At 42.3% G+C, this 121,896-nt stretch overlaps 1 protein-coding gene across 1 annotated transcript; it reads left to right on the top strand.

The window, feature by feature from the left end:
- The first annotated feature begins 551 nt into the window (after positions 1-551).
- Positions 552-65,971, top strand: STAG2 (STAG2 cohesin complex component). Its single transcript, XM_028716074.2, has 34 exons — positions 552-938; positions 28,221-28,375; positions 29,903-29,981; positions 30,477-30,638; positions 32,116-32,212; positions 33,411-33,487; positions 37,068-37,272; positions 37,810-37,961; positions 40,572-40,645; positions 40,740-40,863; positions 41,826-41,924; positions 42,041-42,120; positions 43,421-43,528; positions 45,441-45,552; positions 46,586-46,703; positions 47,665-47,768; positions 48,777-48,869; positions 49,309-49,398; positions 49,725-49,928; positions 50,314-50,384; positions 51,886-51,973; positions 52,076-52,156; positions 52,628-52,720; positions 53,609-53,783; positions 54,435-54,574; positions 54,935-55,036; positions 55,880-56,028; positions 56,898-57,026; positions 57,803-58,008; positions 59,578-59,767; positions 59,861-59,974; positions 61,025-61,151; positions 61,476-61,553; positions 63,803-65,971. Exons 2-34 carry the CDS (start codon positions 28,332-28,334, stop codon positions 63,824-63,826), a joined length of 3,789 nt encoding a protein of 1,262 aa, XP_028571907.1. The 5' UTR covers positions 552-938; positions 28,221-28,331; the 3' UTR covers positions 63,827-65,971.
- Positions 65,972-121,896: the final 55,925 nt, after the last annotated feature.

The raw sequence follows: 121,896 nt of genomic DNA, 5'->3' as shown, positions 1-121,896 counted from the left end.
GGCACGTGCACTCAGAAGCGACCCCAGGTTATTTGCACCATGGGATTGTCGCGGAGCGGGGGTGGGGTGGGGGCAACCTTCCTTCTCTTTCCCCTTCCTACCGGATATTTTGCCCAGGGTGGGGTGGAGAGGGGCGGGGTATTGCACGGGATCCCTGGGCGCTGCGCGCGCCCCGCCTTGCTCATTATCACCATCCCTCCGCCTCTTCTGGGCGATACGTGCGGACTCGAGCCTCCCCCGCGCTCGCAGGGGAACAGCCAGGGGCGTGGTCCATGGCAGTGATGACGTAGCGAAGCGGAGGCGGAGAGAGCTGGAAAGCGAGAGGAGCGGGGTGCGCGGGGAGGGGGGGCGGAGAAAAAGGGCTGCACGAGTCGCGCAGGCGCAGCACCTTGTTTACCCCGTTCTTATCCAGAATGTGTCTTATATGCTGTCCTTTACCCCCCTCCCCCTCCCTTGCATTCCCGAGTCCTCCCGGCAGATGCCGCTCTAGGCCCAGCAGCGGAGAGCGTGCTCGGTGGCCGCCAGGTGGCGCCTGCGCTCTCCATTCGCTCTCCTGCCGCCGAGCTGCGAACACCCCAAACAATCCCCAGCGCCGCCGCCACCGCCAAATTAAATAATCCGCCCGTTTCGCTCCCTTCAAACCCCCCCTCCCACAACGCCCCGCTCGAGGGCCCCCCCTTCTCGGCCTTCCTACTAGGCCCCACTTTCCACCACCCCCTCCCCCGCTGCGGGGGCCTTTGAAGGTAAGGGGTCGACCTGACCCGAGTTGTTTGGCCTTGGAAGTGAGAGCGAGGGAGGGAAAGCAGAGAGGAGAGAAGCGAACTGCAATAATTACTTGGAGGAGGAGAGCGAGCGAGAGAGAGAGGACAGGGGGGGAAAAGGCGCGCAGGGCCCGAGGAGCCCCGTCACCGCCAGTCCAGCCAGGCCTGCCGGGTGAGGTAAGTTCGACCGTGGCGTAGAAGCTTCTGGAAGTTTATTTTTCTGAGGAGGGAAAATTCCGAGGGGGGAACTTGTTTGTTTGAAATCAAATCGCCGCGAGGGGAGGGGCGCGCGCGCGCCTGTTTGCGGGGTTTTGTTTTTTTTTAAAAATAAAAAAAATATTTATTTTTTGAGCGGCGGCGGAGGGGGTTGTACGGAGAAGGAGGCAGCGGGCGGTGGTGGGGGGGAGGAAGGAAAGAAAGAAAGGGAAGCGGCCAGCGGCAACAACAACAACGGCGGTGACGGCGGTGTTGTGTAATATATATATAGATAGATATCTGGAAATATCGGTGTCCCTATCCATCTTTCTTTGAATATGGAATGTAGGGCAGGCCTCGGAACAGCTCGAGTCTGAGGGGAAACTCGCAAGCGCAGGCAAGATGGAGGACGCGGGGCCGAGCGAGCGAGGAGGGAGGAGGAGATGGTGGGGGAAGAAGGCGAAGGAGCCCCACAGACGCTGCCTGCCCTCCCGCCTCCCCTTATTCGCTCGCCCCTTTTCCCGGCGCTCCCATGGACGCGGCGGCGGGAGGGAGCGAGCCTCAAGACGGAAATACCACCCCCCCTAATTTTATTTTTTTTTAAAAAAAAAATACAAATCGCACCAGTCTTAAAATTGCTGTTTTTCTTCTCTTTCTCTGACTCCATTCCCCCCTTCTCCAACCAACCTCCTTTCAACCGGAGAGGAAAAAGGCCTAGCCCGCCTCCTTCGGGCGCAAAAAAAAATGGAGATTCGCCCCTATCCGTACCTCTGGGCCCCCTCTCCCCCGAAAAAAAACCCGATCCAGGGGTTATTGTGTTGAATAGGGAGGCTGCCAGGGTAGGTAAGAAGGGGAGAATGCGAGCCTGTGTTGTCTACTATTAAGAGCTACGGCTGGCAAGATGGAGGATTTCCAGCAGATTATTTTTGGAGGGGATGGAAAGGGGTGTGTAGTGTGTGTTAGAAAAGGGCACTTCGTTGGATATGTTGGGGTTTTTTTATTTAAAAAAACACCACAACAACAACAACAGCAGCACAAATGCCTAACCTCTTAACGTTGTGAACCGCCCTAAGATCTGCGCATGAAGGGCGGTATACACATCGTAACAAATAATAATGATGATGATTCTCTCAACTCCCCAAGCCGGACTTCTCGGTTCTCCGTGGGAGGAAGCTACGGGGGCGCTTGTAAGACACGCTTGGTGGCAGAGAAATCAGGAAGGGTGTTTTAAAAACGATTAGTGGTGTTTCTGCCTTCCGATCCTTCTCTACCCCCCCAGCACCCCCGTTCCCCTCCCACACCTTCCTCCACTTCAAAGCGATGAGAATGAAAATGACATACGTTTTATTATTTTTAAAGTTGTTTTGCATATTGGGGAATTAAAAACTTGCGAGCGGGCGTATGCCTCGAGCTGGACGGAAAACCCTCAACTTTTCTTGTCCTCCTGTGACTTTGGCAGAGGGACAGTATATCATGGGAAAGGGATGTACTGGGAGGAGTGAACACTTCTGTCTTTCTCTCTGTTCGGGCAGGAACTTTTGCGCGAGTTGTTTCTCCACACCGATAATGATTTTTAAAGTGAGCTGTTGGGAAATCGTGGGGTTTGCTTCTTGCCCACTCCCATCTCGACGCATTTTGAAAGTGTGAGGAATGTACAGCTCGGTGTCCTGAACATGTTTACGTAGAAGGAATTTGCACTGTGTTCAGACAGCCTTTACTCACCAGTAAAAACCCCAAGGATTGTAACCTTAGACATGTCGTTTCCCACCCCCACCCCCGGCCTTTTATGTTTTATGGTGGTCGCTTTGAACTGTTAGTGGTGATGGTGGGGGAACCAAACCCCTGTTCAAAGTGACTTTTTGGTGTGCTTGTGCTGCTGGAAACCCCGCTGGGTCGCTGCCGGGTGGGAGGGGAGGAAGAGGCGGAAGGAGGCTGTTTAATAGCTTTGGGGGTTTTTTTATTTTGGCGCCACTTTTGTTTTAGATACAGTACTCGCTTGTCGCTCTTTTCCCGTTCTCTCCACACTCTTAGAAATTGAGCTGATTACTCTCCAGGTATGAACTGGTACCACTTTCTTAGACGTAAACCTCTCCTTCCGTCGGCGGATCTGGTATTTTTGTATCTTGGGTGTGTGTGTGTGTGTGTGTGCGTGTCCGTCCGTCCCTGAAAATAGGGCGGAGGCGAAACGACCCAAAGTGGGTGAAACCTTGTGAGATTCTTCCCACTCCCGATTTTTGGTGGTGTGCGGTGTCTAGCGTGAACTTGCTGCCCTTGGATTTTGAAATGTGTTAGTTTTACCGCCTGCTTTTTCCCCCATTTTCTGTTGACTTGTTAAGCTCCGTTTTGAACCTCTTTGTGTCCACTTTCAGCACATGTATGTATATATGGGGCAGGGTATTGATCAACTTGCCAGTCGACCCAAGCAACTGGGGGTCTCCCCGGGCGCTGCTGCCCTCGAGGCTTTCCACACCGCGGCTTGTAGCCCTTATTCGGTAGTTCCCTTCCTGCGGTGAGGGAGGAGGTGCTTTTGGCTGCCACACCCCATGTTTGTTTCATTCTAGCCGAGGCTCGGCTCGGCTCGGCTCGTCCCCTTTCCCCATGGAGATGCCGGCTTAGCTCCGTTCTCTCGACGCCGATGGGTTAAGAGGAGGAAACCTGCCGAACAAAATTATCTGTTGTTGTCGTCCTCCTCCTCTTAGGGAAGGAGGGTAGTTTTCTTTTTTCTCAGCATCATGGGGGAGGGCGGGGAGTCGGGTTACCGAAGTGCGTCACACACAGTCCTTGTTGATGGGGCCTACTCCGCAGCCGACTTGTGCTCCGCTGTTCGCAGAAATCACCCCCGCCCACCCTCTCCCTGCATTCTCGCTTTCGTCAGCCTCGCTAGAAGACACCGAATCTTCTATTCTTGGCAAGTGGGTATAAGTGCACTTGAGGAAAGGCTGGATTTGTAAACATCTGAACACGCGTGTGTTTCTGAATGCAAATCATTTGAGTTTGTGGACAAAGTAGTGCATGATTTAAGACCTACTCCCTGAAAGTGCTAAGGCCTACTCCCTGAAAGTGCGCTGTAGAAAGAGGTATTTCAATCCACACCTTGGGGCTGCCATCAGAAACATCGTCTGGAGTCTTGCAGATACAGCATCTGCCCTGAATTTCAACCAAAGCTTACGCCTCTGCTTAAGGACACAACAGAAGCTTTGTAAGTTAAGACTGTTCTCAGTAGTGTACGATGCTTATAGATTTGGGGTGTTTTGCAGTGGAGATATATTACTTTCCACGTGGTGTCTCTTCAACGTGGGGTATGATATTTTGGAATAAAAGGACACTGCGCTCTGCAGTGCATTGTTTACAAACAGCCTAAAGTTTCTCAGCAAGCTAGGAGGTGATGGTCAGTATTTTTACTACCATAGATTAATAATGTTTCATGGTTTCATAACCTAGAGCCTGTCTTAGCCCAACCTCAAAAGGTGACCCACTTTTAAGATTATACGGTATTCTTTTCATTTTCTCCTCTTTGGCTCTCTCTTCCAACTCAACTCCTTGCCATTCCTTTCTTATTTCCTTGTCTTAATCCTGCCCTTCACCCTAGGGTCTCAAAGTGGGCTACAGCAATTGAAACACAATATTAAAAATAGTTCAAAACAACTTAAAATCATAAATTGCTGCTGCTCTTGCAATTCACATTCAGTTGGATATGATCTACCATGTGTCACTAGCCTATTTTATGACTGCTCCCTTACCACCTCAAACCAGGGACATTTTTGACATTATGTAACACTTGGGCCGAACTGTGGTGTCAGATATGTTTGTACAAAGTGCTGAAAAGTTATTAACAGCTCTGTAATCATGGAGTGCTTAGTATTTAGTTGCTATTTTGTGAGTAAAAACAACCAAGAGTCTGGTTGGTACCTTATTGTGGCATTAGCTTTTCTGAACCAGAGCTTGCCTTTACTGTATAAGAGATCTGGCAAAGTGAGATTTAGTCCGCAAAAGCTTGTTGTTGTTGTTTAGTTGTTTAGTCGTGTCCGACTCTTTGTGGCCCCATGGACCAGAGCACGCCAGGCACTTCTGTCTTCCCGCAAAAGCTTATGCCACAATAAATGGGTTAGTCTGTAGAGTGCCACTATATTCTTAGTTTCTCCTAGTGGAACAGACTAACGCGGCTACCCTTTTAAATTTTGTGAGACAAAACTGTAGGGTGCCCATAGGTTGATCAAACCAATGGCATTCTTCTGAGTTTGGGGGTTGTGGAAGAACAGTTTCTTGATAGTTTTTCTAGTTTCCATGGCTCTTGCTTTAGAACTTGGATAGGCAAATATATACATTCCTGAGACAGAGATTTTCTCTGGTGCAATTCACAGTGCAAGAATTCACAGTGCAATTCAAAACAGTGCTATGCTGAGTAGGAAAGGTTAGGGTGCATTGCATATTCCAATGCACTGAACTGGCCTTGAATTAGTATAAATAACTTATAGCAGCCAAAGCTCTCTTGGCATAAATTAAGGTGATAGAAGTTACATTGGTGTAGAGGGCAAAAAGGGTGTGTGTCAAGAATGGGAAATGGGTTTGCTGGAGTGGAGAGAGGAATAAACAAAGTAATGCTGATCCTAGCTGATTTCACTAGCAGAACTCTGCGTAAGATACACCACTAAAACTGCAGGTAAAACTAAAATCATCCCATAAGAGTCAACCAAAGGGCAGAAAATAACACTCTATGCCAGTGTTTCCCAACCTTTTTTGGGCAAAGGCACACTTGTTTCATGAAAAAAATCTCGAGGCACACCACCATGCCAGATGGGGAAAGGTCACTTTTTACTTACGTAAAAAAAAAAAAAAAATAGTAACAGCATAGAAGGTAATGGTTAGGCTAGCATCCCTCTTCCAAATATGCTAGGTTTTTATTTGCAGGGACTGTTCTACATGGGAAAGCATTCAGCACTGTCATTCTCCCATCTGCCATCTGAATTGGTACTATTCTGGGTCAACTTACTCTGCTGCATGTGTAGATGAAAATGGCACCAAGTGTGGGGGGTTTTGGCCCTCTCTGAAGTGCTTCTCTGCAAGATATGGTAGGATGTGTTACACAAGTAAACACTTGCAGGGTATGATAAAGAGAGCATTCCAAGAGTGACTTGGGATGCTATGAAGATGCTGCAAAAGTGGGCATGTGATTATTGCACGCCTTAAGCTAATGCTGAATACCCAAGAGTGTACAACTGGACTGCTGAATCCTAACTGGGTGTACTGAAAAGATGCTGGATGAGACCCAGACCAATAGTACCTGCAAAAGCAGCGTTATTAAAAGCAGCTTTCCCTTTGAACATCTCTTTGTTCAAAGTGCATCTGAAAGCCTAATGGCCCACTGGTTCCTTAGGAGTGAGCTTTAATGCAAGGATTTTGATGTTAATCCATGGATCAGATGTGTGTGTGGATAATCGCATTGTTGGACAGTCCTTTCTGCCTGTTGGCCGTTAGCCAACGACCCCCTCCTCCGCCTGAATGAAATGTGCCCCGTGGGAGCGTTGGGACATCAGAACCACGAGTTATAGTTATCAGGGGCGCCGACTTATAAAAAATATTGGGGGGTCCTGCCGCTGGTTCGCTCGGGTAGCCGGGAGAACGCAGTTCAAGGTGGCGGTGTTGGGGAGAGACCCTCGCTCAGGGCGCCACGAGACTTGGCGGCCGGCGGCCTATCTGGGGGGTTTTGGAGCATATTTCGGCGGAGCGATTGGGGAGGAGGGGGCTTGTTGCCGGATTCTTCAGCTGGGCCGGAGATCCGCTGCTGGGGGTCCCTGGGCCGAGTTGTGAGCACGGCCTGCTGAAGGGAGATCCAGCCGAATGCGCGACGGGGACGGCCGGGGCTCTCCGGCTAGGGCACGCGGCTGGCTGGCTGGCGAGGGAGCAGGTGGGGAGGAGGCGGGGGTCCTCACTCTCTTAGGAAACACACCCGCGCGCCCGATTGCCACGAAGTCCGAAGGGTGCGTGTGTGGAATTAAAAAGCAAAAACGAGATACGGGCAGGGCAGGCAAAGAGTTTTCCGCAAGAGGATGGAGGGCAGGTTGAAGAGAAAATCACTCAGGATGAGACAGTCAAATCAGCCATGATAAAATGGGCTCAGGATATTGGGTATAACATCATGTTTGAGGACTGGGAAAGGTTATGGACCACCGGAATGAAATTCACGGCATGTAATGCCTTGAAGGAAAATATTATGAAAATGATTTATAGGTGGTACATGACCCCAGTCAAGCTTGCAAAAATATATCACCTGTCTGATAATAAATGTTGGAAATGTAAGGAGGCTGAAGGGAAATTCTTTCACCTCTGGTGGACTTGTCCAAAAGTGAAGGCCTTCTGGGAAATGATCTATAATGAGTTAAAAAAGGTATTTAAGTATACCTTTCCCAAGAAACCAGAGGCCTTCCTCTTGGGCATTGTTGGCCAGAAAGTGTTAAAGAAGGATAGAACTTTCTTTATGTATGCAACTACAGCAGCAAGAATACTTATCGCAAAATATTGGAAGACACAAGATTTGCCCACACTGGAAGAGTGGCAGACGCAATTGATGGACTACATGGAACTGGCTGAAATGACTGGCAGAATCCGAGATTTGGGAGAAGAAACAACGGAAGAGGACTGGAAAAAATTTAAGGACTATTTCCAAAAGCAATATAAGTTGTATGAATGTTAAAAATTTACACGATTCGGAAACTATAGCTTCAGCAATTAGATTTGGGAAACAGGAAATTATATTTTAAGTAAGAAAAGGTCAAAATCTAAGGTAATACTATGTTTAATTTAAGATATAAGTAACTGATGAAAAGTATGTTAAATTTAGAGGTATAGTATTTGAAAAGTACAAAATAAGGTACGAAACAAGGTAATAATTTGCTGATATCTTTATTATAAAGAATGCAGGGTAAGGGAGATGCGAGGAAGTCCAGTTAGTTATATAAAAAATGTGTTGAATGGTTGGTTTTCTTTTCTTCTTTTTCTTTTTTTCTTTTTCTTGTTCTTTTACTTTTTTCTTCAGTGTATGTTTCTAACTTTGTATTTGAAAACTTAATAAAATATTTATATATATAAAAAAGGGGAAATCCTTTCGCTTTTCTGGGGTGCAGGGAAGTCTCAGAGCCGGAGGTTGGGGAAGGGACCCCCTTTGCTCTGCCCTCTTCTCCCGTCTTAGATTCGCAGGGGGGTCCCCGCCCGAGCTTGCCTGGCCACCGGGCCACACAAGGGCCGCGCTCTACGCGGCGCACCTTGCTAGCCGCGCAGCTGTCCTCCGCGGCTGCGGAGCGGCCCTGCGCCGGTGCCCAGCCCCTCTGGGCGCCCGCTGCGCTGCCAATGACAAGCGGGCGACGTCGCGGGCAGGGAAGGCGTCGCTTTCTTTCCCGATCCTTCATCCTCCCAGTCTTCCAGCCCTTTTTTGGGTTGGAAGCTCGTCTCGTTCGCCCTTCTCCTTTCTTCACCCTGCGTGCAATTTTCCTCCCTCGTCTCCCTCCCCATTTCTCCTTCCTTCCTTCCTGACTGACGGGCTCGGGCTTCGGCTCGGGCTCGGGCAGCCACAGCGTCGGCGGTGTTGGCGATCGGCGGCGCGGGGGGATGGCCCTCCCGGGGGAGCCGGCGCTGCTCAATGGGGTTGCCAAGGAGACAGGCCGGCCGCCCCCCTCCCCCGGCCCGGCGCCCCCCGCCGCGCCGGTGCCCGTTATCGAGCTGGTGCGCGCCGGGCGCCCTATAAAAGCCGCGGACACGCCAAGCTCCCTCTCCCGCCGCGCAGGAGCGATGCCTCTCTCTGGCTCTCCCTCTGCGCAGGCTGAGGGAGGGAGGGAGTGGCGCGTGTGACCCGTCTCTGCTGGGAGACCAAACCCAGCGAGGCAGAGTCGCGCGGAGGCGCCCAGGCAGCGCTGCCGGCTGCGAGGAGGAGCGCCAGGCAGCAGCAGGAGGCGCGGCCTCTCCTCGCCGCCGCCGCCCCGCCTCTCGCCGCCGACTCGCCCGCCTCCCTCCAGGCAACATCTCGCGGCACACTAGGCAACGTCTGGCGGCACACTAGTGTGCCGCGGAACACCGGTTGGGAAACACTGCTCTATGCTTCCCACCCCACACAGCCTGGCACCACATACCCTGCCTGAAGCAGCTAGAATGTAGCTTACATTGCCATATGAGCATCTTGGCTGTGAGTCTGGAAGACCTGCTCCCTGTCTTTGTAACCTTTTCCTACTTTGCCTGGGTGGGCAGTGCCCTGACGGACTCTAGCTACAAAAGCTGAGGTGGCTGAGTAGACTCTTGTGTTGGGGGATTGCTTGTGGGATTTTGTTACTGTTGTTGATATAATTTTTTGGTCTCATCATTTTAAAATCTCATTATTTATGTGGAACTTTCTCAATTTGGTTATATACTTCTTGATATGCTTTATTTATTTCTGACTATTGTTATGTCTGTAATTTTGAAATTCTTTTTCTATCGTCAGGCACTTTCAGCATAGTTTTATCCATGGAAAGGGAACATTCAAATAAAATGATGATCGGCTTGCTTAGGATTACTTTGCTCAAGACCACCACTTCCCTGATACCACATTCTTCTGCCAGCCCCCCCCCCCCCCTTTCCATACACACAAGATCACGCTCCCCAGACTTGGAGGCTGATGTCAAATTTATGCTCAAATTTGTCAAATGCTTCTGACTATGAACTTTATAACAGTTGGTGCACACTCAGTAAATTACTGTCCTTTTGTTTCTCATAATACAGTGGTACCTTGTGTTACAGATGCTTCAGGTTACAGACTCTTCAGGTTGCAGGTTAAGAACTTTGATTCAGGATGAGAACAGAAATCGTGCAGTGGCAGCGGGAGGCCCCATTAGCTAAAGTGGTACCTCAGCCTAAGAACAGTTTCAGGTTAAGAACGGACCTCCAGAACGAATTAAGTTCTTAACCCGATGTACCATATATAGTTGTCCTGATGGAAGATAATGTCTGATAGCCTCAATTCCTGTGCAATTCTGCTGAATTTTCAGGAAAATACACCCTATACATTTGTTGGCAGATCACATATTTACCATGTGCTGAATGTGTGTGAAGGGAAATGTATTTTTCATGTGTGAGAAGTAAAGTATAGCGTTTGATGGTTTACTTGGCAATGTGAGTTTTTGAGACGTTAGTGAATAGCTCAAAGTCATGTGGATAGGTGTTTGAACCAGGTCTCCCTGGTCTAAGACCAGCACTCTAATTACTATCCAATACTGTACAGTACTGGCTTTTCATATTAGTTGTGTTTGCAAGCGGGGTGGGGGTGGGGAGTTGCTGATTCAGCCAGTGGTCATTCCCGATAGAGTAGAATGGTTGAAGGTTGGTAATGTTGTAGAGTGCCATTCCAGGTTATGAAAAGTTGAAATGATTACTCACATGGTTGTGAGTCTGTTCTGATTTGAACACATGGGCAGTTGCATTCATCTATAAAAAATAAAGTCAGTTTTTTGCTCAAACAGTTTTTGGTGGTGGGCACCATCTTAGGGCACACACAGATTGTATAGAAATGCCTTCCTCAGATAATATGCTTAGCTGAAGCTGTGTTTCTGGAACTGTGATATTCTGTGTCTCAAAACAATGCTATTATATATAGCAATATAAATTGTTGATTTTGTGTACCCTTTATCTTGCACCACTCAAGTTGTCATGTGAAAAAGAACTCATTTTACTAAAATAATAATCTGAATTTGTTTTAAACAAACAGCTATGGCAAAACTAGCCACATGTTTCTGTCTGTCTTGATCCTCCCAAGGTAGTGGTTTATTACTGATCCCAGCAGCTGTTTGAGTCCAGGGAAGGATTTCAAAAAATACATATTTCAAAGTCAGTTTATTAGCCATCGTGCAGTTAACCACTACATTCAGACACTAATCCAGGGATTGCACAGCCACTCCTGATTTCAGGTGCTATGAAGAAATAATCTGTATATCGTTGGTGTACTTATGACAACTCTCATCAGCCAAGGCAGACTTATCACAACCACTTTTACACCACTTATGGATCAATATTACCATGAGAAAGGATTGTTTTAAAATTATTTCAAGCTATGTGTTCTAATTCCTTACTCATTTGCTTATTGAGTGCTTGTTGCTCTATAGCCCCTATTAAGCTTTGCAACTATCAAAGAGGAGGCTTATTTCTGCCCATCTTTCCCCAAGAACCAGTAATTCTGCACTGACTATTTGCACTATCCCAAATAATCTGTTAATGCAACCAAGCACAGTATACACAGAGGAGACATAAAAATGGGGAAAGAAGGAGCATAACAGCAATATGCTGTTAGAGAAATTATGTGTTATCTCTCAGGGCACAGCAATGATAGGAAGAAATAATGGGAAGAAAAAAAGGGGGGAATAAATGAGCAGTTCTGTATTTGAGTTAGTTTGGGTGGATGGTGAGATTGTATATGTGAAGTGTATTCTCCCCCCACCCCATTTTTAGGGGTGTTTTCAATACTTTTAGCTGTTTGGGTTACATAATTATGTTCCTCTTTCTACGAAAATGTTACCCATCCCAGTTTAAGGTAAACTATTGCATAGTAAAGCAAAACACAGCAAATGCATTAAGCCATTTTCAGGTAGTTTTCTTAAACTGTATGTGTGCTTTAGGGCAAGAGTAGACAAGCTTTTGCCCTCCAGATGTTCATGCACTTCAGCCTGGTTCACACATCACATTAAGCCATAGGTTATTATACATATCACTTACTGTGAACAAACAAAGGGGGAAGGGGCAAACTTTGGAAGTTGCCCTGAGCTCCTTAGAGGAAAGGCATGATGCACATTGGAGGCAACTAAATTAAATTCGCTAAAATGTTGACATAAATCTATCTAAACATTTCTATAATCAGCATACTTTGGTGCTCTGTCTTCCTTCCAAAATCTCCCCCCAACAACATCATCACCTCAGCCACCTCAACCTAGCTAGGGGCACCATGGTAGAAGTAGGCTTCCATAATCATTTACCTAACTGAATGGGGAATCATAGACAGAAACAACAACCATACACACCTTCCTTTAGATGATCCAACAATCAGAAATGAGCACAAATGGGCATCTAGGAATGTTAAAATTCGGCAGATCACCTGTAAGGAAAAGGAGTGGGCTGCAAGATAAAGTGCGTGCTCACTTTCCCACCAAATAGCAGTTTAGCAGGATTTTAAAAGGTAAAGGACCCCTGACAGTTAAGTCCAGTCGTGAATGACTCTGGAGTTGTGGCACTCATCTCACTTTACTGGCCGAGGGAGCCGATGTTTGTCCGCAGGCAGTTTTTCCGGGTCATGTGGCCAGCATGACTAAGCTGCTTCTGGCGAAACCAGAGTAGTGCACGGAAACACCGTTTACCTTCCTGCCAGGGCAGTACCTATTTATCTGTTTGCACTTTCATGTGCTTTCGAACTGCTAGGTTGGCAGGAGCTGGGACTGAGCAACAGGAGCTCACCCCGTCACGGGGATTCGAACCGATCGGCAAGCCCTAGGCTCAGTGGTTTAGACCACAGCGCCATCTGTGTCCCACAGCACAGGATTTTAGCTGCTTTCAAATAGTTCTGTACGTCCAGCCCTGGCTGCTCCACTCCGTTGGATCAGTATTTCTATCTTTTGCCTCTCAGTGTCTTAAGTTCTAGTGCAACAGGAAGCCATGTGTTCTGCACACCTTTTTTATCAGTTGAGATAATAAATTTGCTTTCTGTCCATTAGTTGTAAGGACGAGATGGCAAGGGGAAGCTGTGCAAATTGGCTGCAACAAATTGGCTATAGAAATCATGATAAGTATCAGCTTAATTTTCTTCAAGTTAAATAAGATCTTCTATCAGCATACGCATATTTCTTGAGAGCCACAAGCATGGATTTTCAAGGCAAGTCTCTGCTATGCATACAATTAAATCGGACGTATATTCCATAGTAGCAATTCCTGCTTGGATGTTTCTAACTCTCAAATAGCATAGATAGTGGCTACCAGATGCCAGCCTAAACAGAACAGTTTTATGTTTTTGAAAGTCAATATCTGTTTCGACAAACCTTATAGAAAATAAGTTACAAAATTGTAGGGTAGCTATCAGGAAAACCTGTTTGTTGAACTTAAATATAGTACAGAGACAGCATTGATGTGAGAAACTGTTGCTTAAATTCATGTCACAGGTACAGTTTTTCTGATTAATGATGATATAGCTTTACCAAGGACAGTTTCCCATATATCTCCAATCAGGTCACAGTGTGAAATGGAAGTGGAATACATGAGTCATGAGCCAGAAAAATGACTCAACAAGTGGAAGGTAGAAATAAAGAAAAGCTAGTAACAATGGACAGTGAAGTACTGTACATGGGTAGCCAGCGTACTTCCCATCAACCACTTCCAGCATGGCCATTGGTCAAGGATGGTGACAGTTTTAGTCAAATGGCTACAGATAGTTCAACATTTAACCTTCATAAACGCCCCAATAACTGTTCCAAAATATTTATGCTTGAACGTTAAGGAAGGTCCTGTCGGGGCAGAGCTATCCTGTTACTCTAGATTTTGGATAGTGCTACATGCAAGATGAGGATTAGTGTTCCTAGGTAGCAAAAAAAGAGAGAAGCACTGGATAGCATAATCCAAGAACTTGGTTCATTCCTAGCACTAATTAAGTCCACAGTGGATCCTGAACCACAGAGGTCTGGTAAAGGGAAGATCTGCAGGATGGGCTATTAAACTAGTATGAGAACATCAGTAGCTCAGAACAAGTAATGTGAGAGGCACAACTTGTATATATAGAATAAATATTTCTTGATCAGACAGTGTCTAATCAGAGGAACAAGGAGGCTTAACATAGGTATACAAAAAAACTGCCTATATCATTTCAGTGCATTAGTTCACTAGCTAAGGATAGGAGTCTTTCCCAACCCCACCTGGAAATGCCAGGCATTGAACCTGGGACCTGCATACAAAGCATGTGTTCTGCCATTAAATTGTGATCCTTCCTCATCTTATGCTTTACTGTTGCATGCTGCAGACTTGTCTTTGCCTCAGCCAGTCATCCCCTGATCCTTGATTGAACAACATGACATGAAAATGGAGCTATCAATGTCTATTAGTTATGGTGCATATATGACGCTCCCAGGTTCAGAGTTAATATGTTCCTATATAGCAGTACTGCCTGTAAAAGAATAACAGTGGGAGATGTTTATTACCCTCCTGTTGTGCTTGAAGGCATCTGGTTGGCCATTGTGGAAAATAGGATATTGGATTAAATAGGCCTATGGCCTAATCAAGCAGAGGTCTTAAGTTTTTATGGCTGAAACCATGGCCCTTGACAGTGAAATGGAGTGGTAGCATTCTCAGAGGAATGCAGAAACCAAGCCATTTAAGCTCCCTCCAAACGGAAAGAATATAGATATATTATGGTGAACAAAATCCAAAATTTCCGTATTAAGCTAACCAACGTAAGACAAAATAGCATTCCAAGTTGTTGAATAGCACTTCTGGCCAGGGGCTGGGGATGGAATAAACTATTACACCCAACACCATGAGTATGTTCCCTCTTAAGAGCTGTAAGACCAGATGTGTGAGAAAATAGACTTTTATATAAAGCTCTTTTCAATGCAATGCAGGTATGAGGCTGTACCAGCTCCATATTCCTCAACTCCAGATATATAAAAACTTTCTTTTATTCAGATCTGCCTCAATCCTTAAGCAAAGCACTCACTTCCCTTGATAGATAGATAATATAAATTAAGAGAATCTAGGCTGTCATAATGGTAACAGAATTCAGAATTAATTTTAGGAGGTATTCTAAGCAAGAAAGTCAATAGAGGCCATATTCAGTAATTTTACCTAGCAGTTGAAAGAACATGTTTATTCAGAGAATAACTCCCCCCTCCCCCCAATCTTAGATGATATAAATATTCCTTCTGTTTAGGTTTTCACTGTTGAACAGCTAAATTTGATCTTTTCCAAGGTTACCATCAAGATGATAAAAGTTCTAAAGTCAAAAGCTTAAGGTTTTGATTAACTAGAACATGTACAGCTCTAATTTGGATTTTTCATTATGGCCAACAATGCCATCTTCATTTACTTGTGAGTGGCAGACATTTAAGTCCCATTTACTGTGATGCCAACAAATAAAGGTTGAAATCTTTTCCCAATGCTATGCTTTTAAATAAGGTGAGAGGAAGTTTAGTATAAAATAGAACATTTCCTAGCACTCTTCACTAAAAAACTGAATAAAAATCTATGTCAATATAAAATTTAACATTTGTTTGAGACAAACAGAGTTTGTGCAGAGTTATTCCCATTTCTTCGTCATTTGTCTAGAACTTCTTTATACAGTAACTGAGGAAGAAAGATCAGTCACAGCATGTTATCAGTGCAGCTCTGCCAATGTACTGCTTCACCAAATAACTAAAGTGACACAAGTAATTCACAAAGCTGTACATGATGCTACCTCTTGGGTGTAATTAATGCATCTCTGTGTTAACTGGAGCATAGAGATAGAGGTTTCATTTCTTCCAAGTTCTGTGAAGATGTACTGTCCTTTGTGCAGTACAGTCTTTCCCAAAACCTTGGCTGTACTGTGTACTCCTAGAATTACAGGATAATACTACAGAAGCACAAAGGGATTTACATTTCTACTCTTTCTCTTTCTGACCATCTCCAATTGGAGACCACTTCTTTCCTGAAGCCCCAACTGTGCTGGATGTGTTAACTTCTGGTCCTCTAAGACCCCATTGCTCTTTGGCAATTTTAAGTAAAAGCTACCCATTAGGTTAAAAGAAATACATACAATGCTGACTGAGGTTGATGGGATTTGCGAGTCCAGCAACTTCAGGATACTGTGTTGACTGCTACTGACTTAGACCAACCCTTACTTACATAAAGTTGAATTTAAGATTTGCATTTTAATGCATTTCCAGCCTTGCTCAGTAGGTCCACAAAAGTTTTTAGTTAACAGTGACGACAGCGGCAGCAGCAGCAGCAACAATAACAAATACTAGCTGGAGACTGGCAGAGGAGGGAAGAAGAGGTTATTATCTTCTCCAACAGTCTGCTGAAACCAAGGGGGCAGCCCACTTGGTTTCTGGGGTGGGTGCAGAGGACAGATGGAGTAGTCCATCCCTCTTCCAGCAGACCTCTCAAAGTCACCAGCATGTTGTTCTTTGTCACCTATGATTACAAGGTTATGCATGATCATGGCTTAAAATTCAAAACATAATAAATGCTACTGTTTTGTGCTTCAACACATTACATTTTCAGTTAGCAATATTAATGCCTTCTTATGTAGAAAATGCAAAATGTCATGTAATGAGGTGTGTGCAAAAACATATCTTCCAGAGTTTATCATCTGAAGAAGAAAAAATTGTAATTCTTAGCTTCATAATACCAGCATACATCTAGGAACTCTTTAAGTTGTATGTCATAAGAATACTTGCAGTATAGAGTAATAATCATCAGTTATTTAACTATCAGTTATTTGGATGTAGTATATCATCCAAAAAGGTGAACCTTTGCATACTGTGCCAAGTTCACAAAATCAGAGTATTAGCTGCACACCTTAGACAAGCTTTTGTTTTATGAATTTACTAAATATGCAAGCACAATTGGTAAAGACTTTTTATATATTTTTGTTGGAATTATTCTAACTATAATAAGAAACCAAGAAGAAAATACCTTTATCAAAGACTGGGGCTATCTGCATTTGTGGACACATATAAGTTCTCTATCAGGATTAGTTTAAAGTCAAGCAATTAAAATTAATGTGAAATGAAAACTAGGGATTAATGAATAATTAGAATAAAAGGATAACAAAGCAGTGTTATGAACTATATAAATATATGAAACAGCAAAAGGGGTGAGGGGAAGTCAAAATATACATGTTCATTGGGAAAATATTGGATTTGTTTTTCTAGAAAATGTTTCAAAAACTGAAAAATAAAATTTATATAATTTTACAGAAAGAACAGCAAAAATAGAAAGAAGTTCATTTCAAATTAAAGTATTACTGTATAGTTAAAATTTGACAAAAGACTAACAGTAAAATAGCAAAAATCAAAGGAGTTCATGCTTATGGTACCATTTGTACTGAAGGTTATGTTTGGAAAAGGAAGACCCAATAACCACCACTGTGAATTCCTTCTTCACTCCCAAGCAGTCCACAAAATTCAGACTTGTGCAGGTATCCACAATGCACTCATTAGCCCAACAAAAGCAATTACTCTTGGCAATCTGTCACATAGCACACAGATTTCCTCTCCAGAGCTCCCTTTTGTTCTGCAACTTGGAGGTCTTGAGAAACAACAGAAACTCTTCCAAACAGTGGGATATATTTCTGCTGGTTCTTACCTTCTCCATATATCAGTACAATGGAAATACTCTTGCTGCCCCTCTGCATGTATCATACAACTATGGGAAGGAAGACGGCCATAAATAATGGCTGACTAGTAAGCCAAGCAAAAATATGTTGTCTACAGGGACTGAACACATGGTTTTCCTCCCATAAGTTTTCCTTTAGATACCCCTGTTCATGCAAACTCTGGGTGAAGACTGACTTTGTATAGCAAAAGAAAAACTGAAATGCATACTGAGCATCATTTGCTCCTCCTTTAATATATGTAACATCCAAGTACTGTAGTTAACAAGGTTCTCCAGATCTGGTTGCCAGCAACTTAATGCTCAGTCAGTATCTCCACAAAAACATCAATATTAAGATTTATCTAGCACAGCTTTGTCTTCCAATATCAGCCAACCAGAAAGCCCAGAGAAGTTGACAAGAACATGATAATAAAGTTAACTTACCACCACCATCCTGTATAATCATTTATTGTGATGGAGGATGTGCTTACATTGGTCATTATATTATTCTGCCATCTCCCATCAGCCCTAGCCAGCGTGACCAGTTGACACACATGACAGACCACCAACATATGGAGGGCACCGCATTAGCTATTCATACACTAGTGGAAGAGAACTGCAAGCAGACAACCCATATGTGAAAGGGTCAGGAATTACGAGATGTAGATGTAGACCAGGAGTCACATTGTTTAGCTGCCGTACTTGCTACTGTATCAAGCAATAAAATTTGTTGGTAAGATGTAGCTGTGTGAATATGTCTGTAAGATAACATGGAACCTTATGATGCGGAGCTACCATCTGCAAGCTCCAAATTGCAGCTCTCACTTCCACCCCCACCTGGCATTTGATTTGTACCTATGATGGAAATATTTAAGAAAAGTGAATACATTTTTATTTGGGCATTTGGATCCCAAAGGATTTTTTTTTCTATGTGTATGGTTCTAGAATACGTTATAAACACTGCTGAATATTGAATGTTATTGTATTTGTTGGTTTTAAAATGACATTTTACTTATCTTCTAAGTCGCTCTGTGCCCTATATTGGAGAAAGGGTCTAATGGAAACATTTAAAAATTATATAAAAAATAATATCATACTGGATAAGTCAGATAAGGTACACTAATGAATCGTTCATGCTAGCCCCATGTACTAGAGTATATTGTTCCTGTTTCCAGCTGGCAAACTGTTAGAGAGGCTTAAGCACATAGCTGTCAACTTTTCCCTTTTCTTGCAAGGAATCCTATTCGAAATAAGGGAATTTCCCTTTAAAAAAGGGAAACATTGACAGCTATGCTTAAGCACTGGCGGTACTTCAGAAGGAATAATGACATGACACTGTACCAGTTCAGGGTGAACAGGTGCAAGACCAAGAAGTCATTTTCAGCTTGACAGTCAGCCCAGAGAAGCCCAAGATCTTTGTGGGTTGGAATATAAAAATCCATCTGTGACAACTGAGGGAAACTTACAGTCAGGGAAGAAGCAATAAACAGCATCCAAGCACAGTCATAAAAAAGTGCTGAGTAAATAGGAAGTCTCTGAGTGGATTTAGCACAACCATTAGACAGATTGCCACTCCAGTTCCATGTAACAATGCTGCTGAAGATTTGAAACAAGAAACTACACCCCCAGCCTATGTATTAGGCATACATTGTTGGCTTAAGGACCATGAGAAGGAAGGGAATATTTGAGTGCAGCTTGTCTTTCCCTTCACTATCAGAGAACCCAACACCAGGTCCTTCCCTTCAGTTAGGTTAAACCCATTAATTTTGACCAGGCCAATCATTGTCCATAAACTTTGGGGACCTTGAGTCTTGGGAAAGGGCAAGGCCAGAATAAAGCTGACCACCCCAAATGCTGCTAAATGAATAGAATGTTGTTGTCGTTTAGTCGTTTAGTCGTGTCTGACTCTTCATGACCCCATGGACCAGAGCATGCCAGGCACTCCTGTCTTCCACTGCCTCCTGGAGTTTGGTCAAACTCATGCTGGTAGCTTCGAGAACACTGTCCAGCCATCTCGTCCTCTGTCATTCCCTTCTCCTTGTGCCAACATCAGGGTCTTTTCCAGGGAGTCTTCTCTTCTCATGAGGTGGCCAAAGTATTGGAGCCTCAGCTTCACGATCTGTCCTTCCAGTGAGCACCCAGGGCTCAGTAAATAACAGAAGAATTGCACAATATTACGTGAGCATACTCAGTTGCCTTCAGGAGCCACAAAAATATTGAGATCCAGTTGGAGAAGAGAGGTAAAAATGTGTCCCTTGCAGCCTACAGAATCCTAGAGGGCACGGCTGACTTGTTGGAAGAGGAGCATAGCTGTTAGAATAAGGATACATTACAAAATTTAGTTACAGGTCCCACTTGCCAGTGCCTAAAGTCTACTTCTTTATTTTGAAGAGCCCATTCATCTCAGCCAGTTGATGCAAATCACAAACTTTAACTACTGACTGTAACAGTCAGTAACTCTTTCTAGTGTAGCAGTAAAAATGCAGTCAAGTTTGGTTGCTGTCAATTTTCGTAGACTGAATATTTGGGGACTTTTGTCTCAGTAGAGAACGCTTGAGTTAATAAATTGGTTCTTTTAACTGCCCACCAGCTTGCTATATCTTCACTTACTATAATGCCAGTTTTTGCCTTCTAGGCTAGTGTTGATTAGAATATTTCCCATGTCTGATCTGTTTTAAGGTGACACAGTCAGAATGACCTGCATTTTAAATGAGAAGGCAGTGCAGTGCTAAGACCTGGGAAACCAGGCTTTAAATTCCTACTCAGCTGTGAAGCTCACCAAGTGACCCTGGGCCACTTACAGCGTCACAGCATAACCTACCTTACAGGGGTGTACTTGAAATTAAATGAGATGGGGATGGGAACCATGTATGCAACCTTGGGTTGCTTGGAGAAAAGGTGTGATATAAATGCAAAAACAAACAAACAACACATCTAACCAAGATAAAACTCTTCTGGTCATATAATTAATTTGCTCATACCTAACTTCCCCCCTCCCCCTCCCCTTCATTCAAAGGGTGAATTTCCTACATGGCAGCTTGAGAGAGAACTTACCTTACAGCAAAATGAAATAATTTCTTTCTTGTATCAATCAGTCAGTAAAGCTCTACTGCTGGGGAATTGTTCTTTAAAGCTTTGTATTTGGTAAAGAAAGTTGCAGAGAAATCGTGCAAATCATTGGGGTTAAGTCCGGGGGGCACAGAAAGGGTTGGCAGTGTAGTAAAAGCAAGGCACAATCTATAGTGCATGTGTATAACATCTGGAGGTTCTTGTGTTTGCATACAGTACACCTGCCTGGATTGCTGAGTGCACATTTAATTGAGTAAACAAGTGGTCTTGCTTGCACATGAATGGATGTTTGGATTTATCCCTTGTACTCTGTACTGCACTTAAGCTAGTGTAAGTTAAAAAGGTAAAGGGACCCCTGACAATTAAGTTGAGTCGTGAACGACTCGGGTTGCGGCGCTCATCTCACTTTACAGGCCGAGGGAGCAGGCGTTTGTCTGCTTCCGCAGACAGTTTTTCCGGGTCATGTGGCCAGCATGACTAAGCTGCTTCTGGTGAAACCAGAGCAGCGCACGGAAACGCCGTTTTCCTTCCCGCCTACCCCCAAACTTTTTGGGACATTAAAGCTTGATAGCCTACCCTTGTATTTAAGAAGTAGCCAAGTAGCCACATGTGATCAAGAATTCCACACAGGTGTGTAAGCAAGCTAGCAGAAGACAAATGAAGTGAACAATCTCTCTGTAACAAGCATAGAAATGCAATTCTAAATCCCTCCTTGTCAGCACTAAGCCAGGCTAGTAACTTCTCACAGCTTATTTACAAGGCTGTGTTAGATCTACAATTCATCTCAAAACTAAATCAATGCCTGCTGCTAAAGACATATAAAAGAGGCTTTGCTATTCAAATGAAAAACCAATCTGAACATTTCCTAAATAGGAATATTTACATGCCACCTACAAAACATAGGCATTTCATGTTTTACCTGATGAAAGTAAATTGCTGCAGTATGTCCAATAACAACCATCCCTGTTTTGAACTACAGTGGTGCCTCGCAAGACGAAATTAATTCGTTCCGTGAGTTTTATTGTCTTGCGATTTTTTTCGTCTTGCGAAGCACGGTGTCGGGAAAGTTTTGGAAAAGCTTCAAAAATCACCAAAGTCTTTAAAAACCTCAAAAAAGGCTACCACACTGCGTTCTATGAGTTGCTCCTCGAAGTCAAGTCGCAACTGTATTAACGGTGTTAAGAAAAAGGAAACAAACTTGCAAGACGTTTCCATCTTGCGAAGCAAGCCCGTAGGGAAAATCGTCTTGCGAAGCAGCTCAAAAAACAAAAAACCCTTTCGTCTAGTGAGTTTTTTGTCTTGCGAGGCATTCGTCTTGCGAGGTACCACTGTATTGGTCATGGGCACTTCATTTTGGTTTGCTACTATTTTTGTGAGAGTGGGACTGTATTAAATGAAGCAGAAGGAAACGCTTGAAGGAAGAATGGAAGATAGAATTTTGCAGTGCACATGTTCCTGTATTCCCATACTTAGGCTTCAGACCTGTATATAGATGCTGGTTTTAAGTCCTATGGGATTTATTAGATGGGCTCTAGTGTGATAGTGACTGGGTGGGTTCTGTACCCTTCACTAACATTGTTCTCAATTATGTCAGCTACTTTGTGGAATAATCGGTGGTGGCAGATTTTTTTTTGGTGGACTGCTGTTGTTTGCATAATGTGTTTGGGAAAAGAGGGATGTAGGTGATGCCACCACAATTTCACTGATCATGGGTAGAAGGAGATACATCCATGGGGAGGTGACAGGTTACCATGCAAGTTGAAGATGGGGCTATTTACTCTTTCTTTCTCACCCCATCCCTTCCAGTGTTGGGTTGCTGGTTACTCATCATCTGTGCCTGCTGTTTAATGCTAGATCAGTTCAGAATAAAACCACATTTATCCATGATTTGATCATGGATGAGGTGGGTAGTTGAGCTGGGAAGAGTTGATCTTGTCCAGCTGTGCCCACCTGGATACTTGGTACAGCATCAGCACAGGCTGCAGTATGGGAATGAGGAGCTGCTGTGTTCCATATAATGTCCATTTCCAGGAAAGCCCTCAGTTTCAGAGCTGGTGGTGTCGGACAGTAGACTAGAACTGCTGTTGGTGTATCATCTACCCTGCTGCCCAGTATCTTTTCTGACTGAGCTGGCAAAGATGGTCTTGCGTGCGATGTTAGAATAACCCAGAATTACAGTGCTGAGGCAGCCCCATGCCAACTACTGGTCTGTCTCAAGTTGGTCTAGCACATAGGGCAGAGGACACCCTAGTTTGGATTTTTGCTCCAGGTGGAGGAAGGGATGGTCTGGGGATGGTGGATGCCACCCTGCTATCACAGTTAGATCACTTCATGGTAAACTTTGGACTTATAGCTTCAATCTTCCCACTCAGGATGGTGGACAGATTGAGATGATCTGTCTCGGGAGACTAATGGAGTCCAATGGATTCCTGAATGCTCTGGGGGAATTTCTCATAGATAGAGCAGGTGATCCTGTTGTAGCCCTTGTCATGCTGTGGAACACCAAGACTTGTTGGGCTTTTGACACAGTTGTCCCTAAGTATGCTCTCAGGCATTGTTGAACCCTCCATGCACCTTAGTGAAACAGGCTGAATGATGGCTAGAGCACAAGTGGAGAAAGATGTGTTGTGAAGTCAGCCTAGCACAAGTGAAGCAATGGGACCATGCCTACTGTGTGACTGTGAGAGTGCCAAAGGTTTCCTATGAATAATTAGATACTGTGCTAATATAAGTGCTGCTAACTGTTGCCATTTGTGTACAGGTGTACACATTTTCCACTTTAAGGGTGAGGGAGAAAAATTATATGTACAACTAGTTCAATCCCTCATAGTGTAAAAAATGCTGCCCAGCTTCTGCTTTGTGTAGGTTGCAGGCTTACACACATCAACCTCTGATACCTTTCCTTCTCCCATATGAATTGTCATGGTTTCCTTTTCATAACCATAACACAGCAATAACCCTGAATTGGATTTTTAACCATAATTGTTTGCAAACCTCCATTAAGGTTAATCCCAGCTAGTAATGCTGTACCAGGAAGGTCAGTATCTTGAGTGCAGGTAGCTTAAAGCTTGGTATGAACCTGACAGAACCCAGGTGGGACTGCACCATTGTGGCTTCCATGTGATGACCACAAATAAAACTTATTTCTCTGCCACCATTGTGGCAGCAAGTAGCTGTCTGGTAGAGCTTTTCTGAGTGTTGAATGGGCCTTTGTCATCTGGCCAAGAGATCATTGTTCTTGCACGCTTGAGGTCTACAGTGACAACTTTGTGAGGCACTTCGTTTCCTATGCTATTTAACATCTATATGAAGCCACTGGAAGCTGTTGTCAGGAGATTTGGAGCAAGGTGTCATCAGTACAAAGGTGACACTCAGCCGTGACTCTCTGTTCCATATGAATTAGGAGAAGCAGTTGAGGCACTTGGAGCTGATGATGAGCTGGATGTTGGTCAATAAATTGAAGCTGAATAGACAAGATATGTAATGTAAATTGGGTGGGGAGATGGCCTGTCCTGGATGGGGTTGCCCTCCCCTGGAAGGAGCAGACTCATAGTTTGGGGGTTCTGCTGGCCTGCAATACGACATTCTCTGTGGCAGCCCCTAACATGTGGAACTCCCTGTCTACAGAAGTGTGTCCAGCAACTTTAGTATATCGTTTTCAGTGACCTCTTTATTCTGGCTTTTGACACCAGAGATGCATATTTTTATGACACACCCTATTTTTGTGATTATATGTAGTTTCAACTGTTTATAATGTTGTGTTTATTATTGTTGTAACCCACCCTGGGACCTTAGGGTGAAGGGCAGGTGGTGGTGATGGTTGTGACCTTAGGGTGAAGGGCAGGTGGTTGTTATTGTTGTTGTTGTTGCTATTGAAAATTGCATTTGGTTAAAAGATTAGCAGTGCTTGGCAATGCTATACAGTATCTGCATCAGACCATAAAAAAAATTTTTTTAACCTTGGACCTTCAGGAGTGTACTTTTCTTGAACAGTAATATTTGCTCCATATGTAGGCTTCATTATCAAGCCCTCGTGGGAAATATGCAATAATAATAGTTTTAAATCCAGATGGGCCTGGTTCACATAGGCTGTAGTCATATCATGTGATGAATTGCATGTGTGACTGAGCCCATCTTGGATTATTCACTGCAGCGTTTTCATCTTGCTCAGTGTCAGTTCACAGTCATTCTACTTTTCAATGGGAACATTCCAAACATTTGGCTGAGAGCCACATTTTGTGTGAGGTGATATAGATATTTTTGTCCCTGAGGTTTGATCAGTTTTGGCTCATTCTATTTGCAATTCTCATTTTCAGTGGACATTTATCTGCATAATTCTTAATGGAGCAACGCTCTAAAATCAGATTGTTCATTTGTGGCAGAATCTTTAGCTTACAACTGAAAACACGCTGTCACCTAGAAAATTAACTAATATAACAAATATTCAAATATATTAATGTGATGAGTTTAATCACGATGCAAAACTCTGTAAAATCACTACCTTCCTCATTGTTGCAGCAGGTTTGGGGTTTGTTTGTGTTGTTATAGTTGTTGTTGGGGTTTTTTAAGCTCTGCATGATTAAAGTGAGGGAGTACCTTATGTACGTAATTTTATTTAGTGAGCTGCAAAATATAAATTCTAACTCATTATAATATTGTTCTGCCTTAGCTGTTACAGTTTAAACTTCCTGTCAAGAAATAGCTAGGTCAACTTCTGGGTGACCTGTCTTATTTAGCTTTGGGCTAGAGCTCCACCAAGTGATCTTCCAGCATGATACATTTTTTTTTAAAGTAAGCTGATTGTGTTTTAGCATCACTTAGTGGCAGTATGAATTTTAAGCTTTTATTCCTGCCAGGAAATTACATTTCAAGACTTTGGTGTTCAGTTGCATTTGATAATATTTAAATTTGACTAATTGGATTTAAAGCTTAGACAACTGAAATGTTTGTATATGGTCTTCAATTTTGTCATTTGTTTTCAACTTGAAACCTCGCAAGAGGCACTTGAACCATCTGGTAATTAGCTATTGCTTACAGTATTTTAAACATGTTAAAAACCACAGTCAGGAATTGGACAAGCGTGTCAACACTGATAGCAGGTTGGCTACCATAGTTGCAGTTAATGAAAATGCATTGCTGTGTCTTTGGTGAACAAGCATTTTGCTTAATACAGTGGTAATATGTACTGTGCAACTGCAAAGTAATTCCCAGTGGGTAGCATACAGCCCCAGTCCATTCCACTTGCTACTTTGAATTGCTGTGAGATACTGACCCTATCGGTAAATTGAAAGATTCTCAATGGCTTAAGATCTGGTCCACTTGCCACCTTTAGGTTTCTGTCTACCAACATTAAGGATAATTCTTTTTTAAAATCTGGGAATGCTTTTGAGGTAAGAAATGCAGAGTAGAAATTTTCTCAAATAATAGGGATTGTTAGGGATGTGATGGAACATAAAATGGCCAGTATTGTATTTCCATTATATAAATCTATGGTATAGCCCAGTGGTGGCGAACCTATGGCACATGTGCCAGAGGGGGCACTCAGAGTCCTCTCTGTGGGCACGCGCGCCATCGCCCCAGCACAGAGCCGGCAGAATGCGAGGGCAGTGTGTTGAGTTGTCAAGTGAGTAGAAGCACCTCGGATGGGGCGCCAGGGTATGTGCGCGCAAAACGGAGCCATAACCTCCAGGGCACGTGGTTTCCCTTGGGGAGCCTCCACTGGGGGGCGGGGCGCAGCTCTGTGCACACCTCAGAAGTGTGCTGATGTGTTGGTGGGCTGCAGAGAGTTCCGAGCAGCCGCCTTTCTCCTGCTGCTGTGAGGTTGAGGCTTTACACACCCTATGGCCAGGGCCAATAGGAGCGGAGTCAGAAGTGGAGTGGATGCTTCGTGCTCCCCAGCTGAGCTGCCTGCTCCCAATCCTACTTGTGTGCAAGCAGGAGCAGGGTGGAGATCTCTCAGCTGGGAAGCACGAAGCCTCCACTTCTGAGAGATGGGTTGCAGGGGATCTGATGCATAGGTGGGGGCTCCTTTAATCTTCTCCCTTGAGGGGAGTGCAGCCGCGAACTCCTCAATGGAAAGTGTGGCATAGCCTGCACCTCCCCAGCTGAGCAGCCCCGATCCAGCTCAGCGCAGCCTGATCCCACTCCTACTTGCCTGCTCACTTGCTGCCCCAGCCCAGCCTTCCCTCACTCAGCGCCTCCGGAGCTGGAAGAGGGGGTGGTTGCTGTTGTGGCTGCGATGGCGGAGGGACGAAGTGCTGGAGGGCAGCAGGTGCCTGCTCGCTTGCCGCCCAGCCCGCCTTTCCTCATTCTGAAAATGGAAGTGTGGCACTCAAAATGGAAGTTATACTCAGAACAGAGCACGTTCTGCTTCTGAAAAAAGTTTGAAAACCAGAACACTCATTTCCGGGTTTGAAGTGTTCGGGTTCCAAGTAGTTCGAGAACTAAGCCGTTCAAAAACTGAGATACCACTTTATTACTCCACTGTGTCTCCACATGGATGTGCCAACTTCCCCTTCTAAACTAAAACCTCAGTATTCAGGTTAAATTGCATTGTTGGCGCTTTGCGATAAATAAGTGGGCTTTGGGTTGCAGTTTGGGCACTCGGTCTCTAAAAGGTTCTCCATCACTGATATAGCCACATTTGGAATTCTCTGTATAGTTCTGATCATCTGCCTATAATAAGGTATTACAGAGCTGGAAAAGTCTGGGAAAAGGTAAACCAAAATGTTCAAGGGATTCAATGTTCAAGTAGAAAATTTCTTAAATAATAGGGATTGTTAGGAATGTCATTGAACATAAAATGGCCAGTATCACATTGCCATTATATAAATCTATAATATAGCCACATTTGAAATTCTCTGTATGGTTCTGATCATTCTGCCTGTAACAAGGTATTACAGAGCAGGAAAAGACTGGGAAAAGGTAAACCAAAATGTTCTAGGGATTGGAGTACCTTCATAGGAGTGAAATGATCGATATATATAAAGTATGAATGGTGTTGAGAAACTGGATGAGTGAGATAATTTTCTCTCTCATAATACAGAATTCAGGGCTACTTGTTGAAATGCATAAACATTAATAAACTTGGGGGAAACAGAAGAAAGTTCTTCTCTAAGGGCACAGTTAATCTGAAATTTGCTACTACAAGATGTAATAACTTACATGGACTTCTTACATGATCTTGAAGGGAGACTAGACAAATTTGTAGGTCTCTCACTGACTGTTAACTATGAGAGAACTAAATGGAACTTTCATGTTAGAATATGATTTTCTCCTGTTTGCGGGGAAAACAGTAGGGAAGATTGCAGTTTGCCTTCTCTGTTTCTTGAAGTATCTTGTTGATTGTTTTATGAAAACAGGATGCTAGATCCAGTGAACCTTTGATCTGTTCTGTTCTCAAAGGCATTTATATTCCCAGGAGCACAGTGAGACAATTCTGAGATTGATATTTCACGTGCATATATACTAATCCCAAGTATATCTTGCTTCTTGAAAAAAAGTTAAAACTTTTGTCCCCTCCATTACTGGAGGCGATTTTAACGCTTGGATAGCCTCAAATCGGGAGGCTCTTAAAAAGTCTAAGTGGTGGGTTGACCCCGGCGTTCAAACTTACGATCTAGTATACACCCCCACTAGAATATCAAAGGATGTAAAAGTCAATAAGGGAGTGATGCTTTACCAGATGACTCTACGCCTTAATTTAATTATATTAAATGATAGGTTAAAACTTTTATTTATTTTATCTTTGGGGGCTATTTTTAAAGAAGCAACAATATATATTTGATGAGAGCAACTAAAACCACAAGCTGCTATGTAAATTGAGTTAACCTTTTGTTTGTTTTTTAACAGGTATAGGCTACTGCAACAAGAGAATAAAGTGATAAACAATTACTTTTGCAAACTACAGCTGCTTTTTGAATGCATTTTTAACACAGTAGTGCTCCAGAAGATGATAAAGAAATGATAGCAGCTCAAGAAGCAACAACTAATTTTGCTCTGCTTCAGTAAGTACCTTAAAATAGCAATGTTAAATGATAAACCCACAAAGCATCTTCCTCCCCCCCTCAGCAGCAATGATATATACTATTATATATATGCCTTAAAATTATGGCTTACAATGGTGCCTCGCAAGACAAAATTAATTCGTTCCACGAGTTTTGTTGTCTTGCGATTTTTTTTGTCTTGCGAAGCACGGTGTCGGGAAAGTTTTGGAAAAGCTTCAAAAATCACCAAAGTCTTTAAAAACCTCAAAAAAAGGCTACCACACCGCGTTCTATGAGTTGCTCCTCAAAGTCAAGTCGCAACTGTATTAACGGTGTTAAGAAAAAGGAAACAAACTTGCAAGACGTTTCCGTCTTGCGAAGCAAGCCCATAGGGAAAATCGTCTTGCGAAGCAGCTCAAAAAACAAAAAACCCTTTCGTCTAGCGAGTTTTTTGTCTTGCGAGGCATTCGTCTTGCGAGGTACCACTGTATATTAAGTCAGTAGTCCTAGCATCATTTCATCATCAAATAATTATGTGATGTTACTTAAAAAGATTGCTTGAACAGTTTAGCCACTATCAAAGGGTACCTGCCATAAATATTTGTCTTGTGACTTCTTCAGATGTAATGGCTTTTTAAACCATATAAGTTCAATGTTCAAGGAGGTGTTGGAGGTGTTTCTTGCAGATTTGGGGTAGTGTATGTCAGGTGTCTTCCACCTTTTCAGACCCAAGACCCACTTTCTTAATCTTTTAGCATATATTCACATGAAGGTAGTGCTGTTGTTGCAACTCACCTTGGATCAAGCTGCAACCCACTAGTGATTCCAGACCCACTAGTGGAAGACCAGTGGTGTAGGTAATGAACTACTTCACAACTGGCTCAAACAGGGCTCCTGAGTGTGCTCTTTTTAAGATACTACAAAAGTATTACTTGCTAAGGATGAGCAAAGAAATGAGTGTTACTCTGACTGCATTGTTTTCCCCGTTTAAATCGTGTGCTGTCTAAATTTTATTTGTTCACCTGATGTTAATTGCACACAGTCTGTTGGTTTGCTGCTTCCTGCAAATCATGCTGGGAGTTTATTCAAAGTTATGCACATTGAGCTTAGTAGGGCTTACACTGTAGTAAGTTTATTTTGAGTTGCAGCTTAAGTGAAGTATCTGCTTGCATCAGGAAGATAAACTGATATGGATGCATGCAAATTTCATTGTTATGTATGCAGTATTCTTGTCACCATTTAAATTTTTCAGATGATGGGTAGGAAATATTCTTTATCCACATATTAACTCAAGGTTTCCTAGCTTCTGCTCTCATCCGTCCACCTTTCTGAATTGGCATGGTGTGTATCATATGCTGATACCACTCCTGTACTGTCATGGACTGGCTCGCTTCTGACATGTACCTTCCTGTTCGTATTGAAACCTGTTCATATTGAAACCCTGTTCAGCCAGGGCAAACTATTTTGCATCCAGATAATAGACATGGTAAATAAAATACTTTCAGAATAAAGGCATACTTACCAAGAATATAAAATATGTCTTTTTAGGGAGTCTGAAACACATTTTTCTTCAGATACTGACTTTGAAGATATTGAAGGAAAAAATCAGAAACCAGGAAAAGGAAAGGTATGTGTATCTGGCATTCTCAGTCATATAGACTGGTGGCAATGTAATAAAGCTGGTTTATATTTTATATAATTTTTGAATGAAATTTTATCCATGCAGTAATGGTGACTTAAGTGCTTGTTTGAATCTGAATAATGTTGGTGTAATAGTGTGTGGGGAGGTTGCAGATTTCTCTTCAAGTTGAAGCTGTTCTTCTCATGGAATGTGTTCCAGAGTGTTCACACATCTTTGGGGGCAGGTTTACCAGGGATACGTTGCTACTAGAATGGGCAGGCCAGAAAGTCACTGTGTACATGCAACCCTTTATATCCTGGTCTTTGTGTTGAAAACTTGTGTTCTGCCAGTTTATATTTGCTGAAACAAAACAGGTGCTAATAGTGGTTTATAGTAAATAAAGATTCCAAAATCTTAAACCTCTGATAACACATAATAATGCCTGAAATAGTTCAATTATACTTTTACTAATAAATAGATTTGCTTTTGATATTTATACAGACCTGTAAAAAGGGGAAAAAAGGTACAGGAGAGAAGGGGAAAGTTGGAAACGGAGCAGGGAAGCCTGGTGGTCCAAATCGAATGAATGGGCATCACCAGCAGAATGGTGTGGAAAACATGATGCTGTTTGAAGTTGTTAAAATGGGCAAGAGTGCTATGCAGGTAAGTCTTTTTAGGGGGTCTTAAAGTGAATATTCAAGCAGTGTAAATAAAGCACTCTATAAAATTGAAACTGTCTAAAGAGTTGGGCTCTTATGCACATCCTTGATGTTATATTTTAAAACATAAACTTTTTAACAGCGAGACAACTATGGGGAGGGGGAGAGATACTAGCATTATTCTCTTTGTTTTTGTTTGTTTGTTTGTCTAACCGTTGGAATGAACCCCTGGAAAGTTGTCCAAACTCAAATCTGTCCCTCAGTTCCCCACTCTGGCTATAAACTGAGCATGACCTCATGAAGAAATTAATAAAAGAACATATAATCATATTGGCTATGTTTGAACATAAACTAAATAATGTTTTAGCATTTTAAATTCCAGTAAAGCCCTGGGCTCATAAAATCCTTTCTCCTTCTCCTCTGGTGCAGCTATGAGGAGGAAGGCAGAAATTTCTATTGAACAATATTAACAGCAGTTTAACACATGTGCGATTTTTGACTGTGAAGGCAACTTGATAAAACTTGCTTGTTTTAGCAAACCATAGTTAAGGCTTGCCCAAATATTGATAACAAGACATGCTGTTATTAAGTGAAACTTCCAAAGCTCTCCTTCAGAGGGGGAGAACATAATCCCAAGACTCTGTGCGCCAGTAGTGGTTTAGTCATGCTGGCCACATGACCCTGAAAGCTGTCTGTGGACAAATGCCAGCTCCCTTGGCCTGAAAGCGAGATGAGCACCACACCCCATTGTTGCCTTTGACTGGACTTCATTGTCCAGGGGTCCTTTAACTTTACCTATTCAGAAATTAATTTATGAAGCTAATTCTACCAGTATTGGCAGAATGACGTACTTTCTAAATTCCAAATCTTAAGAGTTAGTGTGCATTATTAGTGCAGGTTTATTTAATACTTCTAAATTATTTTGGTTAATGGAATCATTTGTTTGTATCTAGATACAAACATAAGAATAGTTTGATCCAAAGGTACCCTTCTGCTCATAGGGGGCAGCATTTGTGTTGAAAGGCACCTTTGGATTAAAATCAGTGTAGCTAACTCTTTTGTCTCATTGTCATCAATCTGCAAGCTATAGTTTTAACTGAGAACTGTCTTGCTTGATTAAAACATTTTACCTCTTTCACCAGTAGAAGCTGCTTACAAGCAAAATACTTTGTTCACAACAATTTAGACTTCTCTGTTTCACATAACTGGAGCAGGGCTGGCAGAGGGGAAGGAGAAGGGAAAGTTGTTTTGTGTGAGCAGAAGAACATTCTGCTAGTGAATGCATATAGCCTAATACTTTGAGAAATGAAAGAAAGTAAAGAAATAAGCAACTTAGTTTGCTGTTTAGAAGAACTGGTTCAGGGAACTTTATGAGCTTATTATAATTTTTTGAATGGTGGCTTTTTTGGGGTGGGTGGGAGCTGCATCTTGAAAAGGTAGTTACAGTGTATTTAATGGTGGCTTTATTTATTTTTCCCTAGTCTGTGGTAGATGACTGGATAGAATCCTACAAACATGACAGGGATATAGCACTTCTTGATCTCATCAACTTCTTTATTCAATGTTCAGGCTGTAAAGGTAAGAAGTGTATTTGGAAGTAGCGTTTACTTCCTTACAGACTTAAAAAAAAATTCGAATCCCACCCTTTTTTCAATTAACTATTCAACTTAAATGTGGGGGCTTGGCTTGCAAATGCCTGCCACCACTCTCTCTCTTAAGCACAGCTGGCTAGACATGTTTCCATTAGACTTGCCTGTCACAGAGTAGCTCAGTTCAGACATGATGCCCAAGTATGGCTAAGGAAGTACAACTATGGTTTGTCATGGCATCTGAATTTATAACCCGAGTTTTGTTACCAGCCAGCAAATCAGAACTGGAAATCACTGTTTGAAGTAGGCTTGCAAACGATGGCTTGAGTTGATAGGATGTCTAAATTTCACAACTCAGTGGTCACATAGAGAGGAAACAATGTATTCACTCGAATGGGTTAGCTGCCTCTTCTTTAAAGATTTGAGAAATCTTCTTCAATAAACACTTAAAAAAACAAACATTGCAGTGAGTGAGGAGGTAGAAGAAATAGCATAGTTTGCAGTATTTTCAGTTCTTGTTGTTGGAGAGCAAGACTCGGTTCAGATGTCACTTTCTCAGTCTAATAAACTATGTTTTATTAGCTTGAGAACAAGCCCTGTACCATAAGGAAATAAAGGACTACATAACTTTTAAAAGGCATCTGTAGGCAGCCCTATATCGGGAAGTTTTTAATGTTTGATATTTTACTATGTTTTATATGTGCTGCAAGCCGCCCAGGCTGGCTGGGGAATAAATAAAATTATTATTGTTATTATTATTATTATTATTATTATTATCTCTCTCCTCCTCCTCGGTTCTCTTGCTTGTAAAAATTGAAGACATTGTGGATTGATCTTAGGCTGCCAACTAGGATTTCATGTGTTTGTGAATCATAATATTTCAGGATTAATTTATTAACAATATTTCTGTAGTGGCTTGCCAGAGATTGAGGTGGCATACAATATAGCATATAACATGTTTTAGAAAATTCTAACAGCCAACTGTATAAAAACTTGCATGTTAGCAGCTTATAAAGCAGGCCTTGCCTGAATTTGTAATTGTTTGTATACCCAAACAGTGCTTATTGTCCAAACATTAAATGACATTTCAGTTTAGTATGTTCCTGCATAACGTTTTTCCCCCCCACAGAAGTTAAGGTCTGTGATACTGTATGATGTGATTTTAAATCACTATTTGTTACTTGTAGGGGTTGTAACAGCAGAGATGTTTCGACATATGCAAAACTCAGAAATTATTCGGAAAATGACTGAAGAATTTGATGAGGTAAATTTTAGACATATTTCTAGAAAATTTGTCATGCATTTATGAAATGAACTATCATGTCGCAGGATATAAATGTTTGATGTAATACATTGCATAACAAAGGATAGTGGTAGGGTGGAAAGTTAATAAGTAAAAGCAGTGGAAATGAACTTACAGTTAAAACATGCAGGTAATAATGATGGCATCTCTTTTGAAGGAATGTTTTAAGCAGTGCTAGAAACTCAGATATGTAAGCTAGCCACCAAATGGCACTTTAAACCTAAGTTACGATCACCACAGTGGAATGTTTGAGTCTCTATTGGAATAAAAATCACCTCAAAAAATAAACAGCCTCACTGATTTTTAAAGGATTGGAATTCAGCATCACACTAAGGCAATCATTCTGTCACGGCAAGCTTTTTGACTTGCCGGATGGAACCACCCCTCTCTTTTGCCCCTGGGTGCTGTGGTGGTGGCTATTCCAATCCCCCCAAGCCAGTTTGAGGGGTGGCTTGTGGAGGAAGGGAATAAAGCCCCATTACAGAAGCAGAAATCCTTTATTTCACTTATTGTATTTATATCCCACATTTATCTTCCAAGGAGCTCAAAGTAGTGTACATGGTTCTCCTCATCTGCATTTCATCCTCACAACAACCCTGTGAGGTAGGGTATGCTAAGAGATGGTGACTGGTCCAAAGTCACCCAGTGAGCTTCATGGATGAGTGAGGATTCAAACCCTGGTCTCCCAGGTCATAATCCCATTGAATTCACTGGAGATTACTTCTGAATAAACTCTCATATGATTGCATTACAAAACTATAACACTAAGCAAAAGTGGTGGGAACCAGGTCTACTGAGTATTCTTGGAACTGGAATGATAAAAATGAATGTGAGTACTTAGAGGAGACCTTGAGCATTGGTATATGCATTTTGTGAAAAAGAAATGTAGGTCCTGTGCCATGAAGGCACAAAATGTCACCATATGGTTTAAGTCCACGAATAACTATATATCAACTATCATTTTTATAACCATTTTCCTTTTCAAAATTTTCCTGTGCTTCTAAATGGCTGATTAGCACAACCATTTTTAATGTTGCTCAAGCCATCTTTCAAAGACTTTCCAGAAAGTAGCAAGCCACACCATGTGAGTTAAGAGGCGTTCATAAGGCTGATGGCCTTGTCTGAATTCCACCCACCCCACTTCAGTGTGAAGTACTGTTGTGTCAATTGGTCCTAAAAGAAAGGATAGCAGTGATAACAGTAGAAGAGAGTCAAAGGATGGATACACACACACACACACACACACACACACACACACACACACGGAAGTAAAAGAGAGTCCAGAGAACCACTAGGGACCAAAGAGTTGTCTTAAGAGAAAAATACCTGGCCAGACAGTGGGTTGTAGCCAAATAAGTTCTGCTTAGAGTAGACCCATTGATTGTAATGACCCTGTTAGCTATGCCTCGTAACTTAAATGGATTTACTTTGAGTAGAACCCACAATTCTGAAATCCTATACACTAAACGTTAGAAATCCTTCTGAGCTTTATTCTGGAGTATGAAAGTTCACTTGTTTTGCAAACATCCCTTTGCAGCCCTGAGGTTCTGTAACTCATTAAAAAATAAACCTTGGAAACTTAGTTTATTGAGATGTTAGGTTGCATGTTTATGGAATAAAAAGATGAACGGCATGCAGCTTTGGCCTCCAAGTGTCCTTGGCAGTGATATTAAATGACAAAAATAGTCAGTGGTGTTTAATCCATGCAGGTGTTCAGGAATGCAGGGTATTAACGATGTGCAGATAATTCTGTTGGGGCCACTCTCGTGTATCCTTCTGATAGGATGAACAATATTCAAGGAAAGTGTGTTCTTGTGTGTTCCGGACAGCTCTGTGGTTCAGCCACCATCACCCTAATAAAGCAGCTTCTGTTCTCCTCCTGGCTCCATTGTCTTAATTTCTCCCCCTCTCCACCCAGAGTTGCCAGCAACAAAAATCTCCACAGATGGGTTGTTTGGAGCATAGTGGCGTCTTTTGCTGCCATGCTACTACATGAGTTAGCTGACTTTTGTGGTAGTGTGACAGTAAAAGACGCTGCCGACTTGTGGAGATGTCAAGAGTTGCTGGTGATTCTGACATCTCTCCAGCTTGGCTGGCTGGTCTGCAGCAAGAAATGCTACTGTGTGCCAGCCAGCCAGATGGTGATGTCAGTCACCAAGTAGATGGTTGTGAGTTGCGAAATGTGACTGGCGACCAGTGAATTTTGAACACTGGTTTTCAGGATAGGGTGGGGGACCTCTGGCCCAGAAGCCGAATATGACCCTCCAGGCCTCTATTGGGCCCTCAAGATTTTCTCTGTGCCACACCTGTCTCTGCTCTGTGTCCTCCTTGAGTGCATAATGCCTGTTGTGTGTGGAAGTGTTTGTGTATGTAATGCTCTGCCTGGCTTTTGCATGTCTGGAATGTAGCCTACTGTACAAAAGTAAGAATCATGTGTGGCTCCGCCCACATGTCCCTGGCCCCACTCACCACGGGCATGTAATCCACAGAGGGCTGCCCATGTGAGCCTACAGCTTTTCAGCTAAAGAAGCTTCTCCACCCCTGTTTTAAGGGGAGCGATGAAATACCAAGCATGAATAGAGATAGGTGTCCCAAAGAAGTTATTGGAAGCAAGACATTTAAAAAGAATATACATTTCCAATGTTAAATAATGGCTTGTAACAGTAATGAAGAAAACAATGGACAGTGGAGTTTTGAGAATTTTTGCGTGGGATGAATTAAAAGATATTAACCCAGGGCACTGTTAAACAGCCATATTCATATTATTGGCATTGTTAGATTTAATATTGTATTTAAGTTTAGAAACAATATGATATGTCATAAAGACGTGGAATATTTGATAAGTATTACATATGTATGTACATGCTCCTACACAAATATTCTACTGTTTAAACCTTGAAATACTGTTTCAATATGTTTTTTTCAAGACTGCTTCCAACTATTCATCTAAAAGGGTTTAGCTGTATTTCTTAGCACAATGGTAATAAACTGCACAAGAGCCATACATATTCTGCTCTGAAGAGGTTATCAGTTTATGCCTTAATAAGGGAGCTCCTCTCCAAAAGTGTGTATTTTCAAGAGGACAGTTGACTTCAACAGTAAACTGGATGTCTTACAGATTGCTTATCATTGGTTTCTTTTGAAATCCCTGCGTTGTTTTGAAAACTGCTTGTTGGCATCTCAGTTTATGTAGTTTTCTTAAAATAACTTCTTTCCCCAAGGCTATTCCAGAGTGATTATTATTATTCTTGCATGTTCAAATGCACCTGCTGCCTTGAGAGTTTTGGTTCTGCAAAAAATTGTTATGTTTTTGTGGTGAGCAGAAATCTTGGTTCCACTTTGGAAAGCAAAACAGAACTTAGAATATCTTATGTACTAAAGAAAACAATGATAATCCTTTTTGTGAGGAGCATTTCTTGGGTCTTGAAGAATGCTGACATTTACAGCATTTACTTCTGCTGTTTTAGTTCCTCAAGTCGTCTTATATTTTAACAAACAATAATATGAAATATCATTAACATATATTTGTTTCCTATTGTAGGATAGTGGAGATTATCCACTTACCATGGCTGGTCCTCAATGGAAGAAATTTAAGTCAAGCTTTTGTGAGTTTATTGGAGTATTGGTCCGGCAGTGTCAGTATAGTATCATATATGATGAATATATGATGGACACAGTCATTTCACTACTTACAGGACTATCAGACTCTCAAGTCAGGGCATTTCGACATACTAGCACACTGGCAGGTAAGTAGTCTTTATTAGGATGATTTTGTGTATTCTCTTTTTAAGTCTTAAAAGGCATCCTGAATAATGATTTCTCCCATATTTTATTGAATTTGCGATGACTGGTTCAGAAATCTGCAGTAAGCCAAAGAGAAAAACATAGTTTGATAAAATAGATATCTATTTGCCTTCCTTTAAAGTGGGAATAATCACAGTAAAATAAAATATATTTTGGGCTATATCCAAAAACTGAGATCATCTTCACTGGACTCCCTCCTGTATTACTGAATGTTAGCATGTGGATGCTTTGTTGTCTCTGCCTTCTGAAATAAAGCAGATGCAACTGGAAGTCCACTAAGAAGTAAGTCCCCTTGAGTTCAGTGGCACTTATTGCCAAGTAAGTGTGTATAAGATTGCAGCCTTGTTTACATTGAGCAGTCTAATTTAAATGTACTATAGTGGTTTTGTCTCTATGTCTCATTTGGCAGTCTTGATAATGTCTTTATTTATTTTTTAAAACACATGCACGTTAAGTGATTTTATCTTTCATATTTTTAGCTATGAAACTGATGACTGCATTAGTGAATGTGGCATTAAATCTGAGCATTAACATGGACAATACACAACGACAGTATGAAGCAGAACGAAATAAAATAATTGTAAAACGAGCTAATGATAGACTGGAGCTCTTGCTACAAAAAAGGAAAGAGGTTAGAGCCTTTGTCAATTATTTTAATTTCTAAAGATTTTGATGCAAAATGAGGTGTGCTGTCAGTTGATTGTGAAATTTATCTTGCCATTGCTTAGTTATTGGAACATAAGAATAGCCTGCTAGATCAGGCCAATGAGACATCTAGTCCAGCATCCTGCTCTCATAATGGCCAACCAGATGCCTGTGGAAAACCAGGGAGAAGAACATGAGTGCATGAGCACTCTCTTCTCCCACAGTTTCCAGCAACTGGTATTTGGAAGCATTGTTGCCTCCGACTTTGGAGGTAGAGCATAGAAATCATGGCTAGTAGCCATTGACACCCTCTTCTCCATGAATTTGTTTAATCTTTTAAAGTTTTAACACAGCCAACACAACGACCAAGTGTGCAAAAGATTCAAATAGAGTGGCATGCCCAAGGTCACCCAGTGACCACATGGGAGAGGTGGGCTCTCCATGCATTTGTCTAATCTTCTGTTAAAGCTATCCAAGTCGGTGAGTATCCAAGTGAGTTCCATTGTTTGCCTATGTACTGTATGAAGAACAAGGCAAGGACCCTAAATCACCCCAATCATATAGTAAACCAGTATGCCAAGTTAGGGTCTTCCATAACTGCTAAGCGTTTGAATAATATTATAAATAAATGGTAAATTCAGATCAAACCTGGTTGTATCGAATTCATTAAGAAGTGTAAGCAATTGCAGAAAAAGCCTTTGTTAGGCCTGAATGACCCTTTTTAGCAAGAACCCTTCAATAAGTGAATCTCAGTAGCATATTTAAAGAGTGGGTTGACCTAATGTTAGAAGTTTTTGTTAATAATCACTTGTCAAAGCTACTAAGATTGCAGTGTGCCACACGTCAAAGGTGTTCATGATCTCTTCCTGGCTTGCAAGAGTTCATAATGTCTCTACGTGAAAGATAATAACACATCAATACAAAATACATGGAACTTACTGTACACTTTTGGAGAAGCATCTGGTTACTAGATTAATACTACTAAATCATTTATTTTCAGAATACTGTAAATCTGAAAGCTTAAGTGACAAACACCTTTTATAAATACTTTGGATTTCATTTAAAAATCAGCCCAATAAAATATTGAAGAGTTTGGTTGCACAGATCACAACTATAACAAAATAAGCACAGAAATAGATGAAGATCTTAAAAGGTGACAGACTCTTTCCCTGTATAGGCAAAATATCAGCTATTTCTATGATTATTCTATCCATGGGTGTAGGCTTGTTTCAAGGAAAGCTAACCAAGACAGCCCTTTAAAAGACTATGTTGACTCCCACCAGCTGGATTTGTGCTGTGTGGAACACTATATACAATGGAGTTTCCTTTTTACCCCTTCTCCAAAAATTGAGTTTTTAGTCTAGTTTACTGTGGGTCCTCAAACTTTTCTGCTAGGTGGCACTGAGCATTAGTTTTTCTATGAAAGTCTTACCTCCAGAATTTAGCTACTGTGTCATGAGTCTTCACAGGATTTGGATCCTAGCTGACAATGATCTTACTGTGCCTAAGACACAATATAAATATAATAATAGCCTATCCGGCTGGGTTTCCCCAGCCACTCTGGGCGGCTTCCAACAAAATATTAAAATACAATAGTGCATCAAACATTAAAAGCTTCCCTAAACAGGGCTGCCTTCAGATGTCTTCTAGTATTGAAGTATTGAAATATTGAAGTACGATGGCTGTAGTTTTAGTTTCAAAGTTCCTGTAGCATGAATAGTGTAAATAGTCAACATGGATGTCATCTGGGTACAACAGATGGATGTAGAGGATATATTTCTTTTCCTATGCATTCTATCTTCTCCTTTTCCATGGATAACCTCACTTTGGCTAAAGAACTATTGGGCAGAGTCAAAGTGACTCTTCTCCCAACATGTGCACCATACCTGAGAACAAGTGGAGGCCAAGGAAGCATTTCTTTCCAAACTGGGGAGCTGGGCTCAGAGAGCCTCTTAACTGAACTTAGTGCCATTTAATCTCCCTACATTGCTCTTAAGAGAGCTTCTGCTTTCTTTTATGGGATGGTGTCCAACATTGAATCACTTCCTTCCACTCTCTGGTCTTAGATGTCTCTAGATGATTAGGTTCTCTGCAAAAGGTAAAAGAGAGTTGATTGAAAGCATGGTAGGACAACAGTTCGTCAATGCTCATAAATTGCTTTCTCTAAAAGAAACACTCCACCTCACCCCCTAATTGTGTGCACTCTTGTAAGCATATCTTCAAGCTTCATTGTTTCATTAGTATAATTTTAAACTTTTACGGATATTTTATTCATGTTGCTATCCTACTGTATGGCATGTGGGGAACATTTGACCCTCCAGCTTTTGTTGCAGCTACAACTCCCATCAGCCCCAGGAAGCCTGGCGAATGGCAGTTGTAATACAGCAACATCTAGAGGGCCAAAAGTTTCCCACACCAGTATGGCATGCAGTAATGTTCACACACTGAAAATGATTTGTTAATATGCAATTATTTAAACAAATTCACCTGTCCCGTAATCTTTTTTGAGAATTATTTCAGTTTTATAGACATGTATTGTGTCAGCATATCTCTTAAAACTACAGTTTCTTCATTTGGCACTTAATGTATTTTTCAGCTCCAAGAAAATCAGGATGAAATAGAGAATATGATGAATGCAATTTTTAAAGGTGTATTTGTTCATAGATACAGGTGAGTTCAGTTGCTCTGTGCTATAGAACGGGCTAAGCTTTGCTTGTGATTATTTTATTTATCATATTTTGCTTACTTTTCAATTCTCTTCCAGGGATGCAATAGCTGAAATAAGAGCAATCTGTATTGAAGAAATTGGGATTTGGATGAAAATGTATAGTGATGCCTTTCTCAATGACAGCTATTTAAAATATGTGGGATGGACAATGCATGACAAGGTAAGGTGCTGTGTACCATTTGTCCGTTTTCAAGGTTTTCAGAATTAATTATTGAGAATAAAGCAGCAAAACCAAACAAAGTTAGTTTCAGTACAGGTACAACATTTTAAATATATATTATCTGCTGGTTTTAAGCAAAATGGAGAAGTACAAAAGTTAAGTTATATGAATTACATTCCAAGAGGTCTTTGAGTCAAAAGCGTTTCACAAGTTGTTGGGTATTGCTTGGGACCAAAGTGCCTGCATACACATGTTCGTCAGGCTCTTTACAGTGTGCCTTGTCAGTAGTGGTGCCATAACCCTGGAATGCTTTTTAGGAAGGCTGTCTGGTGCCTACTTAAATGTTTTTAAATGTGTGGTAAGCCATAAACTATGGCTTATTGTGAATGAGCAATATGCTAGCACACACTGTCAAATCGCTCCTGCTGCACTTCTCTCCTAGTGTGAGCAGGAGCAATCAACCAGGAACCTTAGTTTCTATCAATGTCTGAACCAGCACATGGTTTTCTTTCTCTACAAACTACAATCTGTGAAACTAAGGCTCTTTCTTTCCCAATTTGTGGTTTGTTTGGGAAACACAAACTACAAGCTCTGGTTTGGATTATAGCTTGTTGCCCTCACTCGGGAACGAGAGCAGCTGGAGCAATTTGCCAGCACGCAGTAGCGTGCTGTTCATTCACAGTAAGCCATGTTTATGGATTACCATGTTAGAATGCAGCCAGTAGTTGTTTGGATCCCAGTCACAGTCATAGTGAGGAAGATTATATTGTTTTTGGGAATATTGCCTGTTTGATCAGGAGAGTGCTTGGTTATTAATATGACAGCAACAAACCAAGAACAGTAAAGACCTGCAGCATTTAACTTTGATTTAGAATAGATGTAGAGCTGTTCAATCAATGAATGCAGCGTGTCATGTTGAAAAATGATATTTAAAGCCTCCATGTGTTTGATTTTTTTCTTAGCAAGGGGAGGTAAGACTCAAATGTCTTACAGCTTTGCAAGGGCTTTATTATAATAAAGAACTGAATTCCAAATTGGAGCTCTTCACCAGTCGATTCAAGGTTCGTATTTTTACTCTTTCATTTAAGCTAGCATTTTCTCTTTCATTTAAGCTAGCATTCCAGACTTTCCATTTTTAACACTTGTCATTTTAAAACTTTGTTTTCCCCCCCATCAGGATAGAATTGTGTCTATGACTCTAGACAAAGAATATGATGTGGCAGTGCAAGCAATAAAACTACTTACTCTTGTTTTACAGTAAGTATTTCAGGCCAGTGTGTAATATAAACATGTGGAGTTAATTTGTACATTTTGTTTACGTGCACTTTGACAAAGCTTTGAACATAGAATATCTGTTTTGCAGTGTCACTTTTAGTATGTTGCTTATGGGGCTGAAAGATCTTTTTTTTGGGGGGAGGGTTCAGTTTTTTTCATGCTGGGATACTCTGAGCAGGTTTTTAAGTAGTTCTCAACAGCCATTTGTGCCAGAAAATGTCATGATTCCTTGATATATTTGAGAGCCCAAATTCTTTGGTGGGTTTTTTGTTCATGTCCACAGTGAGCAGCAGGACAGCATAAACTGACTTAGTGAGGTCACCTGTTCTGCTGTGGTAATTTTAAAAGTCCACTGATTTCATGGAAGTTATTTGTAGGTGGTGTAAGAATTCCAACAGCATCTTCTCCCAGTTTCCAAGCAGCTGCAGCTATCAACTACTTAGCAATCAACCGGATTCACCCTGTCTCCATTATATCATTTTATTGCCAATTACATTTCATTATACTTGAATAAAAATGTCTGAGAGAATTTGGCCCATTTCCCACAGTGCAAATAATATTACATATAAAACTGCTGTAGTACTTGACCAGCCCTCCATTCATAACCAATTCTGGTAGCTATGGGACATGTCAACTGTTGGCGGCAAAGATAACTTAGCTGTCAGCATTTACCTCAGATCACTTACCGTTTTTTTATACAGCTGTTCACAAATTTAATAAGCAGCTAATGAAACTCAGTAAAATGAAACTAGTTATGCAACCCCTGAGCGGTTAGTGTACATGGCTTTGGACTGCAATACCTCATGGGCCACCTCCCCCCATATGAATCAGTCGACCTTGCAGTCATCATCTGGGGCCTTCTTTGTGTGCCTTCTCTGTGAGAGGTCTGGAGGGTAGCAAAACCATAAAGGATTTTCTGGGTTGGCTCCCTGTTTGTGGAATGCTCTCCCCTGAGATGCTCACCTGACACCTTTGTTCCATAACTTTAGGCACCAAGCAAAAGCATTCCTCTTCTACCAGTCCTTTGGCTAATTAAACTATCTATGGCCTTTTAAACTGTGGGGTGCATGCACAGTGTTTTCATTTGTTACTGTGATATGTATTTTTGTGCTTTTATATTGTAAACCTAGCTCCGTTGGCTTTGTGGTTATTGTTTCTGTACTCTACATCGAAATATTAGTCACTTTGCTCCTTTTTTTTTATTTTAATGTTAACATCAACTTTGAATCTCTTCGTCCTTCCTTAAGATTTTGGGATATATATTTTTTATTTTCATTTCTAGGAGTAGTGAAGAAGTCCTGACTGCAGAAGACTGTGAAAATGTCTACCACCTGGTTTACTCTGCCCATCGTCCAGTAGCTGTAGCAGCAGGAGAATTTCTTTATAAAAAGTAAGGCAGGATAATGTTTTTGTATAAGTGCCACTTATGAAATGGTTAATGTTTTCTGTAATTAGCACACTATGGATATGTTTTAAACAAAGTCTCTCCTCATGAGGGAAGCAATAATCGAATGCAGTATAGTTGCTTCAGACTGTAGGAAGTTACACAAATATCACAACTAAGTTTTATTTCTCTAGTTCCACCTGAGCAGGAAATCTCAGTACTGTTCTATATACAGGCCTATGTCAGAGTCAGCTCCAACCAAATGGGGCTTGATAATGTTAAAGGGACTAAAGTTTGTTTCTGGCCCCCATTTGAAGTGCTCGTTTTGACCTTTAAAAGTCTCATACAGTTTAGGGAAAGTATGCCTGCTCACACTCTGTGGACATCATGTGCCTTTCACTGCATGCCACAGCTCTAGTAAATGGACAGCTTGAAAATCCTGGTGGTTTTTGTATTTATGGTTCAGTTCAGTTAATGACAAGGTTTTTTGGTGTGATACCTGACTTGACAAATAACAATTTATGGTTGATTAGCAAATTGGATGATCATAAACCAGGATTTGCAAACTAGTTTCCACTAACTATGGTTAGTGGAGTGCAGGAGGTATTATGCAGACTTAAGATGAGTATAGTTTTATGGAATTCAAAGCATAATACAATAAAATACAATGTGTAATAAACAAAAGAAGCAATTTGGGCATCATTTGGGGGAAAGGGTTGTTTCCATTTCTGATCTGGAGGCAGTGTTCTGCTTGGAAGTAAATTCCAGCAGTTCAGTGGGGTTTCCTCCCAAGTAAAACATGCATGGATTGGGGACCTTAATGACTAAAGCCATTTGTGTGTGTGTGTGGTAATACTGCTGCCCTGAGACGTTCCAAAGCAACTGCGTAGGCCAGTGGTGTGCAAACTTTTTTAAAAGAGGGCCGGAAATAAAGGGTTTTTTAAGGGTTGAAGTTGTTGAGCTTTTTTTAGGATTTTACCCCAGGAAGATAACTGCCACAGGAGCCAGATAAAATCCGACAGGCCGACAGGCCGGATTAGGTCCTGAAATGAACTTTGGACTTAGGCAGTACTGAGGTAGACAGAGCATTGAGTCAGACTTGGTATAAGGCTCCTTCCTGTGTTTCTGTTTCAGCGGGACTATGGCTCAGTGCCAAGAACATCTTTGCACCCACAGAAGGACCTTGGTTCAACTCCTTGCTTTGGTTAGAGCATGGTGATGATAATGCCAAGGTTGCATGTTCAGTCCCCATATGGGACAGCTGCACATTCCTGCATTGCAGGGTTGGACTAGATGATCCTCAGGGTTCCTTCTATCTCCACAATTCTATGTTTCTAAGTATGCAAGTATTTGCATTCCTGCTATCCTAACCCAACACACACATATTTAAACTAGGCCACTGAGTGTTCAGTCGCCAGAGGTGAATATGCAAGAAAGTGCCTCAGCGTTTGCCTGACAGAACAGAAAGTAGAAGTTGGAAAATGTGCCCCCTTTTTTGTTCTTCAAAATGTTGCAACCCTATTATAGGCAACCCTTCCATAGTGATAGAGGATGAGATCCCACATAGTGCCAGTGTACACTGTGGGAATTCCCCTTCCTCTTCTGCCCCCTACATCTCCCCCCCCCCCGCCCCATCTTATCTCAGAGGGTCCCTCAACCCACTGGAGCAGATTTTGGGGTGCATGGGTGACAGCAAGGAAAATGAGAAATAAAATGTATCACGTGTGCAAGTGGAAGTTCACTGCATCAGTAGGGTGCAACAATTGGATATTGTCTATAAAAGAGCAAACTTTTACCTGTTAATAATAGTTAACTGTTGCTCTTGAAAACATCATCTGTCTAGTAAATGCATATACAGCAATTTTTGATATAGCAATAAATGTCTGGTGCTTGTTTTTTTGTTCCCTTGCTTTGAAAGGCTTTTTAGTCGTAGAGACCCTGAAGAGGATGGAATTCTTAAAAGACGGGGGAGACAAGGTCCAAATGCTAACCTTGTCAAGACTTTAGTATTTTTCTTTTTGGAAAGTGAGGTATGTTTATGAGTAACTTGTTCATTTTATAGAACTATAGTTAAGATAAATGCTTGATTTTTATGGTGATTTCTTCCAGAAGAGCATACCAGGCATTCAAGACTTTCTGAATAGTAAGAAGTGTCTCACCCAAGTATAGCAATTTGCTTAAAAGAGCAGTAAAATAGTTTTGCCCCAGTTCATTTTATATACAGTGGTACCTTGGGTTACAAACGCTTCGGGTTACAAACTCTGCTAACCCAGAAGTAGTTGCTCCAGGTTGTGAACTTTGCCCCAGGATGAGAATGGAAATTGCAGTGTGGTGGCAGCAGCTGGAGGTACCACTGTATCTGTTGAACATTTTTTTAAACTAGGATGTCTTTACAAATCTGTTATTAAAGGGATTATTTATTTTACTGTAGGGGTAGTTTTTGATGATTAAACAGCTGCCTAGAGTGAGGCCGAGGCCTATATTTTTTTGGCTACACTAATTAGTGGAAAATGAGTTCATGAAAAGTTTTGGCTACTCTGTTAAGAGTATGAATATAAACAATATGGCCAGGAAGATTGAACTCATAGGCCACATTTCCTTTGCTCTTCTGTGCACCTCCAAATCTCTCCCTTTATGATTATTGCTGACACTGTTTAGCATTGACAGTTTTGATAATAGAAGCATGAGGGGAGAAGAAGAGTTGTCTGATTTGAGGTTCTTTGAGTGTTTTGCTGTGATTAGATCTTTCAAATAACCATGACTGTCACTGTCAATTAAAATGCAGCACACATTTCTGAATAAGTAAACCAGTTCAGGATGCTTAAATACACTTGTTTCAAGGGGTCATCATAGTAACTGCAAACAAGTAACAAAACATTTTCCTGGTTAATTGCCCATAATTCTGTTCAATATTAACACTTCCCTTTGAAATTATAAATAACAGGAATTAGTATTAGCTCTTTCACAGCTTCAACAACAGTAGGGCTTTTCCTAACCATTGGGGTATACATATTAACTAGTTTTCCTGAGACAAAATGTTAAATACAGTTGAATCTTTTTTAGTTACATGAGCATGCTGCTTACTTGGTGGACAGCATGTGGGATTGTGCCACTGACCTCTTGAAGGACTGGGAATGTATGAATAGTCTTCTGTTGGAGGAGCCACTCAATGGAGAAGAACGTAAGATTTCACTGTATTCTTCAGCATCAAACTTTTTCATAAGAAGACTTTATAGTCTGGTTGGGAAGGGGTTTTGAGCTTGGAGAGGTTTCCTTTCTCATGGAAGAGAAAGGGAAGCTCTTTTGTGTACAGAAATCTGGATTGCAACCATTGGTTAGCAAATAGTCCATATGTCTTGCAGTCCATAGGTCAGTTTGGTTCTATGCATATTTCCTTGGAATGTACTCTTGGATTGGGCATACTCTTTATGAAGCATAGTTTGTAGCCTTTATAAATCTGTTGAATTTTTGTTGTTGTCTTCAACTTGGGGATCAAATGAAATATGTATATGTTTAATAAACAAGTTCTCCAGAGAACTATAGAGTGGATCTTGCAGTGATGAGGAGCGAAATCCGCTTTCCCTTGGTCTCTCACCATGATTTTTTAGTATACAAAGTTAACCCCCTCCCCTATTTCATAGTCAAACCAGCAAATGTGTTTTAATAAACAAACAGATGTCTGGTTGCTCCTCAGTTTTTCTGTATAGGTATTGTGGTTGTAGGAATAATGCTGTCTTGCAGATTTATACTGAAACATCATCCCTGATAATTTTATTAAACATTTGAAATCATTTTAATGCTAAATCAGTAGAGTTAATTCTGCAGATCAGTACCCTTGCTCCTGCTTTGTTCTTATCATGTGAATCTCCCATTCACTTTATTCTGTAAAAATAATACTGCTGTCTTCTTAAAGAAAGCATTAAAATGCAAATACAGCCTTGAATGTAGTACAAAAACTGTAAAACATTACTATTACTTCCAAACCTGAATTCAAACTCAAATTGTACACATTTGTTGTTTTCTACTTAATCTTGATGCCCCAGTTGCAAGTTTAAGCTATTAACATAATTCCAGTGGAAAATAAGCAGGTATGTTCTTAGGAAAAATGAGTTGAAATATTTTGATCTTTTTTATAATTTCAGCTTTAACAGACAAACAGGAAAGTGCACTAATTGAAATAATGCTGTGTACAATTAGACAAGCAGCTGAATGTCATCCGCCTGTAGGAAGAGGCTCAGGAAAGCGGGTATGGTTTTGTTTTTGTAAACTTATAGTATGGCAGTAGTGCTGAATTCATTCTCATATTTGATTTTAATAATAAGGCTTTCTAGCAAATGAAAAACTGTGTTAGTAATTCTTCACCTATGTTGTGACAGATGGATGCAGTACAATGTCAGTAATGTTGCATTGTTAAAATACGTTTCAAAAGACCCTATAGTTGTGTCCCAAAAGCCTTTTAACTTTCATTGGATTATTACGTTAAATCAGAAGTAAGATGTGCTGATTGGAAGATGAACTCATGCCTAGTGTACATATTAGTGAAAGTATCTTAACTTTAACTAAATTATCTTTTGTCTCAAAGACCAGAGTAAAGCAATCCAAGTTCCAATACTGATATTTGGTCATAGAATTGTGGCACATTTTTGTAGCACTTATTAATTCTACGATGCAATAACTTTATGTAGTGTAAATTGTGTGGCTGTTGAAAACATGATTCTATACCCATTGCTTAACTTTGGTTGTACATTGGTTAGAGGATTCAGTTAATAAGCAACTAATAAATGTAAACAATAAATTTTAGTTTGCGCCTTTATATGAATCTGTTCATACATGTGGCATCTGTACCAAATTCCCCACACATAATTGTCACTGGGCATGCATGAGCACACGGATGGGTGGGGATTCTGGCGCAGCTGCTGCACATCTGAGCCACGCCTGTTCTTTATTTTATATATTAACTCCAGAAAGTAGTACAGAATAGCATGTCTTTGAATAACAATTGCTGGAGAACAACAGTGGGATAGAGCTATTGTTCTTGTGTCCTGCTTTTGGGTTTCCCAGGGGCATGTGGTTTGCCACTGTGGAAAACAGGATGCTGGACTATATTGGCCTTTGGTCTGGCGCAGCAGGCTCTTGGGTCTACTATGAGTTACATTTTTATAACTTAGTAAGTTACTGGTTGCACTAAACAACTGTTGAAACGGTTGATATGATCACTTATTTAGTTATAACTATCCTCGCACTTTCAATGTAGGTACTTACGGCAAAGGAGAAAAAAGCACAGTTGGATGACAGGACAAGGATCACAGAACTTTTTGCTGTGGCACTCCCTCAGCTGTTAGCAAAAGTGAGTGATTTATTTCTCTCTCTTTTTAAGACCACAATTACATAGGAAGCTGCCTATACAGTGTCAGACTATTGGTCAGTCAATCTCAGTATTGTTTACACTGACTGGCAGCGGCTCTCCAGGATTTCATACAGGAGTAACTTTCTCAGTCCTACCTAGAGAAGCCAGGGATTGAACTTGGGACCTTTTGCATAATGTGCTTTGCCCTTCTTGTGCAAACAGAAAGATTGCATTTGGAGAAGTTACTTGGTTAATGAAGTTAACAATGTTGATTAATAATGAATATTTTTGATTTCCTGGTGAAACTCATGTCTGGAATTGTAGAATGCATAATTTGGTAGAAAGCTGGCATTAAAATTTAACAAATACATGATTATGTGGGGCACTTTTGTTTTCTTTTAAAATATTTGAGCTTTGTTTTCTTTATCAATTTCTACAGTATTCTGTAGATGCAGAGAAAGTCACCAACTTGTTACAGTTGCCACAATATTTTGATTTGGAAATCTACACAACAGGGAGATTAGAAAAGGTAAGCAAATTTGCAAGTATAGAAGAATAAAGGGAAAAAAAACTGAACAAATCCTGCTATTAAACAGATAATTGTATATTGGGGGTTAGCAGCATTCCATAGTGGGGGCTATTGCAGGCTTGGCTATAGAGCAGATAGCTTCAAGAGAATGCAACTCTTGTAACAGGTCCAATACCTACCTCTTTTGAAGTAAGTAGTTTTAAAGAAATTCCTTTTGGGTTTGTTTGTTGGTTTGTTTTTGTTTGTTTGTTTGTTCTACTTGATCAAATAACCAGAAAAAATATGTTTGCTGTGCTTACTTGATAATTTTGATTTGTCTTTTGTAGCATTTGGATGCCTTATTGCGACAGATCCGGGATATTGTTGAAAAGCACACCGACACAGATGTTTTGGAAGCTTGCTCTAAAACGTACCATGCACTCTGTAATGAAGAGTTCACAATATTTAACAGAGTGGACATTGCAAGAAGTCAGCTAATGGATGAACTGGCTGACAAATTCAATAGACTTCTTGAAGATTTTCTGCAAGAGGCATGTATCTTGTTTTAGTTTTTGTGTGTGTGTGTGTGTGTGTGTGTGTGTGTGTGTGTGTGTATTTCTTGCTTTAGCATTCAAGCTAGCATGGCCAGATAGCAAAAAGCTTCTTACAAGGTACAAAACCCCAACAATTGTGTTTATTTACAAGGTTCTCTTGTTACATATTACAAGAGGCAATATAAGATATATTTGTTTCTCATCGCTCCTTGTAATAACAAAAAACCTCAACAATTGCAAGTACTTCATATATGGCCTGAAATAGAAAGCATTGATAGTTGTTGATTTTGTGAGTGCTTTTCATTTGAGCTACTCTTAAAATATTACTTTACCATTTATTGAAGATACTTACTTTTACTGCAACCGTATCATTTTTTAACAGGGCGAAGAGCCTGATGAAGATGACGCTTATCAGGTCCTATCAACATTAAAGCGAATCACTGCTTTTCATAAGTAAGTACAGGAACAGCTTGTCCGCTTCTTGCAACTCTCAACTCTTTGTTTTAATAAGAAATTTAAATTCTAATCACTGAGAAGTTTTAAAAGTGCTAAATTAAACTATTTATTTCAAAAAATAATTTTTAAAATAATTGACAGTAGTGCTGTGATCATTTCAGCAGCCATGTATTATGCAGGCATTTGACTACTTTCTGCTCAATATGCCCAACTTCTGTTCCTGCTGGTCTTTTCCCCTATCAACATTACTAAATTTCATGTTTGTGTAAAGAGGCATTCACTCTTTTAATACTAGAGAGAGAGAGAGAGAGAGAGAGAGAGTACCACCGGTTAGCCTTCATGTTAGCTCTTTGTTTAGAACTACTTACTTAGGGAAAGCTGTGTATGAATCTGTCTTGTCTTGTTTGAAGGTGGGCATTAAAAACCTCTATATGTGTCCACTACCTACGTGTCTTCTATGTACACTCCCAATATTAAGCTGAGGGAAGGTTCAGCATCTTTTTTGCTAGAGTTACAGTGTGTGGGTTTTTTAAAAAAATAATAATGAATGAGTTTACCCTTATTCTTATACCCACAGGAAATTCATAAGTAAGAGAATAAAGAAATATTGTCTTACTACATGAAATGAAAGAGACCGAATATATGGATGCTGCTTCAGACAGCAAAATTTTAAAATAATTAGGCAACAAATCTTACAACACTTAACATATTTTTATCTAAAGAGTAAAAGAATCCTTAACTATTCCCAAAAGTTTCATTACTTGCTTGAAGTCAATTGCTTCCTGAGTCTTCAGCTTATCTTATTGTTGACTATGTGGGACACATTCCTTTACAGGAGATGTTGATTAAATTTTGCTGGTAACCAGATTATTTCTGCAGTACGTTACATAAATAGTCTTAGGAGGTTAGGATGGTTGCTCAGTGCTTTCCAGGACAAATTTGAGATAAGAACTAGACCAAGATCTGGAAAGTTCATTTAGGAATATATTTTATATTGAATGATACCAACTGTGCTGATGCCACAATCTATTCTACAGTAAAAAGCTATTTACAGATTGGCACCCCTGTTTCCTTCCTCTTCCAATCCAGGGGAAGGGGCAAGGAGGGAAAATCAGGCACATTGCATCCTCCATGACTTGGTGCTGTGCAAAGCACACTGGAACTCTGTAGCAGGAGTGGGGATATTTATTCATATCAAGGGTTGTATTCCATTATGGGGAACCTTCTGGGGGCCACATGACTGTTGTGGGCAGAGTCAGAGGCAAAAGTTGGGGCTGCAATAGGTGTGGCCTAGAGAGGTATGAGGACCACCTCAGGTTTCCTCTTCTGTGGTGATAACATGTCTAGATCTGTTATAAGGAGAATAATTCAACTAATGCCTAAGGGTAGTTGCACTGTGCTCCTTGCACTGTATTGCAAGGAATACAGTAATCAGTGCATTGCAAAGTGGGAGAGAAGGTGTGATGAAATTGAACTGTTCATTTTCTTTCTATTTCAGTGCTCATGATCTGTCAAGATGGGATTTATTTGGTTGTAACTACAAGTTATTAAAAACAGGCATTGAGAATGGAGATATGCCTGAACAGGTTTGTATATTTAAAAAAGCAGTAATAGGAAAAATACATCTAAGAAAACAAAAATCACAGTCCTTTTTTAAATAACCACTTTATCTTGTGTTTTAAACACAGATTGTTATTCATGCTCTGCAGTGTACTCACTATGTAATCCTTTGGCAGCTAGCAAAAATTACTGACAGCAGTTCTACAAAGGTAAGCCTTGTTATGATGATGGTGGCAACTTATAGTTTCATAGAATGAAATGTGTAATAGCAGTGTGTCACCAGGTCAAGCTACTTGAAGTGCCTGTCAGTATGATGGGGGGCGGGGAGAGTAGGACAGCTGGTAACCCTTCTGACCTCTGAAGGGCAGGGTGGATTTATTGAGCTGAGGGAGGGAGGTCTCTCATTTAAATGACATAAATGGGACATCTCTTTTCAGCTGCTTATTTCTATCCGTAATGAGGAGAACAGAGGAATGCAATGTGTGATCCAGAAACCTGCTTGAAACTTGCACAGGATATAATTCCAAGGGTCAAATAAACTGCAATTATACTACATGTTTTTTGTTTCTTTTCTTAGATCATTTCTATTTTATGACAAGTTCTTAGTTAACATACATTTTTTGTTTAACAAGCAAGTATAATTTAAAGCATTGCATATTATTTTACATTCTGTTTCAAAGGAGGATCTTCTACGCTTAAAGAAACAGATGAGGGTATTTTGTCAAATCTGCCAGCACTACCTTACCAACGTAAATACAGCTGTTAAAGAACAGGTTAGTCACTGTTTTACTACTTGGCCCCTTTGTATGTAAGTGATTGAAGAAACACACACACATATATATATATATAATTTTAAGCAAATCTTGATTTTCCTCAATTGTGTAATAGTGCAAATTGTTAGGATGCTAACGTTTAGAATATTGGAAATGCAGTATCTTTAGATTGTTTCAGCATATGCCATATGAAAACACACTTTTGTTTGATATTTTAGTTGAATAATTTCTAGCCCTGGGGTTGCCATTGCAGTGCTCAATGGCAACCTGGTACCCCAGAACATTAGTTCCACCGCCCTGCCCAACAATCAATTAAGAAAATTGATTTTTTTATTTAAAAAAAGGGCTTTCCGCTATTTTCAACTCAGAATGTTTCTAGGTGCACTGGGCCTGGATGGTAGATGGACTGGAAATTACTCAGGTACTGCCTTTAGAAAGGTGAAATATACATGTGCTAAAATACATAGCTCTCTCACTAGATTTAGTAGAGCTCCTCAGAATAAAAGGTAAGCTGGGGGAAGGGACTGTTTCATTAGGTTTTTGTTTTGTTTTATTGGATGTCATTCTTTTGGTGTTTGAAAGGTTAATATTTAGATAAATGGGAAACTTAGTTGGATCCTTACTTTACAAGTTTAGCATATCATATCTCTGGTTGATGATGACTATAACTGTTTATTGGATTCCTTGCCACAATAATACAATCATACTAAAATCTGTTAATGCTTAAAATCGGAAGAATAAGGTGGGTCCTAAAACATCTCAGGTGTCAAAGGTCAGGGTCTTCATAATATGACAGACACAATCTAATGATGAGGTGGGAATTCCACATCTAACAGCCTGCAACAGAAAAATATATATATAATTATGGTTCTTTATCATTTTTTGCAGGCCTTTACAATTTTGTGTGACGTATTAATGATCTTCAGTCATCAGATTATGTCAGGAGGTCGTGACATCTTAGAGCCGCTAGTTTATACTCCTGACTCTTCATTGCAAGCTGAAATGTTGAGTTTTATTCTCGATCATGTCTTCATTGACCAGGATGATGATAACAACAGTGCAGGTATAAGGCTGTGAAATCATCTTCTAATCATATTGACAGAATCTGAATATGACCCAAAAGACTTGGGTTCTCCCTTAATCTACTAAATCACTGGCTTCCTCAGAATAGCTTGCCTATTTTCTTTTCTTATCACATGAGTTCTCAGCTGCAGTCTGAAGTGGTACAGTGAAGACACATGTTTATCACTTGAGTGGGAATTAGGCTCTGGCTTTCACCATATTTTCATCATTGCAGTCTAAATTGCAGTAACTCACGTTAGCTTAGAATATGTCATTTACAACAGTTAGAACTTTGTGGCCTTGCATTGTGTCCTGCTTTCAGTTACCTTTAAAAGATAGCTCTATGATTCCATGAAATACCAGTCTAAGTGTAAATTCTTGTAAAAAAGTTGGAAAGGGATCATACAAGGAATGAACAAAGAGAACTTAAATCAACTACCAAAACTATTCTGTGCTACGGTGTACTTAAAGTTTTATTTTCTTTTTAAAGATTGCCTTGTTAATACAGTGTAGCTGGCAAAGCATTTGGTAGTCACTTCTTTTTTCCTGCTGTCATAGGTTATTTTCAACAACATTTTCAGCAGTTGTTAATAAAGGTCCAGTTGTTGAGAATTGATTTTTTTAATGCTGTGCACCTTATTGCATTTCTTAGATGGACAGCAGGATGATGAAGCCAGTAAGATTGAAGCTTTGCACAAAAGAAGAAATTTGCTTGCAGCTTTTTGTAAACTTATTGTATATACAGTGGTGGAAATGAATACTGCTGCAGATATTTTTAAGCAATATATGAAGGTAATTCAGCATTTCTTATCTTCTGAAAATGGTGGGGTGGGGCTTTCATGTTAACTGGTTGCTGTCAGCTAGCATGTTCTCATTTTTCAAGTATTTTATATTTCCTTTTTATGTGTGGCTGTTAGACCATAAACAGTTCATATACTTGATTCATATTAGAATACATTGTTTTCCTTCTGTCTTGTATTGATAGAATGCATGTCTTGCCTGGGCCCTCGGAATGTCTTGTTAATTGTAGTTAAATGAAATATTTTAAAGTCCTTTTTTAGTATCTCTTCAATTGACTTCTTGACACTGTTAAGAAGTGACTGTTTGCTGTCAGCAAGTCAAGCTGTTCTGTGTGTTTTCTCTCCCTTATAGTATTACAATGATTATGGAGATATAATCAAAGAAACAATGAGTAAAACAAGGCAAATAGATAAAATCCAGTGTGCAAAGACTCTGATTCTCAGTTTACAACAGGTAAGTACTTACTCAATTAAAGTACCTGATCCCAGTGGTTGCTAAAAACAGACCTTTTTAAAATAAATTAGTGCAACTCAAGTTATAGGAGTAATTCTATTTATATCTGAGTCCATTGTTATGCCCATGAAGTTCTACGATACTTAATGCTAACTTTAATGAGCATTGACAATTAGGAAATTTCTGGGAACAAATCACATTTCATATGTTTGTGATTTCTCTCAAAGAGAAATTCAGTCACTTAAATGTATGCGAGTTTGCATGGGCCATGTGTTGGACTACCCTCACCTGAAGGAACAGGGTTTCCCATATGTTTCCCTCAGTCTGTAAATTAATGGGTTGAATAATATGTCAGCTTGCATCACCCTGCAGGCCATCAGACGATAATTCTGAAATACTTTAATAAATCCTTATTAATTAATATTAATGCCCAAGTTCATAATGTCCCAATTCATTAAGCACATTTCTTCTATGCTCTTCTTCACCTTGCATGTATTTTAGAACTAGTACTAAAACCACATTGCAAAAGGTTTAGCGAAAATAAGTTGACATACGGGTACGCACATTGTAAGCTTCAATCAAGTTTTGGGGGATGGAATTTAGCAGACAGAATGCTCTGTACACTTCATTGTATTGTTATAAGTAATACTTCCCTCTTTATAAACTTATATCTTGCTGGAGTGTAAGCAAAGTTATTCTTTTATGTTGAAAGACTAGCTCTTAAGATGGTTTTGGTTAAAGTTGGTAGAAGACGCTCATTTTGTAAGATTTGGGGAAATAGTCAGATTATGCATTAAATTATACAAAAGTTTATTAAGACTGAAAAATGCTTTCTTTATGCAGCTTTTCAATGAGATGATTCAAGAAAATGGGTATAACTTTGACAGATCATCACCAACTTTCAGTGGCATTAAGGAGTTAGCTCGACGTTTTGCTTTAACATTTGGACTCGATCAACTGAAAACAAGAGAAGCCATTGCTATGCTACACAAGTAATTGCTCCCATTTTTTGTGTTTTTTTTGTTTTTGTTTCGGAAAACACAAATGAGTTTTGAATTACTATTTAGCTTTTTGTGAATTTAATGTGTGATCAGTCTCACCATTTCTAGCAGATGGAAGGTCTAAAATAAATCGTATATTCAATTCTAGCCAATTCAGTCTTTGTGGTAGGGGTAGAACCTGTGGCGCAGAGGCCAAATATAACTCTCCAGGCATATGTGAACCTCAGTTTGAAAGATGCACCACCTATGTAACTTCCTGTAATTTAAGCAGTGCTATCACACAAACCCCTTGGAGGTCTGTGCATTTTACTCCATCTGCTGCACAATAGCTTGCTTTCTTCTAGCCTAGCTGGGCATATAAGAAAGTAGACCATGATATTTCTGAAGCTTTTTTTTTATTTTAAGGCTGTAGTTTAGTGGCAGAGCACCTGTTTTGCATGAAGAAGCTCTGAGGTTCAAGACCTAGCATCACCTTTGTTTTTCAGAGTTGGGCATCAGGCAGTGGGTAGACTTTCATAAAGCACTTTCATATGTGCACACAACACCAAAAAGAAAAGTGTCATACTTTGAATTTCCTGTATTCCATGAGAATACAAAAACAAATAGGAAAAATCCTTTTAGCTTCATTTAAAATGTTTAATTTTAATTGAGAACAATGTTTCATTCACAGTTGTAAAATACATGATTTGCAATATTTGAAATGTAAAAAATACTGTTTACCCTTTTGAAATATTTTTCTAGCATCAATTGTTTTGGAGCCTTTTCATCTCAAAGGGAAATCTTACTGTATGTTTTTCATTTTTTTGCCCTTTGTGAAAACTTATTTATAAGCGTTCACTTAAATTCTTAATTGTTTTCAGGGACGGCATAGAGTTTGCTTTTAAAGAGCCTAACCCTCAAGGTGAGAGCCATCCACCATTAAATCTGGCATTTCTTGATATATTGAGTGAGTTCTCATCCAAACTTCTCAGGCAAGACAAAAAAACAGTGTAAGTACATTCTTTATATTTGGATTTTCTTACAAGCTACATGGATGTCTTTTAAGTATCATCATTTGTTCTTTTAATAAATTTGTTCTGTAATATATTTCTCTGAGAATAGCTGTGCCGAATTGTTTCAGAATGTTGTGGGTGGACAAACTTTAGCACTGGGACGTAGTGCCTAAGTCTTCTTGTTGCTGTTTCAGACACTAGAATTAGGACAAAATATACATGTAGCTTGTCCATGATGTATGGAACAAGAATAGCTTTTACCAAAAATTCCAGAGGAGAATTTGATAGTAGCTCCAGAGCCAGCATTCCATTCCATTCCATTCTAGCTCTATGGGTCTGTTTGCTATTGCATTCCAGATTAGGGCCAACTCAACAGTCTTTTCTAACTTGATGCAGTCTGCTAGTGGGGTGCAGAATTATTATTACAATTAATATTACAATTATTATTATTAAATTTGTATACAACCCTTGATCCAAAGATCACAGTGTGGCTCATAACATAAAAATACCAAATGAGAACACAAAATACATAATAACCCAAAACCAAAATGAGCAGATGTAAGAATGGCTAGAGTTTGTGTTGACAAAAGCAATAGATGGAAATGGCTGCTAGCTGTTTTGTTATTGCAGGGAGAATTGCTGCTTAAATGCTATTTCTGTCTTTAGACCTTTGAATTTAAAAGTTTTAGAGAACTGTGCCATTACTTTTGATATTCTTATGTTAAATATATATCCAGTGTGTTTTAGTAATAATTTATTGTTCCTTCTTAAAGGTACGTATATCTGGAGAAGTTCATGACTTTTCAGATGTCTCTCCGAAGAGAAGATGTGTGGCTTCCACTCATGTCTTACAGGAACTCTTTGCTAGCTGGGGGTGATGACGATACTATGTCAGTCATTAGTGGAATCAGTAATCGAGGGTCTACAGTAAGGAACAAAAAAACAAAACCAGCTACAGGGAAGCGGAAACTACCAGAAGGTTTGTATTTTTAATTTTTCCATTCCAGCATGTTTGGCTTTCAACTTGAGAAGTGCTAAAATGTAAACTGTAGTACAGTTCCTGATTTCATTTAATGTGAAGGCCTCTCACAAAACCTTAGCTATTTGTTACTGTTAATAAGAAAGCTTTCAGCTTAATTTGGTCTTAGTGAAAACAATATATTTATTGTACTCCAAACCACTGACTTGTGTGACCCTGCCTCCCTTCGTGGTTTTCTGAAACCATGGTTGCTGTTTTGTGACTTCTGACAGATCTTGGGCAAACTTTTGTTAGGGCCAGAAAGGGATTTCCATGAGTTGAAGCGGTTTTGCAGATGCATGTTTTGCAGGCAAGGCTGGGTTAGCATGAAACATATTTTCCCTGTAGTAAACAAGGAAAGGGAGGGAACCACCTATCAGTGGTGGTGGGGATGAATGACTCTATGCCACATTCCTGATAGCCATATAATTTTAGGGAGTGGTAATTGGAGCCATATAATTTTAGGAAGTGGTAATTGGATTTTCTGCATTGAGTCTATGCCTGTTGATTCTTTTTTCCTGCAGTACAGGAGGGGACCATCCGGTGAGTTGCTCCAGAAGTCAGGTGGAGCTAGTGTGCCTACTAAGTGGGAATGAGATGTTGTTATTTGTGTTGAGGTCTACTTCCCAGTCTGTGCAACCACACTAGCTCTTTTTCTTCCTTTGACTTTCTTGGGGTTACTGACAAGGGGGACACTTAAAAAAGAAGAAAGGAACTCAATAAAGAGACAAAGACTTTTTCTTTTGGAGGTAACCAGTACAGGCAGCACTGCCTAGCAAGTACAGTGCTTCCAGCCCAGAAGTCTTTTTGGAGGGAGGCAGGGGCAAAGGAGGGAAGCGCTCAGACCTACAGAAAGCAAAGGGTTGAGCAGCTAATGTGGTAGGCCTATTCCTCCAATCAATCTGTCCCCTGGCATTTGTTCCTGATGACCCAAAGCCTCCTGAAATGAGGTTTCCCTGCATTCATCAGGGACGTTGTGCCAATCCAGGATTGGACAGTGGTAGGTCAGAAGCTGGGAGTGGCTAGCACAGATTGTCTCACTCACCCATGATTAACCAGGCCTTTACTCTGAATTTGGCAGATTGTTTTGGTGAGCAGCCCTGTAGCATACCAGCTGCAGGAAGGACCCAGCTGCTTTCTCTACATCCTAAAGAGTGTGCTCTGGGTCCAATGGCTTCACACAGGTCAATCACAGTGGCAGCAGCGGGGGGCTCATCTGGGGAGCCCATAGCAAGCACCCAGTCACAGAAGAGTTTAAGCAGCTGTGCCTCAGGACAGTTAAGACTCCAAGACTGGGCAAGAGATTCCAAGATATATAGAATATATTAATAAGCATCCTTGAGGGAAGTACCCTATCTGAGAAAGGTGGTCATTAACGTGAAAGTAGTTTGCTTTGTACAAAATGATAGTTTCTTGCCAGGGTATTTTATCAGTGCACTGTACTCATAGAGACATGACCTATATCACTGCAGTTTTGTTTAGTTGTTTTAGTTAAGGGTTTTGAGTTCTAAAGCTGTTTTATCTCTCTAGCTGAGGAAAGCAGCAGTAGCGACAGCATGTGGATGAACAGGGAGCAGACAATGCACACACCTGTCATGATGCAGACGCCGCAACTCACTTCCACCATCATGAGGGAGCCCAAAAGATTGCGGCCTGAAGAAAGCTACATGGGTGTCTATCCAATGCAGCCTGAACACCACCAACCTCCACTCGATTACAAGTATATACACGCTTCTCTCCTTTGTGCTTTGCTGCTACTACTGAAATATTTGGTCTGCCCTTCTTTTAAAATCTTGTTTATTCTTCTTTCAAGTACGCAGGTAACATGGATGTTAGCTCAAAGGCAGCAGGAAGAAGTAGCGAGACAGCAGCAGGAGAGAGCAGCCATGAACTACGTGAAGCTGAGAACCAACCTGCAGCATGCCATGTAAGCTCAAGCAACAGTTGCCTATATATAATGTTTCTTATTCTTCGCTAGTATGTTTTGTCCTTGGGTTTACATTATTTATCTCTTAATTGTAGTCCATGTGCCTTGATACATCTGGCCAAAATCTATAGAACTCTGAAACTAGCTTACTTTGGGGGTTTAGTCTCAAGTTTCTCACATGAACTTTCCCAATGCCACACAGCAAAGCGCCTTTGAAATTGGTGGAGTTTCTAGTACAACAACAACAACAACAACAATATTATTATTATTAATGCCACCTGACTGGGTTGCATAAAATCACAGTAAACATCAAATGTTTAAAATGTTTCATTCTTTTGGAACAGCTGTTCTCAACCCATTCATTCTGCCCTGCGTACCTGAATGATAAGCAAGGGGTGCAGTGTTTGCCACATTGTACATAAATTTATATCAACAGAACTAGCTAGCTTGCCAGGGGATGGGGTGGGGGATAAGGAGGAATTGCAATTGCACTAGTTCCAGAGCCATAGCAGGATATAGATGGGAAGACAAATGAGAATACAATGTGAACTGTGCTCAAGGAATATTTGTCTTTGGCTGGAGCCCTGGGCAGTCATTTCATGTGGTGCAAGCCTTTGAATGCAGCCATCATCTTAAAAGAGTTGCTGAATCCCTTCTCATAGTTAGTTAAATTATGTGCCTGCATATAAGGAGGGCAAAGCACTAGCACTCCTGATGCTTTCTGAAGTCACTTACACTTTAGAAACTGCTAGTGTTGGGTCTTGATGCAAACTGTATATTTGAGATTGTTCTTAATTTATGTTTCAAACATACATATTGGTGAAAGGCTAGGCATTGTTCACATTTATTTATTACATTTTTAGTTGTTTCATTCTCTGAGTGACTTTTTTTGAGATAAACATTTGAGAGCTTTCAATAGTCAAGAGTTTTTATTGCCAGTGCTTACTTTCTGTAAGTAACTTGATGGCAAATGCCAATGGATTTTTTTATATAACAGTTATATGTATTACACGACTAAGTTAAAATTCTGTATTAATATTTAAATATCAGTCGACGTGGCACAAGTCTAATGGAGGATGACGAGGAGCCAATTGTGGAAGATGTGATGATGTCATCAGAAGGGCGCATTGAAGATCTCAATGAAGGCATGGATTTCGATACCATGGACATAGATTTAGTAAGAAAAATGAATTACTGCTATCTTAAAGCTTTTCCGCTGCTGTATCTGTCTTCATAAGATGGCTATAGCATTGCACTGATTCTGCCACAGCAGGTTTTAGGACTCTGCTGCAAATGTTGCTTTTGTGGTAACTAAATCTGGATGCACCATTTCTTTGTCTAGTACGTCAACTAAATTAAATGTTAACAGATCTCTAGATTTTATTCACTGGCTGACACATTTTAAATAAAACTCGTAGAAGTATGTGTATTAATTTTAGACGGTCTAAGCAGATTGCATAAATAAACATCCAAATATGATGATACTTGGTTTGCTTTTCAGCCACCATCAAAGAACAGGAGAGAGAGAACGGAGCTAAAGCCAGATTTCTTTGATCCTGCTTCAATCATGGATGAATCTGTAAGTGTGATATGACAAGCTGGGTAATGTATTTAATTGCAATATTTGATGATCTACAAATTAGTTTGTCAGGGCAAACATCACTTCCTCCTTGGCAGCTGTGATAAGGACCTTCTCCTTGGCTCAGAGCTTGGAAGGTGCTAGCACATAAATTCTGCATTCATTTCAGAAGTACTCCCAGTTGAGCCTGAAGGTTGCCATGAAATGGGCTGCCCCTTCCTCCTGAGTTTGTAGCTAGTAGGGGAATTGTTCCTGACCTCTAGTTACAGTTCTAGTGCCCCTGAAGCTCATAGTGAGATGAGCACAGAATCACAAATTTTGACTACTCATTAAAATGGACCCATTAAAATAGAAAAAAAGTTACAATAAAAAATAAGAGACTAAACACCACTTTCCAATGTAAAAACAAATGTATTACAGTCATACCTCGGGATAAATACGCTTCAGGATAAATATTTTCGGGTTGTGCTCTACGGTGACCCGGAAGTAACGGAAGATTTTTTTGTAGGCAGCTGTAATCTTGGGTCCCCCAAATGCACTGCTTAAAGTCAACACCATGCATTTGAGGGGTTTAAGATAGCAGCGACCTGCTGCGTATGGCAAATGAACATCTCTCTTACAAAAGTGCCATTGCCTTCCATTCTGGGGAGCATGGGGATAGGTAGGATTGAGGCAGGGGTGGATTGGTGTCACAGCGGATTGGTGCCAAAGTGGAAGGTGCACCAAGGAATGCTGGCCTAGAGTAAATCAGTCAGTTCCTTTTGCTTGAATTGGAGAAGTAGCAGCATTTTATCAATTGCACCACAAGATGGCAGTAGATACTAAATTATTTGATCAAAAAGTCTTGTGGTAGCTGTAAGTACAGCTTCTGAAGAAGTGTGCATGCACACGAAAGCTTATACCAAAAACAAACTTAGTTGGTCTCTAAGGTGCTACAGGACAATTTTTTTATATATTTTGATATATACGGTAACCAACACGGCTACCTACTTGAATGTGAATACATAGTTTTTAGAAATAGAACTTTTTAGAACTTTGGCTTTTAATTTCAGAAGGAAACAATAACCTTTACTAGACTTCTTTTTACTTTTCCTTCCAAGCCATAAGTTCTATTTCATTGTTCTTCTAGCATAGGCACCTGAAAGGGAAACAACTGGTAGATAAAGAAATGCACGTTGATTCAAAGTTTACCCTTGCTTTCTCTAAACATAAATATTTTTTAGTACAGTTCTAATAATTCTAATGGGGACGCGGGTGGCGCTGTGGCTAAAAGCCTCAGCGCCTAGGGTTTGCCAATCGAAAGGTCGGCGGTTCGAATCCCCGCGGCGGGGTGCGCTCCCGTTGCTCGGTCCCAGCACCTGCCAACCTAGCAGTTCGAAAGCACCTCCGGGTGCAAGTAGATAAATAGGGACCACTTACTAGCGGGAAGGTAAACGGCGTTTCCGTGTGCTGCTCTGGCTCGCTGGCCACGTGACCCGGAAGTGTCTCCGGACAGCGCTGGCCCCCGGCCTCTAGAGTGAGATGGGCGCACAACCCCAGAGTCTGTCAAGACTGGCTCGTACGGGCAGGGGTACCTTTACCTTTACCTAATAATTCTAATGTAACCACAGTTGGAAAAATGAAAAGTCTTCACTTCTAGTGACCTGCTTTCTGTATTCTACAGATTCATGTTAAATATTGTCTTTGTGTTCTCAACCCAATTGAAATTATTTGCATTACATTTCTTCTGCATGTAGCTGAAATATGTTGCAGCTTAAATATGAATAAGCTGCATTACCCTCTGGATTTGCAGTTCTTTATATATTTCCACTAACCCAATTTCATCATGCGGAAAAGAGAAAAAGTTGCAATGCTCTATTTTCTACTTAGTGGGACTCCCTGCTTCAGGCTAAACTCCCTCAGGGGAAAGAGGTTGGGGGCATCATGCCCAAAGCAGGTGGGACCAGCGCCCAAAGTGTCCCAAGGCCAAAATGTACACACAAACTCAACCCCATTCTCTCTTTCCACTCTGATTGGCTTGCACTGAGAAAGAGTTCCCCAGATAGGGCAAGCAGCGATTTAGCATCTACACTTGGGCTCCCCTTTCTCAGTGGATGTTGTATGATAAGAGGCCTGGCAGACAGCTTCACACTGCTGGTGTATACACTAAAAGTATTTTCTGTTTATAGATATTAACTGCTGTAGACACTGGTGAAAAAAAAAAATTACAACCTGATCTCAATTTCATACATTTCCCCCCTCTCTTCTAGGTTCTTGGGGTATCAATGTTTTAATTCCAGTACAACCGATAACACCATGCTGAAGTTGTTTTCTAATGTGGAAGAGATTTTTAAAATAAAAAACATGTGGTAGATACAGCGATATTCTAAATAAGATTTTTTCTCTAAGGAGAATGATGTGCTTACAAGATCCAGTACATTTAAGAGGCAGTTTTGTTTGCCTGAAACATAAAGGACAAGTAAACAACTTGAGGATAAGCTACAGTTTCTGTTGGCAAACCAGTATTTTATTTATGTAATATTAGTTTATTTCCAAATCATAGTAAATAATCACTTTTTTGAAATTCGTAGCTGTTGGATAGGGGCTTGGTGCATTTTCAAGCCCTCCTCTTTATGATTTTTCTGATAGAATTCAAATAATCATGACTTATTCTAGATTACTGTTGAAATTATGAGCTGAAATGATGGGATGGTTCCGAGAATTATTGAATTGTTGGAAGGGACTTGAAGCATTTTCAGCAAATGCTATAAATTTTGGTCAACTGAAGCATTGGTTAACTTACAATAATCATAGAGAGAAATAAACTTACAAGCTGATTGTTTTACTCAAAAGCTATTTTAGGACCTAAAATGCCCAAGCCTCCCAAAACTTGCTTATTGCATATTCATGAAATACTCAGAAACCATAAACTGCCAGAAAGCACTGAGATCAATCCTGCTTACCCATTTATGACCCTGAGAGTTTGCTTGTCCTTTAAGAAAAATGTAATGTTGTGAAATTCCTTCCAGTAGTGCCACTGTATTTTGTCTCCAAATAAAGAAGCTTATTGTAGTATGTTTGCAGAAAAAAAAAATCTAAACAAAAAATATACAGCTTATTAGAGTGTGGGAATAGGGGTCTAAATTCTAAATAAAATAAATATATATATATAAATATACATACATATATATATATATATATAAATTGGTGCTGATTTTATAATTGCGCAGTTTGTTTAGTTTTTTCTTACTTTTAAATTCCAACTTAAAAATTATGAGGTTTCAGAAATATATTGAAAGTTTAACAATGTTTAAAAATAGATGAGCATGAAAACTCATGCTTTAAAAATGATTTTTAATTTTGTATTTTATATTGGTTTATCTATCTCTGTCTTTGCAAGCAGTCTTCAGGTTAATACTTCTAACAGGTTACAGTACATTTCCTCTGTATGTAAATTAAATTGGATAATAGAATTCATCAATTCCCCCCATAATATTCTTTGAAAGCTAAGCTTTAAATTTCATTTCATGACTTTTTCACAATTAAATTTAACCATTCTAAATAAAAACATGGATCTATGCCATTTTGACATCAACTCACTGCAAGGCTTAGGCAGCTACACATCACTTTAAAGGAAATGTTAACTTATATTACATATGTATATTTTTTGTCAGTTGTCTCTCAGCTCTTGAGGTATATAATTTCTAATCATTCCATGCGCCTTAAAATGCTTGCAATACAATAACTTCCTCAGATAAGCAAATATTTTTAAAAAGGCCTCTTATTCACTCAAAAAATCAAATTGTGGGCTGTGGTAGCCATAAACCATAGGTTTTCTAAAGTATCGTGATGACATAATTATTTTGAAAAATCATGGGTTAATGAACACACGGAGCCAATCTGCCTAGCTTCATACTATCATGTCTAAAAACGTACTGCCTATATTTCCCCCCTTCTCCACACCACTGCATTTAAATAGAACTGCTGAAAGGACTGTATATATGATTTAAACTTAAGCTGATTTTTTTCTTACTCTTGAAGGAGTGTTTCTTTGTGAAAGCAGTTCTTACAGCTTTATGTTTTCAAACTAAAAATGTTTTATATATTTACCTTAACCTGTTGTCCTCCACATTCTATTGTCCTAATTGTACTGTTTTCTGATTTGTATTTATGTCTTGAGACAAGTAACTTTTTGAATAAAAATAAACCTACAGTATGTTGTAAGTTTGATCTTTTTGAATCAAGGGTAGAGGAGAAAATAAAAAAGAGTATGAATGGTGCAAATGTTATGTTTATAAAAATTAAAGCTTTTTCCATGTCTTTTGCGTTTTTGTCTCAGAATTGGGATAATGTATGGAAAATGCACTGTTTTATATTTGTAATAAATTGTACAAGTTTTTAAAATGTGAATAAAGCACTAATTGGGTTAATAATTTAAAGTAGAGATGTTATGCAATGATGATTGGTGTAAACATTTCTTTAACTGAATATAAGTTTGTGTTTCCTCCCCACCCCACCCCCATTCTTCTACCTGCCCGAATTGTAATTGTATTTATCAAGCTCATCAAGAGAAAATAATTTTTAGGGATATAAGCTGTTCTCTGGTGTTCATTAAAGTTGTTGAAAGTCCAAGCTCTGCAGAAGCCCTAGCACCTGTATTAAGTTGGTCTGATTTAAACTGTTCTGATTCTGTGTTGCTACTGTAATTGTGGGCATATGCATACAATCTTATCAAAACTTAATAATGATCGATGTTGCATTCTGATGCACACTTACTTGAAAATAAGAACCAATAGCAAAGATTTCTAAGAATGTATAGGTACTATCCATTGAAATCAGTGGGATTTAAGTTTCCATTGTTTCCAGTGAGACCTTGTATAACTGACATCTATCCATAATACATGACACAAGATGAATCACATATATACACATATACGTGCATAATATTGTATGCCGCCTTTCCATAGTTCCATATTCAAGACTGCTTACAACCTTATCAAAACTTAATAATGATCGATGTTGCATTCTGATGCACACTTACTTGAAAATAAGAACCAATAGCAAAGATTTCTAAGAATGTATAGGTACTATCCATTGAAATCAGTGGGATTTAAGTTTCCATTGTTTCCAGTGAGACCTTGTATAACTGACATCTATCCATAATACATGACACAAGATGAATCACATATATACACATATACGTGCATAATATTGTATGCCGCCTTTCCATAGTTCCATATTCAAGACTGCTTACAACCTAAAAAAATACATAACTGCAACATGGCAAAAGTGGCCATAAACAATAAAAAGACATCAAAAAATACACAACCAAGCTGAACAATTTCCAGCTAAATCACAAGATGTAAAATAATGGCACAAAAAAACAACAGCAGCACCCCCTATCCCCAAAAAACACCCCAGCCCAAGAGTCTGTTCATCAGCCTCAGTTTTTGTAGTTGTAGTCAGGCCTCTTCCCTACCAGGCCAAGTCGAAAAAGCTTGGAAGACAAGATGGTCTCAAGACTTGTTCCATCTGTTTTTCACCTTGGATAGCTAGCCTGAGAGCTTTTGGAGTTTGTAACAAGCTACTCTGCTATATCAAGACTGGGGGGAAACTTCTTCACACTACAGGATTTGACAGATTACAAATTTCCAAACGATTTTACTGTTTACATGGATGGAGTCACATAAATGTACTTTCTGAATTAACGTAATCCACCTGCAGTTCTGATTTCAGTGCCAGTTTCCCAGAATTTGGTACACACCTCATTTTTCATATATGATTTACCTGAGATTCCTGCATTGCAGCGGGTTGAACTAGATTACCCTCAGGATCACTTCCAACTCTGGAATCCTGTGATTCCATTTGACACCTCAAGCAGCTTCTATACAAAACATGTCTAGTGTCCTGTCATAGCTGCCCTATTTGCATAAAGCATACCAAAACAACTGGGTGTGATGCGTATGCAGTTTTAGTGGCCCAGCTTAACACTGCATGTAGAGATTCTCTTCTGCAATAAAGTAATGGCAAGTTTCTCTTGATGTGCCAATTTTCAATTCGCTGGCTGCACATTGTGGAGCTGGGGGTCAGCATTCCTGCAGTACGTTTTCCACTTGCATGTTACTGACAGCCTCCAGCAGGCGCAAGACATTTTACCACTGAGGGAGAATGGTGCCTCTCCCGTTGTTACTTATGGGTGCTTTTTAATACAATGAAAACAACAGGGAAGAGTCACCTCTTCTTTGCCTCCTGCCTTCTCCACAGCCCCACCAACATACTGAGTCATTTTGGGTAAATTTGCATGGTCCTTGCAAACAAGGCAGACACAAGAATGCCACTGTGAAGAAGATTGCTACATGCCTAGAGGCAGCAGGCAGTGGAGTGGCTAGCATAGTGCAGGCATAGCAGCAGGACCAATCCAACACTCTCACTGCCTTGCCCCCTTGACAGTAGCACATAGCCTTCATGACTAGTACTTGATAGCCTTAACCATAGAATCTTAAAATTGTGGAGTTGGAACGGACTGTAAGGGTCATCTAGTCCAACTCCCTGCAATGCAGGAATCTTCTGCTCAACATGGGGTTTGTACTCAAAACCCTGAGATTAAGAGTCATTCTCTACCCACTGAGCTTGTCTACTCTTGAAGTCCAAGCTGGAGACCACCACTACATTCTAAGGCACTGAATTCCACTGTGTCCATCCTGTTCACATCTCTGCTTAGGAAAAAGAGTCTAAAGACCACTCTGAGACTGGAAAACCACTGCTTCTTGCAATAAACTATGCTGGGTTAGATTGGTGGTGGCTAGTCTGTGTGGATCTCCGGAAATAGTTGGACATTTAGACACATGAATCCCAGCCAGGGCCAATAGGCAGGGACTACAGGAGTTGTCCAGCAACACAGTCCTCAACAGTTTTGGGGAATCCATCACAGTAATTTGCAGGTTGTCCCTCTAAGAGTGAGAGCTCGGAAATCTCCAAATCTTAGCCCTCATCAGCATTTAACTCAAATTTTAAGCAGCACTTGCGTTTTCTATAAATAACATTAAAAACCCTTGCCATTTATGAGTAAAACAATAAACCAGACCTGCTTCCCAAAATCTGTTTTCATTACTTATTTCATTACTTCTAAACGGAAAACTTACAGATTCACAGCCATTATGCCCTCCCCGAATAAGCGATTACCTGACTGCTACCTTCTCTACAAGCAGTCAATTTGTAAATGTTTACATGAGCACAACTCCTCCCCATTCAAGGCTGCAGTCCTAGCCCTGCTTATGTGGAAGTTGCCCCGTTAACTTCCTTTACTTCTGAGTAAGCACGGCTAGAACTGCGTTGTTGCTTCTTTAATAAAGTCGCAAAGATACTGGTGGCATTTTAAAATTTAGCAAATGCATTGTGCCACAGGCTTTTGTGGACCATTTCTGTAAAGTGCACTTGACAAAGCAGGGACATGAAATAGTAAATAGGTTAGGCTGTAATCCTACGGCAATGTACCTGGGAGTAAGTCCCATTGAACTCAGCAGGACTTCTGCGTAGGAAGGTGCTGTCAAGTGACACCTGAATTCCAACCACTCCATAACACAGATAGTTAATAAAAACCATACTAAAAGGAACATTTAATCACATGTCAGTTGCATGTTTCCATGCTGGATTGGAAAAGGACCAAATTGGCTAAGGAGAGAAAAAAAAGAAAATTCAAACTGGAACATTTTAAACAGTTCTTAGCTTTCGTTTCACAACCATGAATTCACATGGCAGGTACAACCTCACGTTAAATGACAGCCTTTGATAAACGTTAAATCCTGGTTCCCAAGTCGTCAGTAATGATTTTAAAAAAGGGAATATATTTCTAACTACTGCAGGGGAGAATCGGAGAATAGTCCATAATTTTGATGCTTAGGAAAAGCAGAATGGGGAAAGCAGAAAGAGATGTGTTATTTAAAATGCTGCGCGCGCGCGCGCGCTGCTTTTAGTTCAAGGCTGGGGGGGATGCGGATGGGGAGGAGAGATCTAGTTCTGCAGCCACAAAACTGCTCTTTGCCCACTGATTCAGTGGATCCAAAAACAAAACCCCAGGTAGCGAGGAGGCTGACTTGGTTGCGGGATCTCTCTCCCCCAAGTTCCTCTCCCGAAGCGATCCGATGCTCAGCGTTCGTCCCCGATTTCCGATAGGGAAGTGAAACTTTTTCTTATTTGTGCTTTAAAAACAAAAGTACGTAACCGAAACGTAGGATATGAAGGGGCTGCTATCCTCAGCAAGCGCGCTGGCTAGGAAGCCCGCCTAATTGCAGCGAGGAAGGGTTGCTTCCGAGTAGACCTCGCTGGTCAGTGTTACCCAGGCAGCGAGAGCACATGCGCTTTGTAAAAAGAATCGATGGTGGCAGTTTATTTAATAGTCTGGGGTGATACGAGAGATCATCCAGCCGAAACCCCCAGACATCCTGAATAGGGTAAGCCCCACATCAGAGAGCAGCGCCCCAGAATCCTTTGGAGCTCTGAAAGCCAACTTTAATGATGTTATACAAGGAGGTGTTTTTTAAACACGCCTTAGAGATTTATTTATTGCGTTTCTATCCCACCTGAGCTCAAGATGGCGCATTGCTCTCTTTTTCCACAAAGGTTTGTGGTTGGGCTGAGAGGAAATGACTAGCCCAAGGTCACCCCGTAATCTTCATGGCGGAGTGGGGATTCGAACCCTGATCCTGTTCCAACACTCTAAACCACACCACCACGCGGAAACGGTCAGTTGTTGGACGTGGAATTGCACAGGCGGTGATTTATTTTTCCAAGTGCCGTGAGTTAATAAAAACCTCCACTGAAAAGGTGTGTTCTTGGGAAATTCTCCTGCGCAAACGCCTCGGAGGACCCGAGAACTGCCCCGTGGATTGTGCCCTCAAATCACCAATAAATGAATGGAATCGGATGCGTCTTTTCCTCCCTCCCCACAACGCTCCGCTCAGAAACTGCCACGCGTTTCTCTCTGCTTGACTGGTCCTGCGATTGACTGGTTTATGCTATTGCATAAACCTGGTTCCTTTGAAACTGCAAAGCTTTCAAACAAAGCAAAGGTCGGCGCAACTGGGTTAGGTCGATCTTCGCCTGTCCCCATCCGCGCCCCCCCCCCCCGCTCTGAAGCAAGCCCCACTGAGCATTGAGGGAGCCAATCAGAGCAGCGAGGAGAAGCCCACAAGGCAGGAGAGGGGGAAGAAAAAGCAACCTTCCAAGCCAGCGAGAAAGGGAGAGTGCACATGCTTGCCCAGGTGGTGACAAATCGCCCCTTCTCCCGCATTGACGTTTTCTCTTACTCAAATTTAAAGAGCGCTCCGACAAGGAGAGTTAAAGTTCTGCCTGGAAATGAGGGGGGTGGGGGTGGAAATGTGTGCACAAGCCCTAAACTAGGGATGGCCCTACTTCTACTTCACCTGCACGCACACATAGCCCCCGCGCACCTAAACGCCTTCTCAAGGCATTGCTGTACCTTCCACAGCTGCTTTTCCCAGGCTCCAGCAACAGGAACCCACGAAAGCGCACAAGCCCCAGCCCCTTGGCGAGCTTTCTCCCGCTCACAAAAGCCCCTGGTGCTGGCAGGAGCTAGGAGCGGGGCAGTGGGTGTGCGCGCTTCAGACTCTAGCTCTCCAAAAACAGCGAGTAAACCTAGAGCGCCCCGCAGTGGCTTTGGCTACAGTAGCCGCTCCAACTGCAGCACCAGTTTCGTGAGAGGTGGCGAGGCAACCCAGGAACCAAGAGACTGACTGCTGTTTTGGGCAAGAATCCGGGGGGGGGGGCAAGAGGAGAAATATTCTCACCACCCACATCTACCCACTCACTCCTGCTGGCCTTGCACCTGTTGAGCCTTTCAAGCCAGCCCTAGCAGCTGAGAGAAGCAGCAGTCTTGTGACCTGTACCTGCATCTCCTAGCTGCAACACCAGCTACAAAGCAAAGAAGGGTAAAATGAATTGAACGCTGCTGAGGGTTTGTGATCAAGCCTACTTAGTGGCAATGAAGGCAGCAAAGAAGACATGCTTTAGTGCCTCCATTCATGGGCATAGCCAGGCTTTATGTTAGTGGGGGCAGAAACTCAGTTAAGTATTTTTATTGATTTACTTTATTGGGGGGGGGCAGCTGTCCCTGCTCCACCTTAGGCTATGTCCATGCCCCAAATCTTGAGGGACTGGGTCATGCTAGGCCTCCCTACAGTGGTGGCAGGCCTTGCCAGGCCTCACTGCCTCCTCCTGACACACTTGAAGTCACATGTATGTGTTGTACATTTGACATCAGATGCATGTGACTAGCCTCCCCAATGTCTCGTGGAACTCGGCACTTCTGGCCACCCTGCAGAGATTTCTGGGTAGCATGGGGCCATTTATGGTCTGGCCCAAAGGAAGCAGCAAAACCAATGGTAGCTCACTGTAACTTGTTGACAAAGCATTTTGAAGACTAAATCACTTGCATCTGGTGAGACCTTATCTCTGATGTTACGCAGAGGGGGCTACGTGGCACTGCTTTGTCCTGTTGGATGAATTTCAGTAAGGCCCAAGGACACAAACATAGCGCTTGGATCGGTCAGAGTGACCGGTTGTGTTCTGAACCCTTTGCCCTCTTGGCTGATAAAAACTAGCGGGGAGGAGACAGCTGGCTCGGCCAAGGAGGTGATTAATGTTTTCTTGTGAGAGGAGGTGGTTCCTGCTTGCTTGAAGGATGCAGCGATAAGACCACTCCTTAGGAAACCCTCCCTGTATTTGGAAAATCTAAGCAATTTCTGGCAAGGTTCTTAAGCAGGTGGTCATGGACCAGATCCAGGCTCTGTTGGATGAAGCCAATTTTATAGATGCATTTCAATTGGATTTTAGGGACAGAACCTGCTTTGGTCGTTCTTTAGAATGACCTCTGTCAGGAGAGACATGTGTCCCTGTTAATTCTTGACTTTTGATACCATTGACCTTTCTGGAGTGGCTGCCTGAGTTAGGGATAGGCAGTACCACTTTGTACCCAGTCCTCCTTGGATGTTCACTTCCAGAGGGTAAAGCTTGGGGAGTGTTCGGCCCCATGGAGCTTTCAATATGGGCTTTCTCAGGGTTTGATTTTGTCCTCTATATTGTTCAACATCTATGTGAAACTGCTGAGTAGGGACATCCAGAGTTTTTGGAGTACATTGTCAGCAATATGTTGATGACACACAGCTCTACTTCTCCTTTACATCTTCAGGTGTGATGATGGATATGAAGGACCATTGTCTTGCCTCAGTGATGGATTTGATGAGAGCCAACAAACCGAAGCTCAATCCATATAAGACCAAGGCACTGTTAGTGGGTGGCTCCCTAGACCAGATGGGTGGGATGTTGCCTGCTCTTGATGGGGTTACACTTCCTCTGAAGGAGCAGGTACATAGTTAAGAATCTTTCTGGATCATTTGCTGTCTCTTGAGGCTCTAGTGGCCACAATGGCGTAGAATGCTTTCTATTAACTTTGGTTGGTGGCCCAGCTGTGACCCTATCTGGACAGGGAGAGCCTAACTACTGCTCTCTATGCTCTGGTAACCTCTAGGTTAGATTAGTGCAACATGTTATATATGGGGTTGCCTTTGGAGATAGTTGGAAACTTCAGCTGGTGCAGAATTTGGCAGCCCAATTGTTCACCGAGGCAAGATGGTTTAAACATATAACACCAATCTTGGCCTGGCTGCACTGGCTGCCAATTAGTGTCCTTGTCCAATTCAAAGTTTTGGTTTTTACCTATAAAGCCTTAAACATTTCAGAATCGCAAAACTTCAAGGACCGCCTTTCCCCATATGAACTACCCCATGAGAAGTCTGGAAGCACATGAGAATGGGTCTTTTCTGCAGTGGCTCCCTGTTTGTGTAATGCTCTTCCCAGGGAGGCTTGCTTGGCACTTTCATTACATATCTTTAGGTGCCAGGTGAAGACATTCCTTTTCCTCCCAGGTCTTTGGCTGATTTAACAATCTGTGGACTTTTAAACTGTGTTTGGGTCTGTGTAATTTTGTTTTTGTTTGTTATTATGGTATGTTTTATATTGCAAACTGCCCTGCGCTCTTTGGATGAAGAGCAGTATAGACATTATAATAATAATAATAATAATAATAATAATAATAATAATAATAATAATAATAAAAAAACACTCCTTGGAACCCAGATCTGCCACTGTGGATCCTGCAGGTGGACCAGCTGTGAGCTGGTACAGGCAAGCTTCCTGTGTGCGATGCCTCTATTCATGTGGTGAATGCTGCTAAATACTAAGGCTGGCAGAGGAAAACTTTCGTTTCCTGTTGCAGTTTTAATAACCGGCTTATTTCCCCTGCCCCATATCTGGTACCATGTCTTTTTGAAACAGGATCTTTGGTTTGAGGAATGGGCAAGCACATGAGTTTATTTCTTCTTCTTCTTCTTTGTATACAAAAGAGAGCCACTGCCAGTGTAGACCAGGGGTGACCAACCAATGGCCCTTAAGATGCTGCAAGGCAGGGGTGTTTGTTTGTTTATTAAATTTCTATCGCACCCTTCCTCCCAAAGGAGGCAAGCAATCACGCAGGCAATAAACCAAGTAGAATATCTAAAAGCAGGTCCAGTACACATGCAGTCTGGGAAAGGTCTTCAGTAGGCAGACACACAAAAAAAGAAAACAGATGGCAGCAGCCTAAGATTTAATAGGAGGGATTTCCAATGGGTCGTTACCAAGACACTAAATTCCTACATTATATGGAATGGACCTCCTCCTAACATGACATCTGCAGGAGCTTCTCACCCACAGAGCAATTGCCTGGGCAACACAGGGAGCCACCACTAGCCACCACTGAGGACTGCATGCTGGCTTCATAAACGCCTGATTGTTGCCCCATGTACACCTTTCCATGTTGAAGGATAGGATCCCAAGCACACTTACTAGAGATACATTACATGTGTGCTGATGGGATAAGGGGTTCAATACTGGACTGGTGGAAAGGACTCAAGGAATGCTAACGGCCCACACAATACTTAACTTGCCGGGCGCTTGCAACCCATGCTACACCACTGTTGGTTAGTTATATAAGGGGCAATCTTTCAGGTATCCCAGTCCCAAGGTGTATAGGATAATGGGAGTTCTGGTGCAACAACAGCTGGAGGTTTTCCAGAGGTCACTAACCCTTGCTCCATAAAGTCTGTTAAGTGTTGGTTTTCCCATCCCCTGAACAGATTTTAAAGGAGTGCAACAATTAGGACACCTGTTCCATGAGACATGGGTGGTGCTGTGGTCTAAACCACAGAGCCTAGGGCTTGCCGATCAGAAGGTTGGCAGTTTGAATCCCTGTGAAGGGGTGAGCTCCCGTTGCTCGGTCCCAGCTCCTGCAAACCTAGCAGTTCGAAAGCACATCAAAGTGCAAGTAGATAAATAGGTACCACTCCGGCGGGAAGGTAAACGGTGTTTCTGTGCACTGCTCTGGTTTTGTCAGAAGCTGCTTAGTCATGCTGGCCACATGACCAGGAAAAACTGTCTGCAGACAAATGTCAGCTCCCTTGGCCAGTAAAGCGAGATGAGCGCTGCAACCCCAGAGTCATCCGTGACTGGACTTAATGGTTAGGGGCCCCTTTACCTTTACCATTGTTCCATATAGTATTTTTTTAAATTAAAAAATCAGTTTTTGTAAGGCAGAGGGGAAAACACTTCAGTCCTCCAGATGTTGCCTGGAATACAATTCTCTCGGTCCCTGCTGGGATCAACATCTGGAGAGCACTGTATTTCCCATTCCTGCTAGATAGAAATTGAAGATATTTTTTTTTTAAAAATGCATCTTTCTCTAGTTAACCAGCAGATGGCATACATGAGTTAAAAAACCCCCTGAATAGTATGACTTTAGAACCATTCTGAATGATTAAAATCTTTCAAGTATTTGTACTTTCCAGAGGAAATTTCCAGCTAGTCTTCTGCAGCAAAAACAACAAAGGGTTGTATCTAATGCTACTCCTACTCAGTAATTATGTCAGAGATGTCCATTAACTTCAATAGGTCTACTCTGAGTAGGATTAGCATTACAAACACCCCAAAGCAGGCATGGCCAAACTTGGCCCTCCAGCTGTTTTGGGACTACAATTCCCATCATCCCTGACCACTGGTCCTGTTAGCTAGGTATGATGGGAGTTGTAGTCCCAAAACAGCTGGTGGGCTGAGTTTGGGGATGCCTGCCCCAAAGGGTCTTATGGCTGGTCATTCATAGCACAGACATCTTGGCATTGGTAAGCCCATTAACATATTGAGTGTGATTAAATTAAAACAAAACAAAATCATAGCCACAGTTCAACCCACTATTAATCCCTTCTGAGTCATAAGTGAAAGCAACGGACCTATTGAAGGTTTCATGCTGCAGTCTCACTGTGACTGGGGTCACCAAAGTCTCTTTTCCTGTTTGCCCACCCACTTTCTGCCCCCTTTTAATTTTTTTTTATTTAAATTGCCAATCACAGAAAGCTGAATGTGCACAAGTTAAATGCGCACAAGCTGCAGGTCTACTGTAATACAACTAAAACATCTCAGACAGTATAGTTGCGACTGGACACAGAGAAAAGGTAAATCCAAACACAAGAGTTTGTATAAATGATATATTATTTCATGTGGCATATTCAATTACATATTACATTTGTAAACATTGTTCTGCCATTTAAATGCACAAGTCCATTGTCATAATCTCCATGTCTAAGGGAGGGCATGGCTCAGAGTCTTCCCCATAAGTGCCATATTTTTAAGAGCTTGAGTCATGTTAGAGCTCTTGTCAGGGAGAGGAGAGAGAACTTTCATTTCGTAATGAGAAAGCGATCTGATCCATGTTTACTTAGCAGTAAACGGCAGCTGTGTTAATTGAGGTTTACTGCACTGTAAGTGTGCATAGAACTTTAGCACCTCAGGACCAAAATGGGGTATCTGATTGGCTTTACAGCACCACGGGACTGCTCTGCAATGACAGTAGACCATCGTGGATCAATAGGATGAAGTTTGAAACCTGTAGCCATGTGGACCAGTAAGGAAAGGTTTTGAACCCTCAGCCAAACAGGGTATTCAATTGGCTTTACCAGGTCATGTGACCCCCTCTACCATGACGGTAGGCCATCATGGACCAATAGGGAAAGGTTTTGAACTCTCTAGCCAATTGGGGAAAGGGGAAAGGAGGACATGAGTCAAAACAGGGTATCTGATTGGCTTTACAGGGTCATGGGGATCCCTCTACGATGACAGTAGGCCCACTGGCGGAGGAAGAGGAGTGCGGGGGGAGCGCACCACCCCCGGCAGCGCAATCCCGGTGGGGTGCCATCGTGGCTCCCCCCCCTGCCCATGCTTGGTGCCACGCCCCTGGGACGCGTGCCACACCCCTGGGACGTGCATCAGCCCCCCCGCCTGCTCTCTGCCCCCCCCCCCCAGTGCTGGAGCATGAAGCTCCACCACTGAGTAGGACATCATGGACAAAGGCTTTGCAAATGTTCTGAACACCCTAGCCATGTGGATCCATAGGTTGAGGGATAATTTTATAAGCTTCTACCATGCTGCCTCTTCCTCATCTTTTCTTTAAACTTAAAAGCCCCAGATGCTGCAACACTTCTTCACAGGGCAGCCGCTCCATCCCCTTGACTGTTTAGGTTACCCTTTTTTTGAACACCACATTATCCTTTTTTCTTCTTCACCTGAGCTTGTAGATAGGGCAGTGGGTTGGGCAATGCAGAATGCAAATACTTACAAGTCCTTAGAGAAAAATGAATGAAGAACTGAACCACCAGAAATAAAATATCTCTGAGTCAAGGAAAGCAGCAACAAAAAAAGGGGAAAGAAAACAGCACACTGAAATGAATAATAATTTTTATTATATGACAGCATGGTGGCATTTTTTCATCTTGGGAGGGAGGTGTTGTGTTCCCCCATTTCATACATATTTCAGACTCACATACCTCAACACGTACTTGCAGAGGAGGGACTAGATTTCATGGAATTGTAGAGGTGAAAGGGACCCTGAGAACCATCTATTCCAACCCCCCCCCCCAAAATGCAGGAATATGCAGCTGTCCCATACAGGGACTGAACCTGCAACCTCAATGCAGCGCTGCAGAATGCCCAATGCTGCAATGCTAGGCCAGATGCTCTCCAGCAATGCATGGTGGGAAAGTAATGTTGAGGGGGGCAGCGGACAGGGCAGGAAAGGCTGTCTTCCTGAGTCCCTTCTAATTCCTGGCTCCAACAAGAATCCAACTTCTGGAATAGCCAGGCCAGTTTCTTGGCAGTGGCCTAAGTATGGGTTGTTAAGGTAACAAAGGAAGTGGTTCTGTGCTAGAAAGCAAATGGGTGAGCCCTGCTCCCTCAACAATCTGGTAGTTAGAAAGACAAAAGGTCAGAGTTATATGAGAGAGCTAGAAGCTAGACACAGGCAGAACCCAGAGAGAGAGAGAGAGAGAGAGACATGCTTGATTTCTGTTGGGATCCAAGCTACGGCCATGGGAGAAGCAAGGCCTTCTTAGGGTGTTAATGCTGTGAGCCCCTACATCCGAGGCTCAGGCAGTATGGATATATGAGTAAATGAACCTAAATACACCACAGTCTTTGCTGTCCCTCATTTTGAGGAATCTGAACTCTTGGCAAGTGCCTGGAACCCCTGGGATCTCACATTGCTTGGAGATTGGGGTGGTTTGCAATGGTAAAAATGGCAGCCTCCTGGTGCTGAGTGTTTTTTGGTTCCCATGAGATATGCCCCCTCCCCCGGAATGTTGACATCTGCCTGACTGCCAATCAGCAATTGGGGGAGTGTTGCTGCTGACTGGCAGTGCCCAAGTCCTGGTTTCAGTGGGGCCTGTCAGGATACATCTACCCTGGCACTCACCAGGTGCTGCCACAGGGTCTGGATTATAAGTAGCCTGGTTGAGACCCTGGAGAGCTAAAGCTAGCAGGGGCCAGACCAGATAGCACTTACCTCCCGGTCCAACCCAGTCACTTGCACAGAGGGGAGTGCAAGTGAGCCAGCCTCTAGAGATGGAATGCTTGCAAACAGCAATGTGTATTGGCCAAAACAGGGTGCTGATATTCTAGTGGTACTGGTGGTGGGGTTCAGGAAATGGTCCTTTTGATTGCCTCTGTGTGCAAGGCTGCATGCAGAAGTTCCATCCTGGTGGTAATGACTGTGGAGGTAGAGCTGTCCTGCTGGATTGGGTGTTAAGTTTTATGGGATGCAACGAAGAGTGGATAGAACTAAGTGAGATGGATCAGTGGGAGTATAAGGCAGTGCCATATATTTTGTTCTAGTAGCTCGTCATATAACGCTAGAATTCTGCACACATTGATTAGAGGAAAATTTCATGCACGTGTACAGAGGCTTAAACCAGTGTTGTTTGTCTTGGCATTAAGAGTTCCATTTAACAGAAAGAGCTACTCTTATATGGTTAATATTGATTCAGACCGAAAGGGATGAATATGTAACTCATCTGAAGATGTTATGAGGTTAGTGTTTATAGGCACAGGAAGAATAATTAATTCCAGGAAATGGAACATAAAAGATCAGGGATGAGTCAGGCTGCTTTGTGAAGCATACTTAGCTTTTGAGGGGATATTAGTTGAGCCCTTCCATGGAGGTAATGGCTAGCACACTAGTGTCCACAGATGTCAGCTATGTTAGCAACCCCGTCACATAAGCATAGTTTGGCGAACAAACTTCTGGCTCTCCTTTTTCCTCCTACATCACAGCCACAAAGAGCAGATCAGAGGAATCAGCTTTAGTTTTCAGCTAACTACAGCTGAAAGTTTGTTAGAAACAAGACATACAGTGGTTAGTTTTAGCTCCAGTTTGTAGGACAAACTTCAGATCACAGTTTTTGATCCTGGCCTGTTTGAATGCATCATTGTTACCTGCAGATTCCGAACTATTTAGCAGGAAGAAACTCAAATGAAAACCCTCATCTCGTTTTCCATATTTTATGTATATATATATATGTTTTATGATGGCCTATATTTATAACGCCTAATAAAGGTTTGGCGAAGTGTTTAAGATCCTGAACTGGATAAAACAAACTGCAGTTAGCTGAAAATTTGCAGCAGAAGCTAAGAAAGAAGGAAAGAAAGGAAAGGAAAAGAAAAAGGAAGGAAGGAAGTTTGTTTTCCAGCAACATTGAAGAAGAAGGTTGGGTGTGTGTGTGTGTTAGCATGCTCAGATGTGCATTGAATCAGGCCATTAGCTACCCAAACATTACCAATGATACGATTAAAAATGGGGAGCTAAAAAGAGTCAACAGAATCTCTTGCTGAGATGAAATAATAAAATCCTTGCAAAATCCACAAGCTGGGCAAAAATAAAAATGTTTTCATAATTCATCAGAAAACCCACTGCTACACAAGTAGGGGGCCACATCTGAAAAGGCCCTGTCTTGTGTCCTTGCTCAGAAAAATTCTGAAGGTAACCACAGTGTGCAAGCAGGTTGATGTAGGTGAAAAAAAAAGTCTCTAAGGTAACCTGTTCACAAACTGCATATGATTGTAAGAGCCAGAGTGTGTAGTGGTTAGAGTGTTGGCCTGGGAGACCAGGGTTCAGATCCCTATTTACCCATGAACTCACTGGGTGTCCTTGGAACAATCACCATCTCTCAGTCTAACCTACCTCACAGGGTTGGTGTGAGGAAAAATTTGGGAGGAAGAGTACCATATATATAATATCAGCCCCAACCAGTTTTGCTAGTGGTATAAGGCTTCATCAGTACTTTGAACCGGATCCAGAAATGAGCTTGCAACCAGTGTTAATGTACACGAGGCTGTGCCTACTTTATCTGTGGCTTCTATTTCTTGCACTCAGCACAGAACCAAGGTTGAACAAATAGAAATAAAGGCTTGGCTTTTCTTTTTTAATAGAAAACTATCCTCCCATTCTGATACATTTTTTTTTTTTTACAATTCCAGGAATTCTGATGAACAAACTCTGTTCCACATGCATCTGAATGAACTGTGCTCATATGTGTAAAAGCTTCATGCACGCAACTGGGTTTGCATTGATTTCCTGCTCAAAACCCATATTTTCCTGCAATATGCACCAGAAATAACTGTCACTGTTTGGGTAAATTAAAAACACAAAACAAACACAAAACTCAAAGACCTAGAACTTAAAGATTTAAGAGTGGATAAAGACCTGCCATGCTAAATGGTTGGCAATGGGCAAGCATGATGATTTATTACTGGTACAATGTGTTACTTAAAAAGGGAGAAGAAAAGGAAGAAGAAGAAGAAAGACCTCAGGAAACTATTGTTTAATGTAGTTTGAGAGGGAAGTTCAACAGGAATTTCTACCCCAAGAGGAAGATGTGTGTTTTATGGGGAATACAAATATGGCTCGGAACGCTCAGGGCAAAGGAAACAGGAAGCCGGCTAGAAAAAGGCTCTGATACAATCTGTCACGGAGAAGTGTGAGGACATACAATCGCTTATCAGTGATGTGCTTTTAAATTCCACAAGCCTTTGCAGACCCTACTTGCACGAGACAGTAGTCTTTTGTGAAAGGAAAAGTAGGATATGAATAATTTCCCATGGTGGCTGCAAAAGGTGGGTTACTTACATTTGGGCTGATAATAACATAATAATAAATTTTTATTTATACCCCGCCCTTCCCGTTTCAGAAAACCGGGCTCAGGGCGGCTAACAACAAATTTAAAACACTTAATTGATGCAACAAAAAACAGCATAAAACATGAATAGCAATAAATTCAGAATTCAAAAATTCAATTTAGGGGGGAAATCTAAGAAAAAATCCATGAAAAAATGAAAAACTGTTTTTATATGCACACCTTCAACCTCAGGTCTGGGTGAACCTGTCAATTTCAGTTTCTCATCTTTCCACATAAGTTTGCTGTTTCATTCATTCATTCATTCAGTTTTATTGGAAAGTTGTCATGAGGATTCATTAGCATCTTAGTAGAAATTTATCCTGATTATTTATATATATATATATATATATATATATATATATATATATATATATATAGACTCGAATGCAATGTTGAATAACATATATATTTTTCTGAAGCACTTTCCCCTAATATAATGCATTTTTGTATGTTATTTTCACTAATATACGCACAATTTTACTTCGTATGCACAATTTGGTACACACTACTTTGCTGGAGAGCTACATTGCAAAATTAGGAGACCTGCGAATTTTGAAGGTTCACTGTGTTGTAGTTCACATATAGTTTCAGAAAGTGTGAATTAGGTAGATTCACTTTTAAAGGCAAACTTAATCACCTATAGCATTTCCTATAAGCTTAAAATTTGACAAATGCTGGGTTACAACCATCGATAAACCATACTGTAGCTGTAGCATCTCAGTGCCTTCCTGCAACAGTATGAAGATACCAGTTCTGTTTTCCCCAACAATCATTTCAAAATAGCAAGTACAACTTGACAACGCCCCGAAGGCTGCAAAATCATTTTGTTTTGGCTTCCTTTTCCTTAGTGAAAAACATCTTCTTGATTTTAGAAGTGCTGCCTCTGGCTTTGCGTATGACTATGTTTTGTGTCAATCCAAACTCTACAATTCATTTGAATCTAAAACTCTTCTAAAGGGGAGAGAGGAAGTGGGAGCTTTTGGATGAGCAAAAAAAGGGGAAAGGATCAGTAATTTTTTACTGAAGCAGCGTGGGCAGCTTTTCCAGATGGTTGAATTGCACACCATGCTGGTTGCATCTGTGGGAAGGAATCATTCCTACTGTTTATGATGATGTTCAGGCTATGAGTGCTGTTGTTTATGCAGCCAAAGCTTTACCACATTTATTTGTTTATTTATATCCCACCTTTTCCCTCTAAGAAGCTCAAGGTGCCATGCATAGTTTCCCCTCTCCTCATTTAATCCTCACAAGAACCTTGCAAGGTAGGTTAGGCTGGGAATCAGGGACTGGCCCAAGCTCACCCACCACGTTTGATGGCTGAGTGGGGATTTGAACCCAAGTAGCCTTGTCCTAATGAGATGCTCTTCCCAAAGTACCACACTGGCTGTCATGGGCACAAGAGGAACTCCTTAGCACGGATGAACAAACTTCTCAATCTCCACATCTCTTTGTTGTTGTGATGATGACGATGATTTAAGTCCTCATGAAAATTCAACAGCAGTTTTCTGTGAGTTTCTCCCAACATCCACATGTTTGCATGCAATATTGCTTAATATACACTTTCTTGCAGAGCAATTGCCCCCTAACACGATGTGTTTGGGGCCAGAGAACTGAATTGCACAAAATTCGAAGGATGGCTGTGTATTGGTTCTTTTATTGTTTGGGAAAGTGCAAATCATGTAGGTTTACCTTTAACTGCAATTGAACTGAGTTTCTGAGAAGAGTAGACTCCCTGGAAAAGACCCTGATGTTGGGAAAGATGGAGGGCACAAGGAGAAGGGGACGACAGAGGACAAGATGGTTGGACAGTGTTCTCGAAGCTACCAGCATGAGTTTGACCAAACTGCGGGAGGCAGTGGAAGACAGGAGTGCCTGGCGTGCTCTGGTCCATGGGGTCATGAAGAGTCGGACACGACTAAACAACAACAGCAACAGCAACAGCAGCAGCAGCAGCAGCAGCAACAACAACAACAACAGAACTGAGTTTCTCCCCCATCCCTACTCTTAACCATGGGAAAGGGGTTGTGATATTGAGCCACCATATTCACACACATCACTGCTCAGCCCAGGAGCTGGGGGAGGGAAGTAAGTAAAGGAATTGATCTTGTAAACATGTTGAGGCATACATTCTTTTTATAAGACCACACACACACACACACACACACAGAGAGAGAGAGAGAGAGAGAGAGAGAAAGAATGAAGCCTCCTCGCTCTCCTAATCACAACCAGCCGCTAAACTGGTCGTTGGCTATGACAGGACTCTTCCAATGTATGTATAGGAATACCACTTTCATGGTCACATCCCTGAAATAACACAATCAAACAATGGAAGCTGGTGATCTTTGTTGACAGTGGAAAGAGAACAGTGCAATGAGATTTTCCAGAACATAAAACGTTCCTAAATCGCCATCTCTGTATCATCCAAGGTCATGAGTGTGTGTGGCTGAAAGCATCTGTGTAGCTGTTAAAATGAACAGAAGATGGGTTCACCTAAGGGCCAAACGACATGGTCAGCAACAGAGCTCTTTGGTAGGAACATGTGGTTTGGACCAAAGTCCCACATTAACAGGATTGGACCTTATGCCTACAGTCAACTGTGCAGTAGCCACTTCAGAAGGAATAAAGCCTGCCCATTTTCAGACAAAGAGGTGCAAGGATTTTTGTGCCAGGGGCCTTTAACATAATTACTACATATGTCAATAAATATACCTATTTAATCTCTATCTATCTAATTTATAGGTGTGTGCACAGACACATGCACACACATGCTGTACTGTTTTTAAATGCTGTACTCTTTTTAACATTTGATTGGGAACCGCCCAGAGTGGCTGGTGAAACTCAGCCAGATGGGCAGGGTATAAATAATAAATTATTATTATTATTATTCATCTATTAGTAGAATCAGATAAAATAGGCAATGACAGCTGCCCCATCTGAAGGGATGATAATAATAATAATAATAATAATAATAATAATAATAATAATATAATTTATTTATACCCTGCCCATCTGGCTGGGTTTCCCAGCCACTCTGGGCAGCTTCCAACAAAATATTAAAATACAGTAGTTGGTCAAACATTAAAAGCTTCCCTAAACAGGGCTGCCTTCAGATGTCTTATAAAAGTCTGTTAGTTTTGTTCTGTTGTTCAGCAACCACTCACTCAATCACCTTGCCCAAGAATGGAATATTTGAGACTGGGTGATAGTTGGCCATAATGGCCGCATCTAAAGATGGTTTTTTAAGAAGCGGTTTGATAACCACCTCTTTCAGTGGGTCTGGGAAGGCTCCTTCACAGAGAGAATCATTCACCACCCCGCAGAGTCCATTGCCCAGCCCTTCCCAGCTAGCTTTTATAAGCCAGGATGGGCAAGGTTCAAGGAGACAGGTGGTCGGTTTCACTCATCCAAGCAGCCTGTCCACATCCTCAGAGGTAACAGATTGGAATTGATCCCATATAACATGACTAGACAGGACTCCAGCACTCTTGCTATATGTTGAAGGCTGTCTGGCAGTATCTTCCATACTCACATGCATAAGAAGGAAATGGGCTTTCTAAGAAAACACCACACACTTTACCACAAATGTGGTCAACATTCTTGCTCCTAAGAGAACGAACTAGTAAACAGCCACAGAAATAGAGGCATGGTTCTGTTAAACCCCTTTAAACAGCACTGTGACTTGTAAGAGCCATGGAAGAACCATTCTCTCTTCAAAAGCTAGAGGCAGTCATGAAACACCATCCTTCATCTTCCTTCCATCTGCATATCATCACTATGTGAACAAGTGTTCCCTTTGGACTGTCCCGGATCTCTCACAATTTCAGTTCATTAGAAGATGCTGGGTTCCTTTAGTATTATGAGAGGGGAGGGAAAAGGGCAGTACTCTTCCCCACTTTAGGTGATCCCTATGCCCTATTGTCAGGTGAGTCAAAGCTGGTTCTGGCAGGCATCCTAATTTTTTTATTTTTTTAAAAACTGGGTTTAATAAACAAGAATAATATTATACAGGTAAGTATACCAGGTTTTCTCAAATCATTTGTATATTACAAAAATAGCATAACAAATGTGGATAAATATCTACAAGGTATGTTTCATACTTTCAGACATCTCTTGAAGACCATTTCATGCTGACAGGTCTTTGCAGCTTTCTTAAAATAAAATAAAAATGAGCTGGGCACAATAACGATTTCTTGTATTGCTTTAGTGTTTTGTGCCTCTCCACTGTATACTGCCCTCTGTTTTTATGATATGGTGGTATACATACAAACAAACAAACAAACAAAACCAAATTTCTCCTCCATCCCATCTCTAAAGCTAATTTTTCATGGTTAACCTATAGCGGCTGCCATATGTGTACTAAAGCCTTGTTCACACAGCACATGGTTCAACTATGGAACTCATTGCCACAGGATGTAGTGATCGTCACCTGCTTGGATGGCTTTAAAAGAGGATTTGCCAAATCTGCAGATGGCCAGGCTATGAGTTCCTGCCAGCCACAATGGCTATGTTCTGTCAGTAGCATTGTTGGGAATTGCAGGAGGGCAGAGGGCTGCTGCTTTTACATCCAGCTTGCAAACTACTTATGGGCATCTGGTTGGCCACTGTGGCAATAGGAAGCTGAAGTAGATTGGCCATTGGCCTGATCCTTCAGGGCTCTCATTATGTTCTTAATGAGGAGGAAGCTGACAGCCAGTGCCACTCAATGAACAGTATGCAAGTAAGTCAGTATGGACTGGCTCAGCTTGGTAGGGTAGTGCCCCATTCATCCCAATGGACCAATCTCCACTGAAATGCTTAAGAAAGCCTGTGCACAAGCTGCTAGGCATGTTCTTAAGGAGGATGGCACTAAGCTGCACACCTGCAGTTTCCTGGACCCCAGCCCATTCATGGTTTTAAATATGCGATTTCAATTAACTTTTACTCATCTGGGAACAATAAATGTCTTCTGGTTTGCTTTAAAAATACCTCCCCCAAACCTGGCACATTAAAAGAAATGTCAGCAAAGTTACCTTTTGATAACAGACCTGCTTATTTATATAGCAGAAGTAACAATGTATTGCTCTGTAAAATGTGCTCGGCAGGGTGAAATCTCATTGTGTTTCCATGATCACCTAAACAAAATAGTTCTAACAAGGTCCTGAGAAAGAAAAGAGAGGAAGTAGGGAAAATGCCGAAAACAAGCTGGCAGGAAGCAGTCTCCGTCACTTTCTAGGGTCTGCAAGCTGGATCAACAAGGAGGGGAAGGGAAAAAAGTAGTCCAGAGGTACATTGAAGCATCTTGTGTTCATCTCAACAGATGCACAGATGGCACGACAGAGGACCAAACCAGATAGTCAGGAGGAGGCCTCGGTCTGTGAACATAAGGGGTGTGGAACCTCAAGCCTAGGGACAAATGAGGCCCTCCAACCCACCGTGCCTGGCCCTCAGCACCTCTCCCCTAACACCACTCCTTGCTTTATGCCAGGCTGGAATGTGTGTTTTCGTACTGTGATAATGTTTACTGTGTGACCTCGGGAGGGAACCACATGCACCACCGTGACCTCATTGGAGGAAAGGTAGGGCATAAATGTAATAGATAATAAATGCAACTAAGAACCGGTGCCCGAGCTTGCATGATTTCCTCTTCCCTCCCCTTCCTTTTCCCCTTGTGTCATGTCCTTTTGGCTCATAAGGCTTTCAGCCAGGATTTTCATGTGCCCCCCCCATCTATGCTCAGCAGTTAGTATATTTTAAACTGCTTATAAATTGCATGGACAGGCGGAGTCCCCCAACCGTGGGCGGCCCTCCCCCTCATGTGGAATAACGACTCAAGGCAACGTGCTATGGGATTAAATTGGCCACAACTTTATTATATTTCAGATATGGGTAGACCTTGGCTCAGGCATTGGGTGTTATCCCTCCCCAGTCCCCAGACGGGGATCTAGGGAACAGGGTTATCCAGTGTGTGTGTGTGGGGATGGGCCGGCTCTGGAGAACATATGTTCAAGCAGAGATAGCCGCCCCCGTTACGCCGCCGTCGCAGGGGAGAGCAATGACGACCTCTCAGTGTACGGTCAAAGCCTCCCCTTTAACGGGGAACCCTGGTATTGCCGCTGCAAAGAGGAACGAGGCGTGGGTCACCGCTGCACGCCCCCCCCATTCAGGAAGATAGATCCTCCCTCTATTGTGTGGGCAGGTAGTCCCTCCCCTACCTGGCCCGGTCTCCTTGGCAATGCTTCCCCCAGGCGGGATTGGACAACTGACCGAGGTAGGCGGAGACCTCCAGGTATCCCACCTGGGGGAAGGCAAAGCCAAGCCTGTGCTGATGGAGCCGCACCGGGTCCAGGGGCTGCGCGCGTCCACACAAAGGGCGCCCCCCATTTAATGCGGGGAGCAGTCATTGTAAATCATAAGGTAAAGGTAAAGGTACCCCTGCCCGTACGGGCCAGTCTTGACAGACTCTAGGGTTGTGCGCCCATCTCACTCAAGAGGCCGGGGGCCAGCGCTGTCCGGAGACACTTCCGGGTCACGTGGCCAGCGTGACGAAGCTGCATCTGGCAAGCCAGTGCAGCACACACGGAAACGCCGTTTACCTTCCCGCTAGTAAGCGGTCCCTATTTATCTACTTGCACCCGAGGGTGCTTTCGAACTGCTAGGTTGGCAGGCGCTGGGACCGAGCAACGGGAGCGCACCCCGCCGCGGGGATTCGAACCGCCGACCTTTCGATCGGCAAGCCCTAGGCGCTGAGGCTTTTACCCACAGCGCCACCCGTGTCCCTATTGTAAATCATAAGAATAATGTATTGCTGTATATGTATGTGTGCGTGTGTGAGCACCCTCTCTTGGTCCCTAACAGCTGGTGATGCAGTCCAGATTTCAGAGGTTATTTCCTATCAGAGGGAGGGAACAGACAGTGGCACAGAGGCACCTAAGGGGTGATGGTGAAGATGGTGAATTTCCATCTTGGTTAAAACAAAGAAAGGAAGAAAGAAAAGTCAGTATTTTCTGCCAACCACAGATATAAAGGGCTAGATGAAGAGAGCCAGTGTGGTGTAATGGTTGGAGTGGAGATCAGAGTTCAAATCCTAACTCAGCCAGGAAGCTTGCTAGATGACCTTGGGCCAGACACTGTCTCTCAGTCTAACCTGCCTCTCAGGATAAAATGTGTGTGTGTGGGGGGGGGGCAGGCAAGGGAAAGCCATGCAAACCATCTTGAACTCCTGGAATGAAAGAGGGGATATATAATAATAATATAATAATAATTTATTATTTATACCCCACCCATCTGGCTGAGTTTCCCCAGCCACTCTGGGTGGCTCCCAATTGAGTGTTAAAAACAATACAGCATTAAATATTAAAAACTTCCCTAAGCAGGGCTGCCTTCAGATGGCTTCTAAAAGTCAGATAGTTGTTTATTTCCTTGACATCTGATGGGAGGGCGTTTGTTCCACAGGGCAGGCGCCACTACCGAGAAGGCCCTCTGCCTGGTTCCCTGTGACCTCACTTCTCGCAGTGAGGGGACCGCCAGAAGGCCCTCGGCGCTGGATCTCAGTGTCCGGGCTGAATGATGGGGGTGGAGACGCTCCTTCAGGTATACAGGACCGAGGCCGTTTAGGGCTTTAAAGGTCAGCACCAACACTTTGCATTGTGCTCGGAAATGTACTGGGAACCAATGCAGATCTCTCAGTGGTCCTGGCAGCCACTCCCAGTCACCAGTCTAGCTGCCGCATTCTGGATTAATTGCAGGGTCACCTTCAAAGGTAGCCCCACGTAGAGCGTTTAAATATAAGAAGAAGTATAAATAAAATAAATATGCCAGCAGGGAGAAACAAATTTGGCAGCATATCTATCTATCTATCTATCTATCTATCTATCTATCTATCTATCATCTATCTATCTAGATATAGATATATAGATAGTTTTTAATTAAAGATTTTATTGAACAAACAAATAAACAAGTTAATGATTCATGGGGTCTTTTTCATAGTTCATTTACATTTGGTATGAGACACAGTTGCCATAGACATCATATGGTTGGGGGGAAAGAGAGTGGAAAAGAGGGGGCAGGAGAGAGATGGGGGGATAATAATATTTCATTCTATTTCATAGTGTTTGTGCAGGGGTTTTATGTCAGCATCATGTGGGTAGGTCCTTTATTTATATATTTACTTATTTTTATTCTGAAGTGTTGCACAAAAGCTAGCTGCTGCTATGCCCCCTGCCTCAAGGTCCTTGTGTTGACCTTGAGGAGGACTCTGATTTGGTTGATGCCTTATCCAGCAGCTCAAGGGCAAGGCCTCAGCACCCACTTCTATACTACCTTGAGCGGAAGACGTGGCTCTCCCATCATCCTTGGGGCCTGAAGATGTTTCCTGAATTTTGTGATGCAGTTCTTCAGTCAGGTAATTTGTACAAAAATGCATCTATGCAGGTCAAGTGTGCCTCAAAATATACATACTAGCAAAAATAACACAAAAATGCGCTGTATTACGTACCACAGCTTGCAAGAACGTGCATATTTGGCAACGATCACATTAAAATGTGTATATTACGTGAAATTCACACTAAAATACTGATGAATTTTCATGAGGACTTTAAAAAAAATAACAACCACAGACTAATGTGGAGAACTGAATTGAGGAATGGGAAAATGGGAAACTTAATTTAAGATTGGAAAAACCGAATATGCCGACTCTTCTCATGGTTTCAATGCTTTGCTAAGGTCTCAGAGGGTCATTGAATTACAGGTGAAACTAAAGGAAGGAAATGGAGATGCCTACATTTCTAACAATGTAGTGAATAAAGGGGACAAGAAAGAGGATACAAATTTCCAAAGAATAATGGTGATAATGGCCATTTCCTTCCCCTCTGCTATTTAGTATTCTGAAAGGTAGGCTGCACTCCCCACACATGCAGACAATGAATAATTAGTATACAGAATGTCTGGACAATTTTACCCTGAATGGTGGGAATGCTTACAGCACAATCTACAGATAGTTATTCAGGTAAGTAACGTTCTGATGGAGCAAATTTGCAATTCATGAGAAGTGGTGTTAGTTTTGGCAATTTGAAATGCTATATCCTGCAGAGAAAATGAAAAATGAGAACTGATGGTGCCAGTGCTAGTCAATGGTTGGACCATGAATTCAGCATAGCTATTTCTATTATTGTATGACTCATATAGAACCATCCATGTACATTATTTCATCTGAAACTTGAGCTACAATTAGGACTGAAAAGTTTGGGTGATTAATTTTTTTCAAATCCAATTAAACCTTTTGACTGATTAAAATTATGCCCCTGATTGATTGGGCAGCCATTTAAAAAATGAATTTTTAATACATGGGAGGGAGCAATAATACATCCCCAGTACTAAATTACTCTTGGGACCCATTGTTGTTGCACATTGACTCTGTGAAGGGGTCTAGGCTTTTAGGGATTTCTAGTTTGTTGGACTCTGTGTCCTCTTTGACATATAGAGTGACACCACCTTCAATCCTGTACAGTCATACTTCGGGTTACAGACGCTTCAGGTTGCGTTTTTTTCAGGTTGTGGACTGCCGAAACCTGGAAGTAATGGAACGGGTTATTTCCAGGTTTCGTCGGTCACGCATGCGCAGAAGTGCTAAACCGCGCTTTGTGCATGCGCAGAAGCGCCGAATCGCAACCCACGTGTGCGGGTACACTGCTGCGGGTTGCAGACACTGCGGGGTGTGAACGTGCATCCCGCACGGATCACGTTCACAACCCGAGCATCCACTGTATCAATATTGTAGTGACTTAGAACCGCAAATACTTCCTTTTGTGTGAGATGTTCTTTTGTATATTGAGTGCATGTTCGACTAACTAACGAAAACCATTTTCTCAATAGATGGGGTGAGGTCTTGGAAGGCAAGAATGTCTTGCAAGTGAGCTTGCTCTGCCTCGTCTGCAAAAGTTGGGTGGGAGGGGTTTGACAACTGTTGGGACATCTTCATTGCTTCTGTTCAATTCTGAATCTCTTTGCCTTGCATATGTACCTTCAAATAACTGACTTCTGGATGCAGTGCCTGCTTCTGGACCCGCACCATTATTAACCCCAATATATATTCCTTACTCTCAAGTAAAAGTCACTGATGTTGCATTTTTGGATGGGAGCATGAGAGTTATGTGGAAGATGGGACGGACTTCTCCTCTGTTGCTCCAAGGGCAGGATTAGAACTAATGGATGTCAGTTACAGAGGAAGCTTCTTTTCAGGGAAACATTAGGATAAATGTCCTTTACTGTTTGAGCTACTCAATAGCTCAAAACCCCCGCAACTGGCATTGCTTAATCTTCTTATGGAGGAGAATACAGATTTGCCTAACAGAGCATTAATAGGTTAGTGAACAGCGGAAAACAGGAAACTACTTATTAGACTATTTATAGAATCATAGAATTGTAGAGTTGGACGGGACCCTGGGGGCCATCTGGCCCAACCCTCTGCAATGCAGGAATCTCAACTAAATCACACATGAGAAACGGTTATCCAACAATAGAGACATTCACATTGAAGCATAGCCAAGGAGAAGGACCACAGCCATTAGTTTGGTAGGCAGAATACTCACAGACCAAAGTGGGGCAAAGTGCTTTCTCAGTATTGTCTACATGGACTGGTAGCAGCTCTCTGGGGTTTCAGACCAGAATCCTTCCTAGGCCAAACTGAGGATGTCAAGGATTGAAACTGCAAAGCAGATGCTAGACCACAGTGTTATGCCCCTTCCAGAGGTGGCAAGAGTTACTATAGCTCAGTTTGGAAGGCATCTGGTTGACCACAATGAGAACAGGAGATGCTGGACTAGATGAGCCATAGTCTTGATCTAGCTCCTCTTATCCTTTTGGGAAGCTAAAGTTGTTCCCTGCATTGCAAGCCCTACAATGAACACAGGGGGTTGCATCAGACGGCCTCTAAAGATATTTTCAATTCCAAATATTCTATGATGGTGAGAATGTTGTCTAGAGTCTTCTCCATTTCACTTCATCATTCACGAGCAGCAAAATCATTGGGCAGCATGAGCAGATTTTCAGGTGGTAGGGGGAGATTATAGAAGCAGGAGTCAGCAAGGTGACCACATTTAAAAACACAAACTGGAATCCGTCTACGAGTGACACTATGCGATGCTGTATACCGTATTTTTCGCCCTCTTGGATGCACCGTCCCATAGGACGCACCTAGGTTTTTTTTTGGGGGGGGGGAATAAAGGGAAAAAAATTATTCCCCCCCCCCAGCCACGGATATCTGCCCGAAGCGCGGGGCGCTCTGCTTCAGCGTGCCCCGCGCTCTGGGCAAGCAGGCTGCTATCCGCAGCCTAGGGAGCCCTGCGGGAACTCCTGCGGGCTCCCCAGGCTTGCTGATAGCTTCCTGAAGCCTGGAGAGCGAGAGGGGTCGGTGTGCACCGACCCCCCTCGCTCTCCACGCTTCAGCGAAAGCCTGCATTTGCCTCATAGGACGCAAACAGATTTCCCCTTCATTTTTGGAGGGGAAAAGGTGCGTCTTATAGGGCGAAAAATACGGTATATGGATCCTGGATTTTTAAAATGGTGGAGGCAAGCAGGTGACCTTCAGTAAATCCTCTCCTTGTCACCACTGCCATCAGTTCAAAACCAGTGTAAAACAGGAGTGGGGCACCTCAAGCCTATCAAATGTGTGTCCCCCCCCTTCCCGGTCTCTATTTATGACTCTCCCCAGGCCACACACCTTCTCTCCAGACCAACTGACCAGCCCTCCTTCATATGCACCTTGGTCACATCCATACCTTAAACACATTTTAAGCACATGGGTGCCCCCAAATAATCCTGGGATTGTAGTGTGTTTAGGGTGCTGGGAATGGTAGCTTTGGGGGATGCCATAGCTGTGAAAGTGCTTTAAATGTACAGTGGTACATCTGGTTGCGAACGGGATCCGTTCCAGAGGTCAGTTCATAACCTGAAAAGAATGCAACCCACATCTGCATGTCTGCGCATGTGAGGGTCATGATTTGCCACTTCTGCACATGCATGTGACGTCATTTTGCACATCTGTGCATGTGTGAGTGACAAAACCTTGAAGTAACCCGTTCCGGTAATTCCGGGTCGCCGCGGGACGCAACCTGAAAACGCTCAACCTTAAGCAAACGTAACATGAGGTATGACTGTATGGTGTCGACATGACCCTTGAGTGTTTTTGGCTGGTTGGAATGGGTCTTTGAACTCTGGTGGTGCCTGGATGGAGGTTAGAGAGGTGTCTGTGCAGTAACCTCCAATAAAAAGGTTAAAATGTGCATTCGTTACTTTACCTACTTTTGTCTTTTGCCCCTCTACCCTAGAATGTGGCCCCTGGAAGGGAGTTCAGGGAGTTTCCTGGACCTTGCTTTGAAGTTTATATTTCCCACTGAACTTCTGGATATTCCAATCATATGCTGCTGAATAACAACAACAACAACAGCAAGGGTTTGTTGAACTCTAATTACCGGTACTTTCTGAATTTGAATTACTTTTCCTAGAATCTGGAAGCGAAAACACTCTGCTGCTAGAATAATAGATCGGCTACGAAATCAGTGGGCTAGCTATTAATAACCACTGTTTATCTTCAGTAATGAGATCTCGTGATTAAACAGCCAGAGTGTGCAAAGCCACTCTGCTCGCCTTCTTAGGGTGTATATTCTTTCACTGGAAACTTAACCTGGCACAAAAAAACACACAAAAAGGACCCTTTCCCAGTCAAGTTGTGGAGAAGAGGGAGAGAAGGGGCCATGCCCCCTAGGAGCACCTGAGAAAAGGAGGGCATGTGTTTGCATGTGCATTGATGGGTGCTGCTCTGAGGGGGGAAGAGAAGGAGCATGCTGCACACTATTGATGATACTAGAGTGCACCTGCAACACTACCCTTCAATGTGGTTGCAAAGCAAACATGCCATAGGTTTATGTTCATCTCTAAAGTCCAGTGCTTTTATATATACTAAAGAAGGCACCCACACTTCCCAGGAGACTGCTCTTTGTTGCTACCTGAACACACACACACACACACACACACACACACACACACACACACCTCCCATTTTCTTGGCAGCAGTGGGCCCTGTCCCTTTATAAATGACACAAAGCACCCACTCTTCGGTGCAAGAGACAGGAATGGATATAATGAACAGTAGGATTTGCCTTCTATAGCAAGAGCAGCGGTCTATCTCTAGCCCTGTTTAGGCTGCCTGAAGCTCTCCAATTTTTCCAAGAAGAGGTTGTTCCCAAGATTTTCTGTAGTCTAATTCAGGCTCCATTCAGGTTTCAGTAACTAACAGGTATATTGAATGGGTATATGCAACTTACAGGTAGGGTGCTTAATACAGGCTTGCAGCAGGGTTTATTCTAACCAAAGGGAAAAGAGTGGGGAGAGTCAAGAGGCCAGTTTGCTCTTGGGCAGGTAATTCAGATTTTAGAAGCAGATAAAAGGAGAAATTCAATAATAACAGCATCCAATCCACTGGTCACGGGAAGCCTGGGCCAAACGATCTGACTCCACAAGACATTTCATGCTCTTTTATCTGTGGCAGAGGGAAGGGAATTCTACAGTACATGAGCAATGATGGAAAATATGTGACTGGAGCAGATATAGGCTTCTCAGACGAAAACTTTCAACTGAATTATTGGGGGGGGGGGGAAGAAAAAGACTTGAGCATTAGAAGGGTTAAAACTGCCTCTCTGCTTTCACATACCAGGTGAGAGAATCTTATGGCTCCAGCCAGCTGCTTGAACCCCTTTTTCCCTTCATAATACCCCACAACATCACAATGCCCTCAGAAATTCTGCCCTACTCCACAAATCAGTCAAAATGGGGTAAAGGCCAAAGCTCAGTGGTACAGCATCTGTCTTACATGCAGGTTACAGTCCTAGGTTATAGTTTCTGGCACCTCTGGACAGAACTGGGTATGTCTGCTGTCTAAAACCCTGGAGAGCTATTGCCAGTCATTGTGGACAATGTGGACATTGTGGACAATGATGAACCCATGGTAGATGAACCCATGGTCTGACTTGGTGTGAGGCAGCTTTCTATTGCAGGAAAGGACTGTAGCTTAGCACTGTAGTGCATGCTGCTGCAGGGGTGTACGAAGTGGGGGGTGGGCTGCCCTGGGTGCCACCCTGGGGTGGTGGTGTTGACAAGCTGACCCCTGCATCTCCCCAGCTGTAGAGCGGTTGAGGGCGCACGTAGTCAGTACGAGCTGCTGCTCTTGCACACCGTCCATATGGGCTGCCTCTCACATGGCGACTGTACGGGCTGCCGCTCTTGTGCACGGGATGCCCCACCTGCACAGTCCATATGGATGTCACGTGTGCGCCACTGGGTGGTTCGCCCCTCCCCTCAGCATCCTGCCCTGAGTGCTGGAGAGGGTTCCTCCACCACTGTGCTGCTGAAGATCCCAGTTTTGGTCATTGGCCTCTCCAGGTGGAGCTGGGAGAGGCTTTGTGTCTAAAACCCTGGAACTGCAACTGCTGCCAGTGATAAGTAAAGGTAAAGGGACCCCTGACCATTAGGTCCAGTCGTGGCCGACTCTGGGGTTGCGGCGCTCATCTCGCTTTATTAGCCAAGGGAGCCAGCGTACACCTTCCGGGTGATGTGGCCAGCATGACTAAGCTGCTTCTGGCGAACCAGAGCAGCGCACGGAAACACATTTACCTTCCCGCTGGAGCGGTACCTATTTATCTACTTGCACTTTGATATGCTTTCAAACTGCTAGGTTGGCAGGAGCAGGGAACGGGCAAGAGGAGCTCACCCTGTGGCGGGGATTCGAACCGCCGAACTTCTGATTGGCAAGTCCTAGATTCTGTGATTTAACCCACAGCGCCACCCACGTCCCGCCAGTGATAAGTAGGAAGTGCCAGTAGCCCTTTCTGTTGAGAGGGGTGTCCTGGGAAGGGCCAATATCTCTCATCTTCAGAGGAATATCCTGGAATTCCAGAAACCATCCTGGCTTCTGATTGGATCCCAGAACGTCCTGTTTTTTGGTCTGGTACTCAGGCACAAGTCAGCTGACTCCTGCGAGAGCTTGGGACCAAAAAACCCCCAAGTATTATGATTTTGATCAGTAGGATGTTGGAGGGGATGCAATTGTCTGGCTACTTAAGGCAGCTTCCTATGTCTTTGCCATTTTCATGGCCCATGAATGGCTTATCCAAAACTGGGGGAGACTTTTTTGGTCCAGCGCAGGCTTAGATGAAGGGACGCGGGTGGCGCTGTGGATAAAACCTCAGCGCCTAGGGCTTGCCGATCGCATGGTCGGCGGTTCGAATCCCCACGGCGGGATGAGCTCCCGTCGCTCGGTCCTAGCTCCTGCCAACCTAGCAGTTCGAAAGCACCCCTAAGTGCAAGTAGATAAATAGGGACCGCTTTCTAGCGGGAAGGTAAACGGCGTTTCCGTGTGCAGCGCTGGTGCTGGCTCGCCAGAGCAGCTTCGTCACGCTGGCCACGTGACCCGGAAGTGTCTCCGGACAGCGCTGGCCCCCGGCCTCTTAAGTGAGATAGGCGCACAACCCTAGAGTCGGACACGACTGGCCCGTATAGCAGGGGTACCTTTACTTTAGGCTTAGATGAATCTGGCACCATCACATTTAAGTTTGGACTTCACTTCAGGACTTCTTGGGGGCGTCCAAAGCACACAGCAAGTCTGTGATCTTGAGATCTGAGATGCCGGAAGCAAACTGTGTTGCAGACCTGATCTTAAAAAGTAAGAGATGGGAGGGGGGAACCCCATATCTTTGATCCAACCCAAACCTTTTCATTTTCTTTTTGAGAGGAGGATATTTTTATCCATTGCGGTAGAGTGTGACATCTCTGGCAGCCTTGCACCTATTGTTCAGATTTTCAAAACCTTGTTCTCAGCTCCTTAGTGACTAATTTCGAAACTTCAGATATTGCAGCATTTCTGTACATGATGTTCTTTTCCAGAGGTTTTCAGCCTCTGCTAGAAAGAGACAAGGACATCTAAGCAAATGCCATGGAATCTGGAGGGGAAGGCAAAAATATATATCATAAAAATGAAGTAGAGAGAAGGGGGGGGGAAAGGAATATTACCCAGTTTTAGAAGACTTAGCATGAGAATTAGCCTGGGAAGCTTCAGAGCAACCATCTTGAGGGCTTTCTGTCTCCCCACTTCTCCATATTCTTAAAATTGATGGAGCCAATTACATTTAAAAAAGTAAAAAATCTTAAGAACTGAAACAGAACAAATTTGTCCCTCTAGGAAAAAAACAGAAAACACAAGTAACACACATCTAATGTCAAATGACAGCAATTGCTCACAGCTGTATGAACAAGGACTTTTATTTCTGAATGGTGGTGGTGTAGTCACCCGCCCCTCCCAGCCTTAGGAAAGCAAACAGGATTCAATAAGTGACCAAGAGATAGACAAAAAGGTGTCAACAGTATGGGGGAGGGGACTGTGGAAAAGGGCGGGGGAGGAGTAATACAACCCAGGAGAGAATTCAACCATATTACCATTGATCGACTTCCTGAAGTCAACTTTAGCATCCATTCAGAGAGAAGTTGATTAAGGGATGCACTAATAGCCTCAGCTGACTTCATTAGGATTAATTCAGAGTGTGTATCTTTTATGGACATTAAAAAAAACAGTATAGCAAGACTTGGGGGTGTTTGCTCAGAGACAGCAACCCATTCAATATAAACACACACAAGCACAGAGTTGTTGCATTAAAAGCAACCAGAAAGTGGCTGCCTCCTTATTTTTATTTATTTGTTTGTTTGTTTGTTTGCGTCAATTGTTAAATACCACATACTTTTATTTATTTATTGCAAGCATTTATGTGCCACTTTTCAGCAGGTTGGAGGGGGAGGGAACTCTGTACCCCAAATTCAGTTGCTTTGGAAGAGAGAGTAGGGATGGTGGTTCTCTTCTCCAACCTCTCTGCAGAGTAGGATGCCTCAGGGGAGGCTGGGTAATGTTCTGATCAGTCAATGAAGGAGGCTGAACAAGTTTGAGTGATCATGCCACACCCCATCATGAAAATCATGGTGAGAAGGACAGGGAAACCTATTGGGACCTCTTCATTGCTTCTGTCCAGTTCTGAACTTTTTGCCCTCTTCTTGAGCTTCTGGTTCATGACTCCTAAGCACTGTGTTTGCTGCCATTGCTTCCCTGAATAAAGATCTGTGTCTTACTTCCAAGTAAGAGCACCTGTCTGCATGTCTTGGATGGAAGTCAGGACATTGTCTTGCTCAACAGTGTTCTGTTGGCACAACACATTTCATCAGCAGAACAAGTATAGTGATAAATGACTTTGAGTTAGTGCCAACCCATGGAGTTGGAAGGGACCTTGGAGGCCATCCAGTCCAAACCACATGCCTTGAGTAGGACCTTCAGTTCACGGCACAACTACCACATCTCTGTCAGATTGACGTCTGCACTCTGCTTAAATGATGCCAGTGAAAGACAGCTCACACCACTTCTCAAGGAAGTCTGCTCCACAAATCTCTATAATAGGCAATGAAGAAAGGAAGTAGGAACATCTGACCTGCTATGAGAATGCCAGCTTTCAACAGCAAAGATGTGAAAGGTCACTTGTAAGTCAGGATTACCAAGAAGGCGAAGCTACAGCTTGCGGAACTTTTGAGGCAGTCAAGCTAAATGCCTTGGTTGGAGACCGGCTTTTGCACCTCACATCAGAAGACTGGCAGAAAGGAGAATGGGACTTGTTGCCAAGGTAACTCCTGGCATAACACCAGCAATAGCAAGCCCCCTGCCACTTGATCCACAGCAGAGCATTGATATGTGGATTAGAAGAGATTGCATGGCCAGTCTTTAAAACAGCACAGCGTTCTCTACTTTGCCTTTAAAAAGATTGTTGTGGCAACCTTGCCCTCGCCCCAGCTTGCTGCTCCGCTAAGCTCCCAATACATTTGAACAGCACTGATGCACCTGCAAAACTCTTCTGGGCAATCCAGAAGCCTGGCTGCGAGAGCAGGAAAGAGAAATGATTTATGTTGCAAGTGAAGTTCAAGCAAGTAAGGCAGAAACAGTCTGTGTTATAAGCAGAACTGAAAATTTCAATCAATCAATCAATCAATCAATCAATCAATCAATCAATCACTTAGATAAGCAGTCCAAAAATCCCTTTAGGCTACATTCTTACATCTCGGAGTAGGGATGTGTGAATCTATCAATTTCACTTTCTCATTTTTCCAATCTTATGTTCAGTTTCCATAGCACATCTCACTTCTCCTCATGAGAATTCATCATTTTTGTTCACATTTCTCCTAATACACACATTTTCAAATGCAACTTTGCCAACACAACATTCTCAAATTCGGCATCCAGTTTTGTAAGTTATTTGCTAAAATGTATGCATGGTTTGTACACATTATTTCTCTGGGGAAAATGAATCACAAAATTCAAGGATGTGTTTGGGTTCATGTGTAAATAGATAGCCTCATCTTTAAATGTGGACTGAATAGAATCCCCCCTATCCAAATGTGGATTTAGGGGAGTGTGACCAGTGGGTGATGAGACAGGGGTGCTGTAGCAGATGCCACAACTATTATACAGAATGGAGTGAGAGAGGCGGGAGCACCAAATTTTGGTGTTGCACAGGGCAACACTGATTTGAGACCCCAATGTCCACCCCTGCCCCATCTCTATTATAAACTATAATAGAATTAATACAATGTAAAAAGAGATCTGCTAAAACACAGTCGAAATAAATAAAAAAATTGTTCAGTAGCCCCTTAGAGACCAACTAAGTTTGTTCTGGGTATAAGCTTTTGTGTGCATGCACCCTTCTTCAGATACACAGTGTGCATGCACACAAAAGCTTATACACAGAACAAACTTAAGGTAAAGGTAAAGGTACCCCTGCCCCTACGGGCCAGTCTTGACAGACTCTAGGGTTGTGTGCCCATCTCACTCAAGAGGCCGGGGGCCAGCGCTGTCCGGAGACACTTCCGGGTCACGTGGCCAGCGTGACGAAGCTGCATCTGGCGAGCCAGAGCTGCACACGGAAACGCCGTTTACCTTCCAGCTAGTAAGCGGTCCCTATTTATCTACTTGCACCCGGGGGTGCTTTCGAACTGCTAGGTTGGCAGGCGCTGGGACCGAGCAACGGGAGTGCACCCCGCCACGGGGATTCGAACCGCCGACCTTTCGATCGACAAGCCCTAGGCGCTGAGGCTTTTACCCACAGCGCCACCCGCGTCCAGAACAAACTTAGTTGGTCTCTAAGGTGCTACTGGACAATTTATTTCGACTGCATCAGACCAACACGGCTACCTACCTGAATGCTAAAACACAGATATTAAAAAGAGCACAGCACCCTTAAAAGTAATTTCCTTAACAGAACAGTCAATTCCACAAAGCTGGGCAGAATAAAATAGTCTTGACTTGCTGGTGGAAGGACCACAAGGAGGGAGCCAGTCTAGCTTCTCTAAGGGAGGGAGTTTGGGGAGCAGCCACCAAGAAGACCCTCTGCTTGACTGATTGCCCAGCAGAAACCCTGGATCTTTGGACTGTGCCACACCAGAATTCACCCTGGTCAATTCCCTCAGAGAGCTGGGTGTCTCCCATCAAGTGTAATACCATTCCAGCAGCAAGGGCCCAAAATGGAATTGGTTGGAATCGTTGCATGATTGCTGCGCCAACCCTGCTTGCCTCCTCTCTATCAGTAATGTTGTGGCCTGATTTCTCTCACTAAGATTTCTCTCTCTATGTTGTGTGTCTTTCCTACTGCACCACCTGCTGCTAACATGCACCTGTGGGAGAACTCAAATAAGTGATACTGTATTCCGAAGGGAAATTGGGGGGGGGGGGAGAGAAGGAACGGATTTTAGGGGGCAGCTAATTTGAAATGTTACACTTGAAGAGCCAAGTCACACAGGCTGATAATATATGCAGTTCTGTCCCAGGCTTGTTTACTCGGCTTTCAAAAATAGCCTGCTGAGATAGTACAGTTGGAGGAGAATTAATTTCAGTAAGAATAAGCATTTCAGTATATTAACCCCAGAACATCTCCACCCCTCGCCCCCCCCCCAGTTAAATATAACACAGCAATTAAAACCAAACAAAGACACTTTAATTAAACTGAACAGGCAGCTATGGCATTTCTAAGTGTGCCTCTTCAACAGAGCTTTTTTTAAAGCAAGAGGTAAGAGTAGATCAATGGACCTTTCTGCAAATGGGAGCCCATCTCTTGATGTCTGCAAGTTGAAGGATGTGCTCAGCTCCTCCTCCTGAACTGACATTCCGAAACTGAAGAGGACAGGAAGGTAACCATCTATGTTGGGGGAAATCTGCTGTACCCTTTCAAGAGGAAGAGACTTTCTCTCCACAAACCGCTCGCACCCCTACGTGAAGCCACAAGAAAAAGGTTCTCTCGGTGCCAGTTTAAAGACTGCTGTGACACCAGGAGCCAAAAGACCAATCCCTTCCCTTTGCCTGCCAACTCTACTTGCATGTTAGGAAGTTCTAGCAGAATGTAAACCTCCCTGTCAGGTATCTAGTTAGACACTGCATTTCGTTGGGCAACGAACAGGTTGGGCAATGGAACAGGTTGGCAGGAATTGGGGGGCTAAAAATTACTTTGAAAGCAATCCATTACAATGACTTCGAGTTGCCATCTCCAACCCCCACCCCTACCTCTGCCTGCACAAAAACTCTCCTCCTCCCCCCGTTCTCCACCAGGGCCATGCAACCCCCCTCTCACTCTCTGACCCACTCACCCACCCGTGCAAAACCTGAGACTCCACCATAGCAGGCCCACGCACTGCAACCCCCCTCCCGCTCTCTGTGAATGCTGCTGGCACAAAAAATCTCTCAAACTCCTCCTCTTGTCCCCACCCGACTCTCTGCCCGCATCCTGTGATAACCCTCACTATTAATGGTAAGTGCAGAAAGACCTTGTATTTGGGGAGGATGGGTAGTCCATATTATGACACACCAGTTTCTTGATTCTGGGGTTGACTTATCAAAGCAAAATAGTGCAACGGCCCTTTGTCTTGGTTCAATGTTGTGACTCAGCCTGATTCATGGCTCTACATCAGTACAATGAAATGCCAAGGATGCTAAAATAACTACAATGTCATTTATAACCTTTCAGCCTCATTTACTACGGTGAGTAAAATAACCATTGCTCATTGTGTTGTTTGGTGTTTTCTTTTTGTTGGCAGATGGGAGGCTGTTGCTGTTGTTGCTGATGGTATTTTCCATCGATTTTATATTTTGTTGTGCTTTATGTGGAAATTGTTCTGTTTGGTTTTGTATTTTGTAATGCTTTATTTATTGTTTATGACTACCTTTGTTATGTTGCAGTAATGCATTTCGTTCATGTTTTAAGCCACCTTGAGCATTGTGTGAACTGTGGAAAGGCAGCATATAGTCAAAAGCTGTGTCTGGGTGGAAATCGTAGAAATGTCTGCGAAAATCAATTTTGGTGAATTTCCTTAAACGTAGCTGAAAAACGTCCCTTTTAAACATGGATTTTGCCAAAACAAACAAACAAACAAAAAAACCACACACCAAAAAACAAAACAAAACAAAAAACACCAACAACTTTGCCAAAAAAAGGGCTCAACAATTTCTGTGTCTGGATTTTTACCTTTTGAAATATGGCAACCTTACCAGAGGCCATGATGAAAACAAAGGAAAACAAAACAAAACTCAAATGTAGTTATCATTACAGCAATCTTGGCAGCAACTGACAACCAATCAATTGCCTCATCAAAGAAACATGCAATAATACAAAAGTGTAAGATGCAGGCTAGAGTCATACTTCTTGGTATTTGTTAGCTAAAAAACAGTTGCTTTTGAAGATCAACCAAACTTCCTTGCTTAATTGTGGCTGGGAGAGCGTTTTGTTTTTGACTGATACATGAATGGGACATTTGAAAAGATAACCTCTAAGGTCCCCAGTTCAAAAAAACATAAATATGAAACAGGGGTACCCAATGTGGTGCCCTCCAGGGTTGCTGGACTCTAATTCCCATCAGCCCCAGCCAGCAAAGCCAATAGTCAGGAATCATGGGGGCTGGAGTTCAACATTTGGATGGCACTTCATCAGTAAACCCTGAAATGGAGCACTGACTAATCAGACATCCAAAACAAATGTTGTCACCGGATTAAACCTCAGTAAGGTAAGAGTTACTCTCAATGGGTAGCAAGCAATTTGACCAAGATAATCTTGTAGTATTTGAACATGTTAAACCAGGATGTACAAGTTGCATTACTAGTACCTACTAAGATCCTGTACCAATGAATGAAAGTGTCATAGAGCCCAGAGCAGGGGTAACCCATGTGGTTCCTTCCAGATGTTGTTGGACTACAACTCTCATCATCCCAAGACACTGACCATGTTGGCTGGGGCCAATGGCAATTGTAACCCAAAACCACCTGGAGAAGACAATGCCAACTGCTACCCCTAACCTAGGCTTATTCTGATTTGGACAAATCTGTCTTTGAGAACAAAAAATAATAATTCTGAGAGAAGTTACGATATTTCTCCATTTGGATGATTATTCTTATTTTACCAAGCTGGTTAGTGAACTGAAAAGAGAGTGGGAAGCAATTGTTGACTATCATACTAATAAAAAATGCTACTATTTTAAGAAATCAAGTTCTTTCAGTTAAGTTTTTATTTTTATCATTGTCCAGCAGAATTACACAGCAAAACAATAAGCGGTACTGAATAGAACCCCGAAAACAAGAGACACTCGGGCACACATTACGTTTGTGTGAAGTGGGGGAGGCCTCTCCTTTTAATTCCTTATCTCCAAATTTCTCCCTCTCTCTCCCCCCCCTCTCCCTCTCTCTCTCCTTAAACCTTTGGACAGACATCTGTATTACTTCACTGGTAGGATCTACTTCCCAGCAATCCATGTGGCTCAGGAAACTGCCTGTTTTGCCTTTCTGTCAACTTTGTCTACTGTTTTTCAATTTAAGGCAGGAGTGAGGAATCTTCTCTGGCCAAAGGGCTGCACTTCCCTTTGGGCAGGTTTCCAAGGGCCAAATGCCAGTAGTTGTGGGTGGGTCCAAAGGCAAAACTGGGTGGAGCACAAATACTGATTTTATCTTTGTACAGCAGACTAGTTTCTGCACATACGCACACCTTCCTCTGCATCCTCCATCAAGAAGGATTATCAGCATTCAAGGATGCAGTCCAGCCATGCAAGGCCAGGGGGTGTGGGCTGGTGAGAGTTCTGAGGGTTGATTAAAGAGCCAGAAGGGATGCGTTTGGTTCCTGGGCGTACAGTTCCTCATCCCTGATTTAAAGCAACAGACCACTTTATTGATCCAGTCAACAGACCTTACAGTAACCTGTTTGGATCACACAGAAGTGGCATGCATCTATACACCAAGGAAATAAGAAATGAGCATCTTGCTAAAAAAAAACAAAAAAAGGGGCACAAGTGCTGTGAAATCACAGTCCCAAAATTTGTCTCTTAAACAGGAAGAGGATCGTAAAGAAAGAAACACGGCAACACACACCATTAATTAAACATGGACGATCCTGCCATTACCAGCAATCTACGCAGCAGGGAAATTAAACCAGAGTGTAAAATTTAAAAGGAAAAAGGCGGCTGATATTATCTGGATGACATCATATTCTGAGGAAATGCAGTTTCCCATCCAAAATGTGCTACTGAGTTCCAGCAAACAGTGTTTATTTGTTCAGAACTTCTATGCCACTCAGTATATAAATATGTTTGTGGTGTAAAAATATACATGCTCAGGATACAAAGCACAATGAGAAATAAAACAGTACACCCCTAAGTGTGGCTCAGTAGATATTGCTCTAAATATAGGCCACAGCCCCCAGGCATTCCCACCCCCTTTTACTTGTTTAAAACCTAACTGTGTGGCCACTTGGAGATGATTTATCTTCCATACAGGTGAAAACATGAGTGACTATTATAAATTCATCTACATTGTTTTTCTAAAGCATTTATCTTAATAATTTACTCTGTTGGTCTGAATACCAGCTGAACCCAAATGTAGTCTGTGCCCCTAAAATGAGATCTCTTAAATGACGGCTTCTCCATCCATAAGAATCTGAGTATAGGCTGCACTCTGGTTTTATAAAAGGGAGAAAAGTATGGCCTATATTCAGAGCAATGTGAATTACCTTCATTTCTAAGCAGTGTCTAATAGGGGTACAGCATGCATAATAAAATCAGGTAGAATTAACCATGAAATCAGAAAAAAAAAAACATATTTGAAATGGCAGCTGAAACAAAAAGATGTCTCATCCAAGCACCAGAAATTCAACAGAGATGGGGCTTATCTGATATCAGCCAGGAGGGAGATCCAAACAATCAGTTCTACAATGCCGAATGCATGGTTGCAGATGCCTTGCAAGATACCTTTCAGGAGAGAAAAGGCTAAGGAGTAAACCCTACAAAAATCTGGATTTCCTAAAACAGTTGGGTGGAACCTTCCAGCAACTTCTGCAGCCAGCTGGTGCCAAATGTATTGCTCTGCTTTCCTTTTGACCACAACAGTGAGGCCAGGAAGGGTCTTGTCATTTGGGCCTCCACCCAGATGCTCCCCCCCCTCTCTCGACAGATGGATGCAAACAACATCCAGCTTGATGCAAGCCATAGGTCTGAGCAATAGCGAGTCTCCTGAAGACCTCAGTGATCAGGCAGAAATGCAAGCTAAAAGAGAGTTCTTATGATGGGGTCGCCAATGTGGTACCCTGCAGATGTTATTGTACCCTGACCACTGGCTGTGCTAGCTGAGGCTGAAGGGAACTGAAATCCAAAAAGCATATGCAGGGTACCACATTGGCTACCCCTGTCTTAAGAGCCAAATTGATAAGTACCACTGTTCTGAAGGAACCTGGAGGCGTACCAGACCCAGTTCACACTCTGTGCTTCCAGATTCTGGTGTCCGGGCAACCTATGGTTTGTGCAACCAAAGTGTCACTAAGGTAATGGCAAATTATGGATCACCAAGAAACAGGAAGTCATTTTAGAAATCCCTGCAATTGAAGAGAAAGGGAAGAAGGGAAGAGGGAATGGATAAGCAGTGGGTTTATTTGTAAAGTTCAGGAGGGGGGTGATCTGTATTTGTTTCTCTCTGCTTGTGCTTGCATGGGTATGTCTGCTTGCCTGCAGTTAGTTGTGTAGTGTTTGTGTGGTGTCCACACATGTGCGTAAAAGTGTGGGGTGACCATGCCCTTTTTTGACCACACCCACTGCTGATATGTTGCATCCAGAAGGGACACAGGTGACGCTGTGGTCTAAACCACTGAGCCTCTTGGGCTTGCTGATAGGAAGGTTGGTGGTTCAAATACATACGAAGGGGTGAGCTCCCATTGCTCTGTTCCAGCTCCTGCCAACCTAGCAGTTCGAAAGCACACCGGTGCAAGTAGATAAATTGGTACTGCTGTGGTGGGAAGGTAAACGGCATTTCCATGCGCTCTGGCACTTGTCAAGGTGTCCCGTTGCACCAGAAGCAGTTTAGTCATGTTGGCCACATGACCTGGAAAGCTGTCTGTGGACAAACATCGGCTCCCTTGGCCTGAAAGCAGAGATGAGCGCCGCACCCCATAGTCGCCTTTGACTGGACTTAACCATCCAGGGGTCCTTTACCTTTTTTACCCAGAAGGATTGTAGCAAAACTATGTGGGACTTGATTTGACCAAGGTTAGCCACCCCTAGTAAACCCTCAACCTATGCTACATACCTTCAAGATGCTTCAGCTCTTAGTTCTTGTTCTGTGCTTTACTGTGCCTTGAAACTCCTTTCCTTCCTTAGTGGAAATTAGCAGTGAAAAATATTCTCCTGGGGGAATTAAATTTGGAGCACAGGTTTTCCAGGTTTAAGTACGCAAAGAGGTTGCCATGGAGTTCTGTCAAGCTCCCTGGTTCATTGATGTTCCACACTGGGCAGCTCCTCCAAGAGTGCTGTGATCAGTATGTGTTGCTGACTGAATGTCTGCATGATGGTGTTTAGAGGTGGCCATTTGAGACAAACAGTGTTATCTGGAAAAGAGGTATCCTGTATTTTTCTGTTGTTAAATTGAAGATTTAAGAAGAGAACATGGGGGTGCCCTTGTTGCTACATTGTGCTGCTTGATGGAGGGGAGGGGAGGGGAGGGGAGGGGAAGGGAAGGGAAGGGAAGGGAAGGGAAGGAAAGGAAAGGTTGTAGCAAGGGATGTCTTTTTAGGTGAGTAAGAGGAGATAAGAGAGAAGAGTGCAGAATTATGCACAGCAAACAGGAAGTGAAGAGAGAATTATTATTATTTTGTCCCCCTCATAACATTAGAATTCATGGGCTTCCAATGAAGCTGAACGTTGTAAGGTTCAGGACAGAAAAGCAAGCAAGCACTTTTTCACACAGTACCTTGCCAAACCATGGGATATGTTCCCACAAGAGACAATGTTGGCCACTAGATTGGCTTTAGTTGGCCTCCTCTTGAACCATCCTCCTCCTCTTGGGTGTGTAGTTGTGGAGAAGCCACAGAGTAGGGTTGGGCAGATGACTGGTACAAACAAACAAACAAACAAACAAACAAACAAACAAACAAACAAACAAACAACAAAGCTGTCATTTGGATGGTCAGATATAAGTCAGATGTTTTCAAATAATGGTCTGATATTCCTAAAGCATTCCCATTATTAGACCAACACTGCAGAACTAGGGAGAGAAGGTAAGCAGACCTATTCAATAACTTCTGCTGAGAGACTTCTGTCTCTACTGTCCCCCAGAAACAGCCCTGATCTGCCTGGTCCAAGACTCTTAACTGCTATACCACACTGGCTTTCTGTGTTAATCTGGGGGTATTTTGTATGCATTGAGCTACATCACTTTCCCCATGTTTTCTGTCCCATTAAGTGGAGGAAAGGGGTAGTCTTGCTACATCCTGAAACACTCTTCCTAGAAGCCACCAGGAAACTGCACATCAGTCCTAGTCAATGCCATTTCAGATGTGATTTTCAGGGCATTATCCAACTGGCAAACAGAGCAACAATGTCAGGAAGAGATATATATATATCTCGAGGACCTATCCCATCTCTGTCTCACATTCATTGATACAAACCAGTATTGACTGATCTATTTTTGACACAGTGCTGATGCCTCTTAGGACACAGGACATCATGGCTAGGTTCCTTAAAATGCAGTGTTGCAAACTGTCACTTTTTGCCTCCTAGACACTTTTGTCCTCTATTTTAGCAGCATGACTCAGAAGAAAGGGAGCGGGGGTTGTATACATGGTGACATCAAAGAGAAAAGGAACAAGAACTTTCCTGCCACTGTAGCACAAAGGTGAGAGTGGTAGGTTAGGACCAGGGAGTCAAACGTTCAAATATCTCACTGAGCCACAAAGCTCGCTGGATCATCTCACTCTTTCGCAACCAAGTCTATCTCACAGGGTTATTGCAGGATAAAAGGAGAGTAAGTCCCCTAAATAAGCTTTCTTGGGAATATTTTTTAGGGTCAGAATAGGGGTATCTTATTGTTTATTTATTGCGAGCAGCTTGACTTGTTATAGGCTGGTTTTCTTGAACTTTTGCAGACATCCAGATTTTTTGTTTCGGTTGTTCTAGGCTAAACCACATCCTGTGCTTGAGATTGCTGAATTGAGATCAACAATTCGTTATTTATTTAACCACCCCGGTTGCACTTACAGCAGGCCTTCATGGGTGCTGTCCTCTATTATTTTAATTACGTGTGTGTATTGTCGTGTTTCACATTAATTAGACAATTTATGCAAACACACATGTTAGATAACTTATAGAAGCATAAGCACTTTCAGAATCAACCCCCCCCCCCACCATTTCCCCCCAAATATCCCTTCATATACAAGCTGTGGGATGTTGTAAAAGGAAGGCAAGGCTATTGTATACAATGAATGAGGATTGAGGGCTACATGTTTTTTAAGAGGCCCTGGTTCAGTTTGCTTCTAGAGTAGATCAGCATATGCTGAGATCATCAGCAGAGAATGCCATTCATGCATTTCCTCCCATTATTCTACTCACACTGCCTGTCTTCATTGAGAAAAAAAGAGGGAAGAATATATTCTGTGAGAATAAAGACACGGCAGATAAACATCCTGAATGCAGCCCCCTCTCACTTGGCCACACCCCCTCCCAGGCCACACCTCTCAATGGCCCTGCACCATGCTCTCTTGACTGCTTTTGCTTGTCCAGTTTACCTGGCTGGAGTGCATCCTTGAACTCTTGATATTTTAGGGTCGCCATATATACTGGAAAATTCCAGTAATGTCTGGGGGTGGGGGCTAAATTGGCACCCAGTGAGAACTTTCAATTTAATAGTAAATGTCCAAGATTTTGTCTGCTCCTCAGAAGAAGCAGAAGCGCTATGCAGCGATTGCTTCCTTGTAGCCTCCTAGATGGCAATTTCAGGAGTCCACTTGCCACCCTGTCATCCACCACTGCCAGTCGCCCTAATAAAGCTCAAAAACTATGGATTGTCCCCCCCAAAAGGACAACTTTTTGGAGCAATTGTGTCAGGATTTGTAGAGAGATGCGGGTGCAGCTGCAGACAAGTCTGACTTTGCGTAGAAGGTAGCTCACTGTCCAGAGGTTAAAAAAGAAAAGAAAAGTCACATCCATTGATACACTCACCTTTTGCCTATGGTTTCCTCTGAGAGTTAAAAAAAAGGTGTCCCTGCCCACCCCCACTCCCCGACACTGATCTAAATTGATGGACAGGTCAAATCAGGCTGCCTCTGCTAAGCACTGGGAAAGTCATCAGTTACCACCTTTACATATATGGGAACAAGCAATGTGGCATTGCAGTATTTAAACCGTTGTATTACAATAACTTATGGGTGACTCCCTGGAATGCATTTTTTTCTCAAAATTGGGAGAGCAAAACAAGTGGGGAGGTGATGTTCCCAGTCATATAGAACCAGGGCCAGCTGAAGACATTTTTGCTCCTAAGGTGAATCTTAAAATGGTGCCTTCTTGCCTGGGAAGAAGGAGTGATTGAAGATTTAAATCAGGAACGAGTGGGGTGGTGGCAGGGGGCGGGAATAAAGATCTGCGTTGGGAACAAGGGTGGGAATCAAATCAGCCTTACCTGATGGTTGAAGTAGGAATCAAAGGCTGTTACAGGGGGGAAATGGACCACCTCCACTGGGTAGGTGCAGAGTCCAGGAGACTCCAGAGGGGATGGGGAAGAGACCAACAGCGCCTCCTATTCACCGAGAAGCCACTGTGGAGGCAGCATTGCCCAGTGGGCTCTCAGCAAATAGGTGCTGCTGCTACTGTTGCTGGTCTCTGCCTATCCCTAGGGATGAGATAAGACTAGCAGTGCCTCCTATTTGCCAAGAGGCCATTACAGAGGTGGGAGGCTGAGGGGCCAATAGATTATTCTTCCAAGGAGTGTGCTGCAGCTGTCAGCAGAAGCAGCAAGCAATGCATTCCTAGGAGGTTGGATCTGCTGCCCCTGTAGGTCCTGCCACCTGAAGCAGTTGTCTCCTCTTGTTTCATGGGTGGACCGGTCCTGTATAAAACTACTTTGCATATTAGTAAATTGTAAAATGGCAGTAGAACATTTAATAACAAATCACTAGGCTAATACTTTTTGTTTTTTAATTAATAGTTCCCTTGCTTTGTATTTTTGTTATTATAGCAAAGACATCATGCTGGATGTTAATATGAAATGGAAAATATATGCCATTATCAGGGCCGGATTTAGGTTTGATGAGGCCCTAAGCTACTGAAGGTAATGGGTCCCTTTATATGTCCAGCTGTCCTTTGTCAACAACAAATTGTCGCTGTTTTTTGTGTTGAATATATGTTTTTGGTAATTTATGGACCTAATAGATATCTAAAGCCATTTGTGTTGCCTACACAACACAAAACACTGTTGCTGTATGTAGGTTTTATTTTATTTGTTTTTTATCTTATATTTTGGAAATGTACATCCAGTTTTTTCCTCTTTAATTTTTTGGGGGCCCCCCAATAGAGTGGGGCCCTAAGCTATAGCTTGTTTAGCTTATACGTAAATCCAGCACTGGCCATTACTTACAAACAGACATATTTAAAGAGTCAGCTTAAGTCAAGCCAAGTCAAATAGCACCCTGACCTCTGACTTCACAGGCCAAGTAAGAATAAAATACACAGGTTAAACAAAACCCCAAGTGATTAAAAATTAATAAAATAGATTATTCTAGGCGGACTTACACAACCAATTATTGACAGAGGGCTGTATCCAACCATGTTCTATGCAGAGCAGAACCATTGAAAGAACCATGAATTTACTCTGAGTAGGACTGGGAATGGATACGACCCAGACTACACACTAGCACACACCCATCATTGCAATACTAGCAATGCTTTTAAGTATTCCGGAATTTTAATTGGCAATAATAAATGTCTCAATATGTGACTCAGAATTACTGACTTGCTGTTATGTTATCCTGATTATGTTGGGCCAGATTGGTGGTGGAGAAGAAGAAGATGCACCTGAAGCTTTAAGTCACTGTCACCTTGAATTACTGCATAACCTCTGCAAAAAGGCATTCCTCATAAAGTAATTAAGAAATAATAGATGTCTGGAATGATTTATGGATTGGGGAGCATCTACTGAAGCCTGAAATGCAACAGATTTATGACAGCGGAGAAGAATAAACTGGGGATAATACACAAGGGCTATATAAATTCCTGATTAACGAAGAATCAATGACATTAATGTTTTCACAGTTAACTCCAGAAACTGATGATAGAACTAATGTTTATAAATAAATTGCAGAACAGGTACAATGATCCCAAGAAATGAAGGGTGTAGGACCAGTGAAATAAATGTTGCTGACTGAAGATGACTCAGGTGGGGTCATCTCATAGAGGCTGTTGAACAAAGTGGGAATGAGCAACACTGTCTGACCTCAGTGTCCCATCAAAATATATTCCCTTTTTCATTTGGGAGAACCCTTGGGGTTGATATTGAGGATGCTGGGAAGAACATAGATGTTATTAGTTGGACCTTGCTGCTGGTAAAACACCCAGAATGTAACACAGGTTCCATCTGCGCTGTGCATTTAAAGCATGATCATACCACTTAAAATAGTCTTGACTTGCCCTAAGAATGTTGGGGGCTGTAGTTTGTTAAAGGTGCTGAGTGTTGTTAGGAGACCCCTGTTCCCCTCACTGAGAGGTTTTGCTCTTCTTGTACACAGCAGAAAGACATTTAACTAACAGATAAAGCAGAAAAACTCCCTCAAAACTTTGCAGCCAATAGAGCATGAGCTACCTCACTGAAGAACATGCCACTCTGCCTGGGTTCTAAGAAACACCTCCACTGTCCCCCTCTTGGCTAATCAACTTGCTGATAAAAGGATTAACTTTTAAGTCATACACTGAATGATCTCTGCTGTTTTATTCCCAACAAATATTTGCTAGATTGAGGTGACCCTGACCTGGGTAAATTCAAACTGCTCCAGGGCTATGGCAACAGCCACCCACACAAGGCCTGCTGACGCGAATGACAATCTCTTTATATGCCCTCTGGTTGCCAAGTTGCGCAGTCAAGAGCAATTGGGAACATACTCAACCTGTGATGAATTTAAATGACGAAAATATTTGTTTTGAAGAGAACAATTTATTTGTGCTGGAGAAATTCTAAATCCTGCACACTGAGATTAAAAAAGAAAAGGTAAGCTTGCCATCTCTTTCAGTGTAAATGGCACATTTTGCCAAAACATTATTTTTCATTATGTGCCTGATAGGTCTGAAAGCTTAAACCGGATGAGGATGAATCAGACAAAAACACCACATGAACCCTCATCCAGCAAATAAAAGATAATCCTGCAGAAGAAGAAGAAAATATTTGTTGCTGATAGGCACTGAAACTTTGGGTTCTTCCAAACAGTTTGGAAAATCTTGGGTCCTTCTGTACACTCTACGACCCCATCTGCACTATACATTTAAAGCAGAATCACACCACTTTAAACTGGCTTCCCCCAAACAATCCTGGGAACTGTAGTTTGTTGAAAGTGCTAAGAGTTCTTAGGAGACCCCTATTCTCCACACAGAGCTACATTTCCCAGAGTGGTTTAACAATCAAACTCTTTCCTCAATGAACTCTGGGAACTGTAGGTCTGTGAAGGGGACAGGTGCTGCCTAGCAACTCTCAGCACCCTTAACAAACTATGCTTCCTGGGATTCTCAGGGGTGGGGAAAAGAGCCATGGCTGTCCAGTGTGGTGTGATACTGCTTTAAATGGTAAAGTGCAGATGGGGTCATAGAGACATCTGTAGGAACATAGGAAGCTGCCTTATACCAAGTCAGATCATTGGGTCATCTACCTCAGTATTGCTGACACTGCCTAGTGCCAGCTGCCCAGGGTTTCAGGCAGAGAATCTTTCTCAGCCCAGTCCTACCTGGAGATGCCAGAATCTTTCTCAGCCCAGTCCTACCTGGAGATGCCAGGGATTGAACCCGAGACCTTTGGCATGCAAATGAGGCACTCTGCAAGTAACTATGACCCTTCACCTAAAAATAAAGTGATTCCAGTCTTCATGGCTCTGAGTGGCCATATAAAACTACCTTATATTGGCTCAGACCAATGATCTACCTAGTGTTGCTTACACTGACTGGCAGCAGCTATCGATGGCTTCAGGCAGAAGTCCTTCCCCAACCTTACCTGAGACACCAGAGATTGAACCTGGGATCTTTTGAATGCAAGGCTGGTGTTCCGTCACTGAGCTAAGGTCCTTTGCATTGCAATAAACACACGTGAGTTCAAATGCTGCCATGGCAGTGGGTTACTTACTGTGCCTCATTCCTACTCAGGTTACACCAAGATTTGGAGAGAGAGAGAAAGGAGGAAAAAACCCATCTTTCATAAGCAACATCCGGAGCTGACATTTGCTAGAGGTTGGTAATTGCTTCATCCTTTGGGTGAGGGACTTATTTACTCTGACAGTGGACTGAGCACCTCTGAGATAAAGAAAAAGAAAGACATAGCTGAGACTGACCTTAGGCACGTGCACTTATTCTGTCAGGGCTCAAAGATGCTATTTGATGAAGATCCACAGTGATGAATGCCAAGCACTATTGGTAACTCTGTTTAGGAGAATGTCAGAGCCTTTCTACATAGCTTAAAATTTACTCAATATTGTTACTAGTTTTGACAAGTTTTGAGGAAGGTCGTGGCACTGAGGCCAGGATGGAAAATGGAGATGCCTTTTAATTGATAGGCATTTCACTAATGTCACCCCATTGTGGAAGAATATAATGCTGCAGATTATATAGACCCAGACCCAGTTTTAGAGCCCTGTTCCTCTAAAACCAGTTCCTGCCACCAGTTTTCAGAAATTTCAGAGTTACAATTCTCAGAGTAGTTTATTTCACTTCTCAGGGAACTCCAGAAGATTTGGCTCTTTGAGGGGAATAGGGTTCTCCTAAAAACTCTCAGCATCCTTAACAAACTACAGCTCCCAGGATTCTTTGGGGAAAGTTATGACTGCTCAAAGTGGTACGATACTGCTTTAATTGTATAGTGCATATGGCACCTTAATCTGGAGTTTTGGTTGGTGGTGAGCTCTCCTTCACAGTAGGCATCTGAGAGGCTGGACAGCCATCCGTCAGGGACGCTATAGTTTCATATTGCCTTGGAGACCCTGTATCAAGTTGGTCTAATTGATCTCCATGGTCCCTTCCAGTTTGATGCTTCCATAAACTTCCACGCACAGCACAAATCAGTCAGAGCAAACCTTTCAGCAATTATAATGTGATTTGGATAGTAATCCTTGCCATGAGAAATCTGTGTTTGTGTTAAACACTTGTTCCTATTTTCATGTATGAAATACTGGAGGATATTCCATAGGAATTAAAAAGGAGCCGAGGCTGCAAAACCAAGATGTATCATATTTGCAAGGGGATTCCCCCCCCCCCATCTCACTCCACCGTGCGAGGCACATTATCTTTCTATTTTGTCATTCCACCAACTGACACCTGCAAAGTCGATTCTAAGCCACCTTGTTGGAGACCTCCTATATGGCTGCCATTGTTACATTCTTGAAAGCAACATGTTCCATGAGCTCTGATTCAGGATATCAAACAAAAGAGAGAGTGATATGTCATTCTCTACCTAACAAGTTATTCAAGGAAATGGAGGGGGGGGGGGCTAATTCAAAGACCGGCAACATTAGCAAACAGCCAAGATGATTTTCACAGCTCCCACGGGCTTCTCTAAAAAATATTGTTGCTGAGGAATAACGTGTTCTCTCTCTCTCTCTCTCTCTCTCTCTCTCTCTCTCTCTCTCTCTCAGAAGTCATCTCTCAAACAAAAGACAACTTGGATATAGGGAATTGGCTGGAAATAGAGAAGGGGATTGTATGCACCAATCAACTCCAATATTCAATCATAAATCAAGCTATGCGGACACAATATCCCCATGTAACAGGCGAATGGTGCATGAGGATAGGGAACTCATTTATGAAAAATGTAATTGCTTGCCAGAGAAGGAAGCTGACAGGGAATATGTGATGGGTGACATGGCAATTCTCAGGAAACTCAAAATGAGTCAAATATGCCGTAGGAGCATGTAATATGCTTGGGAGGCAAATTCACAGCCACATCCATTATTTAGGCACTTGACAGTTTCTGCTTTCTCAAGGCAGGAGTGAGGAACCTGTGGTCCTCCAGATGTTGCTGGACTCTAGCGATGAACACCCTTTACCACTGCCAAGGGGCTGATGGGGTCCAACAGAGCGTGGAGGGCCACAGGTCATTCATCTACAGGTCAACCCCACCTTTAAAAACAAACCAATAAACCAGGCATTTCTGGTGAATACGATGATGGTGATGGTGATGGAATAATATACTTTGATCCCACATTTTAAGTGCTTTGCATTTCTCCAGCAAGTTCATATCACTATACATAGAAAGATGGTTCAATCCCTGGAGCATCGCAGTTGTTAGGGAACTTCCACATGACCCAGAAAGCTGAAATTTGGTGCACATGTAATTCAGGGCAGCCTGATTATTAGGAAAACTGAAAATGAGACATTTGTACTTCTCTCTTTTAAAAAAAAGATAATGGGGACAAAAAGTCCACTGTAAAACAGTTAAGAGACACTTGTTGTCTGAGACCTTATATAAGAGTACAGTCGTACCTTGGATCCCGAACGTCAAACATTTTGGCACCCAAACGCCGCAAACCCGGAAGTGACTGTTCCAGTTTGCAAACGTAGTTTGGAACCTGAACGTCTGATGCAGCTTCCGATTAGCTGCAGGAGCTTCCTGTAGAGTAGAGGAGAGGAGACACACTGAAAACAAGGGATCTTGACTTGCTTAACCCTACTGACTTTTCTGGAATCTGAGTGTCAATGACATTGGATACAATCCCGTATATTTAAAGGGAGCCCGGATGTCTTTACAAGGGTATTGGACACATTTATGAGGTAGGAGTGTTGCATTCTGAGATGCTACACTACCACTGGTGGCTGGTGTCCATTGGAACTAGCTGGACAGAAAGCAGAGAGAGCAACAGTAGGTGGATCTAAAGGCAATGTTATCCTCCTCCCTGCTGAAATCTGCAAAGGCAACACCGAGACTAAGGAAGAAGGAGCTGGCAGGCAAGGCCATGTCCAGGTAGTCAGTTGAGAGAAGACTTAGGTTGGTGCCTCACTCACCCTAAAGGACCAGCCTCCACCACTGAGTAACAATTTGGTGGTGGAGAAAATGATGATGGAAGTATATTCCTTCCATGTTTGTGGGCTTCTTGGAAACATATAATGGTTTAGTGGTGGGGTTAGATCTGGGAGGGAAACCCAGGAATGTAGATATTGGTGGACTTCAGCTGTCATCAACCAAAGCAAGCATGGTGAACAGTCAAAAGATTATGGGAAATGTAGCCCAGTAACTTTTGAAGGGTGACTAGATTCTTGATCCCTGGATTGTGTGGATACTTGATGTGATCCAGCAGGGTACACCTAAAAAACCAGTAACACATTAATCTGATCAAATGTGTATATAAATATATGCACTCACAGCAAAGATTTTAGTAATGCAAACTGAGTTCAGATAGAAAAGTCCCGATAAAACTTTACTAAGCAAACTGAACCAAACCAGTGTATAATTTGAGGAGAATGAAACAGAGAGGTATTGGCTTTCTTAGTTCAGACCTAGCACATAGTAGGGAGACATTTAACCAAATATACAGAAGAAAACTCCCTCAGACCTATACAGCCAATCAGAGCAGTGAAAACCATGCCACTCTGCCTGGTTGCTAAGTAACATCTGCACTCATCCTCCTCTTGGCTAGTTGACTTACTGATAACCAAGGCTGGCCCAAGATATTTTGGCGAACCACAAAATGGTGCCCCACTCCTCACAAGGGAAGAAGGGGTGAGTGAGCAGCTACATCAGGAACAAGGCTGGAATAAAGATCTACATTGGGATCTGGTGCCCCTGTGAATCCTGCCACCTGAGGCGGTTACCTCACCTTGTCCCATGGTTCGGCCAGCCCTGCTGATAGCAGAATTAACTCTTAAGACTGAATGATCCTGCTGTTGCATTCCTAATACAGTTGTACCTCGGAAGTCAAACAGAATTCGTTCCAGAAGTCCATTCGACTTCTGAAACGTTTGACTTCCAAAGCATGGCTTCTGTTTGGCTGCAGGAAGCTCCTGCAGCCAATCAGAAGCCGCAGAAGCCTCGTCAGACGTCCGGCTTCCAAAAGAATGTTCGAAAACTGGAAGACTCACTTCTGGTTTTCAATCATTTGGGAGCCAAAATGTTTGACTCCCAAGGCGTTTGGGAGCCGGGGTACGACTGTACTCTTTTTCAATAGCTGGATGTCAAGCAGGCCCACCACATCGGTCCACCTCGGAACGAAAAACTATGTTGAACATTTCAGGCTTTCAACAACTATAACTTATTGTGAGAGAGGGGAGGGAGGGGGAAAAAAAAAAACCCAAACTAGAGCTGACAACCTGCTTATGAGGCTCTTTCCCCCCTCTGGTTCTTCCTTAACAAGCGAGTTAAGTGGCAAGTCTGCAAAAAGAAATGTGACATTTGCTCCAGCTGCAATATGATACAAGTGTCTAAATTGAATGTTCTCTTTTTCTGCCTCTCTCTCTTTTATAAAAGTCTCCAGGCTATGTATATTTATATATTCTTTCCCATTAGAAAGTACTGGAACTTCTCAATCCCTCCTAACAAAAGGCCCCTTTCTCTGCTTTTTCTCTGAAGTATTGAAATATTGTGGGCATAATGCTTAATAGTGGAAAAGCAAATGTGTGCTTCATGCTATGGGCCACCCTGCTGAGGCAGCAGTTTGCAAGATATAGGACTGAACGATACACTTTGCTGCAGACCAAGGTCTGTGAATCCTGATTGCTGCTGGAGGTGGGGAAGGAATTCAACCAAGTTTGCATTTAAAGGCGAATCTGAAATTCACACACTTCAAAACAATATGAAAACTGAAACAAAACCTTCCTTCAAAAAACCACACTGGTCCAGATTCTACGATGTAGCTCTCCAACAAAATAATGTTTGCAAAACTGCTTATATTATGTAACAGTGTGCAGGCCATGGTGCTGTATGGATGTACAAGGGGGTGCCAATTTTGGGAACAGTGGAGGCACAGCCCTCCCCAATAAGAATGTAAAGCAATTTTTAACCCCCTCATCTGCCAACCCCCCCCACAAACAAATAAACAAACTTCAAAGCCACACACACCTTCCTTTCTTACACACATTTTATATTTGCTTTTCAGCTCAGAGAAGTTCTTCAGACATTTCTGCCAATCTGTTTTCTGGACAGTCAGCTCTCTGTACCACTAAACCAAAAGTATAGCTATGTCAAAGGAGACCCTCCCTTGTGCCTCTAAGCAAAACCACCAGTGATAGGATTGCCTACTCTCCATCTGCTCTAATGAGGCCAATCCAGCACAGACAGGGTTCCCCAAACTTGGGTCTCCAGCTGTTTTTGGACTACAACTCCTATCATCCCTAGCTTGCAGGACCAGTAGTCAGGGATGATGGGACTTGTAGTCCAAAAGCATCTGGAGACCCAAGTTTGGGAAACCCTGCTGTAGGAGATTAGGGAAGGGTGAGGAGGACACTGATCCAAGAACAGCCTTATGGGGTAGCCTTAGCCTATGTCAGAATCAAATAATGGTTCTGAGCATGCTCAGAGCTGAAGCCCACACCAACACAGCTGAGCTTTAGGAGTGTGCTTGTTCCCTGAGCAGACCTGCTGCTTCCTCCTTTTTCTTTGCTGCCTCTTTATGAGAGCGAGAACTACTGGCACATGGCAAGTCTCTCGTTTGCAAAATAAATGTTTTTGGTCATTACTGTTTTTATTTAGTGAATGGGAATATTGGGAGGACTTAAGTTATTATTCTTGTTTGTCAATCCTGCAGAAGTTAAGCTTCATTTGAAGCTGTTGGGATGAAAATTCATTATGCTGATACTGAGATAAGGGGAGAGTTTTGGCCTGTCCCATCTTGAAAGCTTGGACTGTTGTCCAAACCTTCGCTGTCTTCACTCACTGTGCCTTAACACACAGGTTTTACAAAGTGCTTAGGCTTGGACTTAGGAGAGAGTCTGTAGCAGGAGAGAGTACCATAGGCACAACCACTCATGCCTTTCATCTAATTTCTTTCTGAATATAAAAACACAAGAAGAGCCCTGCTGGATCTGAAAAATGCCCATCTAGTCCTGCACTCTCTTCTCATAGTGGCCAATCAGATGCCTATAGGAAACCTACTTAAGAACATAAGAGGAGCCTGCTGGATAACCATCTAGTCCAAGATCCTGTTCTCACAGTGGACATCCAGATGGCCATGGGAGATTCACAAGCAGGATCCAGGCATGAGATCACTCACCCCTCCTGCAGTTTCCAGCAAATGGTTTTATGAAGCATTTCTGCCTCCAACTGTGGAAGCAGAACATAGCCATCATGACTAGTAGCCATTGATAGTGTTATCCTCCATGAATCTTGGGGGTGTCAGTGCTGCAAACCGCTCCATTGTAGACTCAGGCTATACAGTGGTACAGTGGTACCTTGGAATGCAAACGGGATCTGTTCCGGAGCCCCATTCGCACCCTGAACAGAACATAAGACGTGACTGCGCATCTGCATTTGTGCGGGTTGCGTTTTGCCGCTTCTGCGCATGTGCATGACATCATTTTGACTGTCTGTGCATGTGTGAGCGGCGAAACCCGGAAGTAATGCGCTCCGTTACTTCCACATCGCTGCAGAGCGCAACCCGAAAATACTTATCTTGAAGCGTATTTATCCTGAGGTATGACTGTATATATATGTGTGTGTAAATAAACCATATATCCTAAAGACACCACAGCCTCTTCTGTTTCTCATTCTGAGGAAACCAAACCCTGGGTAAGCTCCTGGAACTCCTGGGTGGGCTGTTCAGTGTGGTACTCCAGGACTCTCTGTCTGGCCGCCAAGGACTTCTCCCTCACTGGCTCTGCTTCACACCTGCCTTGAGTGTTTTTTTCCTGGCTGAATACGACCTAGAACTCTGATCATACCACTTGCTTCCCTGGATAGAACATGAGGCGGAGCCTATGAGTGTGTGCAAACTAGCGTACTGTACAAAGATGATATTTACATTAATTGCTCCACCCACTTTTGCCTCTAGCCCGACCCACTCTTTGCACATGGGCCCAAGAAAAATGCAGAGCAGGGAATGCCGCCCTCAAAGTTCCTTGAGCTTGCCGTAAGGTGTTGTTTAGGCTAGCCAAACTCTACTGCACACTCCTTGGTTTTGATGATATCTGTGGTATATCCTTTGTGGGAAGATCATTGGTGCTGACCTTTAAAGCCCTAAACTGCCTCGGTCCAGTATACCTGAAGGGGCATCTCCACCCCCATTGTTCTACCCGGACACTGAGGTCCAGCACCGAGGGCCTTCTGGCGGTTCCCTCACTGTGAGAAGCCAAGTTACAGGGAACCAGGCAGAGGGCCTTCTTGGTAGTGGCACCCGCCCTGTGGAACGCCCTCCCACCAGATGTCAAAAAAACAACAACTACCAGACTTTTAGAAGACATCTGAAGGCAGCCCTGTTTAGGGAAGCTTTTAATGTTTGATGTATTACAGTATTTTAATATTTTTTTGGAAGCCGCCCAGAGTGGCTGGGGAAGCCCAGCCAGATGGGCGGGGTATAAATAATAAATTATTATTATTATTTATTACCTGATCTTCCCACAAAGAGGGTTGCCAGTATCTTAACTGCTCCTGCTCCTGTGCAGCAGAACATTTCTCATCAGCTGTTTCAATGCCAGGAATAAAGCCATCAGCCTGTCTGCTTGAATTCTATGTGTCAGGCTGGTGTCAGAAACATGGGAGTTTGGGGCTGTCGTTTTTTCTTAAAGTGGAAATTCCACAGACTGATCTGAGCAGCTCATAGGACTGAGTGAACCGACCTCACCAGGAGTGCCCTGCAAACTTCAGGAGCAAACGTTCAAACAGGCAAGCACCTTTAGATCGTGTTCATTTTTAAAGCGTTGTTAATACCCAGATGGCACACTTTCCATCACTGTAAAACGGTGCTGAGTTGACAGAAAGCATGCTGAGCACTCAACAAAAACAGGAACACCTCCACGCAACCTCATACTTAAGCCAGATTCAGGTAATATGCTGTTAGTGTCCCGCCAGGATCAATTTAAGTCTGCTAAGCTGTGGATTCTCTGGTTCACTGTTGTTGTTGTTGCTGTTGGTTTTTTAAAAAAATCCTGCTGAGCAAGTGCTTGAACAAGCACACAGTCAGATGCACGGCAGTAAGAAAATGAAATGAAAAGCATTGTAGATATCACAGCAACAAGGCCCCAATGCATTAAAC

This window comes from Podarcis muralis, chromosome Z, assembly GCF_964188315.1.
Source record: "Podarcis muralis chromosome Z, rPodMur119.hap1.1, whole genome shotgun sequence".
Lineage (NCBI taxonomy): Eukaryota > Metazoa > Chordata > Lepidosauria > Squamata > Lacertidae > Podarcis > Podarcis muralis.
The sequence above is the reverse complement of the archived record's forward strand: the minus strand, read 5'-3'. Positions and strand labels throughout refer to the sequence as shown.

Coding starts and splice junctions, on each gene's coding strand:
- STAG2 (XM_028716074.2), top strand. CDS start 28,332: ATGATAGCAGCTCAAGAAGCAACAACTAATTTTGCTCTGCTTCA. Junction 30,639..32,115: donor TGGGCAAGAGTGCTATGCAG/GTAAGTCTTTTT, acceptor ATTTTTCCCTAG/TCTGTGGTAGATGACTGGAT. Junction 49,929..50,313: donor TTGAAGATTTTCTGCAAGAG/GCATGTATCTTG, acceptor ATTTTTTAACAG/GGCGAAGAGCCTGATGAAGA.